Source organism: Artemia sp. Qi Xiang Cuo, chromosome 13 (assembly GCF_049724085.1).
Source record: "Artemia sp. Qi Xiang Cuo chromosome 13, ASM4972408v1, whole genome shotgun sequence".
Classification (NCBI taxonomy): domain Eukaryota; kingdom Metazoa; phylum Arthropoda; class Branchiopoda; order Anostraca; family Artemiidae; genus Artemia; species Artemia sp. Qi Xiang Cuo.
In genome coordinates, this window is record NC_142806.1 from 51482186 (window position 1) to 51626364 (window position 144179).

A 144179-nucleotide genomic window follows, 5' to 3' on the forward strand; every position below is an offset into this window, starting at 1 on the left:
AACTTGAAAACGGGCTCATTCGATTGGAAATTCGGAGGGCTAGGGCCCTATTTAATAGTCGAAAGTGATTGGAGGGCAACTAACCCCCCCCCTCACGCCGACCTTTTCCCCAAACACATCCATTCAAAATGTTTAGATAGCGATTTAGATATAATTAGTAAAAAGGGAAATGTTTGATTCTGGGTGTGTCCGAAAAGACTAAGGGTGAATGTTGAAATTTTGGAGACTGTCGATGGATATGTTAAACTAAAAAAAAAAGCGCTATGTACATCCAGTTTACCAAAAAGGCAGGTTTGCAATATCATAAGAATGGTTGAGGGTATTAAATTGAAAATTTCGGTTGAAGTGGAACCAGACCCCCCTCACCTCTCATGCCTTCTTAGCTGCCCTCCCTCCAAACACATTCAATCAAAGGGGCAATGCTAAGGATATTAAGGTAAAACTTTTCGGGAACGTTGCAAGGAATGTTAAACCAAATCAAAAGACTCTATGTAGATCCAATTTATAGAAAAGCCTTATCTGCAATATTATAGGAACTTCTGAGGGTATTCAGTTTAAGCTTTCAGGGCAAGTTGAGGGGGGATGTTGAAAAGTGGTCAAAGGGCAGCCAGATCCCCTCCCATGTTCTTTTTAGTGGCCCTCCAACCAAAGACAGCTGATCAAAATTCAAGAATAGCCATTTTTTTCAAAATAGTTAAAAAATCAAATTACGGTGCCTCCGGGGATGACACTCCCTCTCTCCAACGCCTGGGACAAGAGTTATAAGCTACATAAGCTGCCCATTGTTTATACATAATTTTGGTTATTGGGAAAAGGAGTATGTTCGATAACCTTTTTGTTCCCAAAAAGGCTAATGGTATTAAGGTAAAACTTTTAGAAAATTCTTAGGGGTATGTCAAAGAAAATCCACACACACTAGGTTTGAGGTTTTTAGGAGGTTTGTCAAAAGGGCGCAACAGTAATATCTAAGGAACGGCTAAGGATACTAGGTTGAAAATTTAAAGGCATGTTGGAGGGGATGTTGAAAAGGGATTGGAAAGCAACCGGCACCATTTCTTCTTCCCCTTTACTGATAAAAATTTTAAAAAGGCATTTCCTTGAAAATAGTTACAAGTTCTAACAATTATTCTTCCAGTGATGCCATGTCCCCACAGCCTCTGGGGCAAAGATTCTAGAGTAGGCAATCTGTCCATTTTTCACATGCAGGATTTATTGTTGGGAAAGAAAAATGTTTGATACTGGGTAAATAAAGAAAGGCCGAGGGTATTGAGATGAAATTTCGAGGAGTTTTGACGGGCATATTGAGCTAAATCAAAAGAAACAATATAAGCCCAAGTTATCAAAAAGGCATATCTGTAATATCTTAGGAACCGGTGAGTGTTATGACTGCAACTACAACTGCGACTACTCATTACTGTAACTGCTTGTGACCGCAACTACTTTCATTAGCAATTACTTTCAAGAATTTTTGAGGGGGATATTGAACAAAACCAAACATAGCCTACTATGTGTAAAATCAAAACACAAAATTTTCGATTATTTTAAAAAATTTCGTGAGGGATTTTAAATTAACATATTATTTGCATACTAGTTGTCAAAAGAGTGCACCAGGAATATCTCAGGTATGGCTTAGGGTATTAAGCTGGAACTTTCAGGGTATGTTGAGGGGGAGGTTTGAAAGTGAGGAAAGGATAACAAGCCCCTCTCCAGCTTACCTTAGATAGATACCCCACCCCCAAACCAGATCGTAATCAAGAAAAGAAATATTTTCCAAAAAAGTCAAAAGATCTGCTAACTATGCCTCCGAGGATACCAAACCCTCCACAGCCTTCAGGGTAAGGGTTGTAAATTATAAAGGGGAATGGTTGATCAAGAGTATTTCCAAAAAAGCTAAGGGTGCTACGGTGAAACTTCGGCGAAAGTTAAGGGAGATCCTGAAATATATATCCGGAATATCCTATGAACAGGGAAGCAACATGAAACTTTCAGGACCACTACTGCTACTATTACTACTTCCACTGCTACTACTACTACTACTACTTCAAATACTACTACTGCTGCCACTGCAAATGTGACTGGTTGTGACTGCAACTGTGACTACTTCTGACTGCAAAAACTCGCGACTGTGACTGCTTGCAATTGCTACCACATCTACTTGTGGCTACTTTTAGGAGTTATTGAGGGGGTTATTAAGCAAAACCTAAACCCCCTATGTGCATGCAGATTGTCAAAGGGGTGCATAAGCAATATCTTAGGAACGGCTGAAGTAGAGAGGGAGGTGCTACTCCCACGGGGGCACCATATATGGGCATAGCCTCCCTAGGGAGAACACGTGGTTAATGGGGTCAATGACCTCTTTCTCCATGGTCTCTTTCTCCAGGTGTGTTTTTGGCACGCTCTCAGCGAATGTTATGATCCAGAAATAGTATTTGTTGTTGTTTCCGAGGCAAATGTTGTTATTGAGTCATTAATCAAATTGTTTCCGGGCAAGGTTAATTAATGTCTGACAGATGACGTCAAGTTAATTAATGTCTTTGATGTATTTCCAAAGAGAATGTTTCCGAGGCAAAGTTTAGATCACACATGGCAGATGATGTCATGATTGATTGATTGACATGAAAGGGGATTAATTTGTTGTTTCTAAGGAGAATTGATTTGACACGAAAGGGAATTATTTTTGTTGTTTCTAAAGAGAACTGTCTCCAAGCGAATGTTTAGATCTTAGCGATGAAGAGATTGATTCACGAAAGGGTCTCCAAATAATTTGAAATGTATCAGCGCAAGGATGCCAAACAAAAGGAACACGCTGAAATTACGTTTAGGGATTATTTGGGCGAAGCCGTTTTAGTCATTTTATGGAATTATTTCGGCGAAACAGTTAGAGACATTTTAAAAGATGATTTAAAAGATGATTTTAGAAGAGGATTTGAGGGTGAAACTCTGTGGTCGTTATAATACACAAGTTCCATTTGAAGTGTTGTGAGGTCCTCTACCCCAACCCCAAAGGGTTCCGATCGCCCCACCCCAACCCCCAAGGCAGCCCCCGGTGCTCAAAGGTACCCCAAGCTCCCAAAGGGCCCCCGGACCCCCAAAGGCCCTCCCCCGGTCCCCAAAGGTCCCCCAGGCTCCCAAAGGGCCCCCAAGCTCCCAAAGGGCCCCGGACCCCCAAAGGGCCCCCTGGACCCCCAAAGGCCCATCGGGCTCCCAAAAGACCACCGGACTCCCAAAGGGCCCCCCGGACCCCCAAAGGCCCTCACCCGGTCCCCAAAGGTCCACACTCCAGAATATGCGATGGAATAAGGCTTTCTCTTTGTTATCTCAGTCACTGTATTGACGCCTATGGAAAGTATGAGTGGAACTACATAATTTTTTATTTCGTTAACCATGTTTAAGCGGTTCTTCAGCTGAGGTCGGTGGGGGGGGGCATTACTGACATACTATGGATTGGAGCCTTCATTCTCATCTCTCAGCTGGAAAGCGACAATAAAGAGAGGGAGCTGTGAAACGATTGAGTAAGATTGACGTAGAAAAGTGGAATGTAAAGAAATAAAGAAGTGATTCCGGAGTTGTTTATTATTTTTTTTATTTATTATTTTTTTTAAACTTTTTTATTATTTTTTTAAACTTGTTTATTATTTTTTTATTTTTGTTTTTAAACTTGTTTTTTTTTATTATTTAATCCTTTTAAGATCATCAGAACTATTTTGCCACGGGAAAGTGACGTTTTCTACTGCATTTCTAATCGTAACTTCCAACCGTTTTAAGTTTGAAATGTTTTAGGGGCTGTATCAAAAAATCAATTATGATCAGTTTCTTAGCGAAAACACCAGATTGTGGGACTGGCGAATAAAGCCATCCCGAGGGAAGGACTAGGACCAAAAGAAGTTAAGGGAGGGCGGGATGACACACCCACCTAGTCCTGCCCCTCAAGCGATCATACATTTGTATTTGATTTTATTAGAGAGAAGGAGGAGGGGGTGCAATAACAGTAAACAAACAAGGGGGGATTTGGATTCCTGCCGTAATAATTTCAAGCTTTTAAGGGATTTTGTAGTGATTTTGTTTATTTCCCATATTTCGCTTAGTTAAATTTCCACCTTAAATTTAACACCCACCCCCTCAAAAATAAACAACAATCGTGTATATGTCTAGCGAACTGTTTTTACTTATGTAAGAGCCTCCAGAAAGATATTATGGACCGAACCATCGTACTGAGTGCTACAGCACAGCTTGAGTAACTGGGCTTGAGGAAGCAGTTCTTTACAGTATTAACAAGACACTCACATATTTTGAATAGTTCAATATATGTTACAAAACCTATTGACATTCAATTTTTTCAAGTAAATTGTGTTCACAAGGCATGAAGTAGCATATACATATCAAAAATTTTATACCGATATCAACTTAAATTTACTAAAAACGTCATTTGCGATAAAAATAAATTTCAGAGGAATACGCAACTCAAAAAAGGCAAAACATAAATCAAATCGTAACAAAAACAGAGGAACCCCTACACAGGCATGTATGTGCCTGCTACATTCAAATCAGCATAGAATTCGTTTTTTATTAGTAATAAAAATTTATTAGTAATAAAAATACGTAATAATAAAATTATTATTAGTAATAATAAAAATACGTTTTTATTAGAAATAAAAATACGTAACTTACGAATTAACTTACGTAACGAACTTCTATATTCATATATTTTTAATAGTTATATTAGGCGTTCACTCCCTAGTCAATACCTTGCTATCTACGCTAAAGTTCGAATTTTGTTCCAATTCTTTAAAAATGCCCCCTTAATCACAAAGGCAGCTAATTAGAATAAATAGCTCTTATGAAAGTACTAAAAAATCTTTGGCTTAAAGAGCGAGGTAATGACTAGGGGGCGAACCAAATTATAAACGTAATAATTTCTGTTCGCTTTAAGTTTTGATGTTGCTCCTTACTTTCAGTTGAAAAACTTGTTTGTTTTTTAATTTAATTTCTGGTCGTTTTTTAAATAATGCTGAGAAATCCGGCGCCCCCTTCATAGCAATGTCCCTTACCCCCTGAAAACTTCCTCCATGGGAAGATCCCCCCACATAACCCACGACCCCCCCCCCCGCACTACCAGAAAAAAAAACCTGAAAACGTCTGTATACTTCCCAAACCAATATTATGTGTAAACATTGGGTAAAGTTCATAACTTTCAGCCTTCCCAGTAGAAAGCTATCATGAGTTCCGAACGGGGCATAATTTATGCATGTTCTTATGGTTTTTGTCACTGAGAATGAAAAAACAGGATTTTTCTCACTTTGATTTATTTTCATGGTTAGATTTCTGAGAAATTGATTTGCATAATCGAGGGGAATTATTGATTTACGAAAAAGGAATTAAGAAACAAATATGGCTTCTTTGGTCTTTAGATCTGAGGGATAAATGCTCTTTAGTGACAGAGATAAATTGATATTCTATTTTTAAATATGGCTTCTTTGATCTTTAGTGTCGGGAATTAGAAATGACATCACTTGTTATCTTGGAATTATGCGGGAGTCTAAAGAGATAGAAAAATTCTTTTTTAAATACGGCTTCTCTGGTCTTTAAGTCAGAGAGATAAATTGATATTCTATCGAAACCTTAATAGTGTTGCTAGGAACACCTATAAGATGAAGAGATTAACGCGGGAAAGGGTTTTCTAGGAATTACACCAAATACCCACAACACCAAAGGGCCCCCCGAGCCCTCAAAGGCCCCCGGGCCCCCAAAGGCCCCCCGATCCCCCAAAGACCCCCCAGGGCCCCCCGATCCCCCAGGGCCCCCTCTCTTCCTCCCTCCCTTTTTGAATTTTTTTTAAGTTTTTTTGGACTGAAATTTTTAGACAGAAATTATCCAACATTTTTCCGGTTTTTTCTTTAACCCATTGGAATAGAGTTTTAGCCTAGAGTCTTAGCTTAGTTTTATTTAGAGTTGAAGTTTAGTTTAGTTATAGTTAAGAGTTTAGAGTTTTACCTTACAATCTTAGCTTAGAGTTTTTGTTAGAGTTCTAGTTTAGTATAATTTTAGTTAAGACTTTAGAGTTTTGGCCTAGAGTCTTAGCTTAGAGTTTTAGTTAGAGTTGAAGTTTAGTTTAGTTATAGCTAAGACTTGAAAGTTTTTAGCTTAGAGTTTTAGCTTAGAGTTTTTGTTAGATTTCTATCTTAATTTAGTGTTAGTTAAGAGATTAGAATTTTAGCTTAGAATCATAGCTTAGACTTTTAGTCAGATTTGCAGTTTAGTTTAGTTATAGTTAAAAATGTAGAGTTATAGCTTAGAGTCATAGCTTAGAATTTTAGTTAGAGTTCTAGTTTAGTTTAGTTATAGTTTAGAGTCTGGAGTTTTACTTTAGAGTCTTAGCTTAGAGTTTTAGTTAGAGTTGAAGTTTACTTTAGTTCTAGTTAAGAGTTTTAGACTAGAGTCTTAGCTTAGAGTTTTTGTTAGAGTTCTAGTTTAGTTTTAGTTAAGAGTTTAGAGTTTTTAGCTTAGAGTCTTAGCTTAGAGTTTTTGTTAGAGTTCTAGTTTAGTTTAGTTATAGTTAGAGTTAGCTTAAGTTTAGCTTAGAGTTTTAGTTAGAGTTGAAGTTTAGAGTATAGTTAAGAGTTTAGTTTAGAGTTTTTGTTAGAGTTCTAGTTTAGTTTAGTTTTAGTTATGAGTTTAGAGTTTTACCTTAGAGTCTTAGCTTAGAATTTTAGTTAGAGTTGACATTTAGTTTAGTTATATTTAAGAATTTATAGTTTTATCTTAGAGTCATAGCTTATAGTTTTAGTTAAAGTTGAAATTTAGTTTAGTTTTAGTTAAGAGTTTAGAGTTTTAGCCTAGAGTCTTATTTTAGAATTTTCTTTAGATTTGAAGTTCGGTTTAGTATTATTTAAAAACTGGGAGTTTTTATCTCATAGTATTAGCTTAGAATTTTTGTTACAGTTCTAGCTTAGTTTTGGTTAAGAGTTTAGAGGTTTAGCCTAGAGTATTAGCTTAGAGTTTTAGTTTAGAGTTGAAGTTTATTTTATTTTTACTTTATAGTTTTATCTTATAGTTCTAGTTTAGTTTTAGTTGAGTTTAGAGTTTTAGCTTAGAGTCTTAGCTTAGAGTTTTAGTTGGAGTTGAAGTTTAGTTATAGTTAAGAGTTTAGAGTTTTAGCTTAGAATCTTAGCTTAGAGTTTTAGTTAGAGTTGAAGTTTATTTTAGCTATAGTTAAGAGTTTAGAGTTTTAGCTTAGAGTCTTAGCTTAGAGTTTAGTTAGAGTTGAAGTTTAGTTTAGCTATAGTTAAGAGTTTGGAGTTTTAGCTTTGAGTCATAGCTTAGAGTTTTATTTAAAGTTGTAGTTCAGTTAAGTTTTAGTTCAGAGTTTTAGCCTAGAGTCTTAGCTTAGAGTCTTAGCCTAGAGTTTTTGTTGAAGTTCTAGTTTAGTTTAGTTTTAGTTAAGAGTTTAGAGTTTTACCTTAGAGTCTTAGCTTAGAGTTTTTGTTAGAGTTCTAGTTTAGTTATAGTTAAGAGTTTGGAGTTTTAGCTTAGAGTCCTAGCTTATAGTCCTAGTTAGAGTTGAAGTCTACTTTAGTGATAGTTAAGAATTGAGAGTTTTATCTTAGAGTCTTAGCTTAGAGTTTTTGTTAGAGTTCTAGTTTAGTTTAGTTTTAGTTAAGAGTTTATAGTTTTAACATAGAGTCTTAGCTTAGAGTTTTAGTTAGAGTTGAAGTTTAGTTTAGTTATAGTTAAGAATTTAGAGTTTTAGCTTAGAGTCATAGCTTAGAGTTTTAGTTAAAAGCGAAGTTTAGTTAAGATTTAGTTAAGAGTTTAGAGTTTTAGCCTAGAGTCTTAGCTTAGAGCTTTAGTTACAGTTGAAGTTTAGTTTAGTTATAGTTAAGAGTTTAAAGTTTTTAGCTTAGAGTCTTAGCTTAGAGTTTTTGTTAGAGTTCTAGTTTAGTTTAGTTCTAGTTAAGAGTTTAGAGTTTTACCTTAGAGTCTTAGCTTAGAGTTTTAGTTAGAGTTGAAGTTTAGTTTTACTTTATAGTTTTAGCTTAGAGTCTTAGCTTAGAATTTTAGTTAGAGGGTAAGTGCACACTAACATATTTGTAAAATGAAATATATTGTTTCCTACACGATTTAATTTTTTGGAGTAGGAGGGCCGCAAGATCAAGGGATATTGTATGAGCCTTACGGGTCATTTCCCTTGTATGTAAAATTTCAAGTGTTCCTCTTTCCTTGTCCTGCATTCCTATTGCTCGTCTTATCAACTGTTGGTTCTGCTCTCTACTCTGTCTAAAAGGGCTCAAGAGGATATGCTCTCTCTCTGATGGTCAAGAATTGACAAAAAAACTATCTAGAAGCATTGATTTGGGCTAAAGAGGGAAAAGCCATGATTCGTTTTAACAAAATCATATAAAAAGTGGCTAAAATTTTGAGTTTTTTCCAAAGACAAGTCTATAAAACTTTTATCTGCTCATTTTTTAGATTTTGCCTCCTTCATCACAGAATTTAAATCCTCTAGTGTAGCGGATTATAATGGTGTACGTTCGATAGTAGCAACTCATAAAGTTAGCCAAATTTAGGAGCGACATTAGTGTAAATCGTCGTGAGTCTGCTGAGTGTGAATCGTCGTGAGTGCTGAGGGGACAAAAGTCTCCTTCTTATTAAAGAGACATTTTTTTTATCTTTGATAATTATTCTTTGCTTTGAAAATTTAATACATTAAATGAGCTTCTTTTCTCGATTTATTACTGTAAAAAAGTTGGATATTGATTTAAAGAGTAGGGTTTGAGTGGGAGGTAGCTCTCTTTACATTCTCTTCGACTATTACAAACGAACTGAAATTAAATGAAAAAAAAAGCAGATGAAACTAAAGAGGGAAATTAAATTTAAAGCGAGCAGAGATCATTCCGTATGCGAGGAAGACTACCCCCGCCTCAGTCCGCCGCTCTTTACTTTAATGTTGACTTTTTTTTACTAATTTTTTAATAGAGAATTCTGCTTAAAAACCAGGGCTGTTGAACCGTAATCAGTAGTATTTTTAACGCATTATAAAAATTTAGAGCAAAGATCGATGAGGAGAGGACGAGGTACCCCTCCCCCGTTATATATGCAATAGTTTCGTTTCGTTTAAATTTTTAATGTCGCTGTTTACTTTCATCTTTAAAAATAACTTTTTTTTATTCAATTTTTATCAAGCTCAAGGCCTGCAATGAACAAAAATAGATAAGCTGGAAATATCCTTTGTTCTGTTCATTGATTTCCTGTTATTGGCTTTTGTCAACCGTCATGAAGCGGGTTTTCGTTCACTTGTTGCTAGGCCTTGCTAATTCATCATTTGGCAAACAAAACATTAAATTTTTAATAGTTATATTAGGGGTTCACTCCCTAGTCAATACCTTGTTCTCTACGCTAAAGTTCGAATTTTGTTATAATTCTTTAAAAATGCCCCCTTAATCACAAAGGCAGCTAATTAGAATAAATAGCTCTTATGAAAGTACTAAAAAATCTTTGGCTTAAAGAGCGAGGTAATGACTAGGGGGCGAACCAAATTATAAACGTAATAATTTCTGTTCGCTTTAAGTTTTGATGTTGCTCCTTACTTTCAGTTGAAAAACTTGTTTTTTTTTATTTAATTTCTGGTCGTTTTTTAAATAATGCTGAGAAATCCGGCGCCCCCTTCATAGCAATGTCCCTTACCCCATGAAAACTTCCTCCATGGGAAGATCCCCCCATATAACCCAAGACCCCCCCCCCCACACACTACCAGAAAAAAAAACCTGAAAACGTCAGTATACTTCCCAAACCAATATTATGTGTAAACATTGGGTAAAGTTCATAACTTTCAGCCTTCCCAGTAGAAAGCTATCATGAGTTCCGAACGGGGCATAATTTATGCATGTTCTTATGGTTTTTGTCCCTGAGAAAGAAAAAACAGGATTTTTCTCACTTTGATGTATTTTCATGGTTAGATTTCTGAGAAATTGATTTGCATAATCGAGGGGAAATATTGATTCACGAAAGGGGAATTAAGAAACAAATATGGCTTCTTTGGTCTTTAGGTCTGAGTAATAAACGGTCTTTAGTCAGAAAGATAAATTAATATTATATTTTTAAATATGGCTTCTTTGATCTTTAATGTCGGAAATTGGAAATGACATCACTTGTTATCTTGGAATTATGCGGGAGTCTAAAGAGATAGAAAAATTCTTTTTTAAATACGGCTTCTCTGGTCTTTAAGTCAGAGAGATAAATTGATATTCTATCGAAACCTTAATAGTGTAGCTAGGAACACCTATTAGATGAAGAGATTAACGCGGGAAAGGGTTTTCTAGGAATTACACCAAATACCCACAAAACCAAAGGGCCCCCCAAGCCCTCAAAGGCCCCCCGATCCTCCAAAGACCCCCCAGGGCTCCCAAAGGCCCCCCGAGCCCCCTCTCTTCCTCCCTCCTTTTTGAATTTTCGTTAAGTTTTCTTGAACTGAATTTTTTTTAGACGAAGAAATAATACGACATTTTTCCGTTTTTTTCTTTAAACCGATAGCATTGAGTTTTAGACTAGTGTCTTGGTTTCGTGACAGTTTGAACTGAAGCGTACTGAATTTATAGTTAAGGGTTTAGAGTTTTAGCTTAGAGTCTTAGCTTAGAGTTTTTGTTAGAGTTCTTGTTTAGTTTAGTTAAGAGTTTAGAGTTTTAGCCTTGAGTCTTAGCTTAGAGTTTTAGTTAGAGTTGAAGTTTAGTTTAGTTATAGTTAAGAGTTTAAAGTTCTTAGCTTAGAGTCTTAGCTTAGAGTTTTAGTTAAAGTTCTAGTTTAATTTAGTTTTAGTTAAGAGTTTAGAATTTTACCTAAGAGTCTTAGCTTAGAGTTTTAGTTAGAGTTGAAGTTTAGTTATAGTTAAAAGTTTAGAGTTTTAGCTTAGAGTCATAGCTAAGAGTTTTTGTTAGAGTTCTAGTTTAGTTTAGTTATAGGTAAGAGTCTGGAGTTTTATTTTAGAGTCTTAGCTTAGAGTTTTAGTTAGAGTTTAAGTTTACTTTAGTTCTAGTTAAGAGTTTTAGCCTAGAGACTTAGCTTAGAGTTTTTGTTAGAGTTCTAGTTTAGTTTAGTATTAGTTAAGAGTTTAGAGTTTTTAGCTTAGAGTCTTAGCTTAGAGTTTTTGTTAGAGTTCTAGTTTAGTTTAGTTTTAGTTAAGAGTTTTAGCCTAGAGGCTTATCTTAGAGATTTAGTTAGAGTTGAAGTTTAGTTTAGTAATAGTTAAGAGTTTTAGTTTATAAATTTTATTAGAGTTCTAATTTCGTTTGGTTTTAGTTAGGAGTTTAGAGTTTTACCTTAGAGTCTTAGCTTAGAGTTTTAGTTAGAGTTGAAGTCTAGTTTAGTTATAGTTAATAATTTAGAGTTTTATCTTAGAGTCATAGCTTGTAGTTTTAGTTAAAGTTGTAGTTTAGTTAAGTTTTAGTTAAGAGTTTAGTGTTTTACCCTAGAGTGTTAGCTTAGAGTTTTAGTTAGAGTTGAAGGTTAGTTTCGTTATATCTAAGACTTTAGAGTTTTTTATATTAGAGTTTTACTTAATTTTTTAGTTTATGTTTAGTTAAAAGTTTAGAGTTTTAACTTAGAGTCATAGCTTAGAGTTTTAGTTAGAGTTGAAGTTTAGTTTATTTATACTTTATAGTTTTAGCTTAGAGTTCTATTTTAGTTTTAGTTAAGAGTTTAGAGTTTTAGCTTAGAGTTGAAGTTTAGTTATAGTTAAGAGTTTAGAGTTTTAGCTTAGAGTCTTAGTTTAGAGTTTTAGTTGGAGTTGAAGTTTAGTTTAGCTATAGTTAAGAGTTTGGAGTTTTAGCCTAGAGTCTTAGCTTAGAGTTTAGTTAGAGTTGAAGTTTAGTTTAGCTATAGTTAAGAGTTTGGAGTTTTAGCTTTGAGTCATAGCTTAGAGTTTTAGTTAAAGTTGTAGTTCAGTTTAGTTTTAGTTAAGAGTTTTAGCTTGGAGTCTTAGCTTAGAGTCTTAGCTTAGAGTTTTTGTTGAAGTTATAGTTTATTTTAGTTTTAGTTAAGAGTTTAGAGTTTTACCTTAGAGTCCTAGCTTAGAGTTTTTGTTAGAGTTCTAGTTTAGTTATAGTTAAGAGTTCGGAGTTTTACCTTAGAGTCCTAGCTTAGAGTTTTAGTTAGAGTTGAAGTTTAGATTAGTGATAGTTAAGAGTTTAGAGTTTTAGCATAGAGTCTTAGCTTAGAGTTTTAGTTAGAGTTCTAGTTTAGTTTTAGTTAAGAGTTTAGACTTTTACCTTTGAGTCTTAGCTAAGAGTTTTAGTTAGAGTTGAAGTTTAGTTTAGTTATAGTTAAGAGTTTAGAGTTTTAGCTTAGAGTCATAGCTTAGAGTTTTAGTTAAAAGCGAAGTTTAGTTAAGTTTTAGTTAAGAGTTTAGAGTTTTAGTCTAGAATCTTAACTTAGAGCTTTAGTTACAGTTGAAGTTTAGTTTAGTTACAAGTAAGAGTATAAAGTTTTTAGCTTAGAGTCTTAACTTAGAGTTGTTGTCAGAGTTCTAGTTTAGTTTAGTTTAAGTTAAGAGTTTTTACCTTAGACTCATAGCTTAGAGTTATAGTTAGAGTTGAAGTTTAGTTTAGTTTAGTTTTACATAAGAGTTTGAGCTTAGATTTTTATATAAAGTTGAAGTCTTGTTTAGTTATAGTTAAGAGTTTAGAGTTTTAGACTAGAATATCACCGTGGATTTTTTGCTAGAGTTCTTGTTTAGTTTGTTTCTATTTAAGAGCTTATAGTTGTAGCCAAGAGTCTTAGCTTAGAGTTTTTGTTAGAGGTCTAGTTTAGTTTTAGTCAAGAGTTTAGATTTTTACCTTAGAGTCTTAGCTTTGAGTTTTAGTTAAGAGTTGAATTTTAGTTTAGTTATAGTTAAGAATTAAAGTTTTAGCTTAGAGTTTTAGCTTAGAGTTTTAGTTAGAGTTGAAGTTTAGTTTAGTTATAGTTAAGAGTTGAGAGTTTTAGCCTCATTTCCTACCTTAACCGCAGCAGTGTTATTCTCGTACATAGCACTAATCACTTTAATGTATTTGTCTGGTATACCATACAAGGATAAAACCTTTACTAAAGCTCCTCTATCAACAGAATCGAACGCTTGCTCATAATCTATAAAACTGAGGACCAAAGGTGTTTGAAAACTTAGGCACTTCTCAATTATTAACCTAAGAGTGAAAATTTGGTCAACATGGTGTATTCACTTTATTCCTAACTCAATAATATGATTTGGTATATATTTACCCATTTTTGTTGGAAATAAATTTTAGCCCACCCCTATATATACCAATTCAGGGTATATATTCATTGATATAGGCATAGTAATTGGTAAATATCTACCAAATCATATTATTGACTTACGCATAAAGTGCATATACCTCTTGATGCCTTTTTTTATGCTGATTATGAATATAATAATCATTTCTATCGGAAATGAATTTCAACTCCCCCCCTATATATGCCAATTCAGGGTATATATTTCTACATTAGGGGAGGGGTGGGGTAAAGTTTAAACTTACCTCCCATTTACATCAGAAACAAATTTTCCCTCCACCCCCCCCCCTAATGTAGAAATATATACCCTGAATTGGCATATATAGGGGGGCTGAAATTCATTTCCAATAGAAATTATTATTATATTTGTAATCAGCATAAAAAAAGGCATCAAGTGGTATATTAACTTTATGAGTAAGTCAGTAATATGATTTGGTAGATATTTACCGAGTAATGAAGATTTGTATAATTTTTAACACTTCAACATGGTCACTGTTTTGCAAAGTCAACAAGGTTACACACTCAGGTAAGCTGGAAGCTACTTACTGTACATGCTTTGGTCTTTTTCATGAGGAACCAGAATTCTGAAAATTTTGCAAAAGGTCTTCAGTGAGGCCACACAAGAAAATTATTTTGCTTTATGAAACATTACATCAAAAGCCCAGTAAGAGTAAGACCAGTAGCTCTAGAGAAAACAAGGTCTACCACCTGAAGTTGCTCAAACAGAGATACTGTGGCAAAAAAAAACAATTCTGCTAGATAGAGTGTAAATATAAATTCGAATGTCTGAAGACTGGTTGTGAGTCTGTAGGCCTGAGCCCACATCTGAAGAATGTTTTGGTAATTGATCAAACAGTCAAGACACAATTGCATCTATTCACTATTTTGTTCATTGATACATATTAGTATACCAATCTTGTAGATGATTTCTCTAACTGAGGAACAATTGTGCCAGTGGCTTTCTGAGTATTAACAAACAGTTGGTAGTGTATATTGCTATTCCCAAAAAGCAATACAGCTCTTGAAGAATGGAGAAGAAAGATGCCATTTGTCTAAAGTTCAAAATACAATCACCCAATACAAGGTTGAGTCTATGGTGGTGAATGTAATTGCATTTGGTGAAACTGTTTTAATACCAGCTTACATACCTGACTATGGCTGCTCATGACACTGGCTTGATATTTTCATAGAAAATGAAAAAACAACAAATTCCTCCCTCCTTCTGAATGTCAAACAGTTAATAAAAGAATAGGTATGTCATGGATGAATTGTCAGTTATAGAAATAAAATATAAAACCTATCTGAGAATAATAGCTTATATGAAGCATATCATTGTTCAGTCATGTACAAACAAGGGAAACAAGAAAGGATTATTATTGTCAGCAGTTTATCCTTTCAAGAAATGAAACTAGGAAAACATGGAGAATAATTGACTCAACACTTTCACCTTATCATAAGACTCAACAGCAAAACATATTGCCAAATATCATGAAAAATGAAGAAGCCCATGAATTGGATGATAATTTTTTTATTGCAAACAGTTTTTCTGATAATTTTTCTGAAATAGGCAATAATATTTCCAAATAGCTAGGTACACATCAACCTGTCACTGATATGAACTTTTTAAAGATACTGCTAAGCAACTGGAGCCAAATAATGGCTCCACAAAGGACACATCAGGTTTTGCTAGAGGATTAAGAGATGGCCACCAAGTCACTCAACCTGTTTGAGGCTACAGGAATTCGCCACATTGTAAAGTGAGCTCTCAAGTCAGTCTACTTCTTCTTCAGTTACATTAGAAATGGGATTTACAGTCAAGATTATTTAGCCCTCTTCCTTTTTGTCCCTTTATATGAGGTGTGTTGGACTATTACAGATGGGGGGGAGGGTCCTAGTCTGTTTGGAAAGGCTCTTTGGATTTTAGGAGCTGGATTATACTTTTGTATATTTTGACTTCAGTATTCTTTGTTTAGGTTTGGTCAGCTTGGTTTTTAGTGATAGCTAATGGCTTAGTTCTAGTTAATTTTTTTTTTTTGCAGCAATGCTTTGGATTCCAGGAATTGGACAATGCAGACATATATTTTGACTTCTGGAGCCTCGTTTTCAGGCTCAGCTGGTTTGAACACGGGTTGTTCTCGTCTAGTGCATCAAGCGTTTTCACAAAGCGGGTTCTCAAGGAAAACACGGGGTTGAAACTTCACAGATGAAAACGCTTGATGCTGAGGAATAGAATTACCCTCTCAATTACTCGGACTATCTGTGTTAGTTTTTTCTACAATTAGCTATGTATTCATGCCTACTGCAAAATACTTGATTTTCAATTCAAAATCAAGTGTATGAGATCTCAATGAGCAAACTTCATGGGCTGTAAATTCAAGGTGGTTAGCCATTTTTGAATTTACCGCCAATAAACGCAGAATTCGGGTTTGAACCTGGTATTTCTACGGGTTCCAGATTCAAGGAACCCGGGTTCAAACACGGGGAGAACCCGGCAGCTGAAAACGCTTAGAAGCGGATTCCTGTTGAACCCGCAACCCTAAAAACGCTTAATGTAGAACTCGATAGCAACCCATGTTAGAACCCAGTCCCTGAAAACGAGGCTGTACTCTTTGTGGTGGTTTAGCTCAGCCAGGCTTTTGACTGATGGTGGAATTTTGTGGTGCACTATCTGCAAAATCAAGAGGAGGAAATTAGACCAGTAGAATTTGGGATCCATGATAATGGCATTTAAGTTAACTGACATGATAGAAAGATAATCAAAAGGTTTCTTACCCATTGTAATATTAAGGGATGGGAGATAAGCTGCAGATGATATCTTTTCATTCATTTATGACTTGTGAACAAAAATTTGGAAATTTTCTTTAGATGTTATTTTTTTAAATTCAGCATATTTACTCTGGATGTATCAAATTGGAGTGGGTTCATTTGTCCAGTATGGAATATTAACATGTATTATAAGGAGTACCTAAGTCCATGGAGGGGTTCAGGGGGCAATTTACATCAGGAATCAATAATAGGGCCACTTCTTTTCCTTATTTACATCTCTGAAATTGGGGATCTATTAACTAATTGAACTTTAATAAGTCATGCTGGTGAAGTTCTCCTTTTTTGTGCCTTTTTGATAGGCATACTTTACAGTCTGATGGAAATGACTCTTTGCAGACTTGACTTCTATCTGAAATGTAACCATCTTTCTCTTGAGATTTCTAAAACCAAGTGCATTATTTTTTCAATTTTAAATTCTTTCGCGGCAAATTTCTAAAACCAAGTACATATTATTTTTTCAATTTTAAATTTTTTCGCGGCAAATTTAAAAATTAACAATATTGAAGTTGAAAGAATTAGTCAGTTATGATGCCTTGGCATGATTTTAGATGAATCAATGTCTTTGAAACAGTATGCATAACCTTATCAATCAAAACTTCAAGAGTTACAGGTCTTCTTTTTAGGATAAAAAAATTATGTGAATAAATGCCTAACAATGACATATTTTTTATTGGTTTACAGTTATAATATATTATGAATGCTGTCTTAGGGCAAGCTCGTTCAGTTATAACATAAAAAAATATGGAAAAAGCAAAACAGTGCAGTTAAAGCTATATTTTTTAATAAACATCCCAAAGAGGAATATTATAGAAAAGGAAGATTTCTTGATATAAAATCCCTAGATGACCCTAGAGTTCCCTCTTTTTGTTTTTAAGACTGCAAATGATGTTGCATTAAAGGGCTTATTGAATTTGCATCTATTCTGCAGCTCTACAGATTAGCATTCTACCCTCACTACTTCTGAAACTGGCTTGCCAATTGTCTTGCAGGCTCCTAGGGTAGTTGAAAAAGACAGACTTAAAGCAGGTGTCTCAGATGAAATATGCAGAGAAAATGTGACAATGTTGGGATTTAGATCAACTACAGGTCAAGCTCACTTTATCTGAACCATCTCCTAATTCCCAGCACAGGCCTAATTTTTCTAGAGATATCATATATAATCCGATTGACTCTTCTTTATTTAATTTTGAATAGCAAATTAGGAGAATATGGAATTGGAAGTGGGTCCAACATGGTATTAAATTTTTTTTTCTGTGTGCTTCCAAAATTTCGAGTGTGTTGAAGAAATCTTATCCCTTGTCATGTCAGTTTGTCTGTTTTCTCTCTGAGGGTTGGACCTTTTTGCATCATGCTTTACTACTAGTCATTACTTATACCATGTATCTGAAAACTTTTGTGTAGTTTTCCTGGACCATCTCATACAAGAGACTTAGCATGAATCAATCAACATAGTTACTATTTCATTTTATTCACCTTTGAGACTTGACAAAAAATGCCTATTTCTATTGTTTCAGCCATCATATAGATTTTTTCTTCTAACTATTCCCCATCTGTTTTCTTTTTTTTTGTATTCTTCCTAAGAAGGAAAATCCAACCATTTTCATATTTATTTCACAGGTCTTACTTACCTCATTTCTTCACCTTGTGCTTTATGAGGCTGTAGTATATTGTCTAAAACTTTTTTTGCAATATTGATAATCAGTAAAGTTGAATTCTAACTTTCTTTCTTTATTTTGTGCTGATGCAGTCGCAGTTAGTTGTTCATTTCTGAATGTTTCTGTATTTTTAACAATTTATATTTGTTTGTTTTTTTCAAAAAGATAACCTTTTTCAAAGAGGCTGGTGTTCCTGAAGGAGCACCTCAAAACTTTGCACAAATTTCCCAAAAAGAACAAATAAGGAAGGAGCTGCTTGTTGATCTCAACAAGGACTACCTCAAGGACATGAGAGTAACTGTTGTTGGGGACATTATTTCCATCTTGAACCATGCCAAAGTTACTTGTGAAAAAGTATGATTTTTTTATGTTTGCTATTTAGATTTTGCTAGTTCAGTATAGTCACACAAAAATAGATTATTTTTTTTTGTCCAAATAAGATTGACATGAAACATTCAACAATAAAATTAGTCTTCCAAAGCCATTCCACATTTCTAACTATTTAGGATTTAAATACCTACTCAAATCCTAAATAGTTAAAAATGTAAAATCTCTTGAGTGAAAATAGCCTCTACATTTGTCAGGGTATGTAGGGTCATATAAATTTGTAACCCATAGAGTCCGATTGATATTTTAAACTTTTAATATTTCATTCAGTTCTCCTGTTAGTCTTCAAGTAGCTGTTTGTCCTGTTAGTCAAATTTAGTGTTAAAATGTACTGTTCGAGATATAAACATAAGCTTTGCCAACATTTGGGGTGCTATCAAACTGTTTGTTGTTCAGATAAGGTTTTATTTAAAACAGAAGTCTGACAAGCATCTGCTGCCAAACTTCCGTTGGCTGTGGGAAAAAAGATGATGAAGAAACCTTGGGCTTACTATGGTGCGCCAATTATATGCATCAAAACTACTTGAACAAATCTGGAGGAAACAAGATGCAACATTCATACCTTTCTGCCAAAAGCTGATGGTGGGAAGAGACACCTTGTTAGAAAGACTGTAGGCCTACTTTGTGCTTCCAATAGTCAGGGGATTAATTGGAGAAGTGGGGCAGAGGGAGCGTTCTATAGCCCTTCCTAGGTTTGGAAAAAATTCGTTTTGCTATTTTCATTAAAAAAGGAGAATTAAAACCCCCAGAGATAAGGAAAAATACCCTTTTCGTGTATCTTCGTTAAAACAAATTGAAACAAAATATTTGCCACCCCCTCTTCCTGTTTGAAATTTTTTTTATCTCCATTAAAACAAATTACCCCCCCCCCCCTAAATTTTTGTGAATTGATTTGATTAATGCCAGTTATAAGATGAGGCAGCAGCTAAAGTAAAAACTTAAGAACTCAGATTGAAGACTAAAAGCTAAACTGAATAAAATATTCATAGCTTAGCATATCTTTCTGATTCTATTGGTTACATATTTCAATGATCTGACATGTTTTCTCAAAGACAAGGGCTATTTTCAAACAAGACGTGCTGCTTAAGTGAAAAACCATATTGGCACAATGTATTATTTATTTTTTTCCTTTAGACCAGGGCACTTGGTATCAATGGAGTTGTCGTAGGAACTTACAAAAAGGGCTTATTTGATTGGAAATTGGAGTCGCTTGTGCCCATTTTAATAGTCAAAAGTAATTTGAAGGCAACTAACACTCCTTCCAAGTCCACCATTTCCCGAAACACAACAAATGAAAATTTTGAGATAGCCATTTTGTTCCACGTAGTTGAAATTTCTGGAAATTAGGGCTTTTAGGATGACAACCCCCCCCCCCCCCACAGCCCTCAGGTGAAGTTTTGTAAGTTATACCCTGGGAGTATATTAGGTTTTTATAGAAAGCGTTGTTGTAGAAACTTCAAAAAGGGCTCGTGTTGATTGGAAACTGAAATGGCTAGTGCCCTTTTTAATAGTCGAAGTGATTGGAAGGCAACTAACACCCCTTCCATGTCCACCATTTCCCATAACACCTCCAATCAAAATTCTGAGATAGCCATTTTGTTCAACTCAGTTAAAAGTTCTGGAAATTATACCTTTGAGCAGGACACTACCCCCACAGTCTTCAGGGTAAGGGTTATGAGCTATACCCTGGGGTCATATAAGGTTTTTATTGAAATCTTGAAAAAGGGCTCATTCGATTGGAAATTCAAAGGGCTACTGCCCTTTTTAATTCTTGAAAGTGATTTGAGGGCAACTAACTCCCCTCTCTCGCCCACCTTTTCCCCAAACACATCCAATCAAAATTATTAGATAACCATTTTATTCAACTTAGTTGAACGTTTTGAAAATTAGGTCTTTAAGGATGATACCCCCCCCCTTCTAGATGAGTGCCTTCGAGTGCAAATTTTGAATAGCTCCAAAACTAAATTTTTTGAATCTTGTGAAATGCTTAGGATAAGTAATTTTAGTAAGCTGGAATGGAATCAAAATGTTTTTTCACGAACATAACAGACTTCGCCATCTACTATAAAAAAAGAGCAGAAACATTTTTATTTAGCATTTATGTTAAGAATCATTTGGATCAGCTCCATCCAAATTATTACACTATGATGGCACTTTTTACAACTTTTAATTTGGGCCAAATTAATTGCCAATTTTATCCAAGGTAGAGTAACATCACCACTCATTACAAAGAAGTAACCAAGTTTGACATAGTTTACCCAAGCATTTACAACTGCAACATAGATGTGGGAATGTCAGCCCCCTCCCCTGAAAACGAAAGCCGCTTTATCTTCCATAAACAATGTCTAAATGGCACGCAAATAGATTCTGCAGTGGGAACAGGTTTACTCCCTTAACCTTTCCCCTAGCTACGCCATAGTATTTTAATAGTTTCTTCTGGTTTGTTTTTTCAGAACATTACGCAAAAAAGCACTGGGTGCCTACCGACCAACCTAATGATATCGACAATTGGAATTATTGTTATTGCTCTAAATTAATAACATTAACGCATGAGTTACAATTTGCAATACGAGATCGGGTACTCGGTTAAAGAAGGCGATTTTTAGTTTTACAGAAAACAAAAAACCGCCACCCATCTTCCTGAAAATCTTAGAAAAACTCTTTATTTTATCTCGTGTTGCGCCAGAGATGTTGACTGAAATTATGCACAACATAGCTCTTGTTTATTTCTGCTTGAGCCACAGTGGTATAACCTGGGCTATCCTTGGTGTCTACCTGTAGTTCAGGTAGATTGACAGTGTGAGTTACATAGCCTAGCTTTGAGGCTGATATTGTTCGTGAAGGGTAAATTTGTTTGGGGACTGGAGTGAAATTGGCATTACCTTGTTCATAATTGGTGCGAAAATGTGTTTGAGCAAAGTTAGCCACAGTGGTATAACCACGGCTATCACTTTTGTATACCTGTAGTTCAGGTAAATTGACAGTGTGGGTTCGATAACGTACACTTTGAGGGTGATATTTTTCGTGATCAGGGTAAATTTGTCTTGGGACTAGAGTGAAATTGGCATTACTTTGTTCATAATTGGTGCAAAACTGTGCTCTAGCAAAGTTAGCCATAGCGGTATAACCACGGCTATCACTGGTGTCTGACTGTAGTTCAGATAGATTTGCAGTGCGAGTTTGATAACCAACACTTGAAACAACTCTCTCTGAAAATAATCTAGTGAGTAATCCGGAAGTTCATTATTTTGTGAATGACCCGAAAAGTTATTTATTTTGTTGTCTATAAAGATGCTAGTTTCTAGCGAATAATCCGGAAGTTCTCTCTCTCTCTCTCTCTCTCTCTCTCTCTCTCTCTCTCTCTCTCTCTCTCTCTCTCTCTCTCTCTCTCTCTCTCTCCCCCCTCTCTTCCTGTAACCAGGGGGAATTACCTGGTTTTGACAAAAAAAGTGGTAGTTGTATTCTTCTTCGTCTGCAAACCATACTTTTCAATAATAAAAAAACATAATTCATCAAAATATACATAGTGACTCCAGTAAATTCTGTCTATTCTAGCTTTCTAAACAAATGGAAGGGGAAAAGAGCATTGATAGTCAACGCTAACGATTATTGGATGCAAATTTGTTTAATGATTCTGCTAAGCACCCCTTTGAGGCCTCTAACCCTAATTATTGAATAAATATAATATTTTTAACCTATTGTTTACTTTATAAACTCATAGACTGACGCCTTGTCATAATTGTTAGTAAAGTGTCCCTTTGTGTTCCTCCAAGCTTGTTCTTCTGCTTTTCGTAATAATCTTTCACGTCCGAGGGAAGAAGTCAACCATTTGGGCATTTTAATGCTCAAACTTCATAGAAGACTGTATATTAATTTGGTTCTTTCTGTTTTAGGGTTACTTTTATGTTTTAGCCCTCTTCTTTGTTTATTTATTTTTTTATTACTTCTTTACATGTCTTTAATCTACAATCAGTTAACGCCCTTTTACTTTTCTAGGTCGAAAAAAGAGCTAAGCAGTAAATTTCGAAAGCTTCAGTGTAAGCTTTTATCTGTTGCCGTATCTAAGCCTGTATCTGTTTTAAATAAAAAGTCGTTGCAACAGATTGTGTTGTGAAGTGTATTATTATGGTATTTGGGTGTTGTAGTCGTAGATGCCTTTATTCTCCCTTTTATAGGGGAGATAAACTCTGGCCCTAAGGTAATTTAACTTTGGTAGCGTGCCTTAGGCTATGACCGAACTAACGAGGCGTACCAACTGGGTATGTTCGAGGGGCTAAAGGTAGATTTTAGAGAGGTTGTCTAAAATACAATACTTTTATTCGTTTAACATATAATAATAACAGATATATACTTTCTACTGGGACTGGCTGTCCCAAGTAGACCACAAGTCTCAAAACAACAATAATATATAATAAGATACTTAGACACTTACAATGATAAGACAAAATTCCAAGGTATTTCTAAAAACAACGGACCAGAGGTCAGTCCGGCATAAAGTTAGTATCAGATCACCCCTTCCGATAAAATGTATCTTTTATACATTTTTATCAACCACACCTTCCCACGTAATCGCTAGGAAGCGGTAATTTCTCAATTTCCTGTTAAACAGAACTTGGCAGGATATGTTCCTTATCTTAATAAAAAGTGGTATTTCAAAACTTCATATTTGCGTCTTATGTATTTTTACTAAATTAATAATTAACTAAATTAGAAAGCTTTACCACAATACTCCCCATTTAAAGAAGAATTGTCCCAATTCTCAATATTTTAGTTTTAAAACAATTTAATTTCGTTTACAGTTATTTTGCTGCCATCTTTGGGTCATTATATGCATATACCCTCAATGGGTTTCCTTAGGGTCTTGTTTCTGGTGCAATATAGGCCATGTTCTTTTTTTTGTTGAAGGATTTCGATTTGAAATTCATCCTTGTTTCTTTTTTTTCTCTGTTTCTAGGACTGGAAAATACTCTTCTTACCCTTTTTATATGCATCTTCTGTTATAGCTTGACCCCAAGTGGCTTAAGCATTATATTAGTGGTTCTGCTTAAATTAGATTTCAAGTTATATTAAAAACGTTTATGAATTATTTGAGTTTAAGTTTAATTCCCATTAATAATTTAATTTATCTGTGTGATGTGGTTGATATACCGTTTATTTTTCAGGTTTAGAAATGCCTTGGATAAATTACACATAACAATTTTGGTTTTTAAATTTTCACATATTTTTCCAGCACAAAGCATTTTCACATATTTCAATAATATGTGAATGCTAAATGAGGCTATGTAGCACATTCTCTAGGCTTAAATTAAGTTCTGATTTTATCTCACTTTTTGATGAACTTGTAGTAAAGTCTGTAATACTGCATACAGTTTCCAAAATACTTGTTGATTAGGTATGGTTTGGCTTCTGATGGTAGGAGATGTTAGTATCAGGATACATTTGAACTGTCTTCGAAATTTGTTACTCTTCAAAAATGCGTCAAAAAAAGATTGAGAAATGGATCCGAAAGGATGTTACGAAAAATTTGATTTCCAAAAAAAAGATAAGGCTGTATCTAAAATAAATATTCACATTAGAATACACATAAAGCATAAAGTTTTTACATATATAGTAGAAAGAAACACTCAATTTTGTAAAGTTTAATTACTTTTATTTACTTTCCTCTCTTTTAATTACTCCAAAAATAATATCCCGCTTAAATCGAAAAATTATGTTTCTTGCTGGATTATTCTTTCAAACTTAATACTAAACGGATTATTTTACAATAAAAATTATTAATACGTTGACTCAAGGTCAAACATTTACATATAACATTAAATCACTAGTTAAAACTTAAAGTTGATAAAAACATAGTATATATATATATATATATAAGCATTGTGTAATAGCTTACACAAGTATTTTTTTTTTAATTCGCAAAACTAGATAGGATATTTAACTACTGTTTAAAACTTAAAGCATTAAAAAAAATAATACACGGTATAGATAAGCATTGGAATTAATTCCAATTATTGTTTTGTTAATTGCTTATGAATTATTAATGTAGAATACTTCTTGAATGATATAAAAATAAAAAAACACAAATACTCAACATTTAATTCACTATATTTACATGGATAGTTTAGGTTATATATATTTATATAAATATATATATATATATATATATATATATATATATATATATATATATATATATATATATATATATATATATATATATATATATATATATATATATATATATATATATATATTAACCGAAGTTATGCTGATACTTAATTGTTAAAAACAAATAATAATTATGTACCGTAATAATTTATTTACTCACTGCAATATTTGTTCTTTTTACAACTTTTAATTAAGTCCGTCAAGACTTTTATATGATAAGTCCTAACTGCAATTAAAATATTTACAAAACAAAAGCAACTCCAACAAATAGATTTATGCACTATAACTGATAACTGTGATTAGCCTCTAAATAAGGGGTTGGCAAAAGTTCATATAACAAGACTTTGCTCAAACTTTTCAGACTTTTGAGCTTTCTAATTCTTTTCGAATATTTGGTACTTGAGACAGTTTTATAACGTTTTTGTCTGTAATCTCTCTTTTTTCAGCTTTAATGTCTTTTTGGGTTAAGGCTTCATTCACAGCTTGGATCTGATAAGTTAAAAAAAATTTGATGTTCACCTTATACCTGTTATGCCATTATCAAATGACTTTGCCTGTACTCTGAAGGTTTGCTTACCAGGACTGCCTTCTGGTAGCTTCTTATAACGTTTCCAGGCCCTCTTGTCGTGGCTACAGCTAAAAGGACTATTATGAACCTGCAAACACAATAATTAATTATTTATTATTGCCACACTTTTTGATTTGTTGCCACAATTTTCTCTTGGGATATTCTTTTATCAGAAATGTGGCCCTTCTGCAGAAAAATGCCGTGCCTTCATGGCACACATTAATTTATAGGTTCTTAAGGCTTTTATGTGCCTTACTCTAAATTTTCTATGCCATGCTAGTACAATTTACAATTTTTGTGCAGTTAATGTTACTCATTTTATACTTATTTAGCACAATTATCATACTACTTTCGTTCGGCAAGTTCAATAACTGCGTTTAACAGAGTTTAACTGACCTCATTCAGTTTATTTTCCTTTTAATTTCGTCTGTATATATTTTAAAGTTTAACCCTTCTCCCCCTTTTTTTTATTTAATTCATTGAATCCTAAGTGTTTTTTTTCAAGTTTTTATTCCGTTTTTTTAAGTAAGATAGGTCTTTTCTAAGCCTATATTGATATGTTTCATGTTTTATCAATAACTTTTACAAGTTTTTATCCTAATTTCCCTTCTATGGTCAAATTCATTATCCCTTTATTTTTAAGGGGTGGGGTGTCTATTGTTGCACCCTGTATTTTTTGAAATTATTTAAATTTCTTCATCCGACAGTGTTCGTGTTAGAAAAGTACTGTATTTTTTTCAGCTGATTTTTAAAACACTTAATTAAGTTTTGCCCCGCGTTTGCTAGTTCTCATTTCTTCATAAAAATGTATGCTTTTACGATATCCTGATTGCTAATTTTATCCTAGCTTTAATTACTATTTTATTTGCCAAAGAAAGAGAAACAATAATTCCCTTGGCAAGGCTACATAGCTTTGAATGCGATTTCCACTATCTGTGGTTTATTGATAAGCTTAAATCTGGGAACGTTGTATGAATGATTTTCTGTTCATTACTGCAAGTTCTTTTGTTGTGTAATGTTATATTTTATTTTCAAAGAAAAAGTGGTTACGTTTAGTTTGTGTTAGGGTTCAATGGCTTGAGATTTGGGTGTTTTGGCTGGCACAGGTGAAAACCAATTGTTTAAACTAGGATTCTCCTGTGCCAGTTCGTTTTCTCAGATCCAAAACATCGCTAGAGTTAAAATTATTATCTTGAATTATGAACTGTGGTTTGCTTGTGACGATGGGGTTAATTTTTTTTTTTTTTTTTTTGGCTTATTTTTAATGGATTTTGTCGTTGGCTTACTCCTCCTGGTAAGTTTTTAGGCTATAACATATTTTTATATTGCTTTCGGTTCTTTTTACTTAGCACCCATTTTTTTACTTCTAAGCTTATTCTAATTTTCGCTTAAATCTTTAGAGCGCTTAATTATTGTCTTTAAATTTTTTCTTTTTCACCTAGTGTAACTAATAAAAAATTTACTATAATATAATATAACTAATTTTAATAAGACTACAGCTATCTTGTACATGTAGTGCGCAATTAATGTAAACTCTTGCTGTTTTTCCTATTATAATTATTTTACAATTCTTCAAAAATAATTTTTTTTTAATTCTACTGGAAGTGTCACCTCAGGCAGAGATCAGTAGATGCATTGCATGTACTTAACAAACGAGAGACCAGCAGTGATTGAGCTCCTCCAAATTTGCTAGCTTCCAATGACACTATTTCCGTAGTCAAGCCTCTCTCGTTTTTTTTCAACAACCCCCAATTTTTTTTTAAATATACATATCAAAATAATTGCATTTGAATCCTGATTATAAGTATACAATGTTTATTAATTTTACCATGATCCACATAAGGTTATGATGTTGGGCATTAGATATATTAGTATCAACTGCAACTTCCCCGGTAATTGTTTCGATAATATTATTTATATTTGGTTTACAGATACAGTAGACTTTTCGGCTAACTTGAATATAAGAAACTAGTGGCTTCGCTCTACTTGATTTCTACTATCAGACCGTAGTTATCTGATATAAAATCTATCTGATATTCGACTAAACTCTACTGATTTATAATCAGACTAGACTTGAGGATGATTCGTCATTGAGTAACCGTAAGAGCGGACCAGAGTTATCAATATTAGCTATTCCAAAAGGATGCATTGCCTTCTCTGTTTGTCCTAATGTGGGCTTATATTCTATGTAAACAAGCATAACAGTTTTCATACACTGGTAGCTTTACATCTACATGGCTCGAAAGCAGCCATGGCTTAAAATTCAAATTAGAACTTTCTTCGGACGCATTTTGTGCGGCTAATTCAGAATTTGAACTTTTTCTAACACCATTATTCAGATGATGGTCCTCTGTGTAGGTAAAGGAGACCCTTTTAAGACCTATCCCCATGCCTCCATTTTCTATGATTAACGGTTTCTTTCACAGAATATCTCGCCTTATGCAGAGTTCCCATTAGAGCTGGGTAAAAATTCTTTTTTTTTTGCTTCCTTCGGCGACTTTTGCTAAGCCTCCACATTTGTTTTCTTACTTATAAGGTTACTTTTCTCATTTTATTCCATCCCTTTCCTCATGTACTTTAATTATATATTTATATATCTTTTCCTTTCCTTTGCTTGTGAAACTACATAACTAACCTAGTATTTGTTAGCTTTAACAAAGGTCTAATGCTTACTACTTCGTAAAATGCCATATTTTTGAAGCGTCTCCTAAAAACACTCGCAAATGGCAGCTTCTAACCTATGATTGTTCGGACCACAATTTATGTGCTTCCTTTGCTAAATTGTAGCAGTGTTATACTTGAACAATAAGTCTATAGCCTCTACCTGTAGTAAGGCTGACTTAGGACCCTATTTGCTACTATTATGTCCAAAATTCTTCTATTTCTACCAGCGTTTCATCGGTCCAGCTAGATTTTTTTTTTATTTACGTATTATTTTTTTATTTTGTTCTTTCAATTTGCGGTACAAATACTTTATTATTTAGGTATATACTGCACTACTAAATTGTATTTATTACTAACACTAAAAAAACTACTACTTATAGAAATGCTTAATAATGCTTCTACTTGCTAAAAACTAGATACTGTATTTTCTTTTTCTGTTGAGTAATTTTTGATTGAGCTTTTTTTCTATTTTTCATATTGTAAACAAATTTTTGATGGGATACAACTGTGTTTCTAATAGCCAAAGTTCGAGCAAAGCTGCTCGAAGTTTTTCTAGTTCGAGCGCCGCTAAAAGAAAAGTACATTTACTTTCCCCTTCTAATACGGTCATTTCGATTTTTTTTTTGTATTTTGCAACCTTATTTAGTCTCCTCGACCCAGTTTTTCAACGACCACCAATTGTGGTGACGTGTATTTTTATTGTATTTGGGTGTTGTAGTCGTAGATGCCTTTATTATCCCTTTTATAGGGGAGATAAACTCTGGCCCTAAGGTAATTTAACTTTGGTAGCGTGCCTTAGGCTATGACCGAACTAACGAGGCGTACCAACTGGGTATGTTCGAGGGGCTAAAGGTAGATTTTAGAGAGGTTGTCTAAAATACAATACTTTTATTCGTTTAACATATAATAATAACAGATATATACTTTCTACTGGGACTGGCTGTCCCAAGTAGACCACAAGTCTCAGAAACTACAATAATATATATTAAGATACTTGATACTAAGATACTTGATACTTGATACTAAGATACAATAATATATATTAAGATACTATACTAAGATACTACTACGACACTTACAATGATAAGACAAAATTCCAAGGTATTTCTAAAAGCAACGGACCAGAGGTCAGTCCGACATAAAGTTAGTATCAGATCACCCCTTCCGATAAAATATATCTTTTATACATTTTTATCAACCACACCTTCCCACGTAATCACTAGGAAGTGGTAATTTCTCAATTTCCCGTTAAACAGAACTTGGCAGGATGTGTTCCTTATCTTAACAAAAAGTGGTATTTCAAAACTTCATATTTGCGTCTTATATATTTTTACTAAATTAATAATTAACTAAATTAGAAAGCTTTACCACAATTGTAAGTTAAAATATCTTGTAAATAATCTTGTATATAATAGTTAACAGTTGTTAATAATAGTTAATAGTTAATAGTTGTTAATAATATAATAGTTAATAAATAGTTAAATAATCTTGTAATTGTAAAGTTAAAATCAAAATCAGGGGTTCTCAACTTTAAGTTTGTTTTATTCTCAGTAAAATTCTTGTTTGTGCCTTTTTTTCTCATTTTAAAAGAAATAGAACCCTTTACTTTTTTGAATAAATTTTCTTTTTTTTTCACCCCTCCCTAAACTAATTTACTGCTCACTTAAGCTCTTCTGCTCTTTGTACAGCCTCTGCTCCTGAGCCAAGGAACCGCTTCCTGAGTCAACAAACAAGAAAAAAAAATCAATACATTTTATTTTCCCTTTTTTTTAATAAAAATTGTTGACTATAAGTGACTATTTTTTTTTTTTGAAAACTGTCGTTTTCTGGTGTAAATGCTCCTCCCAGTGGAGGAGCATTTATTATCTGGTATGCAAAGAATATGTCCAAGATATCGCCATCTCCGTTGCTCCAGAATTGAGGTGATTTTTTGCTGGCATCTGGGAGTACGAATCTCTTAGTTGACCGTGACAAGTATTTTCAAAGGTGGTATGAGGTTTATTATGTTTTGTGGTCAAATTTAGGCATTGCATGGTAGGTATCTCACTTAGAACAGTCAGAATACTGCACTGGAACAGTCAGGGTTTCAGCTTGGATGAATATGCTATGGATTTCCAGATTGGTAGAAATCTCTGAAATGCCACGTTGGCTAGGGCTGCTCTGGTGCGTAATACTTTTGCAAAATTACCACTGGTAGTTACTGTGTTCCTTAAGTACTTGAAGTCTGTTACCGATTTGATGTCTTTATCTCATAGTCGGATTCTCATCGGTGAATTGCTAATTGACATAATTTTAGTCTTTGGAACGCTGGTGCGGAATCCGAAGGCTTCAGCTTAATTCGCGAGTTTGTTCAGAATTTCTGAAGCTTTTGCTTTTCCGCTTTTGTGGGCCCAACATCATCGGCAAAATCGACATCCTGGAGAAGCTTTCTTGCCATTCAGATTTCATGCCCATTTATCTGTAAAGATGTAGTCTAAAACTAGGACGAAAATAAAAGGTGAAAGAACACAGCCTTGCTTGACGCCAATCATCACTTCGAAGCAGCGCATGTTGCCACAGAGGTTTTAACACAACATTTTGTCTCTTCGCATGTGGTAACTATTAGACGGACTAGCTTCCCGGGATTGGTGACATTATCTCTTAGAAAAATATGCAAGTTTGATGGAATATAATTTTAAAGAATATGAATACGTTTGGCAAAGCTACTGTAAGGAGAGTAATCTCACAAAAGAACCCATTTAGATTTTGATAAATTTTACAGAAATAATTGATTTTATAATATAACGTTGCTGCCTTCTTCCTAAAACTGTTGCAAAACGAAAACTTGTGGATGAAACTAAAAATTTTTATTAATCGAATATAAATTGATTTTAGACAATGTGAGCACCCATGGCAAGACAATTAGGCTCATGATAAAAGAAAGATTGACTGTTATATGATGTGTTTAATGTCTGCCTTTGGTTCTGTAAATTAACCATAAAATTGCGTAATTGTCAAAGAAAGGAAATGAAGTGATTATGCTGCATTCTCATCAACTGCGAAATTCGCAATCCTAATGCGATTTAACCTGTGACCTACTAAATCCGAAGCATGCGGTTAAAACGTTTGCGGATTGAAGAAGAAAAGAACATGGAGGCAGTTGAAAGGCAGATTTCAGCTTTTAAATTTCATCAAGTATTAAGCATAAAAGATGATAATTAATTCAGAAGGCTTGGGAGGAAATCTCGAGAGAGACGAAATTGCCCAACAGGATGTGGTGAACAGTATACTGGACTGTTTCAAAAGCAAGCTATCCACCAAAGTGACATATCCTAGGTCAGGGATCATGCAGGGCAAACTTGTTTAAAACATTAAATTTATTGACTTAGATGCAGAAAAGTGACCAAATACAAAGATCCTGGTAAAATTAGAACTTAGGACCATAATGAGATAGCTAAGAAATGCAACTTTGTATGTGAACAGAGTGCGATTTCACCGCTGCGGCGATGCGGTGCAGAAAAACGCACCATATTGCGTTTTCTGCAATGCACCTATCTGTGTGAACAGTAGGTGAAGGTTTCAGCGTTTTTAGGAAGTCATTTTGTAGTTTTCCTTAATTTTAAACAGAGTCAAGACCAAACATCAAACCCTTCTCCCTAAATTAAGATTCGAGATCCATCCCCACCCTCCCAAGTAGTTACTGAAAGTTTCAAATTTATGTGCGAATGTATAGTTGATTGAGAACAAGGTTTTATGAAAAACATTTGTGTATTATTAATGTATTTCCACGGTGAAAGGGGTGCCCTATGGCAGAAAGGTACCCTGCTCAACCGGGAATGGTACTTTTTTTGCGGGTTTGAATTTTTTTGTAGTATACCTTGTCTTTGTCAATTATATTTGACTACCCAATTCCAAATTTCAAATAATAAAAGTTGTTTTTAAATTAGTGTAGGTGACATTAAAGTTTGAAATTAAGTGAAAAAGATTATTATGTCACCGAGAGGAGAGGAGGTGGGATTTATTTTAAAAAAAAAGCACGCAAGCATGGTAAAAACCTTAGGGCTTGTTTGAATGGCTGAAAGGAAGTCATTTTGCAGAGGTTCCCACTGCAGAATCTATAGGCGTGCCATTTAGACATTGCTTATGGAAGATAAAGCGGCTTACGTTTTTAGGGGAGGGGGCTGACATTGCCACATTCTATGTTGCAGTTGTAAATGCTTGGGTAAACTATGTCAAACTTGGTTACTTCTTTGTAATGAGTGGTGTAATGGAAAATTTCTTCTTTGTAATGGAAAATGGCATTTCACATTTTTAACTATTTAGGATTTGAGTAGGTATTTAAATCCTAAATAGTTAGAAATGTGGAATGGCTTTCGAAGACTATTTTTTTTGTTGAATGTTTCATGTCAATCTTATTTGTAAAAAAGAATAATCTATTTTTGGGTGACTATACTGAACTATCAAACATAAAAAACATACTTTTTCACAAGTAATTTTTGTATGCTTCAAGATAGATATAATGTCTCAGACAACTGATACTCCTATGTCGTTGAGGTAGTCCTTATTGAAATCAACCAGCAGCTCCTTCCTTTTTCGTTCTTTTTGGAATATTTTTGCATAGTTTTCAGTTGCTCCTTCAGGAACACATGCCTCTTTGAAAAAGCTTATCCAATCTGAAAAAAAAACAACAACAAATATAAATTGTTAAAAATACAGAAACATCCAGAAATGAACAGAAATGAAAATATAAATTGTTAGAAATACAGAAACATCCAGAAATGAACAACTAGCTGCGACTGTGTCAACACAAAATAAAGAAAGAAAGTTAGAATTCAACTTTACTCATTATCAATATTGCAAAAAAAGTTTTAGACAATATACTACAGCCTCATAAAGCACAAGGTGAAGAAATGCGGCAAGTAGGACCTGTGAAATAAACGCAAGAAGACATGAAAACGGTTGGATTTTCCGTCTTGGGAAGAATACAAAAAAAAAAATCAGATGGGGAATAGTTACAAGAAAAAATCTATATGATGGCTGAAACAATATACATACGCATTTTTTGTCAAGTCTCAAGGGTGAATAAAATGAAATAGTAACTATGTTGACTGATTCATGCTAAGTCTCTCATATGAGATGGTTCAGGAAAACTACACAAAAGGTTTCAGATCAATGATATAAGTAATTACTAGTAGTAAAGCATGATGCAAAATGGTCCAACCCTCAGAGAGAAAACAGACGAACTGACATGACAAGGAATAAGATTTCTTCAACACATTCGAAATTTTGGAAGCACACAGAAAAAAAAAATTTAATACCATGTTGGACCCACTTCCAATTCCATATTCTCCTAATTTGCTATTCAAAATTAAATTCTAAAGAAGAGTCAATCAGATTATATATGATATCTCTAGAGAAATTAGGCTTGCACTGTGAATTAGGAAATAGTTCAGATGAAGTGAGTTTGACCTGTAGTTGATCTAAATCCTAGCATTGTCACATTTTCTCTGCGTATTTCATCTGAGACACCTGCTTTAAGTCTGTCTTTTTCACCTACCCTAGGAGCCTGCAAGACAGTTGGCAAGCCCGTTTCACAAGTAGTGAGGGTGAATTGCTAATCTATAGAGCTGCAGTTTTAAATCCTTGGGTAAACTATGTCAAACTTGGTTACTTCTTTGTAATGAGTAGTGATATTACTCTACCTTGGATAAAATTGGCAATTGATTTGGCCTGAATTAAAAGTTGTAAAAAGTGCCACCATAGCGTAATAATTTGGATGGAGCCGATCCAAATGATTCTTAACATAAATGCTAAATAAGGATGTTTCTGCTCTTTTTTTATAGTAGATGGCGAAGTCTGTTATGTTCGTGGAACAAACATTTTGATTCCATTCCAGCATTCTAAGATTAATTATCCCGTTTCACAAGATTAAAAAAATTTAATCCACATATCTGATATTACTCAAGAACATGGAAGGTTTTTGCTAGCGAAAAATAAGCGAACTTGGACCTCTGTATTATATGAGTATTTGCTTTTAAAGTCCATAACTAAGACACAAGTATAATTTGAGCTATTCAAAATTTACACTCAAAGGCACCCATCTAGAAAAAACCTTCTGGATATTTCAGTGGTTTTGAAGCTTTCGTACCCCTCAATCATTCCTTCTTCTGATCTGATCACCTAAACACTGATTTTGTCAATGGCTTTTTTAGTCATAAGTGCGTTTGAAGTGTAATAGATTGCTTTGTGTGCTTGCAAGGGAGCCTTTTTTAGATTACTCATTGCATGAATATAGCTTAAAATATATCCACGATGTTGCATTTAAACTATTATTTTTTTTTGTTCAATTAAGTTACCGGCCGTTGAGTATTGTTGTTTATAGCATTGTCTTATTTAATTGTTATTGTATTTATCTGATAAAAATCTTTTGCTACAAGATCGCTGTGTGTACTGGATACGAGTCTTCTGGATTCTTCATAAAAAATTCAACTTGGTGACCTCACCATAGCAAAACATAGCAACAGCAATGCCAAACTAACCGTCAGGGTAACCTGTGAATTTGCTGCCCTTGTACTCTACTAAATAGTTTATTTGTTTTAAATTCATTGATTGATTTGTTCATCTTGGGGTTAGTTTTGCTCGTTTTTTTTTTTTACTAATCGAAAACTTGAACGCTGACAAGAAAAACTACAGTTCAGTTTATTATCTTCACATTTTTATTTTATTTTTTCTTAAATTTTTTAGTATATTCTTTAAATTGATATAAAGTATTTACTAGTTTAGTTGTATGACATCAAACGAGGCTTCCAAGACAAAATTAGGTTACCTGGTTCTTGATATTTTAAAGCATTTTACTTGTCAGAGCTTAGAAAAAAAAATCCATAGAAACACGATTTTAGTAACAATTTCCACTCCGACGGGTATCCGTATAAATGTGGATTGTTAAATTTTTAGCAAATTAAATTTAGAAAAAAGTTTCAACTGAAAGTAAGGAGCAAAAACACTTAAAACGAACAGAAATTATTACGTATGTAAAAAAGGATCGGCCCCTCCTCAAGAACTTTCTCTTTATGTTAAAGTTTTGACTTTTTGTCCCAATTCTTTAAGAACGATTCCTGTAACACAATGGCCGTTTAATTCGAATGATAAGCTTTTTTTTAATTCTATACTAAACTTAGCCAACCATATGTTTTTAGCTTAATTTTGATGATTTTTGCCTATATTTTTCTCTTCTTTTTTTTTAATTTGGCACCCGCTACTGCCAAAAATTGCAGAAGTTCATATGGAAGTCATTTCAACTAAAATGGATCGTGGTTTTAAGTTTTAAGATACTTATGGTATTTAAATTCCTCTTTTTCCCTATCTTTAGCACTTCTCAACGAAACTAAAAAAAAACTCAAATAAAATTTTTAAATTTGAAAACTTTATTTTCTGTGGGGGGGGGGGGAGGGTAGGTATTTTCCGGGGGGTAAATGCTAAGAACCGATTATTCAGTCCAATTGGAAATAAGGATGGCCGGGTAAACAAGAAATGATCGCTTTGGACAAGTGCGTGACACAGCAAGGATGGGTGGGTTAAGTTAGGTGCTTTCTTTCTACCCTTAATTGGTACATTTCCCAGATGTTTTCCTCAACCACAACACCAGTTTTTTTCTATGCTACTATTGCACGTTACTACGAGTCACTATTGCATTTATGTATGGAGGGGCATGAAATACTATCAAATAACACACCAATATTTTTTATTATTATTTCGTTTTTTTCAATATTTTTTCGTTCATACGAAATTTTAAACAAATTCAGAAAACTAACAAAAACACTATAACGTTGATGGCTAAGTGTGCAGACACTTGCTTTGCCATGGTGCAGATCCGCTGGCGTTATTCGCAGAAGTCGTCCGTTATTTTTTTTGCCTCAATTGTAGAGTTGCCTTTGGTTTTTTGAAGTTGTGACATCCACAGCACCTGTCCAAACTTCTTCAGCATCGACGTCTTGATTTTGTAAATAGTGGGATCAGGTTCACCTGCTCAAGTAATTGTGCAGATGACAGCATGCCAAAAATAATTTTTCTTGCTTTGTTTGGCTCAAATCTAATTTCTCTTTGAAATATTTTGAATCGTTTTGTCAGAACTCCGAAAACAATTTCAACTACTCTCCTTGCACGAGACATTCTATAGTTGAAAATTGTTTTCTCGTCCTTCAAAATAGCTCTATTATAAGGCTTCATGAAATTTTTTCCCGCTTTAGCGCAACCAAAGTACATGCTAGAATAGCCAAATCAGTATTATTCTGCATTTCACACACGATAGAAATTCACTACACGGCTCTGAACTGAAACTAAAAATATGGCCGATATTAGCTTCGGTCAACATTGAAGGGTTGATATTCGAGTCGATTGAAGCACACGTCAATCGATTGACAGATGCTTTTGATAAAAGCATCTAGGGGTCCTTTAGAATCGTTATTTCTTTAAAGCAAAATATTGATGAAAATAATTTGTTTTTGAGAATAATAACAAAATCAAAAATGCATGTCATAGTTTACTGATCAGCAGTCAGAACACGTGATTGTTAGGGAATCTCATGAATTGATGTTCTAATTTTACTTTTTTTTCACATCTTGTTTTGGCTTTCACCCGTGAAAAAAGCAGTTATAGATATCAATACAGTAGAAAGTGCTGATCCGAAAGGTCAGCAGTCAGAACACGTGCTTTTTAAAGCTCGCAAATCGTTGGAAAAAGTCCGAACTTGATTATATCATATATAGAAATAATAATCGATCAACAAATCAGCAGTCGGAACACGTGATTTTTAATCCTAAAACGTTGGAGGCAGCTGGAACTTGATTATATTATGTTTAGAAATAATAAACGATCAGCCGTCAGAATACATTATTTTTAAACCTTGTAAATCATTATAAGCAGTCGGAACTTGAATATATACCAACATGTATTTAATAACATCTCTCCTATAGAGCCTAGTGTCTTGCACTGATCCAGTCTTCGGTTTACAATGATAGCATTAATGGAGTTAGTCGTCTATGAAAATCACTATTTTGTCACTAGTTTTTGTCATAAACTACAAACTAGTGGGGTTTCTCCAAGAATGGGTTGTGAGATGACAGTTCCGATTCGTCTTAAATTGAAAATACTCTCTTATGCACTTTTTGGTGCCTATTATAACGGCTTGATTAAGAAAAACATTTTTTGCCCACATCACATTCAAATGGTTTCTCACCTGTATGAACTGTTTTATGCTTACTCAAAGCACTTACTCAGTCTCTGATGTCTATTTAAATGGTCTGATCGAGAAAAGCTCTTCTCACATACATCACATTTATAAGGTTTCTCACCTGTATGCAGTCTTTGATGTATATTTAAAGAGTCCAATCGAGAAAAACTCTTCTGACACACATCACATTTAAACGGTTTTTTTCCTGTATGAATTATTTGATGCCTTTCTAAATGTGAATGGCAGTGAAATCTTTTATCGCATATATTGCACTCATAGTCTTTTCTGCACTTTTTACTATTCAAGCCAATATTAGAATTTGCAGCTTCCATAGGTGTATTGGTATTACTTGGTGAAGTATCTGCAACTCCTACAATAAAAATAAAATAAAAGGGATGGAAAAAAAGCTAAAACGCTATAATAAGACATTCACAATCATATATCCCAAAGAAATCATTATATATAACATTATAATAACATCACTCCTATATACCCAATTATCTTGTATCGATTCTGCAAGTCTTCGGTTTACAAAGATAGTGTTAATAAGCTTAGCCATCCTACTATCTTGTGAGTACCGTGTTAACTTACGGACAATTTTATCACCAAAAATTCTGGGCGAATTGGCAGAAGATTAATCTCTAGGTTTTGAAGGTTGAGTTTTAACAGTTAGAAGATTTGGCTGATGAGGAAAGGGGGGGGGAGCTTGGAGATCTTTTCAATTAATTTTTCACAACTATTTTAAAAAATAGATATTTCAGATAGAGAGGGGGATTTAGAAAGTGTAAATCTATTTGTGAAAGTTTTATTCGCCTATCAAAAGAAATATGCATAAATTAATTATGTTTTATTTGCGCGGAATAGCTTTAATTCTTCAATGAGTATTCTTCTGTCTGCGAAAAAAGAAGGTTTTTATTGTAAAAAGAAGGTTTTATTGTATGGATTACATTTACATGGTTTCTCATTAGTACGCACTCGTTATTACTGATGCAGCTCATTTACACACACTATATTTATGTATTTACGCCAATGTAAATTTTTATTGGAGTGAAATATTGGGGAGTGAAGAATGTTAAGAACTCAACATAATAATTTATGCTTATTTATTAGTTTACTAAAAATATATTTTACCCCCTGAAACTATTTATTTTAAAATCCTGTACATTTTTGTAGCTTGGATATTAAAATATTATGCATATAAACACGGTAACTCTTAAAATGCCTTTTCCCATAGACATAAAATTTTCGTTCAAAAAATTAATAGTTCCTTTGTTTTTGAGCTGTCAAAAGTTTAAGGGATATAAGCAGAAACACCACATCAAATACCATATTATCTTTATGTGACAAAGCCATGGGTTTCCGGCACGGCTACGCGACAGACTTTTATATATTGATTCTCATTGTCGCTTATCTTCTACCTGAGGCTGTTGTTCCAGTGAATCAGCAGGTTGATTTACATCATCCTCCACTTATCACATTTTCATGTAACCTTTGACATAGTTGTTTGTGTCTTGCAATATTTCTTCCAAGAGATCCAATAGTTTGAAGGATGTTCAATACGTTCTTCAACAGCTTTATTTTAGGGTTTAAAAAGCAGATTTGGCTATATGAAGGTCGTTCAAAATCCCCTTCAGGGGTTTGTGATGGATGTGCCGTTTAATTGGTGATAAATTTGTCCACATACTTTGAAGCTGAAAACATACCAACTATTGATGGTTCGATTATCGCTTATGTAAAGTGAAACTCAAGCAACACATGAGTTCAAGTTTCGGATTTGTTTGTAGAAATCTTTAGAGAACTAGTGACGTCCTATAAAAGGCCAAACCCATTTACTTAGAAATTATGGACGTGGAAATGCAATTCAAGCAAGTAAGCAGCAACCTCAAAATGAATCATCTTTGTTGGCTATTCTTTCCTCGGAAAAATGGAGGACTCCAAAGCGAATAAATACACACCTGTAGGGTCCCAATAAATTTAAATTAGCATTTGCAGAGTTTACTGCATCTTTATTTCTTTGTTCTTCAATTTTATTTTTGATTTGTTCTGATCCTCGTTGTGGCATGTTGTCTTGTAGCCGCATATTTTCTTGTGATTCACTGTCGTTTTTGATGCGTTGCATTTTTCGCTCCCCCGTATCTTTTAATCGCAAATTTATTTTTTCTTCATTATAGTTTGTTAATTTTCAGACATTTATTTTTCAATGCCCTTCACCTTAGCTGCTCAGATTGGTCTTGTCACTATTGATGGTCTTGGTTGTTGATTTTTACACGTAAATTTAAATTTATCAGGTCGTCCTCTTGATCTTGCCGCATTTGATGGCTCAGTTTGTTCATTTTGAGCAATTGTCAATTTACAGCAATTGGGCGACTGACCTCCCTCATGCATTCTCAAGACCAGAACACAATTTGCAATTTAATGAAAACAAAATAGATTTTAAATGTTTTCACTTTTTGTCTTTATTCAATAAAATTTATTACAACTTTAAGGAATAAATATTAGTATAAGTATATTAAACTTACAAACCATGGTCATTTGCTTTATTTTTTTTCAGTAAAGTGCAAACAATGTTCTGGCATGGGGGTTACCAGCCCTAATCATGTTAATTTTTTCTCATTTTCAGTTTGACTCGGTTTTTTATTATAATTTCTGTTGGTTTGGGTTTTATTTATTAATTGATTGTGATTGGTGGTGGTTTTTCGCTTGGAAGATTTGTTTACTTTATTTCTGCTCATTTTTGGTTTAATGCTGCTCTTTACTTTTCTTTGAAGAACTTATTTTGTGGGAAAAGGGTTTTAAAATAATTTTTGTTCGTTTTTTATTTACATAGTCTTTTTCGCAAAAAAAAATATATATCTTTTTCGTTTTTTTTTCTATAAGAATCCATAGTTTGGCTTGCTATTTGTATGTTGGAGAAACTTCTTCAATAATTTTTAATCCTGACACAAATAGTATTGTTTAATTTGGTATCAACAGAAAAACGGCTTAGAAGATAAAAAAATAACATAAATAAATTTCGTAATGATGAAAAAATACACAAATAATATATTCTCAGGCAAACATTTAAAATATGTTTCATTTCATTAATGAGCATATTTCTCGATTTTACATTAGGCTTGTCTAAAGTTTCTATTTTTCATTTGAACTCTCCAGAATTTCGTGCAAGGCTTTTTTCGTGAAGATATAAGTTCAATTGACCTCATTCCGCAAAAATTAGAAAAAAAAATCAAAAAACCAAAAAACTTTTGACTCTTTATCTTTAGACTTTATCTCAACAAAATTAATTCTGTATTTTAGTTTAAGTCTAAAGCTTTTAGTAAAATTAATACTCTATACTATAAAATATATTATATAAGAAATTATACATTAAAAGTGTGTTATAAAATATAGTTAAAAATTTCTGGTAGGCAGCAGAGACCTGTTTGTGCTTTTATCCAGATCATAATCTATCACAATGAAATCAGATGATAATAAACAAATTCAAGTCTTGATTTATAAAAACCTGATGAAAGTATGCAAACAAAAGCGTGACGTTTCCACCATGATCAAGAAAAGACATCTCGGGTTGCTAGGTCACGTAATGAGACGCCTAGAAGAAACCCTGACACTTCAGGTACTACCACTTCAGGCAGCCCCCACTTTCTCATGGACGAAAAAAACAGGTGACCAGATAAAATCTTGGCATAAAGTCGTCAGAAAGGATTCAGAACCGCATGGGGGATTCCAAATGGATGGTTATAAGTGGGACAAGGAATGACTGGAGTTTATTCGACCACTCACAGATGACAGAACCCAAAGGAAGAATTTGGTCCAGCAGTTTCTTGGTGCCAAGTTGGGCTGAATAGCCTTTGTCTCGTCTTAAGTAAGTAAGTAAGCATTGAAATTGTTATTTTGAAAGGGAGGCATGTTTCAGCCTTGGTCTTGAAAAAGGCTATGGGTGTTTAAGTCAAAGTTTTGAGAAATATAGAAAAGAATAAAGAAACAGTATGTGGACGCAGATTGACAAAAGGGCGTATCAACAATATTTTAGCAACAGCATATGATATTAAATTGAAACTTTCAGGGATACAACTATTAATAATGCTACTAATATTGAACTAAATTAAAAGAGTTTGGGTTTATTCAGATCTTAACAAGTGCGTCCGCATAATATCCAGAAAAAGCTAAAGGTATTAAGTAGGAATGCAGCAATGTCCTCTCATCAATGGTTTACGGTATTAAGGTGAAACTTTCAGGGATTTAACAATTACTACCGTTTCTGCAACTGAGCTAAATAAGATAGTATGTGAAATTAGATTGCCAAAAAGGCGTATATGCAATATTCCATGAAAAGCTGGAGGTATTACGTTGGAATTTTCATAGCATGTTATTAATGATGTTGAAGTAAATCACAAGATATTATGTACTTTAAAGTTCCTCAAATGTTTGCATATCGTTCCACTGTAAATGATATACCATTTATTCACAAATAATTTTTAACTTTTTTCCCTAAAATTTCAAAAAATTCTAAAGCATTTTGTGATTGCTATCTTGGAAACTAGAAGAATTACGAGAATAAAACTTTCAGCAATAGATATAAAATATAAAAACATTCAGTGACCAGTTTTGTGTCTCAAATATTAGCCTAAGGTATCTCCATGGGAGGTATTTTGGCTTTTCTACCTCATCCCTATTTTAATCCCAGTTAAGGGGAATTTTCCTATCTTAGAAATTAATTGGGCTAGAAAAATGAACCCCCAAAAAAGGAAACCGAGCTTCAATGATCACCTAACAAATTGATGAAAATTCAATGTGATGAAGACAGCAGGTATTTACTAATGGTTAGGACACGGCTTGTTAGATTACTAATACTTTAAGCATCTTAAGTTTATTTGTATATACATCTTGTTAGGATCTGTTGTCTTTGTATATTTTTCTTGGATTTACATATGAATACAACTCTTTTAAAAAATGTAGATATCACTGAATAGCTAAAAATTTAAGCTATGCACCAATATTATTATTCTTATTCATTTATTGCACGTCAAAAAAAAGATACAATAGACGGAGTAATCACTAAAGATAACAAAAAGAAAAAAAGAACACAAACACACATTGACAATTCAAATACATGATAAAAGTCTTCATTACATATATGGTAATTATTGAAATTCTTCGAGATTCAACACTTCAATTTTTTTTTTTATCAATTTACTTACCTACAAGTGAGTATTTTTAGAAAGACCAATTAGGCTATCCTATATTGTTGTATTTACCCATTTAGTTGACTATTGAAAATCTATATTAATTCTTTTTTTCTGATTTGATAAACATTACTAACCTTACTTAATATTGGCATGTTCTCACTGTTCTATATTTCTTCAATGGAAAAGAGTTGTACAGCTCCAATGATAATTAAAAAACCTGAATCAATCGATGCGCTTAAAATGGGTAGTACAAGTGTTTTGTTCTGCTTTAGTGTATAAAGCACAATTTTTTGCCTTTTCAGTTTTCACTCCACGATTCAGTGTGGCAACTAAGGAGAGATTTTGCATGATCAAAACGATCTTAATGCTTTAATAACAACTAAAATAATAATCGTAAAAAAAATACCGTTGTCAAGAATGAATAAATCCAAGATGGGGAAAATTTGTTTTCATTTTGATGCCCTTGGTGCCCTGATCATACACTTCTCTGCCACCAAAATAACCAACATAGTACTTTCGCTATATACATTTAGAGTGGAAATAAGAAATTTCTACCATTTTCTAGAAGATTTTTGGAGCAAGTCAGATGGGTTCTGGATTGAATGACAAGAAAAAAAATATTGTAAGAAAACTCACCTTCATTCTCACGAATATTTGATTCAAGCTCAGAAGGCTTGAAATTACGATTAAGCAGTTCAGATACGTCAGGAGAAACCACCAACAAAACATCTTCCCGTTTGGGTGATAAAAAAGGATATTTCCTTCCAAAAATATCTTCACTAAAATCTGGGAATGGTTCTTCAACTTCTATAAAAAATTTAAAATAAATCAACATTAAAGCCCTCACAAAAGTAACCCTTCTGTCATTAAAAATTATGAAGAACAGAAAGTAATCATTACATGGTACTTTAAAAATCAGAACAGAAAACTTAATTGTAAAAAAAAAAACAAAAAAAAAACATTTAGACATTAAATTATATTTAATGTAATTGTAAACTAGACATGTAATTTTCTACACAATAAAACTATATAATATCATGATCTCGAAGTAAAAATACATATACATTTACTATCATTTCTAATTCCATCAATATCAATCTGTTTCCAAGGTATACTTACCGAGCAACCCCAAACGTAACTCCGATCTAAATTGATTAATGGGTAATTCCTAGGTACTTGGGATAAGCTTATTGCCTAGCTGATCCCCTCTATAATAACCGAAAAAGCTGTGCTATTTGAAACTAGGCGAGCAGCCTCAATATCTCCTCTGGTCCGACTTTCGTAACAATGAACATTCGACCTTTCATCAAAAAATTCCCGTAAAACAGTCAAGAAGGCACCACTTACAATACGTGTACATAAAAACCAGTATATAAAAATACTGCAATCCAGATGCACGCATTGTATTAATTATGATGTACACTGACCTGACCGAATCGAGAGTTTTAGTGCCCTTTTTAATAGTCGAAAGTGATTAGAGTGCAACTAGGACACAAACCCTTGCTCTGAGGGTTGTGGGGGAGTCTCCTCCTCAAAAACACATTTTTTGTGTTTTTGAGGTTGTTCAACTACGCTGAACAAAATGGTTATCTCAAAATTTTGATTGGATGTGTTTGGGGGAATGATGGGCGTGGGGGGGGGGCTAGTTGCCCTCCAATTACTTTCGACTATTAAAAAGGGTACAAGAACTCTCGATTTCCAATCGAATGAGCCCTCTTTGAAGTTTCTACGACGAACCCTTCCATATGAAGTGCCTCTGGGGGAAAAAAATAATAATAATAAAACATTGGAGCCGTATGACTTTTACTATAGGCAACGCTATAGCGTTGCCTCTGAAAATTCCTGTAAAACAGTCAAGAACGCACCACTTACAATACGTGTACATAAAAAACAGTATATAAAAATCCCGCTATCCAGCTGCAGGCATTGTATTAATTATGATGTACACTGACCTGACCGAATCCCGGTTCCCTATCAAAGGCAGCGCTGGCGCGTTGCCTAAGTAAAAAACGATGTGGGCACAATGTTTTGGTTGTTGTTTTTTTTCTCCATACCCGGGCACTTCGTATCGAATGAGTTGTCGTAGAAACTTCGAAAAGGGCTCATTCGATTGGAAATTGGAGTGGCTAGTGCCTTTTTTAATAGTCAAAAAAGATTGGAGGGCAAATTGCCCCCCCCCCCTCACGCCAATCATTCCCCCAAACACATCCAATCGGAATTTTGAGATAGCCATTTTGTTCAGCGTAGTTGATTTCCAGATAGAAAATGTGTTTTTGAGGAGGACACTAACCCACAACCCTCAGGGCAAGGGTTTTAAGTTATGTTCAGCGTAGTTGATTTCAGGATACAAAAAGTGTTTTTGAGGAGGAAACTCCCCCACAGCCCGCAGAGCAAGGGTTTTAAGTTATGCCCTTGGGGCATATAAGGTTTTTATAGAAGGTGTGGTCGTAGAAAAAAAGCCTCATTCGATTGGAAATTCAAAGGGCTAGTGCCCTTTTTAATAGTCGAAAGTGATGGGAGGGCAACTAGCCCCCCCCCTCCCACGCCCATTTTTCCCCCAAACACATCCAATCAAAATTGTGAGATGGCCATTTTGTTCAACGTATTTGATTTCCAGATAGAAAATAGGTTTTTGAGGAGGACACTCCCCCACAACCCTCAGGGCAAGGGTTTTAAGTTATGCCCTGGGGGCATATAAGGATTTTATAGAAGGTGTTGTAGTAGAAACTTCAAAAACACGCTCATTTCATTGGAAATTCAAAGGGCTAGTGCCCTTTTTAATAGTCGAAAGTGACTAGAGTGTAACTAACCCCCTCCCCCAGCCCATCCTACCCTCCAATATATCCAATCAAAATTTTGAGATAGGCATTTTGTCAGCGTAGCTGATTTCCAGATGGAAAATATGTTTTTTAGGAGGACACTCCCCCACAAACCTCGGGACAAGAGTTTTAAGTTATGCCCTGGGGGCATATAAGCTTTTTATTGAAAGTGTTATCATAGAAACTTCAAAACAGGCTCATTCGATTTGAAATTCAAAGGGCTAGCGCCCTTTTTAATAGTCGAAAGTTATTTGAGGGCAACTAGCCCCCCCACCCATTCCCCTCAGTGCCCAAGACACATCCAATCAAAATTTTGAGATAGCCATTTTGTTCAGCGTAGTTGTTTTCCAGATAGAAAATATCTTTTTCAGGAGGACACTCCCCCACAGCCCTCGGGGCAAGGGTTTTAAGTAATGGCCAGGGGGCATATAAGGTTTTTATAGAAGGCGTTGTCTTAGAAACTTAAACAAAAGCTTATTCATTGGTAAATTCAAAGGGCTATTGTCCTTTTTAATAGTAAAAAGTGATTTAAGGGACACTAGCCCCCCACGCCAATCAGTTCCTCCAACACACCCAATCACAATTTTGAGATAGCCATTTTGTTCAGCGTAGTTGATTTCCACATAGAAATATCTTTTTGAGGAGGACGCCCCCCCACAACCCTCGGGGCAAGGGTCTTAAGTTATGCCCCGGGGCCATATAAGGTTTTTTATAGAAGGCGTTGTCGTAGAAACTTTAAAACAGGCTCATTCGATTGGAAATTCAAAGGGCTAGCGCCCTTTTTAATTGTCAAAAGTGATTGGAGGGCAACTAGACCCCCCCCCACGCCCATCATTAACCCAAACACATCCAATTAAAATTGTGAGAGACCCATTTTGTTTAGCGTAGTTGATTTCCAGATAGAAAATATGTTTTTGAGGAGGACACTCTCCCACAACCCTCAGGGCAAAGGTTTTAAGTTATGCCCTGGGGGCATATAAGGTTTTTATAGAAGGCGTTGTCGTAGAAACTTCAAAACAGGCTCATTCGATTGGAAATTCAAAGGGCTAGTTCCCTTCTTAATAGTCGAAAGTGATTGGAAGGGAACTAGCCCCCCCCCCCCCACGCCCAATATTTCCCCAAACACATCCAATCAAAATTTTGAGATAGCTATTTTGTTAAGCGTAGTTGATTTCCAGATAGAAAATATGTTTTTGAGGAGGACATTCCCCAACAACCCTCGGGGCAAGGGTTTTAAGTTATTTCCTGGGGTATATAAAGTTTTTATAGAAGGCTTTGTCATAGAAACTTCAAAAGGGGCTCATTTGATTGGAAATTCAAAGGGCTAGTGCCCTTTTTAATAGTCGATAGTGATTGGAATGCAACTAGCCCCCCACGCCCATCATTCTCCAAAACACATCCAATCAGAATTTTGAGATAGCCATTTTGTTCAGCGTAGGCTAGTTGATTTCCAGATAGAAAATATACTTTTTAGGGGGACACTCCCCCACAACCCTCAGGGCAAGGGTTTTAAGTTATGCCCTGGTGGCATATAAGGTTTTATAAGAAGGTGTTGTCGTATAAACTTCAAAACAGGCTCATTCGATTGGAAATTCAAAGGGCTAGATCCCTTCTTAATAGTCGAAAGTGATTGGAGGGGAACTAGCCCCTCCCCCCCCACGCCCATCATTCCCCCAAAAACATCCAATAAAAATTTTGAGATAGCCATTTTGTTCAGCGTAGTTGATTTCCACATAGAAAATATGTTTTTGAGGAGGACACTCCCCAACAACCCTCAGGGCAAGGGTTTTAAGTTATGTCCTGGGGTATATAAAGTTTGTATAGAAGGCGTTGTCATAAAAGTTTCAAAAGGGGCTCATTGGATTGGAAATTGAAAGAGCTAGTGCCCATTTTAATATTTGAAACTGTATGGCGGGCAACTAGCCCCCCCCCCCCCACGTCTCGCCTTCACCCAAACACACCCAATAACCATTTGGAGACATCCCTGTTGTTCACCGTAGGATCGTTAATTTCCAAATAGAAAATATGTTTTTGAGAAGGACACTCCCCCACAACCCTCAGGGAAAGGGTTTTGAGTTATGCCCTTGGGGCATATAAGGATTTTATAGAAGGCGTTGTCGTAGAAACTTCAAAAAAGGCTAATTCGATTGGAAATTCAAAAGGCTAGTCGCCTTTTTAATATCCGAAAGTGATGGGAAGGCAACTAGCCCTCCCCCCACGCCCATCATTTCCCCAACCACATCGCATCAAAACTTTGAGATAGGTATTTTGTTCAGCGTATTTTATTTCCAAATAGAAAATATACTTTTAAGGAGGAAGCTCCTCCACAACCCTCAGGGCAAGGGATTTAAGTTGTACCCAGGGGGCAAATAATGTTTTTATAGAAGGCATTGTTGTAGAAACTTCAAAAACAGCTCATTCGATTGGAAATTCAAAGGGCTAGTCCCCTTTTTAATAGTCGAATGTGATTGGAGGGCAACTAGCTCCCCCCACGCCCATTATTCCCCCAAACACATCCAATAAAAATTTTGAGATAGCCATTTTGTTCAGCGAAGTAGATTTACAGATAGAAAACATGTTTTTGAGGAAGATACTCCGCCACAGCCCTCAAGGTAAGGGTTTTAAGTTATACCTTAGGGGCATATAAGGTTTTATAGAAGGCGTTGTCGTAGAAACTTCAGAAAAGGGCTCATTCGATTTGAAAATCAAAGGGCTAGTGCCCTTTTTAATAGTCGAAAGTGATTAGTAATATTATTTGTTGTTGTTGTTGTTTAGACCAGGGCACTTTGTATCGAAGGAGTTGTCGTGGGAACTTCGAAAGGTGCTCATTCGATTGAAAATAGAAAGAACTGATGCCCTTTTTAATAGTTGAAAGTGATTGGAGGGCAACAAATCTCCCTTCAACTCTCACCCTCCCATTTGACCATTATGTTTAAAAACTAAATGTTGTCTTAAGATTAAATCAAAATGCACTGTGATAATTCTAATTCCCAATAAGGCATCTCAGCAGTTTCGCAAGAGCGACTGAGGGTATTATGTTCAAACTTTCGAGGCTACTTCTGCTCTTAAAATTTAACCAAATCAAAATAGTGTAAGTGTATCCAAGCTATCAAAGAAAGTAAAAAGATTTTTTTGCGATTGGTGTCAAGTTTTCCCTTTCAGGTCAACTAGAGGAGGTATGAAACTAAGTTAAACAGTACTATTTGTGTCCAGATTTTTAAAAGGGTGTATGTTGTTAAAAATTGCTGAAAATTTTTCTCCAGCATACAAATAGCAGGTCAAACTATAAAGTCTTAAAAAACAAAAAGATTTAAAGTGTTATTTTCTTTTTCCCTGAAAAGACTGTGTCAATATAAAACGAAAAGAAATTAATTAAAAAAACTTTTTCCAAAAAATATGTTTTTCAAAGAAAAGTAAAGAACTCCAGTAAAAAAAAATTAGCAAAAATAAAAACAAATAATCTACCAAGCTCGAAACTACCACAAATCAGCATCGATAAATAAATGAAACCCAAAACGAACAGAAATTACAATAAATAACCAAGTCAAACTCAAAACGAGCAGAAATTAACATAAGTTGGGCGCAAAATCGCTATGCCTTCCCAAGGCCAGAACAAAGTTTGTACTTTACTGAAAAAATTAAAATGTTTTTTCTTTTATAACTTTAATAAAACAAATAATTTTAACATTTTGATTACTAAATATCAGTGCATGTATATTAAACTGACAATGCACATTCATTTGTATTTTTTCAGTAAAGTGTAAACTTTGTTCTGGCCTTGGGAAGGCATAGGGGTTTTGCGCCCAACTTATGTTAATTTCTGCTCGTTTTGAGTTTGACTCGGTTATTTATTGTAATTTCTGTTCATTTTGGGTTTCATTTATTAGTTAATGCTTATTTGTGGTAGTTTCGAGCTTGGGATATTATTTGACTTGATTTGTTCTAATTTTTGGTTTAATTGATTTCTTTACTTTTCGTTGAAAATCTTACTTTGTGTAAAAAGTTTTTTTTAATTAATTCCAAAAAATGATCTAATGGCATTATTCTGCATTCCATGTATTGGACAAAGCATTGAAGGGAAAGCATCAAGCCATACAGACGAACAGTACAAAATATACAAATGTATCAGAGAAAAGTACAATAACCGTAAAACGTATGAAGGAACAACATGTTTTAATTTACGAAAAATCCTTAAATTACGCGATTATATTTCACTAATAGCTTTGGTAACCATTACAAAACTGTAATGGTTACAGATTGCTGCAATGTTGTAGGTATTACAATCTAGTTACAACCAATAATGTATTTGGTTAGAAAATTGCCCATAATTTAACATGGAATTGACATGATCAATAACCTTAGGGGGTACACAGGATACTTGGGTTCGTGGGGGTGTTGTTATTGATATTAAAAGTAAAGATAACCAGCTAGTAGTGTCTAGGATTAACCTAAAGATAAAACTTAAGAAGGGTAACAACTTTCTAGGATACTTCGACGTTGGTAGACTCAAGTACGAAAATTTGAAAGAAACTTTCCAGGAGAATTTGAATACCAAACTTGAGAGTGTCAAATTTGACATTGTAGAAGATGGATTAAACAATTTAAGGAAAATAGTTAGTGAACTCGCTGGATGGTGACTTTGGGGGGGAAAGTTAGAAACACAGCTAGTAATATTCGTGTAAATACTTTATGTTTCAAACAGTTCGTGGCAACGAACTGTAAAGTAAGGAGCGACCCGGCTCAATAGTAACCAAAGTCTAAAAAAAGGAATTTTGATACCAATAGATACATCAAAAGAATCAAATTTTTATGCTGACTTCAAATATTTAAATTCATCAAGTTTAGTCTTACCCATCAAAAGTTACACGCCTGAGAAAATTTGTCTTATTTTCGAAAAAAGGGGAAAACCCCCTAAAAGTTATTGAAGCTTAATGGAAATCACATCGTCAGGTTCAGCGTATCAGAGAGCTCTAAAATAGAGATTACAAGTTCCTACCTGCAGAGATATGGAATTTTGTATTTTTTGCCAGAAGAAAGATGATGGATGCGTGTTTATTTGTTGTTTTTTTTTTTCCAGGGGTGATCGTATCGACCCAGTGTTCCTAGAATATTGCGAGAAGGCTCATTCAAACGAAAAATAAAAGTCCTAGTGCAAAAGGAAGGCAACTAGGCCCCCTCCCACACTCATTTTTTACCCAAACTCAACCCGATCAAAATTTTGAGATGTTCATATAGTGCCATAGAATCGAAAAATATAGGCACCAAGCCTCTGATGAGACTCAATCCTTAACAGCTGTCCGGGAAAGAATTCCAAGCTATAAACGGTACGCACCACGAACGCTCAACTATTCTTATTGAGACGCGCACATACGTTTTCAGGGGGGTTTGTTTCGAGTAGTTGGGGGGGGAGGGGGTTGGGGGTTACGTGAGAGGATCTTTCCATGGAGGAAGTTTTCCTGAGGGAAGGGACAGTGCTAGGAAGGGGGCACCAGATATCCTATCATTATTTAAAAAAACGATAAGAAATTAAATAAAAAAAAAACAACTTTTCCACTGAAAACTTTTCAACATCAAAACTCAACACGAACAGAAACTATTACGCGTGTGATTTGGTTCACCCCCTAGTGAAGAACTCGCTCTTTACGCATAAGTTTTTTTTTATTAGTTTCATAAGAGGTGTTTATTCTAATTAACGGCCTTTACGATTAAGGGATCATTCTTAAAGAATTGGAGAAAAATTCGAACTATAGCGTAAAGAGCGAGGTATTGACTAGAGGGCAAACCCCCCTAATATACGTAATAAAAATATACGAATATAGAAGTTCGTTACGTAAGTTAATTCGTAAGTGACGTATATTTATTACTAATAAAAAAGTTCGTAAATAAAATTAAATTAGTCAAAAAAAAGTAAAATTAATATGCAAATTTCGTTTTAATTGTTCATTTACGGTGAGCCAAAATCAAAACCTGCATTAACTTAAAAATGCTCACAAATTAAATAAAAAAAAACAAGTTCTTTTTTCCTAAAAGTAATGACCGACATTAAAAATCAAAACGAACAGAAATTATTCCGTATTTGAATGGGGCTCTTCCCTGCTCAACGCCCCGCTCTTTACGCTAAAGTTTGACTCTTTCTCACAACTCTATTTTTTAGAGCAATAAAAAACTTTAGCGTAAAGAGCGAGGCGTTGAGGAGGGGACAGCCCCTTTCATATACAGAATAATGTTTGTTCGTTTCAAGTTTTAATGTCGCTCCTAACTTTCAGTTAAAAAAACTTGTTTTTTTATTTAATAATAGAAAGGAGGGACTTACTCAAGCAACTATTTCAGTGACATGTTACATGAAGATAAGAGAAATTTAAGGAAAGTAAAAAGCATTAAAATACGAGTTAAGGAGGTTTGTAGTGGATGTCATTGATAAAAATGTTTGTGATACTTTGGATGATAATGAAGATTTATTTTGTGAGGATGATTTAGTGGCAATACTAATAGGGTTGAAAAATAAAAAGAACGTGATTGCGACGTAATTATGGCAAAACATTCTCAGAATGGTTTTGGTCTGGTGGTATACCAACTTTCCTTGTCATTTCAAACTTTCTTCCCATCTAACAACCTCACAGTACAGCAGAAATATGAAAAACATTCCAGAATGCAATTTAGTTGACTACAATATATTTCTTTAGACCAATATTTGGCAAGATGGAAGAACCTTATGACCCTGAAACAGGCACATACAAGAACATGAATTACCATCAAGGTATTAAATACTTTTCATCCTGCAACCTAATAGTTATGGGTTCTAGTTGCTCTGTTTATGATACAACTCTCAGGCAGATTGCTGTTATCACAAATTATGCAAGCAACACTTTGAGCAAAATAAATTAAATAAAATTACGTCATAGCGCTCCCGTCTAAGGGTATCTCAGATATTCGATAATGACAGAATTAAAAATTATGCATTTAGGAGAGGAAGCAATGACCCTTACCGTTAGTTGGAGGATATCTAGAACATGGTATCTAAAGAATATCAGGATAAATCCAAATTAAACCAAAGTGTTGGAACTAATTGTGGATCTATATCTAGACAAACTTTATCTAGAACTATATCCATATCTTGATTAACATCTAGACAGAAATTAAGACAAAATAAGAAAGAACCAAAATATTGGAAACAGGTGTGGATCTCAACAGTCAAACTTAAACGAGTATTTTACATCTTATGTTTTAGACCTGTCAATATTTGATAAAGTAGACAATCGATTATTGAGTGACACTAAATTATTGCACTAATATAATTTTTTTCAATAATAAAAAAATATATCCCTCTTAGGCCAACGAGTGCATAATATTATTATAATGATAAGCAAATATGATATAGAAAATCATAACACTCAACGTATCCCCTTCGACTACATAGTGCAACCAAAGGGGGCATTATTACTCAAAATGTACAACATCTTTATTTGTTCTACTGATTCCTTCAGGACCCTTCGATGTTCCTTAGGGCACCAAGTGAGAGAAGGCTTGAACAAAAGATTAGGTTTGATAAGACTTTAATGTGTTTAGGCTAGTGTTATAAATGGTAAAATCGGTCACAGTAAAATTGGGTATTTTACTTGTTTTACCAAAATTTTACGGACCCTCGTAAAGTTTGTATTTTACCTATTTTACGCCTTTTACCCTTATTTTGCCGATATTTCACTGACGTATTTTATGACGCCTTGCAGGTGCGCAATTTTCTACGGGGCAGGGGAAGGGAAATGCCCCCTCCAGACCTCGGTTTGCCCCCCCCCCCCTAAATGAGATTTATTTTTTGCCAAGAAAAATGCATTTGGCATTTTTTAATAATAGTTTATTTTACTGAGCGTTTTTAGAGGTGTATAGGATAGTATTACGACAGACACATTGGGCAGTTTGAAAAAAAAAGCTTGGTCTATTGTCACTACAATAAACAAAGGGCGAAATAACACCCACGCTGAGATGGAAGCGGAACAAAATGGCAGGGGACACACTAGGTGTTTTTTTTTTCTTTTTTTTTTACTGCTTTTTTTTTTTAGAGCATTTGCAGAGGTTTTATCATGAAAAAATTAATAAATTGGAAGTCATAAATGATTTTTTTTTTATGGCAAGGGAGAGGACGATTGTAAAAAAAAAGAAAATACTGGATAATTTGATTAATCCAGAAATTAGAAGTGTCAGGGGATTGGGCCCAAATTATCCCCTGCTTTTGATCCTAAAAAAATCAAAGCCCATTTATTATAAATAAAACGAGTGTTTGTATAAAACGAATAGTATTTTAACAAAACATGGATTTATTTACTTTAAGAAAATTTATACCTATTGCTTTTCAAATTAGAGGAGGGTATTACCTTTTTAAGCCTAAAAAAATCAAAATGTTGAAGAATTTTCATTAAAAGCTTAAAAAATGATATAGACCATAAAAAAAAAAAAAAAAAAAAAAAAAAAAAAAAAAAAAAAAAAAAAAAAATGGTTTTCTAGCTACAGAGCAACTCTAAATTGCAATTTTACCCTATATTTCCTAGGGAGTACCTTATTTTACCAATTTTTCCCTTTTTTACCCATTTTACTTACCGGATTTTTATTTTATGTTAATTTTACAACAGCAGTTTAAGCAAGCTATTCCTCTTGTTTTTTATATTCTAATCAAAATAAATAATGAAAAACGGAAAGAACGAACAGTATATATTGCTTACCCTTACTTTTTAATTAAACAAGGAGAGACTAACCTGGTTTTCTCTCTGTTCTTTCCAAAATCTGATTCCCAATGAGCTTAAAAAAGAAAGAAAATTACACACAGAAATAAGGGCAAATCTTTAGAGTTGTGATAGACTTGAATATAAAACACTTAACCACACATCTTCTAGTAATGTCAATCCTGTTATTTTTGATGTTAATTTAATTGGTATTATTAAAAAACAGACAAAACAAAAACACCAGACACCCTTTTGACAATTTGGGTGCGTAATAATATCTTTAAATTTAGCTGTATATCCATCCCACTGAACTTTCCCTGAAAATTTCAACTTAAAGCTCTGTTCTATTCCTGAGTAATTGCATCTACAGCATTTTGACAGCCAGGATTCACCTAAACTCCTTTGACTTAGCTCAGTATATTTGGGCGCAGTAATAGCAGTAACAATAACAATAGCTTCAGTCGCACATAGCATCACTCACAGTTGCAAGTAGTCACAGTCGTAAGCAGTCACACTCAGTCTTAATCATAGTCATCAGTAGTTGCTGTCTCAGTCAAATTAGTAACAGTTGCGGCTGCAAGGAATGGCAGCCACAGTTAGAATTAGTCAAAGTCGTAATTAGTGGCAGAGATGTAAATAGTGGAAGTCATAAGTAGTTGCAGCAGCAAGTAGTAAAAGTTACAATTAGTGACTGTTGCAATGGAAAGTAGTAGCAGGTGCCGTCAGTAACAGATGTTAGTTACTTTTAATTTCAATTTCTAACTGAATGAGGCCCTTCCAAAGTTTCTACAACTAGTTGCAAATCCAATGGACTGGAAAAAATGCATAGAGCCCACTTTACCTTTTACAAAGGCAGTGCTGCAATACCTATGACAAGCATGTCAATCTGAAGTCAATCCCATTCAAGATTCTAACAGGAGCAATCTCAAGCATTTTATTGGGAGGGGGAGGGGGGGCAAAAGGGGTCCATATCCAGATAATCAAGGGGCATGGGTTATATAATAATATTTTCTCCAAATTACTGGGGGGACAATTGCCACCCTTGCCCCCCCCCCAAACGGCACCCCTGTATTCTAATATACGTGTTCATGCATAAAAATTTAACTTTTTTGAGACATGACCATAATACTTGGCCTTGCCTAATGCGGGAGAAAAATGATGAGAACTTCTCTTATAGGTAATTGTTTCAACCTAACACCATTTTTAGAGGGTTAAGGCTGTTTTTCAAAATACCTTTCAATTTATTCTCAAAACAATATTTTACTGTTCAGACTGATTTAGATAATAATTACTATTAAAGCAGCTAGAACTGACAATTTTTCTGACTTTTCTCAACAGTTTTTTTTTTAATGCATTTTTAAATTTTTGATCACTACAGGCCATGAGCCATTGCTATGATGCAATCAGGATTATATATAACACAAAACAGACTTAGGAAAAAAAGAAGAAATCAGATGTTTGGAAAAATTATTTTATTGATATCCTTTTTCATCCTCAGTGATCGGAATTAACCCTTTATTATCATCTCTTTTGGGGAAGTACTTTATTAGTTTTTCATTTAAGTTTATTGTGGGTAGGATTTGTTTTGGAATTTTTCTTTCCTTAACTGTATGTATCCTAGCTCTTCTAGCCCCATCAGAGAAGGGGGTCAACTATCAAATTGGTATTCAGAAGCTGACATCCCCATAGCTGCCAATGCCATTACTGTATCTCCGATCTCTAGTCAGCCAGAATAACACAATGATAACAGTCTCAGAGCCCCCAAGCCCAAAAACTGATTCCCAGCTCAATGATGATTTTCAGATAGTTATTAGAAAGCAGAAACGCAAAAAGCCCTCCACAAGCCCTCCTGAAACAATAGAAATCCTTAACTCAGTTTCAGCTATGGAATTGAAGAACAAACCAATCATTTTTTCACCTCAACAGTAAAAGACCAAGTGTTTACCACCAAAAATATCTTTTACGTTAGATTGAATCTATTCAAATCTTTAAGATGCAATTTAGGTGTGAATGTTCACAGTGATAGCTCCCTTACAGTCATGTTCCAATACAGAAAGGAATGCTGTAAAGCTCGTAACCAAAAAAGAATTGGTAATATACCAGTTGCCTCTGAATGGTGGACTTCACCTATAAAAAACACACAGAAAATGGTGATGTGTAATGTCCCAATCGAACTATTAACTGAAGACATGAAAGATGGTCTCATGAATAATAAGGGGGAAATTCTGGAGGTCCTGGAAGTCCATAGGATGGGCAAGCCAGATGCTAACGGGTTACTAAACAGTAAGAATGTCCTTTTTATCTTACCAGTGAGTACCCAGTTTGACTCATTGTTCCTTTTTGGTCTACCTAAAGCTTATAAATCTTACCTTTACTAAAAATCTACCGTTGGAAATGAGTCTACTTATTTTTCAAGGAGTACTTAATCCAACAAATTCAAACCAAATTCGGAGTCACGCGGGTCAGACTATTTTGACTGGACAGATTTTGAAGTTTTTTCCTAATCACAGTAAAATCTACTCAGATGGATCTGTCGAGGGTGAGAGACCTATAGCAAGAGTGTATTCCCTCACCGAACCCTAACCTTTTTTCACCCCTTCCTTTGGGATCTTCCATTTTGTCAGCTGGATTATGTGCCATTCGCTTGGCCCTAGATGTTCTCATAAATTATAGCATCGTAGAGGAGAATATTCTTTGCCTTTCTGACTCCAAATCGGCAATACTGTTGCTCAAAAAACATTAATAAAATCATCAATGATAAGGACCTATTCAACATTAGAAGACAGCTTCTGAACCTCCATGCTAAAGGAAACCAGATTTATTTCTAACATGTTCCAAGCCATAAAGGCATCAAGTATAATGATACTGCTAATTTACTGGGAGCCAACGCTTCTTAGTTAAATGCAAGTCCTCTCTCTGACCCAAATTTACGTGAGAATATTAGGCAAAAATCGAATGTCAATCGCTGCAAATTGACTTTATCTTCTTTTTGTTCTAGATTACGCATAGTGCTATATTACTGTTTCAAATCAAGTGCCCTTCTTCTTAATAGTTTGTTATTTATTCAGAAGCTACATCAATCCCCTCTATGCCGGGCTGATTCTCAACCGATTAAACAATCTAGCATGCCTTATTCATTTGTCAGTCCCTGGGTGCTGAGCTATTTCCCCTCAATAGTTATGCTTCATAGATAATACTTTTAACATCTACAGTGCAATTCTGAATCATAACCTGCCTTGGCACATGGCTAGGAATACTTTTAATGCACTATTTGATATTTTAAAGAAGAGTTTGATTGATTAGTGTTTATTATTGCATAATGAAGTCATGAAACAGAAGGAGGTTATTCATCATTTGTTTTGGAGAGTGCGGAAGAGAGCGGGAGTGAGCTTCAAGAGCCGTATTGGTACCGGCTGGCCTATAGGTCTTAAACTGCTGGGAAAAGATGACTCAAGTACCCGCACTTCCTGCAACTCATCAATTGAATTAAGAAGTTTAATTGGAATAATTGGTTTGTTTTAGCTGAAAAGAAGACTTGGCTACAGATGAGTACAAGGAATTTCTAAATATCTGATGATACTTTTTGGAGCGTCAAAGCGGTGAAAAGACTTATTGGTAGTTCATATACCCTGCTACAAATTTCTGGGACTGGAACTTGAATACTTGGTCTTGCCTAATACGGGAGAAAAATGATGAGAACTTCTCTTATAGGTAATTGTTTCAACTCAACACCATTCAATTTATTCTCAAAACAATATTTTACTGTTTAAACTGATTTAGATAATAACTACTATTCAAAAATCCGCTAGAGATGATAATTTTTCTCACTTTTCTCACCAGTTTTTTTTAATGCATTTTTAAATTTTTTATCACTACAGGCCATGAGCCATTACTATGATGCAACCAGGATTATATATAACACAAAACGGCCTTTGGCTTTTTTGGCTGGATATAGTAAATAACAAACCCCAGTTGCAACAGATTTTATAATAAAGTTTTACTGTAATGTCATTTATGGTTGTAACCAGTGATTATGTCATTCATCTTCTTATATATGAAAGTGCAATTTTTTTGTCAAAAAATTAATTTTATTTTTAATATTATGTCTTGGTACCTACGAAGCTTTAGAGATAGTCATGTTTTTTCTAATGATACCTTAAAAAGCCCTCTATGATGTTCTAGAGCCCCACAAGTAGTGAAGAAGGAAAAGAAAAAGATACAAAAAAGCACACATCAGTGCTACCCATGCAAAAAAAGATTTTCCTTGATATCCAATCAAGGGGAATGTGGGTTTTCAGTCATTGCAATTCCTAAGGTGTACTTTTTGTTTTAATCTGATGCCATATTTAGGGGGTTTCAGGCTATTGTTTAAATATCCTTTTTATATGCTTTCAAAATAAAATTTTACTATTAAAGACTGATTTAGATAATAATTACCATCCATGAATTAGCTAAAAATGGCAATTTCTTCAAACTTCCCAGTTTTCTTTAAAAAATCGTTTATTTATTTCTGGTTGTTGTGGGCTGTGGTTTGTTCCCTACTAGGTTGCAGGTAGTGATTTGGTCGAAGGTAATGGTTGGTAGCGAAAAACTTTGCCAAAGTGATCAAAATCAAAGACAAAGCAAGCCTAATTAGAGCAAAGCCAAGACAGATAGTCTCTGTGAGAGGCAAAGCTTACAAAACTTTTTTAGAGTTGTATAATAATGATTATTTTCACTTTTTCACAATAGTCTATCATCCTAGGATAGAACTGAGGCAGATACAAAATGCTTTAAGGGTAATTCACATAGTCTATCAGTTCTGTGAGCCATTAGAAGGGTATTGGAGACCTAAACATGATTAAAAAATTCATAATGTCCAGAGGACTTACAGGCAAGTGGTCAAATGTGGTCAATTGTTAATATTATATAGGCTTTGCCTACTAGGAAAACCCACTGGAACCAGCTACTGCAGCAACCATTATTATTTGCAGCTACAACTAAATACCTTTTCACTAAACAACTATTTTGTAAAAAGAAAAATGTAATTTTTCTTTCTTGGTAAGCAGAATAAAATAATTTTTACAAAGAAGATAACAAATTACAAAGGAGATAAACAGTTAAAGTCATCCTTAACTGTTCTTACTACAGATCTAAAAATAGAAAGAGAACTACCAATTAGCCAAATGGAGAAAGACCTGTTTCCAAATAAAAATCAATGATCAATCATGTGCTTTGAAAAGAAGCTAAAAACTAATAAAAGAAAACAAATGCTTACTTTTTCACTGCCATTATCAAAATGTTCTCAATCAACTTCAAACTGACTACAACTATTGTACCACCCATTGTCAATACCTACAGCAAATTCATCTTTGACTAGCTGAAAAAAAAAACGCTCCAAATAACAATGAATGTTATCAAAGGATAATATCATTGTTAACATTGTTGATTTTGAATTAAAATCAACCTGGTGGACTGTGATGAAAAACTTGAGAACCATGGCTAATTAGAGTAAAGCACAGATAAGTCTCATCGAGAGTCAAAGCTGACATAGAATAGTCAAAAAAAAAAAATTCAGAAAAGTATAAAAATGGTTTCATTTCACTTGTTGATAGATGATCTATCATCCATGCTAGACCAAATTTAATCTTCCATCCAAAGTAGATAGTTTACGGACTGATAGATGAATCTATCAAACATTATGACAAAATTGAGGTTACTTTCTATAGACCTTACTTGATCCTGTTCAGAAGAAAACAGACACATTCAGATAGCTCAGTAGTTCTTATTATAACATATATAATATGAATATCTTTTTCAAATTGATTACTGCAAATGAACATAATTATTTTAGAGAAATGCTTGATGTGACTGTCTATGCCAGAGCAAATTTGCCAGGACATATCTCCCACAAAGAAATGAACAAGCAATTTAGCCAAATACTTATCTTAGCATGTTCAAGGGTATGAAATTAAAAAGGTTTTAAAAATACAAAAAAAACACAGATGGCCAGGAGCCTTTGTAAACAAAAACAGTTAAGGCTCAGTTCCCATCTTAAATAAACAAAGAAAAACAGTGACCTGAAAACATAGTTTCCTTAAAATTTTAACTTCTGTGGTAGAGAGATTTTCTGGTAGATTTTTAACAGGACTGGAAAAAGGCCACACCTGTGAACTATAGCATACATTAAATTCCTGAACTGAAAACAGTCCCTAAAGGGGTTAAGATTGCAAACTTACCAAGATTTGCTAGGTTGAAAAATCAAGAGCCCAAGGTTTTGTTTTATCTTAGATTTGTTTTGAACAAGTGTTCTGGATTTTGTATTCCTTAAAAAGTTTAAACAGATCATGCATAAAGGTGTTTGGCAATGCCTATTTCCAGCACTCATCAGTTTATCTTGTAATGAAAAAACATTGAAACAATTTTCTTCAATTAAGCCTAATGTGTGAAGACCCTAACCTCACATTTTATATCCCAGATCATTTCTCAATATATAAATGTTCATTCTAATCAAATAAGTGGTCTAAAGACTTTGGGTACTAGTCTAAAATATAAAACCCACTCAAGAACTTGTATTGCAAATACCCAGTTTTTCACGCTGTCTATACCAGGCAATAACCTTTGGCTCGTTGAGAAACCATAATATAGCTTTTTTTAATTAATTATTTAGTTGGTATTTTGGTTAGGTTAGGTTACGCGCTCTGGGCGGCCCCCTTTCCATAATTCTTTTTGGTAGTTTTCATAATTTTGTTATTAAACCATTGTATTTTCATCATATTTTGTTTCCTTTCATTAGCATTCACCAAACTTCACTTCTCGAGTGTCTTTCATATAACAGACAAGTACCGGACTTTGATATAAATGTTATTAAATTCCTCTATCATTGTCTTGTAGAAAAAAATAGATAAAAATAAACTTAAGGAGTTTTGGCAAACACCGGGAAGAATAATGGTAGCCTATGGGCACTTTGAACTAAACAAAACCAGAATGTGAGAAAAAAGAAATGTCAGATTAAAGAAGAGAATCTTAATAGCAAAATAAGACCTTGCACTTTATACTTTTTAACTTTTAAGTTAATAAATTTCTAGCCCAAGGTATTTTTCAGGTGGGGATGGAAATTCTAGTGTCTAGGTATTACACAAATATTATGTTACCTTTTGACTTCAACCTAGCCAAGTTCCTTTCTGAAATTGAAATAATATCCAATACATAACCATCCTTTGGTCACTTGACTTTGAATAATGTGAACCTCAATAATAAAAGAAAACTTACCAGTTGGTTGCATGCAGCAATATCTGTTTGATAAACAGAGGAACTAGTTTCATCAGGATAGTTTACCAGCTTATCATTTGAGGGATCCACCACAGGAGGTTCTAGATTATTGGAAGAATCTTCAGCCACGAAGTTGCTCTCAGAGGTTGTATCAACTCTGTTTCTCTTTACAGCAGGTTGAGTCATTTGAGTATTTTGAGCAAGATAGGTAGGTTTCTGTATCTGGTTAACAGTCTCATCAGGATAAGCAAGAACTTTGACTTTAAGCATTTCAGCTACTTCTATTAATGAACTAGTTTGAGCTTGTGGAACAGTCACTTCACCAGTATACATAAATTTCACCAAAGCTAGCAGATCAGGAAATTTCACATCCTTTAGAATAATAATAGGATGGGGATGCGAAATCTCTAGAAGCAGTGTTTCAAAGTAGGAACTAAAAGATGAGAGAACAAGTCTGTGACATTTGATGCTTTGACTATCACATGATAGGGTGACATCTGTGAAATGTTCACTGTTTAATAGAGGTAAAAAAGCTTCATGAAATACATTCAGGTAGTTGTTCCACTTTAAACAAAATTTTTTTTGCTCCATTTCAAAAGTAGTGACTAAATCCTTGAATGACACAAACTTGCTGAAATAGATTTAAATATACAAATAAATATTCAAAATCACCAGCATTATAGGCACTAAAGGTGAAAATTAAGAAGGTAACGTCTGACTCAAAAAACGTAACAAGAGCTCAAGAGGCTATTTCCAAGACAATAGAAAGATTTATGGGTAAAAAAAATTATTAGTTTTCCTTAAATTAAAACTCATCGATTTTGAAATTTGGGATTGATGGAAAAAACATTAGTGTACAGCAAGTTACAATATTGGCCTAAACCAAGCAAACCGGAGCTAAAGGCAAGTTTTTTGGAGAAAGGGGATTTTGACAGCGTTGGAGATAGAACATCCAACATTACAGGAATCAAACAACACTTGAAATCCCTTCCCTTTAGTACTTAAGTGTTATAATTGCTTTCTGAAACAATTTTGCAATAAAATGATTGATGTGCATGTTGCATATAGAAGGCCCAGTGCTCCAATTTTTTTAGGCTCTGAGTCTACTTTAGCTGCTATGCTATCACATGTGATGTCTGATTTTGCAAATTATGATCTTGTCCTTCTGAGGGACTTTAATCTTCCTGAAATCCAATGGATTGATGTATCTAGTTTTAGCATTAGGGATTCTCCTTTTTTGTTGGCCCTCTTTGATAATTCTCTCTGTCAAACATTATCTTAACCAACTCGTTTCAGAAAGAGTAAAGCTTCTAACACTCTTGATTAAGTTGTTCTCAGCTATCCAGACCTTCTTATTAAGAAGGTAATATCCACACCTACTGGTAACAGTGACCATGTTGTAAATATTTCAGAGGTGTGTTTGCCTACTAAACAACCTTCTTCTAAGCAACAAAAATCTATCAATTACAAAATAGTCTCCAAAAGACTTGCCAATGTCCATTGGAAACAATGTTATACTGATGGCATTGATATGAGTTTGTCTAATGTAAAAAGTGAAATTTTGCATGCTGAAAAGTCTTGCACCTGAATTTTTGGGCAAAACAGGCCAAAAGTTTATCTATTTAACTACTGAAATAAGTAAGCTAATTAACAGACAACATTGAGCATGGAATCACTACAAAAAAAAAGAAAACCTCCAAAAACTATCAAGTCTTCAAAACTTTTTGAAACAAGACAAATAACCAAATCGAGGAGTAACAAATAACCAAATGAAGAGAAGGTTTGAGGAAAAAATGGCTGAAGATGTTAAGGCTATCTTGATGCAGATAATCTCTTGCACAGCTCACAGCATGGCTTTTGTTCTAGAAGATCTGTTGGTATCAGTCTCCTTGAATCATATGACCACATCACTAAGTTACTTGATACTAGGGTGCCTGCTGACAAAATTCTGCCTGACTTTTCTAAAGGTCTTGACAAAGTTTGTCACAAGTAACTTGTAATTCAGCTACGTGGAGTCAAGCTTGAAGAGAAATCGCTGCTCTGGATCCTTGATTTTCTTCATCAGTGATCTCAGTGTGTTCAGTTATTTGATGGTACTAGTAGCCTTATTCTCTCTTCCTATTAGCATGTTTTGAGTGGAGTTCCTCAGGGAGGCGTGTTGGGTCCTACACTGTTTAATATCTTCATCAATGATTCTCCTATCAAACCAGCAATAAACTAATGCTCTATGCTGAGAACTTGAGGCTTCTTGGACCAGCCTTGTCCTGTGAAGATCATGCGCTTCTATAAAATAATCTTGGACTGCTTGGTCATTGGGCTGAGGCTTGGCTTCTTGAATTTAATGTTGCCAAGTGCCATGTCATTCACTTCAGCAAGATGAATCCTTGTTGCTCTTATTTTTTTTTCTCAGGCCACCCTATCTCCTCAGTAAATAACAAGCAAGATCTTGGAGTCACTATTGACTATAAACTAAAATTCAGTATTCATGCTAAAATGTCTGCTGCTGGTGCTAGTTCAACTCTGGGGCTGATTAAGTGTACTATTTCCACTTGTTCCCCTGAAGTCATCAGTCTTCTGTATAAAGGACGTGCTTGTCCCACGCTCAAAGTTGGAATATCTCTAGCCTCCCCTTATTTTAGAAAAAGACAGAAAAGTTTTGGAAGATGAGCAGACTTGCCACCAAAGTTACATCCAGCATGTGAGAGCTGTCCTACCTTGCAAGACTAGCAAAGCTGAAACTCCCAACACTTGTATACAGGAGAAATTGAGGTGATATGCCATTCTAACCTATAAGTTAATGAAGGCCAATACTCTCCCAGCATTATTTCCTATTGTTGGTCCTAATTCAAGAACTAGAGGTCATCAACTGAAACTTGTTAATCAGTCTACTTTATCAAGAGTCCACACTCATTTCTTTTTCTCAAGAATTGTCAATGGTTTGAATAAACCCAGTAACTACTGAATTCATTGACATTTTCAAACAAACGCTGGATGCTGTGCGGTTCTCTAGAGAGCATACTCAACTGGGAAGCTACTGATCATCCAACTGCACCTGATCACTATATAACATAGGAAACAACTTCAATCATCAACTCTGGAGCTTCACAAGGAGAAATCCTTAGATTGTACCAAGCTGCAATTTAGGGTAAAACAAAACCACCAGCTCAGATGGTAAATGCACATGTCTGTAAAATAAACTTTGCCAATTATGCCCCCCCCCCCAAAAAAAAAAACAACAAAAAATGTACAAATGCAATGCAAAACAAAATAAAGATGCTCTTAGGATTCTCAGAAAAGCCAAATTCAAAAATAAATTTTTTCAGCATGACCCCTTGCTCTTTTCTAACTTGCATATATTTGCAAATGATAACAGCTGACAGCTTTAGATGGATTAAGTTAAAAAAATCAGTTTTCTATATACTCATTAATAAAAAAAATCAGTAGTTGTAACTGGAAGATCATTTTCAGAACTTCTATCTTGTCTCAATGACTTGTTGGGGGAAATACAAAAAGGGCACAAACCCTTGTTAGAACACATACAACAATAGCTCAATACTAATTATTAACCTATAAAGGCCTGAAATACTAACTTTACCGTAAATCAAACCCCAAATGTTACATATCATTTGCCCTGTTTTTCTCTTCGACATTAGAAGCCTAAGATTTATGCTTAGCACAGCAGATATTCTCCAATGCAAGTTCTACTAAAAACTGAAGATTAAGAAAAGAAAAATTAATGTTGCATACTGTTAAATATTTTGAAACATCCAAACTACAATTTTAGCCTCAGTTTCAGAGAATCTACAGTTTCTTAGACTAAACTTCTGAGAATCTACTGAGTCACCTTCTCAGTAGGGGCCCTACCCAGGCCACTCATTGCATTCCCAGGTGGCGGATAGGGAACTTCCAACAGATATGCAGAGTACCTCCATAAAGGGAGGTGCAGACCAAGGGGGGACCTAGCCCCTGGGGGTCCATAATCAAAACTCGGGTACCCTCGCCCGGGAGTCATAAATACAGGCGGAGGAGGAAGAAGGCCCTTCTGACGCACACTGAGCAGGGCACACCGGCGTATGGACACGTCCCGCTAGTTGCGAACCTTCTTCCAGCAATGGGTTAAATTGTATGGTACTGCAGGATACCATCGTGAGAGAATCCTCTCCAGGAGGAAAACTGCGAAAGGGCAGAAGATCCAGAATTGGACAACGGCCTCTGCAAGTTGACAGAGAGGAGTGGCTTGCCGCCGTCAATGAATCAGCCAAGAAACCATACCTTTTCAAAATATGAACACAGGCTCAAAAGATCAAAGTAGAAGTGCTACCGCGTCCGGGGAAACCGACGACCTTTGCGATTTGATGCTAATAAGGAATTTGAATGATGATGATGAATTTTCTACTGCGTACGGGGAAGCTGACGACCATCATAGGCCTAGGACGACTCCCAGACGGGATGAGAGTTTAATATCGGCGAAAAACACTCGCAATATTGGTACACTAAATACCCGGACTTTAGCTAAACCTGGCAAAATTGATCTGGTGTTGAAAGAGATTGATAGATACAAGTGGGATATAGTCGGTATGTCTGAAATGCACCTTCCTCGAATTGGAGATAAAAACATCCTTGGAACCACTTTCCTACTGTTGGGACATACTGATGGTGCTCATCGGCAGGGTGTTAGCGTCATCCTCTCTCTGGCCGCCGAAAGGTCATTAATGACCTTTACTCCTGTATCGGAAAGAATAACGACCATCTGCCTGAAAGAGTCAATCAAAAATTTCTCAGTCGTCCAGATATATGCCCCGGATTCAGCCCGAAGTGAAGAGGAGTGCGACCAATTCTACTATCAGCTACAAACCATCACTGACCAGATCCCCAAAAATGATATACTTATCATGTTGGGCAACTTTAATGTAATAGTTGGCAGTTGCCATGATGGTCAAGAAGATGGCATGGGCCCACACGGACATGGCCGTCTTAATGCAAAAGGAGAATGGCTTATTGACTTCTGAGAAAAGTGCAAGGACTGTGAAACCCAGTTCATGAAAGGCAACAGCCACAAGCTCTTCAAAACAGTCAACAAGCTATCCTCCAAAAAATATCCCTCAACGCTTGTAATCCTAGACAAGCAGGGGAACAACATTAAAGATGCCAAGATAAAGCTCAAACAATGTAAGGAATACTTTGAGGAGAAACCAAACCCTGAAGTAATGACCAACCCAAATATCCTAAACTCCTTCCCAATCATAGATCGAGGCCTCCCTCCACCTCCGCTTACAAGCGAGACCAAAGCAGCCATAGATTCCCTAAAGCAAGGCAAAGCTCCAGGGCCAGAGCACTAGCACATGCAAATGATATTGACCTGATGTCCACTACTGCCCAAGAACTCCAGAGTCAGGCTGACTACATCTTCCAAGCAACGAAACTGTTTGATATGCAAATTAACGCAAACAAGACCAAAATCATGGTCAGATCACGACAAGAGATAACAACCCCCCCCCCTTGATAGTAATAGACAGTGAACAGGTGGAAACAGTCAATCAATTCCTTTACCTTGGCAGTCTTTTGATGGCTGACAACTGCCACACTGTTGACATCAAACACCATCTTCGTCTTGCCAGCTCTAGCTTCAAAAGACTCCAAGATCTGGAAATCTAGCCACCTTTTGAACCATCTGAAAATGCATCTATTCAACAGTCTGATCATACCCATTGCTCTGTATGGGTGTGACACCTGGACATTAAAAGCTGAAAATGAGTGCAACCTCCTTGCATTCAAAATAAGATGTCTGCACTGGATAGCCAAGATCAGATATACTGACCATGTCACAAACAAAGAAGTCTGAAGAAGGTTGAAGTTGCAAGACACTATCCTGAACAAAATCCGAAAACAGCAGCTGCGCTGGTTCGGTCATGTAAAGCAAATGAATCCCGAACGCCTGCCCAAGATGACGCTTCAAGGGACAACTGAAGGACTTTGACCACAGGGAAGACCGCGCAAAAGGTGGATTGAAAACTATGACCAACAACTCATTGCCCAACTATCCCAAACTGCACTTGACAGAACAGCATATTGAGCCCTAGTTCATCAGATTCTGGAAGGTATTATTTATAGACCCACTCATATTAGTAAAACTTTCATCTTTTATTTCATTTAAAAGCATATGGTAAACAATAGACAGGAAGAAGAAATATAGAAAATTCATAGAGAATATTAGGCATTGACCTTGAATCACTCAAATCATTAATCATTACTAATATTTGAGGATGTCCAAAGAAGTTTTGGAAGTATGTTAACAGAAACAAGACTGATTCATGCATTTTGATGACCCAGCTACAAGTGAATTAATAAGCAATGATCAGAAAAAGGCTGATGTGTTAAATCATGTGTTTTTGTCAGTTTTTGTAAATCCAAATGATGTTCAAGCATGCAGTCCACTCCATTTTCCCAAATTTGTTTTACCAGATAAAGTGCCCTTTGATGACTCTGATATTTCTTCAGACCAGGTTTTAAAAATTCTCCATGACCTTTTTGTTAATAAAGCTCCAGATATAGATGGCATTTCTAACACTTTTCTTCAGAAGACAGCCACGTGTTTAGCTGAACCTCTTGCATTTTTGCTTAACCATTATCTATTGAGTGGCAAATGCCCCTTAGCATGGAAAAAAAGCAGCTGTAAAGCCACTCCATAAAGAAGGATCTAAGTCCCAATTTGCAAATTATTGTCCAATTTCAAGCACCTCAATTTTTTTGAGAGTTCTTGAAAAGATTATTGTATATTGGATACAGGATTACTTTAAGGAAAATAAATTATGGCATCCATCACAACATGGTTTCAGAAAAAAAAGGTCATGCAATACGCAGTTGCTAGAAGCTATAAAGGATTTTCAAATTATGGCTGATTTCGGTTTGAAGTTTGATTGCTTGTACATTGACTTCAGTGAAGCATTTGACAAAGTTTCAGGTAGTTTTTGCTTGAAAAATGTGAAAAGTATGAGCTATAGAGTGGATTACAAATTGCTTATCAGGCTGTTCCCAGCAAGTTATAGTCAGTAGTGCACTTTCAAGTGAGAGCCTGATTTTGAGCGGTGTGATACAAGGCAGTTGTTTGGGCCCAGTGTTGTTTTGTTTGTTTGTCAGTGATTTGCCTGAAGTATATTGTCACTCTACTGACAAACTGTTTTTAGACAATATCAAACTGTATAAAAGTGTCATCTCTTTGGTAGACGTCACCCTTATTCAAGAGGATCTGAATGCCCTAAATGATTGGTGTAAATTGAACTCCATGTTTGTAAACCATCAAAAATGCTTTGTCATTCATTACTTTTTGAAAAGCTTGACTTATCATTATTTAGTTTCATCTGCAGATTCAGTAAGGGATTTAGGTATTCACTTTGATAACTAGTTGAAGTTTTTCAAGCATGTGTCAACAATTTTGCACAATGTTAATTATAGTCTGCTTCAAATTAAGACAAGTTTCAAGAAATTCAACCTTCAAACTTGTATGACACTATAGAAGACCAGTATGGCCAGTGGTAGAATATTGTTCCTTTGTGTGGCATCAAACATGGAAATGTGACTTGCAGCAAATTGATAAATAAAAGTTCAAATAGGGATAAAAAACCTTTTAATAGACAGTGATGATGATAACAGTGATAGAAATTCACAAAAATACTAGATATTTGTGTCACATATGCAGTGACTGTCATCAGTAGTAAAACTAAACTGATGACGGTTTTACTACTGTTAGTTTTACTACTGATGACTGTCACTGCATGTGTGACCGAAATATCTAGTATTTTCTTGAATTTCTATCACTGTTATCATCATCATTGTCTATTAAAAGGATTTTATCCCTATTTGAACTTTTATTTATTGTCATGGAAAGGCAGTGTGGTCTCCGAATTTATATATGCAGCAAATTGAATAGGTTCAACATTGGGTGTCAAAATTTGTGCCATATTTGAGTCATTTACCATATTGGTGTTGATTGCAATGTTTGGGACTTTCTTCCCTAGAGTTTTGACAGGACAGGACAGGACTGACCTGATCAATAAGTTCCATATTATGAAGGGTGTCAATAATGTGGACTGGGCTGATTTCTTCAAACTTAGCCATTACTCAGCCACTTGACAAAACTTGTATAAACTGTTCTAGCCCCAAGTGCACAAGAAAATAGGTCAATGTAGCTTTATTAACCAAGCAACAAAACTATGGAATAGTTTACCTGATATAATAGTTTCTGCACAAATGGTGCAAAAATTTAAGAGTGCTCTGGTTGAAACTGAGTTCTGTGGAAAACAGTTTCTGTAATTTAGTTGGCTGTATACTTCTTTTTCACTGAAGAATATTTTTTATTTTGTCTTTTGCAGTGTTGCTGTCATTTCTTGTGTTTGTATTGCAACAAGCCTACAGCTTTCTCCTGTATTGAATGAAATAAATAAATAAATATTCATTTGACAAAGTATGTCATCATCAACTACAGGCAAAATTATTTTCAATTGGGGTAAGCCACGAGGTTGTTGAGTGGGCGATGACATTCCTGAAAGATAGAGGGCAGAGCATAAAGGTGTATGGAGAAAACAGTCTGGCATTTCCCTCAGATAGTACGGAAGTGTGTAAACTGGAGTCCCAAAGGGAACAATCCTTGGTCAAACATTATTTAACATTTATATCAACAATGCTCCACAATCTGTCAAAAATAAAAAGAACCTGTATGCCATTGATTTGAAAATCATCAGCCCTGCAAATACAGCCAAAGAGCAACTCTTATTACAAGCTGACCTAGACAAACTCTCAGATTGGTCAAAACTCTGGATGTTAAAATTCAACATTAAAAAATGCAGGACAATTCGTTTTGACAGAAAGAATGTGAAGGGTCAGTATCACATGTGTGGAATAGATCGTTCTGGGCAGATGATTGATTCCTCCCATGCTGAAAGAGACCTGGGTATACTGGTGGATGAAGAATTAAAGTTTGACCAGCATGCTCAGTCAGTTGCCCCCAAAGTGCTCCAGACTCCAAGAATTGTAAAAAAAAAATTCATACTGTAGATCACCAAAGCTTATGTCAAAGCTATATAAAGGACTTCTTTGACCAAAACTGGAATTTGGTATGTGTGTGGTAACCCCATTAAATAAAGGTGACTAGAAAAAACTAGAGTGTTCAAAGGCAAGCAACTAAATCAATAGAGAGTTGTTGTAAAAGCCTTGACTACCCATCCCACCTGGAGAAGTAACAGATTCCTACCCTTTCGTATCAATGGAAGCATGGGGATGTCATCATGGCATACAAAATGCTGCATCTCAGCTGTTGCAACAAAATATTCTTGAACATGACCAGTCAACAAGAACTAGAGGACACACCATGAAGCTGTACTGCAAACAAGTCAACACCAGACTACGGAACAACTTCTTCCTGAATAGAGTCATAGGGCTCTGGGACCCCCTAAGTGAAGGACCAGTCTTTGTCCCTAGTGTGGAGGCCTTCAAGGGAGCTGTGGAAAAAGACTGGTCGTCCAAGCCATGGTTTCAAGAATGAGATGCAGCCAACACATTAGCTCAACATCTTCACTAACCAGCACCTACAGGATAATACCTTCTTTGCTGGATGATGCAATTTAAGGTATTATACAAATTGAGGTAGCCTGTGTTGGCAGTAAATTTTTGGTCTTTTATATAATTTAGCTACAAAGAAAGTAAATACATTCACTTGATGTCTTTTTATGCTCTTTCTAAATACAACAATTGCTTCTTGGGAACTTACATTTTGAGTCCATACAGGGGTTCAAAAATAGCCAAGAGTAACAAAAAGTTTAAGAATACATTTAAAAAATTATTTTATATGAAAAAATTGCCACTTGTAGAAAATACAGGAATGGTAACTATTATTACAATTGATCTTAATATTAAAATATTATTTTCCAACAAATTTGTAGGATTTTTTGGGAAGAACTTTGATTGCTCAAAAATGGCATTGGAGCAAAAAAAAAGTACTCCATTGGAATCACCATGTTAAAAGAACAAGGGTATAAATGTATGACCATGCAAGGTCATAAGGAGACATGTTAAGAAAACAATTAGTCCAGGAAGTGTGTGAAAAAAAGGCCTAACCCGGAACAAATTGCAATAGAAATGATTCTTTCACTATCCGACTCAGAAAAATGCGCTGATTCCAAATATGCAAAGTTTGCTCATCGATTCGTTACACAAATATTTTTTTTTTTAGGTTGAGGTTGATTTTTAGGAGGGGACATTCGTGTTTCGATATAAAGGCGTACAACAACAGAATTGATGTCTAGAATAGGGTACTAGATCACAGTGAGCTTCAAAATCACCTTTATTTGAACGTAAAATTAAAACTTTCACAAATACGTTTTTTGGGGTTGAGGTAAATAACGAGGAGGAGAAATATGTCTTTTGCAAAAATGCATAGAACCACAAAAAACAATATGCATTTAGGGGTAATAAAGTACGCTGAATCTGAAAATGATCTCTAACTGCAAGGATAAACAACGGTTATCAATATTTAAAGGGGAAGTATGTGGGAGGAGGGTGAATTTTCTCATCTAGTGTTAAACCACGCTGAATCTGAAAGAAACCGGTCTTAAAATGTAGAATGGCAACTATCACCCATTCTGATGGTTTAATAAACGATTAAAGCATTCTCGACTTTTTCAGTTATATAATATACAAATCTGATAAAAAACGAAATAGCAACATTCATAGATCTTCGTTATCTTCGAGATCATCAACTCCGAGAAACTCAGTTGTAACACAGTTCGCACAACTTGTTCCCTTGCAAGCTCCACAGGCTCAGGAGCATTTCATGCCATTTCTTTTGCAAGTGCATTGTATATTTGAGCAGTCGGTTTTGCAGTTACAGCAAAAAACTGCAAGGAGAGAGTTGGGGGCAGCGAGGAGTTCAGCAAAAACAGGGCAATATAATCCATTCTTAATTACGCAACCAAATTGGCCAGGGTCAAGAATATATCCCACGGATTTCCACGATTAAACTTGCAAATAAACTCGAAATGAGAGGAAGCTGCAAGCATCACTGGTGGGAGGGAGAACTTTAGACTCAACATGAGAAGCAGATGCTGTAACGTCCTCGATCAATTTCAGATAATGCAACTGATTCAGGGTTGAAATTGAGCCCCGACACTTTAACAAAAGCATCATTTCTTTCTCCCCAGCTGCTGAAATGTCGTGCTTGGTGGATAGTGGGTCCATAAAAACTTTAGCGGATTCGTAAAACTCGTTGTTTTTTATCAGAAGCTGTAGTCCCGCTGACTTCCCAATGCCATAGACACGAGAAGTTGAATCGCACCCAAGGAAGGCGTGGACATACAGGATTGTGCTACATATACGAGGTCCAAGTTTGAGTTTCGTTGCATTTATATCCCAAATTCTATTCTTTGAGATTTCAGCTCGAGGTTCAGAGTAAAAGTAGATCGCTGGGCTATCTGTCTGTGCGTGATAACAGAGGAGTATAAGCAGATCTGTGTCGTCTCCAACCAGGACAGTAGGCATAAGAGAACCAGATTGAACTGCGGTTAGAACAATGAGAAGATCAGTGTCCCCTTCTGCTTGGTATACCTGACACCCAGCTTTGGTCAGGTACTCACTGGTGATGGCTATGATTGCTTGCTTATTCTTGAAGCTCCTTAGGAACACTTCTTTCTTTGTAGAACAGACCATATTCCTGTTAAAATTGATCTGCGGGCACGATCGTTTCCCTTTCCGTCTCAAATGGGTGATGTCTTTGATTGAAGGTGCTTGGTCGTATCCGTCGAAAACCACCGACGTCCTTGGCGCCCCGCATTTCCGTGCAACGTAGTCAACGTACTTCTGGCAGATGCTATCATACGCTGAGTTTTTTCCCAGGGAATTCGCTGAAGCAGTGCCCCACCATCGAGAACTATATGCTTGTCAATGAAATATTTGACGAAGTCTTCAGTTTTTGGCTGCTGCTCTGCAACTAGACGCCGCATCGCATCGGGGATGGCAGGCTTATCGACTGCTCATGGAAATCAGTTTGCTTCAAAAAGTGACGGAGACAGTGAACACAATTCATACTTAAAGTATGACTCTAAATCATCTTAGCTATTTCCAGCAACTGTCACCAGCCGCTGAAACATGAATGCTGGATCAACAGCAACTTACTGTCTGTCAATAACTGGCGCAGCTTTATTAGCAACCGTTACGGCCACAGACTTTTTCTTGAATGTGTACGTGTTGACGTTTTCCCCTGTCATGCTATCCAAGATTTCTTGTCCGACGGATTTAGCTGTGTCGATGCAGAAATTTTCATCAGCCGTAACTTCAACAGTAATGTTTCACAAAATCGGTTCTTCTGCAAAAGGGGTGTTTTCAGTATGAAAGCAAAGGAGCTTGCTAGTGTCGTGGTTGTCGTGTTCAATCCTTGCTCGCTCGTCTCGTATTGGACCTTAGCAACAGTCTGCATCAAAAAATTAATTGCACTACAAGTTGGTGCTGAGAGTAACCAAGTCAGCCTCTGCAACTCACTCATGCCGCTTCCCCTTGTAAGACCACCGTTAATCTTCAACGAGCGCATGAGGACATGCTCAATGACCAGATCTGACGACAAGCCCACCCAAAATTTTTTGGATTTGGCGATAACATGGCTCCCGTTCTGAAAATTGTCAAACACTTCGGGATTGGTAGTTTCCAGCTATTTCATATTTTGCAGGTACACCCTGGCAGACTTCACTTATCGGAAGTGTTTGGACGCTGTGAAATATGGCAACATAGCTTCAACTGCCTGAAGGTGAAGATTTTTACATTCTGGCATTGTTAGGTCCCATCAGTTGCAAAAAGGTTATGAAACTGATGGAATATTTAGATGAAAGTTTTAATTTTACATTAAAATAAAGGGGATTTTCATAATCACGATGATCTAGTACCCTATCTTAGACATTAATTTCGTTGTTGTACGCCTTTATATGAAAACATGAATTTTACATCCTCAAAATCAACATCAACCTCAAAAACATAATATTTAGATGAAAGTTTTAATTTTACGTTCAAATAAAGGTGATTTTCATACTCACCGTGATCTAGTACCCTATTCTAGACATCAATTCTGTTGTTGTACGCCTTTATATGGAAACACGAATTTCACCTCCTCAAAATCAACCTCAACCTCAAAAAAAAAATATTTGTGATTCAGCTAGATGAACAAACTTTGCATATTTGGAATCAGCGCATTTTTCTGAGTCGGGTAGTGAAAGAATCATTTCTATTGCAATTTTTTCCCGGTCAAACCATTCCCTTCCTGGACTAAATTCTTTCTTCATAATATGCAAAATTATCCTAGTAGTTAAAATATTTTCTAGGGAGAGCACCTTTATCCTCACTTCTTTCCTTTTTTTTCAAACTTGGAAAAAAAAATTTAAAAAAAAACACTCTTTGGATAAATATTTTCTCTGTTTACAAACATGTGCTGAATAATATGCCAACCTATAAATGTTTTTTATACATGGTGTTCATCCTGGCTATTTATTATTTTGTAGACTGCATTCCATTTCACCCAGGATAAGTAATGGAACATAATCTACAAAATTACCAATGGCCAGGATGAACACCATCTATAAAAACATTTATACGATGGCATATGATTCAACACAAATTTTAAAACAGAAAAAACATTTATTCAAACCGTCGTTTTTTTTCAATTTTTTTGAAAATTGAAAAATATTCAAACATGTGCTGTATATTATGCCATTCTATAAATGTTTTTTATAGATAATGTTCATCCTGGCCATTTATTATTTTGTAGACTGCATTTCTTTTCACCCAGGATTAGTAATGGAACATAATCTACAAAATTACCAATGGCCAGGATGAACACCATCTATAAAAACATTTGTACGATGGCATATTATTCTGCACAAATTTGAAAACAGAGAAAACATTTATTAAAATCATGTTTTTTTTTTTAATTTAAAAATTTGAAAAAGAAGGACAAGTTTGCTGTTTTTTTAAAGTTAAATTTATATTTTATTTGCTTGTTGTTTAACTTCAAAAATGATTTTGAATACCAGTCAAAGATAAATATAATATTTGATTAAAAATTCACAAAACTAATTCAATGTTCATTAAAAGGGAAACACAAATAAAACAATCCGAAATGTTTAACAACCATGCCAAGTACAATTTTGTCTCTTATGTATGTCTTAGGCTTCTGTTTCACAACAAAAAATCTTAGAACAGTCTTTGGCCTGCAATTTTATAGATGTTTGTATTAATAATGGCCAGTCTAATTTTTAATCTTTGACTTGGTTGTTCTAATTTGTATTTTGAAAGCTACAAAACATTTTGTTCTTATAACTAAGTTTGAGAATTTACATCTTTTTGAAGCTTAGAATTGCAATGTCAGAGAAACATTGCATAAGGAAGTAAACTCTGATGTTACTTACCTAAATGATATTTCGGAGAGATGTGACCTTCAAGGATCATGCTTCTCTTGTTGTTCTTCATTAGAAAATCCCATCTATTAGTTATCTTTGTCAATTGTGCCTTTAAGTTCTACGTTTTTGTACAACTTATCTATATTGCAAGACCAGTATACTGAGTACCTATTTCTTTTTTTAGTTCTTAGATCACAATTTCCATTGTTGATAGGGAATAATTCAGCATATCAGCCAGAAAATCATGTAAAATACCATCTTAGATATTGGCAAGTATTTTTTTTAGATCTTCTTTAATTCCCACTTTTATTTAATTCTCTGACATATCAGTGACTGAGGAAAATATCTCTCTGGTCAAGCCAGAGACTGAGAACAGAAAATTTCAACCACAAAAGTGCATTTAATTAGTCAAAAAATGCTTCACTGTTTCAGATTTCAGAATCTGGTGCTGAAATCTGTCATTGAAGACTGAATCCTACCAATTTTGAGTTCTAGTTTTCTGAAAGGCAAAATTCACACAATTTGTGCCTATGTGGTAATGTTGTCTCTGAATCTCTGTCTGTTTTTTTTCACTCATCCCTCCAAGATCTAATTTGCCTGAATTTCAAACTCTACTCAAAAAATATATAGCAAAAATGTGCTGATGGCACATTTTTGGTGTGCTATTTAATGTCAGACACCTGGCATCACTGACATTTATACCAAAAATTTTGATCTGATGCATTCAAGGAAAAAAGGTGTGGATGGGGCAGCAGGTCACACACTTTCTCTATATGACTAATATGGGGGTAAAGGTCATTTGTGATGCAAATTAATGTTATATCTATATTCAGGGTGCAATTCGGAGTACATACTTGCACATTGGGGAGGGGGATATACCCTGTAAATATATAGGTTCGAAGAAATTCATGGATTTCTTAGAAAAACAAGGAAAGAGGTGAAAATACAGGTTCTCTCCCTGCAAAATGTGTTAACTATGATTATTCTGCCTATTATGGAGTAAGAATAGTTTTCTTAACATGTTTCCTAATGTCCAGCTGGGCTCCTAGGCTTACAATACTGGTTGGCTAATTTAAAGATTTGTACATATATACACTGTCAAATTAGCCATTTGGTGGTATCCTGCTGGTCACCCTTTGACTCTCAATAAGGGCATTATAGGCCTTACTTTCAAATTCAAGTCAGAGCTGTTAGAAGTTGGCACAACCACCCCTTCCATAAAAACCTTATATGAAAACAATGGACCACTTCCATAGCCTAAACACTTTCCCAGGGGACTGTGGAGGATTTTTTCTACCCTAGAGGCATAAGTTATTTGGTCTTTGGATTTTTTTCATCAAAATGGATGTATCAAAACTTTGATTAGTAGGCTAAAATTCTACTAACTACTTTTGCTATCTTGGAAAGGGGTTAGGTTAGGAAAATGAAACTTTCAGAGATGTGTTTACAGGCTAAATTATGTCCCCAGAAGGTATTTTGAAGTACTTACCTCCACTCCTTCTCCCTTTAGGGGTCCTGAACTTTGATGACCTTTAAAAATCTGTGTGTTATGAAAGTGAACTTTGCAAAATAGATCTTCTGCTTAAATGTAGTACAACAAAAGTTAAAATTCTACTTTAGCTACTTTTGGCTATCTTGGAAATGGGTTGGGTTAGGAAAATGAAACTTTCAGGCATGGATGTAGAGGAAAAAGTATGTCCAGGAAGGTATTTTGAAGTACCTACCTCCACTGCTTCTCCCTCTAGAGGGTCCTGAAATTTGCCAACATGACCTATTGAAATTTTGACAGAAAAACATTTTACCTTAATTTTCAGTTATCAGTTTCTCTGGCTTTAGCCTAGTTCTGAAAATGCAATTCCTGATAGGCTATTTGTGTAGAATTTTAAGCCATATCAATGTTTTTTTTTTAATTTAGGAAATGTATTGGCATATCTTTAAAACCCGATAAATTGGGATTGAGCAAAGTTGTGAAGCTGAAAACAATTTAGTTGTACTTCATTTGAGCAGAAGATCTATTTTAAAATGTTTCCCTGTTATAATACTTGAATTTTTCAAGGTCATCAAGGGTCAGGACCCTCTAGTGGGAGAAGGAGTGGAGATATGTACTTCAAAATACCTTCCTAGGAAACACTTTAGCTTGTAGACCCATCTCTGAAAGTTTCATTTTCCTAATCTAACCTCTTTCCAAGATAGCCAAAAGTAGCTAAAGTAGAATTTTACCCAACAAAATAGTTTTCAGCTTCACAACTTGGTCAATAGATAGATAGATATTTATTGCAACAAAAGCCTTTTCGGGCCATGGCAAAATAACAAAACAAAAATAAATACAAATATATACCAATACCAAATATATATATATACCAATATATAGGTATATACCAACATATACCAAATCATATTATTGAGTTAGGACTAAAGTGAATACACCATTTGATGCCTTTTTTTTATGCTGATTACAAATATAATAAGTATTTCTATCGGAAATGAATTTCAGCCCCCCCCCCCCTATATATGCCAATTCAGGGTTAGGTTAGGTATAGCCTATATAGGGGGGGGGCTGAAATTCATTTCCAATAGAAATGCTTATTATATTCGTAATCAGCATAAAAAAGGCATCAAATGGTGTATTCACTTTATTTGAAACTCAATAATATGATTTGGTATATATTGACCCACAACTTTGCTCAACCCCAATTTATAAGGTTTTAAAGATATGCAAATATGCCTACATTTCCTAAATTTTGAAAAAAAAACATTGATATGGCTTAAAATTCTACTCAAATAACAGGAATTGCATTTTTCAGAACTAAAACCAGAGAAAAGGAATCTGATAACTGAAAATTAAGGTAAAATTTTGTTTTATCAAAATTTCAATAGGTAGGCTAGACCTTTAGACCTGTCATGTAGGCAAATTTCAGGACCCTATAGAGAGAAGAAGTGGAGGTAGGTACTTCAAAATACCTTCCCAAGACATACATAAGATTGTAGACCCATCCTTGAAAGTTTCATTTTCCTAACCTAACCCCTTTCCAAGATAGCCATAAGTAGCTAAGGTAAAATTTTACCCTCTGATTTGATACATTTGGGAAAAAGAGGGCATTGTGGGGGCTAGTTACCCGTTCGCCACACTTGATTCTTAAAAAGGGCACTAGGCCTAAAAACTTCCAATCAAATGATCTCTCTCCAAAGCTTATATAGCCTAAACAATGCTATAGCATTGTCTCCATTGCATCAGTTAGAAGGCTTTACTCAATGGTGGGAAATTTTATTAACAGTTTAGTGAGTATAGCCCAACCATTTCTTGTCTCATAACTAAGAAGTTAGGCTAGGCCTACTTCAATTCTCTCATTTCTTCCATTCTAGAATTTGTATGTGGGTATATGGACTACCATGAAGTCCTTTCCTTTGATTTTGTATCTTCAATCCTTCTTATTCTTCAGCTCAGTTATGTTTTTGAAATGGTTAGCAGTAATTCTATATCATTGTAAAAGCAGCACCTGAAAATTAAAAATACACTCCACTAGGCTTGTCATTTGAAGCCATAATTTTGATGATGTGTTGTGGGAAGCGCGAGTACCTGAACTACCTGTCCCCAGCAATTTAAGGCCATAGGCCGGCTGGTACCAATACTGCGCTTCCTACTCATTCTCGCTCTCTTCTGCACTGTAGAATTCTATCAATGTTCTCTTGTTGTTTTCTTGATCTGAATCATCCGGTTATAAATTGGTCTCTCAGTGTTAGGATGGAGTTTTAAATTGATGATGGTATCAAATGATTCTGGAACACCCATTTTCTGGCAGCTTAGTTTGATCTTAGTGATTTGTGGTGCCAGTACTAAACACTCAAAAAAGATATGTTGGGGGGTTTCTACTGATGTTTTACACCACCTACAGAGTGGTGAATGATGGAGATTCCATTGGAATTGAAGAGGATTCAGCAACAGGTATCCAGATTTTAACCTGTAATACAAAACCAAATCCTCCCTTGATTGAAATGGGGAATTCAGGAATGGGGTGTACTTTGTTTTTCCACGGTGTTTTATAATGTCTCAAAGGTTTCTAAGTTTTGAGTCTGGGGGGGGCACGCATTTGCCCCTTCTTTAGCTAGCCGATTGGCTGTCATGTTGTGGATCAGTTCTCTATGGCTAGGGATATGGTGGAAGCAAACTGAAGTGTCCATATTCTTAAGGCTTAGGAGAGAATCTCTAATAGATTTTAAATCTGAACCAACAGCCTCATAATTTATTTTTTTGATTATTTGGATGGCAGACTCATAATCTGTGAGAATTAACACTTTTTTTGAGGCTGGTCTAAGGTTGACCATAACTTCCAGTGCTTTTGTAATGGGATCAATTTTCAAAAACTTTAAAATTTTCCAATTAAAACCACCCAAAATATGAGCCCAAAATATGAACGTGAAGAATTCAATTAACCTACTGATCGAGCAAAACTCAAGTGTCCAATTTAAAATTGTGAAACAAATGAATCTAATTCAGACATACACTGTAAGAATCTTTCCCACAGAAAATATAATAAATAAATCTTCCCTTGTGTCGCCAATGTATGAAATAAATATTAGTTTGACCAAATCTTATATGACAGGTGACTAACAATGTAATTTAAATCTTTAAGAGCTTGAAATACAAAACCATCAAGAGATGGTAGAATATATTATACAAAAAAATATAGTCACTCGAATTACAGAATATTCTTGTATAATCTAATTGCATTGTTCTGAAAAAGAACTGTGTATCTCAATGTAATTAAAAAGCTCATTAGCGAAAAGCTACAGTGTAAAACTCTGTTCGTTCTGAAAATTTCAGAATAAACATCTCAATGTAATTAAATCGTATTGTCCTTTAACAATTTTCACAGAAATAAATCATCAGCCTTCCAGGAACTAAGTGACACCTTACAAGCAAAAAGATACAGTGTAAAACTTTGTTTGTTCTGAAGAATTCCAAAGTGATATCTTAAAAGTCATAAACCTTAATTAAATCCAAGTAGCTCATTGGTTCATCATTACCCAATAGTAATATAGGCCATATAATAGAACCAATAGAATCCGTAAAATATACTTGTTAGTAACGCCCGGACGTAACCCCTGACGAAATTGGGAAAAGTAGATAGCTAGAACTTAGCAATTTTTGCGCCAGTCTAAGCTAGGAGAGACTACTATGAATTTCTTGTGATTTGTGTTATGAGAGATCATTTGCAGTCTATTCAAAATAAACTTTTGAGAAAACTTATTATCAGTGCATTAACTTTTGCGTTGCATCGCTTCAGATGACAATTTCATGTTAGTGTCTTGTGCTGCAATGTGTCTTTGATATTACCATCAAACCCTGTGACGATCATGTGAGTAAAAATAAACACATTACTTTCTTATTTTATTCTCTCTATGTTAATGTCTCTTAAGATAGTTAGTCCTTGTGGCTCCACTCGCTCTCAAGGGAACCTGAAACTCAATCTGATTTTGAGTCAGTATGGCTGTTAATATAAGCTCCCTATTTCGAACCACTAGTTTAAGCTCCCCACCCAAGAAGTTACGCCTCCACTCAGGTATGCCTCACGCGAACCGTCAACTAAGAGTTTAGGTAAAAAGTATCCATAGAAATATATAACTGAAAGATTCACATACCAAGAGATAACTTAAAGCATAAGAACAAAACCCCTTTTATTGATATTTACTCGTAACAATCGAAACCCCCCCCCATTAGAATTGGCGTGGTTCGGTTTAAAGGAGCAAAACACAAGGACAACATTAAAAAAGAAGACTATTGAGAAATATTACGCATAGGAAAAAGTGTGATATCTTGTGCATGCCTTAAAGTGCAATATCTTGTGCATGCTTTGAAAGTGCTATATTTTGTGCATGCTTTGAAGTGCAATATTTTATTAAGCCTAAGTCCCCTTAAAATAATAACAAAAATATAATTTAGGCGCGCCAAATTTAAGTTATATCAAAAAAGTAAAACCAGTGCCGAATTTTAATTTATTTTGAAAAAAAAACAAAATGTCGTTAGATCAAAACGAACAATTATTAAAGCAAAAACTTATTGCCAAAACAGTGGAAATTTCAAAATCGCTTCCCTCATATAATGGTGATTCAGATGTAGATGAATTTATTATCCAATTAAACCAATTCGTAGAAGTAACTCAAACAGACTTAAAATCATTAGTAGGCATGTTGTTGATGAGACTTAAGGGGCAAGCACTAACATTCTTAAAACAAATAGAAAATACAATAGGGGAAGATAACAACCTTCCAATAAACTCAATAGAAAAACTGCTAAAAGCGTTCCAAGAAAGATTTGTTGAAACTAGTTCAACACACAAATTGAAGCACGGAACTGTATGTTTCGACAAAACTCAAAATATTAGAGAATATCAGCACAAAGTTATGGTGTCTATTGAAGCTAAATACGGAAAAGAATCTGGTCCCTTATACAATAAAATTGTATTAAATGCTTTCATGCAAGGATTGAGCCCCAAACTGTACCGAATGTTAATATCAAAGAATATTCAAACATTAGAACTAGCAGTCCAAGAAGTGGAGAGAATAATCGAAATTGACTCAATTGTGGCAAACCACAATAAGTCAAGAATAAATAATGTAGAAAATTCAACTCTGGGATGATCACGAGCAATTTCCCCAGGATTCTTTTCAAGAGATAATTCACCCAAACCGAACCAAAATAGATCTCCAACCCCTACCAGGCAAAGAACGGTGCGTTTTGTACCCACGAACACGACAAACTACGTAAACAACCCCCCAATTATATGCTATGCATGTAATAAACAAGGACATATCGCCAGGGAATGCCGTACGAGAAGAAACTATATGCCAACAACCCCCAGTTTTAATAACTGTTTGTTCGGGAGAACAAACTTAAATGCCAATGGGTCAGGAAGCTATAGAAACAACCCCCCACGTCTCCCATCGTTCCGCAACTCGTACCAACAAGGATTTGCGTATACAAATCCTTCCCCCAACCGACAAAATGATTATCGGTTCCCCAACGCAAATACGCAACAAAACATGTACCAATTTAATTCAAGGACGGTGTATCCATCTAGGTTTAACAGGAATACGAGCAATAACAGAGGATATTTTTTCCCGACGGGAAATGAAAGAAATTTTCCGGGAAACGAAAGAAATTTTTCGTCAATACAAAATGAACAAATTCCGCTACCCGTCGGCACAAGAAACCCTAACCCACACAATTATACGAGGCAACCAAGACAATCAAATGTCAATCAACTTGGAACTTCGCTAGCAAATGAAATTCCCACCGAACCCCAATGTCAAACGCCAACTTATCAGATAAGCGCACAGGGAAACGAATTAGTTCCCCAAGAAAATTAACCGGGACCCTGGAGGCCGGTATTCTTTATAGGTCCCTTCCAGTAATTGTACCTTCCTTAAGTGATAATAATGACATATTACCTATGTTAAATAATTTTAGTGTTGCAAGTATTAATTTCAAAGCGTTAATAGATTCCGGTGCGGCAGTTAACATAATAAACTCGAATGTGTTTGATAGATTCCCAGTGTATATTAAATGACAGAAAAACTTCAATATTACCGGCTTAACTAGGGTCACAGGACACATGCTGAAAGCAAATGGCTCGATACGTTTAGATGTGACGAAAGATAATAGATTCTTTCCTACAAATTTTATTATCTATAAAAATTTCCCGTATGAGGCTATAATTGTTGCAAATTTTTTAAAATCTAATAAAGTTTTATTAGATATAGCAAATAACAGACTCGTGTATCCATACGATCCTATTCTCCCACGCGTGGAGAGAGGGGAAGCAACAGTGAATAGAATAAAGTCTTTTGTACCTCACTTCTCGTCATTTTCTCCCACAGGACGAGAAAAAAAATCAAGCAGCAAATGGATCGAGTCAATAAAAGCAAAAATAGGGAAAATGTAGGAGTATAGAAAAGCAGAAATAAAGAAAATAGCTGAATTATGGGATGAAATAATAAATCCAAGTACAATTATAAAGGGACAGGACTCGGATTTACCCTTACAACCAACCCCACAAGCGGAAGACTTGACACAACCAAGCGCCAATCTTAACTTAATAGAAAATAACTCGGAAGAAAAATACTATGGATTCACGGTACGTAAAACAAGAATCCCCCCAAATACTATGCAAAGAGGACAAATCTCTCAAATGGTCACCCCTGTAAATGACAATTCCGAAATTTGGTTTGCATCCCCGTGTAAAGAAATTCCAGAAAATCTGTTTTGTGAAGAACAGATAATTTCATATGAAAAAGGCGACGGTTTTATTTGGTTGACGAACACACATGAGAACGATACGATTACATTAAAAAAGGGAACATGCCTCGTTGAAATACAAGTGATTTCTGAACACGAGCTAAACAAATGGAAAAACTCCAAGAAAACATTAGTTAATGGTATTGATGTCAGTAACCCAAAGGATAGGCACCCCCTAACAAGATCCCAATTTTTGGAAAAATTTAAATTAGACCATATCCAAGATACACAATTACACAAAAAATTATGTGAATTGCTCTGGAATTTTAGAGATATTTTTTCTACATGTGAGGAAGATATTGGATTGATACCGTTCTATGAACATTCTATCGAAACCACAGGGTTACCTGTAGCTAAACAGCCCTATCGCATTCCTCATCCCTACAAAGGCTGGTTAAAAAATAAAATCTGCGAGTTAGAAAGAAACAATATAATACAGCCAAGTATAAGCCCGTATCCAGCCCCCGTTATACTAGTGCCAAAAAAGAACAAGGACCTTAGGCTTGTAGTAGACTATAGAGCCTTAAATAAGCAGGTAGTCAGTGACAAATTTCCACTGCCCCGCATTGATGAAATCCTAGACTCTATTTCAACCAAAAAAAAATTTTACATCGCTTGACCTCACACAAGGTTATCACTAGGTTAAGATAGCAGATAACGACGACTATAAAATGGCCTTTTCAACGACGGAATGTGGTTCTTATGAATATTTGAGAGTACCCTTTGGACTCAAAACTAGTTCAAGTGCATTATGTAGACCTCTGTTACACTTATTACAAGGTATAAAAAATATTATCCATTTTGTGGATGATGTTATCTGTGTGGGAGAAACCCCAGAGGACCATTTAAACACATTAGCCAAAGTTTTTGAAAAATTCAGAGAGGGTAATCTAAAATGTAGACCTGAAAAAGTAAATCTACTTCAATCCGAAATAAAATTCTTGGGAATGATAGTGACACAAGGCCAAATATCACCAGACCCCGAAAAAATAAAATGCGTAGAAAACCTCAAGCCCCGCAAAACTATGAAGCAACTGAGAGGGATCATTGGTTTAACAAGTTATTTTAGAAAATTCATACGCAATTACGCACAAATCGCGAAACCCCTAACAGATTTAACTAAAGGGACTTCCCAAAATATTACCTGGTCGCAGGAAGCCCAAACTTCCTTAGACAATCTCAAGAAAGCTCTTACTTCTGAACCAATCTTGTCATTACCAGATTTTGAAAAGGGACAATTTGTGGTTACCACGGATGCTTCAGCTTTAGGCATCGGTGCAATCCTTTCCCAATTAATCCCCGTGGAAAACTACTCCGAACCCCTACAAGAACCCACTCGGTATATAGAGAAAGTCGTATGCTATTCAAGCGGAACTCTAACCAAGGGCGAAAGTAGTAATTCAGCAACGCAATTGGAGTTACTATCTATAATATACCATTTAGATAAATTCAGACATTATTTAGTAGGACGAAAATTTAAACTGCGCTCGGACCATAAAAGCTTACAGTACCTGAGCACATTCAAAAATCCAACTGGAATCTTAGCTAGATGGATAATGAAAATCCAAGATCTGGATTACGAATTTGAACATGTGACATTTAAACAAAATGGCCCTTGCGATTACTTGAGTAGATACCCTGAGAATAACCCGTCAGACAATGAAACTAAACAAATAAATGCCATTAATCCCAGTAAACGAAAACACAAGAAGAATAAACCTAAAATCCTTACAGAAGAAAACGAAATTACTCGTAGCCCCTTATCCCTAGCTAACATTAAAAGAAACCAAGTTAAGGATGAAATATGTTTGAATCTCATTAATTATTTTTTGAATTTTGATAATCTCCCTGATAAGTTCAAAGCCCTGAGACGGGAAATAGACATTTTTATTTCGACTTGGACGAAGAAATCCTTTGCAGGATAGTAACAGGTGAAAAAAAATAGAAATCAAACACTAATAGTCCCAGTATTACCTCAAAGCTTAATAATACCTGCCTTTGAGTACTTCCATTCGGAGATAGGCGGACACTTAGGAATAACCAAAAACGTTTCACAAGTTAAAACAATATTTTTATATACCATCAGCGTTAACAAAGCTTAAGGATTTTATAAGTACATGTGAAGCGTGTAATTTAAGGAAAAATCCCCAAACGTACCCAATCCCCCCATGGGAAGAGTGCCAGTAGCAACTTTCCCGTTCGATATCGTTTCGTTCGACTTATATGGTACAAGCGGAGGATTACCTGTCTCTAATAGAGGTCATACTTGCGTTCTTTCAGTAATAGACCATTTTACCGGCTTCACTTTTGCCAAAGCACCGAAAAATCAAGGCGCATATGCCACAAGTAAAGCGTTAGCAAAAATAATTTTTAAAATTTGGTCTTCCTCACCAGGTTATTAGTGATAACGGAACTAACTTCGTTTCTAAGGTAACAAGAGATTTAATGAGCTTCCTTAAAATAGAAAAACTATTTACCTTTCCCTACCATCCCCAAGCTAATGTAAAAATAGAAAATTGGCACACGACGTTTTCTAATGCCTTGAGTATTTATACAAATGACAATCGAAACGATTGGGCTCTATATCTACCTTACCTAACCAACGTAATTAATGCTGCTTATTCTGAAACAACTAAAGAAAGTCCATTTTTTCTTTTGTTCGGACGCGATTTTCAAATACCTTATCAAGAGATAATAGAATCACGACAGTATTACAACAATACAGAGGACTATAAGCAGGATTTTATAAATAGGATGAGAAAAACCTATAAAATAGTTAGACAAGAGTTAGAAAAATGTAAGATGAACCAAGAATTGAGAAACGAGTCCAAAATCAAAGGAAATATAACTTTTAAGGTAGGAGATTGCGTGTATCTACAAAATGAGGCAAAGCTAGAAGGCAAAAAACTTTCCAATAAATATTCGGGACCCTATAGAATAATCAAAAATACGACAATGATTTTACTTTTAAAATGATAAACCCAGACAACGGAAGAACATATAAGGCACATGTTAGCCGTATAAAAGGAGCCAAGTACCCAGTTAGGTGGGCGCCCAAACCCTCATTTTCAGATTCATCAAACGTGAAAAACGAATTTCCTAGGTCGAGGCTATCCGAATTAAAACCCTTCAATTTCAAACAAAACTACTTTGAAAACCAAAGCGAGGAGGAAGATTTTGAAGAATTTTTAGCCATGAAAACCCTATTCAACCCTAAAATAAAACCCTTAATACCCATACCAACAAGAACCCCAAAAAGTCCAGAAAGTCCATCCTCAGAAAGTTCGGAAGAATTAGATTATACGCTGTCGCCAAAAACCCAATTTTTCCCCGATAGAATTTCAACCCCATGTCCCCCCAAAAGATTTCCTGATGACATGGTATCTCCAGCAACCCCGATAGAAAGACCCCTGTCGTTACAGGAGGAGTTAAACAGAGCTGTGGAAACACCGGGTGAAAGAATAAGGAAGACTCCACCCAGGGATACAAATAAAGGAAATACAAAAAGTTTGAGAGAAGCCATGGACATTATAAATTATCCGATAAAAACAAGGCAAAGTACCTTGCCTTGGACCCAGGAACATCCCGAAGATGAAAACCTGGGACAATACCATCACATAACGGTATCCAAGGTAAAACCCAAGGAATCTCACTCCTGGAAACACACCATGCTACGAAATGTACCCCACCCCCCGAAAGACATGGCGTTCAAGCAATGGAGACATTTGCCAAAAGTATTTGACTCCTCCCAAAGCTCCCAAGAATCTTTTAACTCCCCCGAAAAAGGATTTCAGCATGAAGAAATGGAGAATAAACCCTCTACCTCAAAAGGAGATGAAATATATGAAGCTAGGGCAGGTGACACTTCGAAATTGCAAAGGACCACACCAGAAAGCCCTAATGATGAATCCTCAGGAACTAGTTCTATCGAATCCGACGATGAGCCCCAAGACACACAAAAGCAAAGACCAACCTCGGCTACCGCGCAAGCAAAACGAGCTAAGGCAAAAGGTCAAAAATTTCTATTAAAACAGTACAAGAAGTTTGACCTAATCTCTATCGGAAAGTCAAAAAAGAATAAAACGCCAGAAACTGAACAGGAAGTTACCACAAAATCTGGCAGAATAAGTAAAAAACCAGATAAATGGAAATACGTCTAGGGACAAATTACCACAAAAAAAAAATCATAAAATAATATTTAACCGAAACGAGCAGTTTGAAAAAAAAAACCTTAAAAACAAGAATATGTGAATAAGACATTACAATGAAAGTCACCCATAAAAGTTCGAAATAAGTAATAGTTAATTTTTCCAGATAAACTGAATTCCGGCTTGATAAAAACCCCGAAGATAGAAGAAGAACAAGAATTGTTCAACCCCTCCTCCAAAAAGAAAAATAACTAGTGCAACCCCGTTACGGACAAAAACAAATATGGATCAGCTATTTCAAATACGATCGAAACTCCTAGAAGCATCGGCCCAATTGATAACAAAAAAATTAAAGATTGAGAATATGATAGGAACCATACTTAAATCTCTTAGTGAGGTTAAGGCATCCCAAGAAAGAATGAACAAGAAAATAAATGCGATCTTAGTAACTAAACAAATAGATAAATTAATTGAGGCCCAGTTCTTGGAAGTGAAAGAACAAATAGCCAAAATCCAGAATGAAATGGAGTCAATAAATGACACCACGCTTGCCGATGGATATAATTATCCTGATCAGATCCTAAAATTACAAGTTCTATACGATAAAATGCAGGAAATTGGTAAAAAAATACAAGATTATAGAAATAGTACTGTTTTATCCGCGACAATGGCAATAGAGGAATTCCTGGCACCCCAAAGGACAAAGATCCTAGACTTGCAGCATAAATACGACCACTTAAAAGCACAGAAGGAAATAATTAAGCTGCAACAGGACAGCTTAGAGAAACAGCTTTAGTAGAACCATGCCGAAATTACTAAAGAACTACAAAAACAAAGAGATTTCTGCTCAAACTTAGAGAAAATGGTTGCAACATATTTTACAGTTGAGATTGACCTACCCCTCAGTCCCCAATTGGAAAATCTTCTCGCTAATGATCACAACGAAGGACCGTCACAACCCGTATATTTTGTAGTCCCAAACCAAGCCCGCCATAATATAATACCCCAAGTGGAAACTATTCAACAGGACCCTCCAACAAATAATAACATAATTATGAGGACCCAGTACCCTGACGCCCAAGAGAATTATACCACGGGCCAAAATTCCTCAGAAGTCTCTGCACCACAAGGAACACCCAAAACACAGCCATTACCAGAAGAAACGGAGAACCAAGGAACATCAAACATGGGAATTAATTGAACTCAAAAGAAAGAGGTAAAAAATCCCTTTCTCGTTAAAAAAAAAATTAATACAGTAAGATGATTACATTTTATGGAATATAATGTTTAGCGATGAAATATAATGAATAACCTAATAATAAATATATTTCCGCTAGCCAAAATATAATATAAAAAAAATATATATAATACAATTTCAGTCATAAAGGAGGAAGTGCGGTAGATAGCCATCCTAGCTTCACCTGGGACAGGTAAACATCATCTCGGGTAACCCCCGGAGTAGTGAACCCAAGGATCACAGGGGATTGCTTGATGAGGCGATTGACCTCAGGGCACGAGGATCAAGTCCGTGTCCTGGGTTCGATCGTCTATCAATCCATAATCCCAAACCACGATAATTCAAAAATTACTTTTAATTTCGATGAAGTAATTGGATCGGCGCTTGAATACTCGACTTGGCGACCGGTCTGGGAACACTTCGATGTATCGAGCCTCCAAAGGATGGATTGTATGCATTTGGATGTTCGAGAAGCCAAGGGTTTCTTAAGGATAGATTATACCTCTTCTGAAATCAATTTTATGGGATATTTCTTTTTCATAAATCGTCATGCCAACGACATAATCAAATACGGGATTCCAAAATGTACTAAATTTAATCACGAGAAAAGATGACCGGAATTAACCACCACCCAAACTTGCCGTAAGGATTATAAAACGCCAAACAACTTAAAATATTCAGTCAAAAAAGTATATGTGCGAGTTATTATCGTATTAATTACCCAGCTAAGAAACAATTAGGAAAACAGGTAATTAGAGGCAATATAATTATCAAGCAGTTAGGTTTATATATATATATATATATATATATATATATATATATATATATATATATATATATATATATATATATATATATATATATATATATATATATATATATATATATATATATATATATATACATGTAAGGATAGTTACAATGCGAGGCATGATTTACCTGCATATAGGGATATAATAATTAACCAAATCATAAATGTAGGGTTTTCTGTCAATCTAAATAAAAGAAGCAAGCCTGACTAATCTTTCAAAAAATTATCCATGTACGCCTACTAACAAAAAAAGTCTGTCCCAAAACATTCAAGTCAATAAATGAACTGAAGATTTTGCCAAAAATTTAACTAATTGAAAATAGTTATAAGTAAAATTGTACCTTTTCTTGGTAAAATAGTGAATATTTAACCCGCATATAAGATTTGTGGTGGTGTGAAGATTAGGTTATCAAGAGAAGACCATCCTTGACCAGCAAAAAAAAAGTTCATTTGAGCCTTTAAATAAATTCAATTATTTAAAGAAACCCTGCAAATCAAAATTTTTTTCTCCTTTCGCAATTCTTACTCAACTAATACCATTTCTTCTTAGCGCTGAAATTATTTATGCAATTCAAGTGGCCCTATGCAAAATTCTAATCCTTGGAAACTATGTCACACCAGTAACCTCGCTATGCGTTCCAAAAATTCACAAAAAAAACTAATGGTAATTTGATAGACTTGTTTACGTGTTCCCCCGACAAAATCAAAATGCCTTCTCTCTAATAAAGTAAATATAAGGAATACAGTTCGATTAACCCCGTGTACTGCGTCATATCCTAGAAATTGTGTTGTAATAAATAATCCAAAAATATCCGATCCAAACCACGTAAGCGTAACACAAAATAAAAAAAAACGAACTCCAATGCAGTCCAATAATTACAAAGGCTAAAATGTCGAAATTTGGTCACCCCCCCCCCCCTTACACCTGTGCGTTTTCATTTGTTTGTCCCCAAAAATGCACGCATTAACCAATTAATACAAAAAATATCCTTAATACCGATAGAAGGCACAGTTGTCACATTAAGACTATTTACTTACCCCGACGTGCACCATGCGTGCTAGTTGGCCTTCACACAAACTCAAAGAGTAGGAAATACGCTAGTTCTCCCTTAAATGTTAATACAATTTCTTTTCGTTTCTTAGAGAAGGTTAACTAATCAGTTATAGACAAGAGTTCTTAATCAATCAGAATAACAAAAGCAGGCCTTACAATTCCTTCAAATCCTTTCTTGTATTTCAGAATTCACAAACAAATTTTCCAAAATTGGGCTAGTTAAATTATATAATTTTTTTTCAAAAGTAGACCGTCATTTTCGCAATACCTTATTATCGTGATTAGTATTATTACGATAACTAATCATAAGACACGCAATGATTCATTAGAGCATTGGCGCAAATCAATATCCCAAAACTTAAAAATAAATCAAAATTGTAGAAATTAAAATACAAATTTTGATATGTAAACTTCAACCTATAGAAATGCGATAGGACATTTTAGTAAGGGATAAGTCCATAGGTAGAAACAAAAGATTTTCTCTTTTGTTTTCTCTTTTAGAAATCCCGATATCTTTATTCATATAGTTAATCATATATTGATCATAGATTGGTATGGTATAATCCAGAACATATAAAATAAGTATAGTATTCTGTTTCAAAAAGAAAAATATCGTCAGAAATTCAACGCAAAATAGCCTTAAGCGCAAAAAATAAGCCAAAATTGTAGAATTTAAGGTGTTAATTACGCTATGTGAGTTTCAACCTGAAAGTCCTTGTGACTTTCGTATGTGAGTTTCAACCTGAAATTCCTTAATAGGAAGTATATCCACGGATACAAACAAAACTTCGAGGGCAGTGTAATTCTTAAACTATAAAAACAAGCCCCACAAATACGGAGAACAAAAAAAAACTAAAAAGAAAAGTTTTTTTTGGCCCAGCCTATTTTGTGACAGCCTATTCGGTTAAATGAATTTCTCGGATGGCGTAGTCAAATATTGATTCACATATCCTCTGAGTCAGGAGTGAGAAGAATTAAACAGCAACCTTTCATAAAGCCAAAATGCGTGAAAATAGCTATCAAAGTTCCAAAATATCGTACCAAGGAGTCAAAAGTAAGATAGAATTAATACAAAAAAGGACGCATATTGATTAATTTTTCATTCTTTGATGACCAACTTTAGAGAATATATTTTCCCTAATAGAAAATTGTCAGACCATAAATTAGAATAGTGACTAACAATTAGCTAAATAACACATTAGTGTTGCAATAATTAGCAAAAACAGTAGAACGCTTACAGCCGATAGACAAAGGGCAATATAATCATCAAAAACCCTAAAAATTGCAGCAATAAATTCAACCAATATTACCTTAAGGCGAGTCAAACCCTACAAATTAACTGCGCAATTAAAGTATAAAAAATAACCTGTAACAAAAGAATAACAAAAAAAAACAAATTTTTTCCTAGGTCAGACAATTTCTTAACCTTAGAAAGGTTTTGAACTGTGACTGGAAGATAATCACGACCGGTAAGACCAAACGCGAAGCTAATATTGAATAAAATTATTCGCTTATGATCCAGCAATCAGTCGTATATTATATATATATATATATATAAGACAAATAATTTACTAAAATAGCCTACCAGAAGGGTAAAACATAAAACCAATCAGTTAATTCCTAAAGCATCGTAATTCCCAAAATATTTAAACCACAATCACATAGCGTGTATCGTAAAAGTGACCCATAAATTCACTGTGACGCTACAAAAAACGGCAACGTGCAGTTAGGATAACGGTTATTTGACAATAGTAGATACATTCTGCTTCAAAAATGTAATTCAATTTCTATGAGTTCTAATAAAGGACTCAAACCGCGCAACCTATCGCTAAGACGAGTAAGACTAAATTAAACCAACATAGGCCTGTCAAAATACAGACTAATAACCAAAATAATTCAGATATCAAGTAATGCAAAAAGAGAAAACCAATTACGGTGAAAGAAAAAAAAATTTTTTTTTCTTCCAAAAATTATAGTAATTCAAAAATGCACTTATGACAAGATGATATTTAATAGATTTTACTAACCTTATAAGCCAGTTACGACCTCAGGTCCCTGATAATCCTTGACCCCCCGAGAAATATAGCATAGTAAACCACATGTTATTCACAAAGTCCAAGCTTTGCGAAAGCACAGTATTCAAGAGTTCAAAAAGATACATATTCACTAGCGAGCATATGTACTTAACTAAAATTAATGACATAAAAACAGACATTTATACGAAGTATGAACGACTAAAGGGTAACTTCTAATGTAATCAAGCGAAAGTTGTAGCCATAAAAGAGAGGAAGTGAACAGATTTCAACACCGATAAAGCATTTTTGCTCTTTGTTCAGAAACATGTTTCAAAAAAACTAAATTGGTAGATAGAATAAAGATAAATTTTGAAACTTTCTCTTTAAACTCCTATAGAAGGCTAATCTAGTAAAGATTATCACGATAAAATACCAAAGAAAAAGAATCACAGATACTATAAATAATATTCTAATCAAATTTATGAGCCCCCCCCCCTCGTCGCGCGGCCCCGTAGTGCGGCACCTTCATTGTATCAAACGTAAATATATTTTAATTTTCATTTGGGAAATACAAAAGAATTAAATTTATATGCCTTACAACAAACTACGAAACCTTTAGGTAATACCACAATTGATAATAAGTACCTCTGCCACATGGCGATAACTCCGCCACGGGAAAAGAAAAATTGACACCCTAAAAGTGAGTGTATTCTCCCTGTTAACTAATTTATTCGGGAAGGTTCAATCCCGATTAACAAGCCATCGTACTCCTCCAATTTAACGTAATTCTAAAATACGCTGAAATAAAGAGCTTATTCCTATATTTCATAAAGGGATTGTTTGAGTAAACTTAAAAAAAAACTCCTTACTCGATTCAACCTAACGATAACTTCAGAATAAGCATATAACGAAAAAACGATTATAGCATAAAATAAATGAACTTTCTTTGATTAATCGATTGCAAAGCCAAATAAACTAAAATCAATAGGTATTGTAATGGAAGGTAATAAAAGCTGAATAAAGTATGACGGTAAATCAAAATGCGTTGCAATTTAATGACCTAAATTAAAAAAAACCTTAAAAGATAAGTTCATATATTCAATATAAGGCCTTAATAAAATTGTTCACGTTGCCAGGATACAAAACAACCAGATTCGCATTAAAATATTGTTAAAAAGAAATGTTTGCTTGGTTATCTAAAAATACTTAAGAAAATTTTTTTTTACCCACACTAAACATTAAGTGAAGTTTCAAAAACCTTTTCAGATTGATCGACAGCTATAGCATTGGTTGAAATATACTAGTGAACATAAAACAACCCTTTCGTTAACAACTTAAGCCTGAACGCATACTCAAAACCATGTAAAGGTACTTTTAGCTAAAAAATCAGTAGTAACCCCCAAAACCCCCCCACACTTCAGACGGTGGAAAAAATGTTCTATAAAAATGTTTTTAAATTTCTCATAAAACCACGCAAAAGAAAAAGGGGGAAAACACTCTTAGCGAAAAAAAAATCGGTAGTAGTACCCCTCACACTTCGAATGGTAACAAAAAAAAATTTATTTCGATAATTAATGAAAGCTCAGTATACATGAAAATTCGAATTCACAAAAGCAAGATAAAGTAATAGTCGGCGAACAACCCCATGAAATACTTTGGAAATGGTATAGGAAGAATAACTAAAATGTCCATACGACATACAATAGTGAAAACGGATGAACCCACAAGCATAGGAGGTTAAAGCCAAGGATGGGCATGGTGTGTATTGTCCCGCCATGCAATCACTTGACTTTCACCCCCTGTTGAGAAAAAGTTACATGGATACGAGACTTAAGTGCACAACAAGACGTTGCTTGCCAAGCACTACAACTGCCTATTCGTCAAACTTCGTAAACAAATGGCCCTCCAGTGTGGCACAACCTAAGCCTGAATCTCCCAAACCAATTATTAGTATATTTAATGTACCTAAATATACCTGAAAGCGATAACAATGATATAGTATTTGAACTCCAATTTCTCAGCTCAAATGTTTCGTCATGGGAAAAGTATCGACTTTTCGATATGCTTACATCTCCAAGTTCAAAGGCGGCACTGCCGGATGATGCACCCGTATTGAAATTAAAACCCAACATCAGTGAAAGAAACTGTATATATAAATAATCTCGTTAAAATGAATGATAAAAGAACCCTCTAATATTACCTGAAGTATTATAACTATGTAAATCGATTATTATTTAACAAGTGCATTATAAACTAGTATTGTATTAATATTTATAGAACTATGAGTTAGAATGAATGTCACGAGATCTAAATACACTATTAACATATTGACAAAAAAAGGTAGTTTCTCGAAAGTCTCTATACTTTTAAGCCTATAAAACCGACCGCAAAGTCGTTAAACTAGAGTACGGAACTTTAGGGAATCGAATTATGTTCGACTACACAAATAGCCAGGTGCAAGGTGGCACCGGTGAAAAAGTAGTTTAACTTCGACCTGAAGTTACCTTGTTTTCCATTCAGAGTATACATTCATTATTGGTTAATATGGAGCTTTAGATGATCGAATTATGTCAAACGAATAAGTACCCAATGTATTGAGGAAATGCCGGTGAAAAGGTAGTTTGACCTCGACCTAGAGTGTACCAAAATTGTAACTAATTTTGAAAAAAAAAGTAAATAGACAAAGACCAATAGAAACTACCTTTCATTTCAGAGCAATGGCCAAAGCAATTATTGACACAGAGTTCATATGTATAAAGCACGCCAAAGAAAACGTTATATACTCAGCGGCAATGATCATTGTGAATAAATCAGGGGAAGAAGTGTTTGCAAAAAAAGGGATGTCAAGTACGATTTAAGGGAATACAACATAGGATCATATAGTTTCGGATTACGTTTAGCAAATACACCCAAATATCGGCCCGCAAGAGGGAAACTAGGAATAAAATACAACGGCAGAAAGGGCAAGTACCTCCATTTTGTTCAACATGAGATAAGAAAGTTACAAAAACAATATAAAGTTCGGTACTGGTATGTTAAAGGCCCTTGTCAGACAGATTTATTACTTTCTCTAGTGCTTTCTCACTTAATAAGCCTTTCATATGTATGTCATAATTTGATATTCGAATAAGTTCCTGGGTAATAATGAATTTTGACAGATTTCTAAGTTGGTTACCAACTAAAATTGTAGGTGTGGGGGATTTTATATTTCTTCTGGGAGGTTCAGTGTCTTTAATAGATAAGGAGGTTGGTCTTATTATTTGCATAGGGGATGGACCTGTTGAAAGTCTTCCTACTTTTTGGTCAAGTCTGGGGAAAGAAGGGCTAGTCAAACCTATGGGAGACTCAGTAGTTGACAGGGAGTAAGTCTCATTAAAGCTAGTAGAAGGTAATTTTTCCATGCTTGCTGTGGATGTCTTCTCTGATCTTGGACTGGAGTTGATGTTCAGGAGGGTGTGTTGGAAAAGTTTAGCTGAGGTTGTCTAGTCTCTTTTCTAATAGCATTTGCAATTATAGGTACTGGCAAATTTTTCTCCTGAGCTATTTTTATAATCTGACTTCTTTGTTTGTATTTGACACATAGAGTTCTGTTTTCAGAAAAATGTGAACCACCACAGTTTGTGCAATTCTTTTGGTTTTGGCAATTGGTTTCCAAGTGACTCCTCAAAGTGCAATTTTTACAAACATCAATTGTGGCAAATGGGCAAAATTTTTGTGTGTGCCCTAATTTTAAGCACTGTTTACATTGGATTGGTTTTTCATCATAGTGTCTAAAGGTAACTCTTCCCCCAAATAAGAATAACTTTTCTGGTGAATAGCCTACTCTCCTTCAAATACACACAGAACTGAGTTGCTAGGTACTAGTTCATTTTTATCATTTCTTTTCTTAAGTCTTGTTGTTGACTTTAATTGGTAGTTTGAAAGGGCATTATCAGTAAGGCCTTCTTGGATATCACTATCCCTTTATAGATTTGATACATTATAAATGACTAGCCTAGTTTCTTTTGAAGAATTTGTTCTTTTGGTTTGCAGGTTACTGCCATGTTACCAATCAGTTTCAGATCCAGCAAAGGAGTCAGACAAGCTGCATCATTTGCATATACTTCAGCTTCTCCATTTCTATTAATGAATAGGTCAAATTCCTTTCTCAATTTCTTAAAAATATTCATTCTAAGAAAATCAATGTGTTTTTGGGGTTCAAATTTTGGGAGTGGGGTATTTGTATTTGTCTTAGCTAGTGCAATTACTACAGCAGACATTGGGATGGATATTTCATTACCAGGGGTAGGGGCTGTTGAATCATCTGAAGTTGCTGATAGTCTAAGGCCATCAACCTTACGTTTTTTGGCATTCTTTTTCTTATGTTTTTGGACAACTTGGAAATCATCCCATGCCAGATGGTTTACACCATCCGGTAGTTGACAATTTGGGTCACTCTGCTGGGGTGATCCTACAGAGATCATAGTACCATCACTAGAAGTAGATGTACTTGATGGTAGTCTAGAGGTGGCTGTTACAAGTTTTCGATTCTCAATGTTTGTAGGGTCTGGAGTATGGGGGGGGGAAATAGCTGCATCACTCCAGGGAAGAGACGGGTTCCCTTACATAGGGGGGTCAGGTGGGTCTTGTTTTGACATCAGTCACAAAAAAAGCAATAGGCTATAGCCTATCTAAAAGGCACTAAACCTAGTTAGTATAACAAAGATAATACTTGATGAAAGGCAAGCCTTTGGGTGTTCCAACAATAATATATTTAGTAAATATATAAATTGCTACCATGCGGTTACATCCGGGTTGCTCGCCTATACCAAGGATATCAAAATCCTTGGTTTAACTAATTTGAAATTTCCGCTACACTTTCTTATGAGATTTTCGCTAGCTTTTAAATTAAATACTGCTGCACCTTGCCTCACTGTCAAGTACCTATTGTCACCACATTTCGCAGATAAGATTCATTGGTCAGTATTTATTTTTTAAAGCGGCGTTCACAAGCGTGTCTAGCTAGAATCCTATGTCTAGACCACAGTTTATAGAATTAGCAGTATGATCATTCCCTATCTCACCCATTATAAAAACCCGGACCGAGGTGCGAGTGCTCCAGAGAACGTTTTGCAGATATAAACATAAGCGGCATTAGATCTTTTCACGGGTAGACAAGTCAGATTTCTCTTGGACGCGAAACTTACATTTACAATATAAAAAATCGGGAATAAGTGAAAACCCACTATTACGGATAATGCACTCTATAACCCTCTTAGACGCGAAACTTACAGTTATAATATAAATAATCGGAAATAAGTGGAAACCTGCTCTTACGAATAATGCATTTTGTAACAATTCCTCATTCATTTACAGAAACAGACTAACCCGCTAATGCAGAAAAAAGTGGGAGGAGCTTTTTGTTTGCACCGATAATGAAGACCAGAAATGATCTGCGATAAACTTACTGGATAATTCTATAAACAGTGGTCTAGACACATGTCTAGCCAGAATCCAATGTCCAGGCAACGACTGTTCACAAGTAAAATTCGGCGCTTAGCTTAGACACGCTAGACAAGGTGCTTGGCTAGACATTGAGTTGTAGCCTCTAGAACTCAATGTCTAGGATTTTCGATTACGGCCAATCAGAATGTGTCGAGATGCACTATTTTCATCATTTTTGTTTACATTTGTAAACTGAAATTTAATTTTTGTGTTCTCATTAATTGTTTTTTTCATTTTAGGCAAATTTACAGCACCAGAAATAACAGTAAAGCACACTAGGCCTAAGGCAACTGTTTAGCTTATCTCATCGATTAGCATGTGACAGTAAAAATAGGGATTATAATATTTGAAAGTTTTGCCTGCATAAGCTTTGTTGATTGGCTAGAAATGACAATTTGAAACTAAATTTGCAGTTTTAGCTAAGCACCGAATTTTACATGTGAACGGTCGTTGCCTAGACATTGGATTCTGGCTAGACATGGGATTCCAGCTAGACACGCTTGTGAACGCCGCTTAAAAGGAAATTTATCCTGTTTAATTTCCAGCTCCAGTTAGTGTTGCCAGGTTTTTAGCATAACGTATAGCCCCGACAGGAGCAATCACTAGCCCAAAAATAGCGAAAGCTATTATAACCCTATTATAGCGTTGTTATGGGTAAAACGCGGAAGAAATACAATCGGTATATCAGATAACTTACATATAAGTATAGGTCAAAAGCAAACAAGAGGTCTGCGAACGAACAAAAATAACAACACCCTCCACGTATGCCGTCGTAAAATTGACAAGTGCTTCACTGAAAACAAAAAATATTAAAAGCAAAAAGGAAAATTGTTTTTACGCACTCGGTTCATTGCATGCATACCACGATCAAACAGTTCGTGGTAACGAACTGTAAGTAAGAAGTAACCCGGCTCAATAGTAGCCGAAACTCTAAAAAACGAAATTTTGATACCAATAGGTACACAAAAAAAAAATTAGATATTTATGCTAATTTCAAATATATATGTTTGATCAAGTTTAATCTTACCCTTCAAAAGTTCCGCGCCTGAGAAAAATTTACGTATTTTTGAAAAAAGGAGAAACAACCCCTAAAAGTCATAAAACGTCAATGGAAATCAAACCATCATATTAAGTATATAAGAGAACCCTACTATAGAAGTTTCAAGCTTCTATCTGCAAAAATGTGGAATTTTGTATTTTTTGCCAGAAGAAAGACCACTGATGCGTCTTTATTCGTTTTTTTTTCCTAGGGGTGATCGTATCGATCCAATAGTCCTAGAGTATCATGAGAAGGCTTATTCGAACGGAAATTAAAAGTTTTAGTACCCTTTTAAAGTGACCGAAAATGGAGGGCAACTTGGCCCCCTCCCACGCTCATTTTTTTCACAAAGTCACCCAATCAAAATTTTGAGATAGCTATTTCGTTCAGCATATTCGAAAATCTAATTAATATGTCTTCGAGGATGACTTAATCCCCCAGAGTTCCTGGGGGAAGGGCTGCAAGTTATGAACTTTGCCCATTGTTTAAATATAGTATTGGTTTAAATAAGTATACAGATGTTTTCAGGAGGGTTTTTTTTTCTGGTTGGGGGGGGGGTCAGAGAAGGAGGTTACGGGGGAGGATCTTTCCACGGAGGGTGTTTTCTTGGGGGAAGAAACATTTCTAAGAAGGGGGCGCCGGATTTCCCAGCATTATTTAAAAAGCGATCAGAAATTAAATAAAAAAAAACAAGTTTTTTCAACTGAAAGTAAGGACCAACTTTAAAACTTAAAACGAACAGAAATTATTACATATATGAAGGGGTTCGTCCCCTAGTCAATACCTCACTCTTTATGCTAAAGTTTTTTTTAGTACTTTCAAAAGAGCTATCTATTCTAATTAGTACTTTCAAAAGAGCTATCTATTCTAATTAACCGGCCTTTGTGATTCAGGGCTAGTGATTCGAACAAAATTCGAACTTTTGAGTAACGAGCGAGGTAATGACGAGGGGGCGAACTACCTAATATACGTAAGAAAAACATGCAAATATTGTTTTTATTATTCATATACGGTGACCCAAAATCAAAGCTGCATTAATTCAAAAACGCTCAGAAACTAAATAAAAAAACAAGTTTTTTTTAACTGAAAGTAAGGAGCGGCATTAAAACTTAAAACGAACAGAAATTATTCCATACGATATATGAAATTACTAATGTTTACACCACTGTTTACACGTTCTGATGCTCACTGTCTCGCATTTGCAGGTAATTCTCATTGCCGCTTATTCTTGAACCGCTTACTCCCTTGTTCTCGCTGTGGCATATCTTTCAGCCGCATATCTTTGATTTTCCCTTTTGTTTTTGAGCAGTTTTAACTCTTCCTGTAGCTTATCTTCGAACCATATGTTTCTTTGCTCTTTACTTTTGTTGACTGGTTGTAACTGTTGCTGATGGAAGTATTCTGACTGTATATATTTGTTCTTCATTATCGTTTATCATTGCTTTAAACATTTTTTATTTTCCCCAGATACCACCGACCCTATGAACAGCTACAATTAAGTACAGTTACAATTAAGCTAAATTATCTGTTCCTATTTTGTGTCTGACTCCAAGATCCTTCTCTGTGATTAAATTTTTCAAACTAACAAAATTCACCCTGTCTTCTTGGCTGATTTCGTTGTGATTCCAAAACATTCAGAATGCGAAGTTTCATTACATTTTTCGATAACTTTTCACTCTGATTTCTTGTGTCTAGTATTCAGAAGCAGATGCTCAGAAAAAAGGTTTCAGGGTATTATGCGTATATATTATGTTTATTGAGACGGTAGAGTAAACGTTCTACATACTTTTATTTTCAAGGAATGGTGATGAAGATATGGGGTTGAGTACCCTAAATTAGAAGGGGATAACCACAGTCAAGACATATTATATTTATATTGTGGTTCAAATCTACAAAGAAGGTAAATGAACAAATAGGTAAAATTTTCAAACATGATTTTTTTGGGTTTCAAGCGAATTCAATTTCTAGCCCAAAAGTAGCTAGATTTAAAACATTATAGCCCAAAAACCCACCTCGCGGGTTTTTAGTAACTTATCCCGCGAAGTTGAAAATTTTATAGCCCAATTGGCGGGAAATAGCCCAACCTGGCAACACTGCCTGGAACATGTATTTATTCCGCCACGGTTGCCTGGTTTTTCCGCATAACATATAGCCCAAATAGGGACAATCACTAGCCCAAAAATAGCCAAAGTTATGAAATATAGACAAAATAGACAAAAATAGCCAAATTCTATTATAACCTTATTTTGCCCTATTAGTGCAATGTTATGGGTAAAACAAGGAAGAAATACAACCGGCATATCAGATAACTCACACATAAGCATAGGTTAAAGGCAAAAAGAGCTCTATGATTGAACAAAAAAACCAACCCTCCACATATGCCGGAGTAAAATTGACAAGTGCTTCACTGAAAACAAAAATATGTAAAACCAAAAAGGCAAATTGTTCTTTACACACTTGGTTTGTTGCATGCATACCATGAATTTGTTGAAAAAGAGTGTTATGTAAGCTTAAAAGAATACCTAGTAACAAACAGAAAATTCATATCTGCACTGTTTTGTTCCAAGCTTTTAGCATATCATTGGCGAATTTACCGGATAAATATGCTCCACAGGCTCAGGGGCGATAATTAATAATAGGTACTGCCCACTAAGTGTTTTTTTTTTCTTGAAGTGAGAGAACAGACTTTATTCCACTTTTTTGCTTTCAGTAAAGCGCTGTCAGTTTATGATGGCACAAGTAGAGGGGATTAAAAGTGGCTCATTTGATTGGAAATGTATAGTTTCAGTTCCTTTTTAAGAGTCAAACATTATGGAGAGCAACTAGCCCCTCCTCCTTGACATATTCTTTTCCCGTAACACATTCAATTGAAATTTAGGGTGAACACAATCCCCCAGAGCCCGTGGGCAAGGGTTGTAAGTTATGCCCCAGGGCATATAAGGTTTCTATAAAAATAGCTATTAGAACTTCAACCAATTTCCAAAAACTTTTTCTGAGTTTTTTTCTACTTTAATTTCGAGCATTAATTTTACATTAATTTCTACATTAATTTTAAAATAACCATTTGTTTAAAAATAGTCCAAAGATCACATAATAAGGCCTTTGGTGTGGAGAGAATCCCCCAGAGTTTGGGAGTAAGGGTTTTAATTTATGCCCTAGGGGCATATAAAGTTCTTATAAAAGAGGTGGTCGTTTGAACTTTAAAAGTGGCTCATTTGATTGGAAATGGATAGTTTCAGTTCGTTTTTAAGAGTCAAACATTATGGAGAGCAACTAGCCCCTCCTCCCTGACATATTACTTTCCCGTAGCACATTCAATTGAAATCTAGGGTGAACACAATCCCCCAGAGCCCATGGGCAAGGGTTGTAAGTTTTGCCCCAGGGCATATAAGGTTTCTATAAAAATAGCTATAAGAACTTCAATCAATTTCCAAAAACTTTTTCTGAGTTTTTTTCTACTTTAATTTCAAGCGTGAAATCAAGAGTTCTGGCCTAGTTTACTTAAGTTTACTTTAACCGTAGAAGAAAGGATTAGAATGGCTTTTGAATCTTCAACGGGAAAGTGAACGCAAAACAGATATTTTCGTTCAAAAAAACACAAGACAAGATAAGTTTGTTCTAAAATAAGACAAATAACTGATAATTAATACCTGACTTTGCATTGGAATTAGCTTTTCTCTTATTAAACTAAAAAAAAAAAAGTTTTTTTCAACTGAAAGTAAGTAGCAACATTAAAACTTAAAACGAACAGAAATTATTACATATATAAAGTGGGTTGCCCCCTCCTCAACACCTCGCTCTTTACGCTAAAGTTTTTTGTGCTTTTAAAAAGTGTCTTATTGTTCTAATTAGGCCCTTGTGTTTCAGGAGTCCTTATTAAATAATTGGGACAAAATTCAAACTTTAGTGTAAAGAGCGGGTTCTCTGAGACGCTGAATCTGGTGGTGTGATTTTCATTGAGATCACTTGAATTTTAGGGGCTGTTTCCCCCTTTTTTCGAAAATCAGGAAAATTTTCTCAGGCTCGTAAGTTTTGATGGGTAAGACTAAACCTAGTGAAATTTATATATTTGAAATCAGTATAAAAAGCCGACAGCATAAAAAACCTACCAATAGATATTGATATACCTATTGGTATCAAAATTCCGTTTTTTAGAGTTTCGGTTACTATTGAGCCGGGTCGCTCCTTATTTACAGTTCGTTACCACGAACTGTGGCAATGATTTCCTCCAATAATTGAGCTTAGTGAAGCAACATATAGTAAAGCAAACAGTCACTAACTCACTAGGCTACAAAACACTGATGTTGTGTACAGCTAAGGTTATGCACAGAGAGAAGGTACATAAACACAAAGTAAATTTAGTAAATCTAGTTAAATACAGCCGGATAATGTTCCAAAGCACTAAATGAGTAGTTAACAAAATAATCCTTGTTTTTGTTTACAGCCAATTTGTTTTGCCAGGCTAAGTTAGTTTGCAACAAATTTGTTTGCCAGGCTAATTTGTTTTGCTTTAGGCTAGCTGTAAGATTGCTGTTGTTGTTATAGAAAATGACATTCTCGGCTTTCGTCACGAAAAAAATAAATAAAATATAAATGCATATAGTGCAGAAGCTACACTACGACATTTATTTTTTTTTCTGGGGGGGGATGTGCAGGTTAGGTTCATGGACTTTACATGTTTTAAATCAATTCGATTCTCTTGATGCGTATATTGTTATCAAAACTCTGTTTTTTTAGAGTTTCGGTTATTATTGAGTGGCGTCACACCTTGCTTACAATTCGTTACCATGAACTGTTTGAAACACATTAATCTTTATTTTTTCCTGCATTTTTCTTTATTTTTTTTCGTATTGGAATTCTGGCAAATTCCCCCATTGTAAAATTCCCCCAGAAAAGTTTACTCCCTGGAAACTTCCTTCCCCACGGAAAATTCTCTCTGTGGAAAAAACAGCGGAAAATTTGCCCCCGCCCCTCCCCCCCAAAAAATGTTTTCATAGTTCCCAATAACAAATACTATACGTATACAATTGGCAAATTTTATAACTTTAAGACCTTTCCATAAAGGCTCTAGCGGGAATCTGTTACCTTCAAAGGTATAGGCTATTCGTTGGGTTTTTCAACTATGTTGAACAGAATAGCTATCTCAAAATTTTGATCAGAAAAAATTAGGAAAAAAGGTGTAGGGGGGGCATAGTTGTCCTCCAGCGTTTTTGGTCACTTAAAAAGGGCACTATAACTTTTAATTTCCGTTCGAATAAGCCCTCTCTTGGTGTCTTAGGACCTCTGGGTCGGCACAGTTACCCCTGAAAAAAAAAGATTAAAAATAAAATAAAAATAAACACGCATCTGTGATCTTTCTTCTGGCAAAATATACAAATTTGCACATTTTTGCAGAAATGAGCTTGAAACCTATGTAATAGGATTTTCTGATACGCTGAATTTGATGATATGATTTTCCTTAAGATTCTTTCACTTGTAGGGAGCCTTTCCCCCCCGTTCTCAAAAATTAGGTAAGTTGCCTCAGGTTCGTAGCCTTTGATGAGAAATACTAAACTTAATGAAATTTATATATTTAGAATCAGCATTATAAGCCCGTGCATTTGATATATTTATTGACAAAAAATTCCGTTTATTAAAGTTTAGATTACTATTGAGCCGTACCGCTTGTTTTTTTATTATTATTTTTTTATTACGTATAAGTTATTACGCATATGAAGGGTTCCTCCCCCTAGTCAAAACCTCACTCTTTACGCTAAAGTTCAAATTTTGTTCGAATCGCAAATCCCTGAATCAAAAAGGCCGTTTAATTAGAATAGATAGTACTTTTGAAAGTGCTAAAAACAACCTTAGCGTAAAGAGCGAGGTATTGAATAGGGGGCGAACCCCCTCATATACGTAATAATTTTTGTTCGTTTTAATTTTTTATGTTGCTCCTTACTTTCAATTTAAAAACCTTGTTCTTTATTAATTCCTGATCGTTTTTTTAAATAATGATGGGAAATCCGGTGCCCCCTTCATAGAAATGTCCCTTCCCCCAAGTAAACATCCTCCATGGCAAGATCCTCCCACGTAGCCCCCTCTTCCGACCCCCACCCTCTCCAACAGAAAAAAAATCCCTCCTGAAGACGTCTGTATACTTCTCAATAACCAATAATATATGTAAACAATGGGAAAAGTTCATACCTTGCAGCCCTTCCCCTGGGAACTGTGGGGGATTAAGTCATCCTCAAAGACATATTTATTAGATTTTTGACTATGCTGAACAAAATGGCTATCCCAAAATTTTGTTTGGGTGACTTCGGGAAAAAAATGAGTGTGAGAGGGGGCCAAGTTGCACTCCAATTTTTTTTCACTTAAAAAAGGCACTATTACTTTTAACTTACGATCGAATGAGCCCTCTCACGATATTCTAGGACTACTGGATCGATACGATCACCCCCGGAAAAAAATTCCATTCTTGGTTTTTATATCTTTTTAGTTAGCAAAAAAAGAACCCTCATATTATATGTTTGCTTTTACTCAAATTAACTCTAAGAAAAACCCAGTAAGATATTTTTTAGATGACGGTACGGTTTTGAGATAGTAAAATAGTTACACAAGTAAGCTACAATGCTTCAAACTTTGCTACTTCTGGGTTTTAAAGAAAAAAAAAAACGTTTTTATATCCCTTTGGCAAGAAAAAAAAGAAGCTTCACCTAAAATATATTTTTCCTTTAACCCAAATTAACTAAAAAAAAAGTAAAATATTTTTTAGTTGGTAGTTTGAAATGGTAAAATAATTACATAGCTAAATTTTACCAAAATGTCTACTGGTTTACCCATATTCAATAGATTTAATGTGCAAAGGGAAGATGGGGTACAGGTGAGGAAACATACAGGAGTTCCAAGTTCTTATCTTGATCCAACTAGTGCATTTGCTTCAACTAAACTGGGTTCAAGCGCACGGAAGACTTACGAAGAGGCAAAATTCTTCCTTCACGCAAATTTTCAGTATATAATTCAAAAACGCTTTTTTACGCAACAACACCTTCACTGGAAAGTGGAATTCACTGGAAAAAGGAAACTACCTTTAAAAAGGTAGTTTGTGTTTCCGACTGTCATAATCCATCATTTTCTTTTGCAAGGGGCTTCCCTTAGGCGCCCATGAAACAAGTAAAACAATTCTGATAAACAACATTGAATCTACAACTAATCCTACTTATGAGAAAAAAGAATTTACAGTGTGTTAGATTACTAGCAGTATTATTTATCCGACAAGCCCCATTACTTATCTTTAGCGTTCGACGAGTCACAAATAACGTCAGAACCTTGGAGAACTACTGATTGAAACGGTTTAGATTAGCTGCTGGATAAGTTACACCAGTCCTGCTAATCCCAGGGAATGCATCAGTGAGGGTAGGTGACGACGTTATATCTTAACAAAAAATTCATATGGAACAAATATATAAAACTATATGCTAAGAGCAAAATGATCCAGTAATTGTGAAATATGGCACGTAAATAGGCTTCGTATATGGCACGTAAATATGGCACGTAAATAGGCTTTAAGGCTTCGTAAATAGACCCCAGATTTTATTCTTTATTTATACCCCAGCTTTAAATAATAATAACAATAATGGAGATCTTTATTACATAGCTAATATATACAGAAAAAGCACAAATAGACCCCAAGTCTTCTCTAATTTTTACTTTATTTCTGCCTTGTTAACACAAAATTATAGCAAGAATTTTACCAACAATAAATTATCCACGAGCTAATATAAAATTATTGATAGAGTATGCACGTGAAATTAAGATGAAAATTCCATGAAATAATTTTCCATTTCAGAATCAACTGTGAGCGATCTTTGTGTTTCAAAATTTTATATTGGATTTTAGATTATATTGGCTTTTTAGAAATTAGAAATACTGTTTAAAATCGTGGTTTATATATTGAGGTCGCGCCTTTTAGATTTTGCAAAATTATTATGACCTCACGAATTGTTTGCAACAAGTTTTTGTTAGCTAGCAATTCTATTTCCCTGAGCTAACAAAAAATTGTTAGTAACAGTTTGGACAGCGGCAATAGGCCTTATTTAAAAAGTCCAAAGTCCGTCCTTAGAAGCAGTTAAGTGTCAGATCCCCCTTTGGCCAATGTCCTCACAGTAGCTTCCAATATTCTAGTCTTCATTCGCAGACTTATCTTCCTTTTCTTCCAAACTTCTTTCAACTATAAAAAATTGATAAACTTTGCAACTACATACCCAGTAGCCTGAGAGGGGGGGGGGGGGGAAGGAAGGGGGTAATTTTTCTGAGCTTGGTCCAGAAGGCCATATAATATAAGTTCACTCTGAAATTATTTGCTAAAGATGTACTCTGCTTTGACGATAGGAATAATATGCGACTTCTTAGACACCTTGTATTTTATTTTCCTTTTTTTTTACTTTCCGTTCATCGGTTTTTTTTGGGGTTTTGGTTCCTGATTTTTTTTTTTTTTTTTTTTTTTTTTTTTTTTTTTTTGTAGCCCGTATTTATCTTGTTTTTCGTTATTAGCATTGCTTTTAGTTTCCGCTCTTTTTTTCCTTTTTTAGCGCTAAGGAAGCCTACATACAAACAAACAATTATTTTGATAAAACCTTTTCTCCTTTGTGTTTCGGAATCTTCTTATTTCCACAAAATCTTATTTCTGAAGGGGTTTTTCCTATTTCTTTGACTTTTAATCAAAATAATTTTTACAATATTTACAAATTTCCTAAATCTACTATCAAACAAGAACAAATGCCAAAATTAAAACATTTCAACTTTTAATCAAAAATCATGTCTGACAAAGGAATTTCCAAAAAATTCCTGAAATAGAAACGTATAAAAATATCATCCCAAAAAGTGGCACCCAATCAGAGATCACGTAAACTACACTCACTTCAAAGATGTACAGTATAATGTACACTAGCCTTATATACATATAAAACCACAGCTGCTATCTCAAGCTGCAAAAACAATTGCACATAGCTCACTAAAGAGCTTTAAGACCATGTTCCCTCAGTTCTTTGTGTTCCTCGTGTTCCCTCTTTAATACTTATGCATCCCAGGGATTATATTTCCGTTTTAATAATCTAATCCACCGAAATTGTAATCTATATTGAATGTTTAAAATACCAAGGACAGTGGAAATTAAGAGTTGTTTTTTGAAAAGCTGTTGTTGAAAAGTTGTTTTTTTCATTTTAGAGCGAAAAATAGACTGTGCTTCAGAGAATTGTAGAAAGATCCAGATGTAAAAAGATGCATTTCGGATACAAAATTTTTCGTGAGGAAAACTTAAAATACTGAGGACAGTGTAAATAAAATGAAGGGTTATCAGAATATTTTCCGGCAGCTCTCGGAATATGCAACATTGGAAAAAATCTTGACACTTCTGGCAAAAGAAAACTTTTTATTAAACCTGGTTTTAAAATTTGATAATTTTTTTATGGTTATAATAAAATCTTCTCCATTGAATCTTTAATCTATATCGAACCATGGACATTGAAAATAACATCAGATTGGCTCAATCAAGAAAATGGAAGCTCACATAGCCTTAAACAAAATTTCTTTAAAAAGTTTGAAATTAATTAAAAAATTAACTTCAGAAGTTTGAAAAATTTCCCGAATTTAATTTGGAATAATAAAGACTTCCATATGCAGTTTTCGCACCAAATCAATATAAATAAATAAATAAGAAAAAAAGAAACGTAAATGAAAAATCAGCAGAAATTATATAAAAATAAATGGCAACAAACAGGTTAAAAAGGTTTATCTTTCCTTTGAAGATATCATTGTCTTTAAGTAATAATAGATTGTTAATTTTTGAATTTTTATAAACGAAAAGCGCTAGCAAACATAGCTAACTATTTCTGATTATTTATTTTCGCAGCTCAACGCGGCAACACCGACGAAAATACGATATTATCCTAAAAACCCCAAAATTTAGAAACAGACAAAGAAAGAAAAACAAAAGAAAAAATGACAGTTTTCAAGTATAAAAGATTTAAGATGGGTCAAGGGGTCAAAAAGTATTTTCATTTTAATGGCCTTGGAATTTTCATTATAATTATATTTTATTATTATTATTATTAATTTTTTTTCCCTAGTTCTACGGTTCCAATGTTTCAATATAAGACGTCATTTTTTTATCCATTTACAGTTTTATCCAACTACTGAATTAAGTTTTTGTAATTGATTTTAATTTTTTTTACATTTTTCGAGATAAGTTGAAAATTGGTGAAACAATCTGAAAAAGCACAATATCTTATTTGTTAAGCAAGTTTAGACCATTCTATAAGAAAGCGTCTAAGTTATATCATAAAACTGCCTTGGTGGACGGATACTAATTATTCAAATCTGAATAAAAAATCTGAAGTTATCTGAAACTAATCAATCTAAATTAATCTGAAACTGATTAATCAAATAACATAAGTATTATACTCTGTTACAGCTGTAGGCTAGTCACAAAGTTGCTTGGTTCATAAGGGGCGAAAATCTTAAGACTTCGAGCAGAAATAAAACAATATTTAAACTTAGCAACTAATATTTTACTATGACTGAGCTGATCATCAATCACGTTATTTAAAAATTGTTGATTATTGAAAAAAAAAATAAAAAAGACGAAAGATGTTGCCTTAATCAATAGATACAGTTTGGTTTTTGTTTCATCAGAAAAATATGATTATATCATCGCTTTCGATGCATTAGCGAAATCTAAAAAAATTAGTAATTTAGCCGTTACCCGTTAGCGGCTAAATTATTAGCTATTAAGCCGTTATTAAAAACACAACGAAGCACAAAAATAGAGTTTTCAACAATGTTTTATAAATTACTTTATAAATTATGAGGCTAGACAAGTTACTTCTTTGAATAATATCAGTTTTGTTTTGAAAAAAGTATTTTCTTTTTCTTAAAAAAAAAATTGAAAATTAAGAAGTAATGAGTCAAATAGAAAGCAACGATTAAGGTGTTTATTTGTGCATGTTAAAAAAAAAAAAAAAACGAATTTTTTAGAGAAACAGATGAAATGGAACTAAATAGGGCATAATATTTTTATTTTCCAGTCCAACTGACGAACTTTGGACGAGAAGGATTGCAAATGGATAAATTGATTAAATACCAATATTTATATATTACGAGCTCTCCCCCACCCCAAGAAAAAGTAGGATACTTGGCAATGTTTTAAAATCTACTTAAAATTTCAGAGAAATAAAATCCGGAGCAAATCCTGCTTTTCCATGGAAATTTTACATGATAAACGTCTGGTTCTAAAAGCATTAAAAAAAGAAAACAAATTATAATAAAACTTGCATCTTAACCTACTGCGACAATGGCAATATAACCTACTGCAAACTTTGGACGAGAACGTTTGCAAATGGATAAATTGGTTAAATATCAAAATTTATATATTACGAACCCCCCACCCCCCCCCAAGAAAAAGTAGGATACTTGGCACTGTTTTAAAATTTACTTTGAAAATTCAAAGAAATAAAATCCAGAGACAATCCTGCTTTTCCATGGAAATTTTACATGATAAATGTCTGGTTCTAAAAGTATTAAAAAAAAAGAAAACAAATTATAATAATACTTGCATCTAAACCTACTGCGACAATGGCAATATAACCTACTGCAAACTTTGGACGAGAACGTTTGCAAATGGATAAATTGGTTAAATATCAACATTTATATATTACGAACCCCCCCCCCCCCCAAGAAAAAGTAGGATACTTGGCACTGTTTTAAAATCTACTTTGAAAATTCAAAGAAATAAAATCCGGAGACAATCCTTCTTTTCCATGGAAATTTTACATGATAAATGTCTGGTTCTAAAAGTATTAAAAAAAAGAAAACAAATTATAATAATACTTGCATCTTAACCTACTGCGACAATGGCAATATAACACTGTTTTAAAATCTACTTTGAAAATTCAAAGAAATAAAATCCGGAGACAATCCTGCTTTTCCATGGAAATTTTACATGATAAATGTCTGCTTCTAAAAGTATTAAAAAAAAAGAAAACAAATTATAATAATACTTGCATCTTAACCTACTGCGATAAAACTTTTTGATAATCTAACAAATGGCAATATTTAAAACTCTAAAAACGTTTTTTCCTAATAGAACTAAAACCAAATTAGTTAAAATTTTAACAACACTGATATTCAATAATCGAAATGACTAATATATACTTTATCACTTCGCAAATACAACAGTTAAATCACACCTAAAATTTCAAAAGTTTCTAGAATTAGTGTCAACTGGGAAATATTTGTCACTAGACAATTTCTTTAAAACTCCATTTTTTGGTTACTATGGGCTGCGAAAATGAAAGTTTGAAAGAAAATGTGCACATTTTAACAATTGATTTAAATAACAACATTGGAGTCATGAATGTCCAATCAATATTTTGGCATTAAACTGGAGGAACCGTTTGGACGGATAGCAACCCTGTTTAAACTGTAATCTGGGCAATTTGTCTTGTTACTAAAACACTTGAAAATTACGACAACAGTTTTTCAATACTTCAAATAATGTTATTTTTTTATCGAAATAACCATTCAAATTTAAAAAAGAATGTTAGAAAGATATAGTAGAAATTCTTCAATTTAATGTTTTCAAAGACATTCAGTTTTTTATATTGGGGTTATTAATAAAAAAAAAATGGTAACATATTCAAATGTTTTTGAAAACAAACAGTGTATGGCCACAACGAGGCATTAAAATATTCAAACAACTATAAAAATGGAAAATACTTGAATATAAAAATAACTTTTGGAAACAAAATTTAACGCCAAATAAAGGTTTCCAGACATTCGAATTTTTGTAATTTTTTTTTAAACTCGCTGGTTTTATATTATCAACCATAAGAACGTTCAACAAACTTAAATTAATTTTGGTTCAAGCGAAATTTTAAGACACAATATTTGAATACCTGGAAAAATCGACATAGTTGAATACCTAACTTGTTAGACATACAAATATTTAATTAACAGTTTTCTTAAAACAAAAATTGTGCTAAATACTAGACAATAGAATTTTCACTATTATAAAAACAAATCTATTAAAATAGCTGTAGCACAGAGAAATTGAGGGAGAACTTAAAAAAAACTTTTGAAACCTCGAGCCATTCTTTCGTTCGATTAAATGACTAAAATTCCACAGAGAAAAACGAATCAGGTAGACTTTAACTTTTCGTTTTTTGGTGACTTGAAATTTCACACAGGAGATTTTAAAACCAGTCAAGTTTTAAAAGACTGGTCTAACTATCGAGAAATTCCACCAATCAGATAAAATTCAACTTTTCATCATTTATTGTGACTTAAGTTTCACACAGAAGGTATTAAAACTAGTCAATTTTTAAAAGACAAGTTTTTATCTCTTCAGAAATAAGGATTTTGCGTGATTCGTTTACGAAAATACATAATAGAGGTGAACAAATGAAATAAAACGCACTTTCACCATAGTAAATATCCCCTAATCTCTTTATTTATAATGCAGTTTGCATAACTGATCCAGGAATTTCCCCCGACTCCTCGCAATCCGTTTCTACTAAATCACATACATTCGATATATCACTCATTGACTGGTGCGCTGCGTAACTTGTCGACAAAGATAATCGCTCATCTGGTAGACGTATTTGACTAGGAATTGACACACTTAATAACGAAGGTGCATTATCATCATCACTATCATCAGCATAAGTCATCTCAACATCTGTTTCACTCTGTGCCCCCTTATGAGCAGGTAAGTACAAATTAGGGTGGACTGCATAGTTTCCAGGCGATGGTAAAGAGTCATTCAAATCACTAATTTAACTCATAGGGGCTATCTCACTCCCCCCCGTATCAAGTTGACTGAGACGTAGACCACTTCTAGCGATTATCTTCTCGAAGCTTACTTGCTCATTATGGCTGCGTAAAGAGGCGTCACACGTACCGACTGGAAGCTCTCTAATGGCTAAACGACCGTTCTCATCTAAAGGTGGACCTAGAAGAAATATTTAGTTATGATTAATATTTAATATATTTAATATAAAATATTTAGATATTTTATAGAGACATCTTATATTATATCTAATATTTTAGATTAGATATATTTAGATTAATATAAAAATATTTAGATATTTTAGCCAGTAGCTTGTGATCCAAAGAGTGTATTTACCGATTATGTTTAATTTGTTTACAAGAAACTTTTGCAGTTATAACACAGATTTTATTTTATCTTAAATACCCCCCCCCCCCAAAAAAAAACAAAACAAACAAAAACAAACAAATCCAGACTCCATTTTACACTATGCAAAAAGATATATTTTATTAAATTAAAAAAGTAATTTAAAAGCACCAATTTGATAACAAAAAAAAAAATACAATAGCCATGTGTTAAGGTAAACATGATAAGTACTATTCTAAAAATGGATTTCACCAGCAGACGTTGCCAAGCTTGCATTAGTCAAAAGCGCTAGTGTAATAAAAGACAAATACTGAAATAAAAACAGAAATCTCATAGAAGAAAAAAAAAAGATGTTAAAAAATACGCGAACACCTGCGCAAAAGAGCAGTAAAGGGCTGGAATTACCCTTCAAAATACAATTTTGGTCTCAGAACTATCCGATCCCAAAATTGGTGATCATTCCCATTCCAAATATTATAAAGAGTATTATTATATTGCACACAAATTTACAAAAAAGAGCCTATCGGTTTGTTAGCCCAACTCTAACATCCAAGACATATCTCTTCATATAACAAAAGAAAAGATTAAAGTCAAAAAATCGATTTTGCATTTTTTGGCTTCTTGAAAACTAAATAAATAACATAATAATAAATAATACTAATAAATTAATGCCAATAAATGAAAAAATAAATAAATAACACAAATAAATAAAATAATGAATAGATAATACTAATAATTAAAATACAAGAGGAATAATATTAATAAATGAATGCCAATAAATAAAATACTAAGTAATAATACAAAATAAATACCAATTAATAACATCATAAATAAATAATACAAATATGTATTTTTCAGTATTCCTGTGAATTTTCCGGGAGGGGAATGTTCACAGGGGGAATAATTTCAAATACTATTGAATTTAAAATACGATCTTTAATAATCTGCAGGGGGAGTGGGGGTTTACACGGGAAAGGGAGGGGTATTTTCTACGGGGAATCCTCTGCGGGGGAAATTTCCCTTGAAGTTGGAATTTTCCTTGAATTTCCTTTCTTTTAAGATTGCAACAAGGGGCAAAGCAAGGGGTAAGCTAGTACTAATTAAATAATACTCAGTAAATAGATACTAAACTATAAAATATTAAATAAAAATTAAAATAAATACTAAAAACTAAATAAAAAGGAAAAGAACATAGGAAAAAAAGGAAAAGGAAAAAGGAAAAGATACCGGGTAGTTTGCTTCCATAGTTGTAATCACTGGTTTCGTGTGAGTGGCAAGAGCCTGCATCAACCGTTGATCCTCCCACAACCTCAGCTATATCGGTAGTAACACTAGCATTTGCCCAGTCCGATACGTCCCAATGATAACCTAAAAATTTTAATAGTATGTATATTAACAACAGATTGAAGGTATGAGCTATTTTTCAAAAACATTTCAAAATGTTAACAACGCATTCCGTTGGTTATACTAAGTTAAATAATCTGATCCATTAGAAAACCTCAGATTAGAAAACAAAACCCATAATCATTTGTTAGCGATTTTTTTATGGAAATGTTGGTTTTCTAGGTTCTAGGTTAGTTTCGCGGTTATGCAGACCTACAACTATTTCTGGAACATTTACAGAAGCAGCCAATTCTCTTTGGCTATTTTAAAATGTTAAAATATTGCGATAATTACCAGTTTTTATCAATTTTAATTCGAACTAAAAATTTGAATTAATGGAAAATCTATTCTTATATAGCCTAGTCTTACAACAACAATTTAGAACAGTCCAATTTTTCATGCGTAGCAACTGAACTTTCATTTCACAAAATGTAGATTTGCCACCAAACGTTTTCTTAAGCAATTTGATAATTATCAGTCTTTATCAATTAAAATTGGAACTACGAAATTGGCTTTTGGGAAAAAATCTATTCCTATGTAATATAATATTATAACAACAAATCAGAGGCAATTTTTCAAGCGTAGTAACCTAGCTTTTAATTTGCAAAACGTATATTTGCGTCAGAGCATTTTCTTAAACCTTAGGTCAATAAGATTAGGTCAAAAGTTGTGTAAAAAGGGATAACACCCAGGTAAGGCCGTATCACGTAACCGTGGCGGTTACGAGATTTGAACCAAATTTTTTTATTTATTAATTTATAGGTTAAGTTTATTAGAATGGAAATTTATTAATCAATAATTAGTTACTTAAAAAATACTTAAGAAATTAAACAAAATATGGAAAATTACATAAAACATGCAGGAAAAAATCAAAATAATTAATTTAAATTAATATGCTAATTAATTTAAAACAATATATAGTTTATTTATTGATGAAATTTATTAAAAGATTAATTTTTTCCTTACAGCAACATTTATTGTTTTTTTTAGCAATTAAAGACACCTTAGCCGAAATATCTGCCGAAAGTTCTTGGCCAAAATATCTGCTTTGTTTTCGTTATCCATGGCTGAAAATTATTATTGTTGTTTTTTTCTTTTTATTTAATATAATATATATTTCTTTATTCTTTTTTATTTTTTTTTTTGGTAAGTCGAGTAAAGCAAGCGTGGTCTTAGTACCTTTTAAATAAAAGCAATTAATCCGTTTAGCTTATCCACCTTATCCGCTACACAAAGGTAATGACAAAGGTTTTAAGATTAAATTGAACTAAGGTAAATGACAGGACCAAACTGGAAAGTCAACAGTTTAAACTGAAATTTAGCGAAAAACAAAGAAAAAAATTTGTGGATTATATGAAAGATAGAAGAATTTATAGGAATAAAAAACATAATTTTCAGTATTTCGAAGGGCACTTAACGTTATATGGTGCGCTACTACTATTATTACTCTACTTATTTTGCTGCTTAATTTTATTTTATTAAGCAAAATTTGCTTATCTTTCTTTAATTTTATATATCTATCTTAATATATATTTTAGATTTTATCTTTATTTAATTTTGCTTTTCTTTCAAAATAAATCTGGTTACCCCTTCAAAATAATTCTGAGCCCCCCCCCCCCCCGACACGTTTGTCCGATTTGTAAAAAGCTAACAAAAATGAATATAAACATATTTTTGATGGTTTTTTTTTTTTATTTGTTTTCTGTATATACAAAAGTCTTAATGGTTTGTACGCAAAACTACCTTTTTGAGTAAAGAAAATTGTGGGTTTCTCACTCTGCTATCAATACGGCTGAAAATTTTTTCTTACGAAGATTAACACGGATGAGAGCAACCCTCCTGAAAAATTCACTCCCTAGAAAGTTTTCCCCCGTGGAAAATCACACCAGCAGGAAATTTGCCCCCCCCCCCCTAAAAATGTATGCAGACTTCCCAATAACAAATACTATTTTGCTTAATTTTATTTTAATTACTATGTCAATTTGTACTGTATATTTAATAGTGTTTATAATTATATATTTATACATAATTTATTATATATAATATATATAATTTATATTTTTATATAATTATATATAGTTATATATAATAGTGTTTATAATTTACAGCTTTGAAATATATCAAGTTTAATCAAACTTAGAAACTACTTTATCGTTTCAGAAACTATATACAACAAAACTTTGTTTTTTGCTTAGAGCACAAGTAGCCCTCTAAGGCAGAAGATCAAGAAGGCGAGACGAAACATTTTTAAGTTTAGAGAGGGGCTTTAAACCCTGTACCCTCCACCCCCACCAGGATACAGCCTTGTATATGATTGCCTTGACACTATCCCAGTCACAAAAACTGACCTGAAGAACCTCTCACAAAAATTTAAAGAACTTGGGACTAACTTTTTTAAGGCTTCTCTTCTATCACAAATGGGTCTAATGACCATTTTAGGAGGAGGGAGACATTAGGAGGAGATAATACCAAGAACAATAAGGGGGAGCTATCAAGAACAAGAAGGAGGAGGGGGACGCTCAGAGATTGATTTTAGCTTATAGGTTAAAACCATCTAAAGGCTCGAGGTGGTGTGGGAAAGGGTGAGCTCAGAGATTCATGTTAAACTATCGGTAAAATATCATTTCAAGCTTTTGACGATCAAAAAGAGAATAGTTCAGAGAATAATTTGATTTTTTTTTATTATTATAATCTCTAGGCACCGCCAGAAGGGTGTGTGATGCCCGTGCCGGATCATTTACTTTACCTACCCTGTTAATAAGTACATTTAGTAGAACATTGCTTACTTTAATATTTCTGTTAAAATGACAAGCTACCAAATAAGTGAGAATGAACATTTCTTAGAGCAACGCAATTATTCTGAATACTAAGAACGGAGTAACTGTGTAACGGTGTATTACCAAACATTGAAATTGTCTCTATGTCATAACAGGAGCTTCATGAAAGGAGTAGAGAAGCTTCGAAAAGAATGGGCTGTAGGAGAAGTATGGGTAGCTGTGTTGGCCTCAGATGAGTTATTAGTACCATTAGTTATAATATAATTGATTAGTATTTCTTATTGCTAATTTTACTTAATATTACTAATTATTACTAGCTCCTAAAATCTCAGAGATGCACAAAGATCTTCGTGAAACCCAATATTCCCTTCGATAAGGATTCAACACACTTGAAAGTTTTTTAAAAACTTTCATTAAGCTCGTTAGATTAAATTAAAACCTTAATAAATAATAATTCTTACTAAAAATGTCTATTAACCTCGAAGTGATAAAGTCTCTACTGTAAAAGAGGAAAGAGAAAAGAGAACCGAGGCAAATGAAACAGTATGCAAAAAAATAGAATTTTTACATCCGTAGTCTCTTGTATATATTTATAATTATATATTTATTTGAGAATTGTATTTGGAAATACAATAAATACAAGAAGCTTCAAGAAGTATGACTCGCCAAGTGGTAGTGATATCAAGGGGTACATAGTAATCAATTTGGCTATATTTAGTATTAAAATAGCAAATATATAACAATATTATATTCATGTTATATATTTGAAATAACAATGCATTTTCTAGGCCCGTGCAAAAATTTTTTTCGGAGTGGGGGAGATGATAGAAAAAATATAATTTGATAATTTGCATAAGAATTACCGTTAAATTCAGGAAATATTAAGACTTGGAGGGGGGCTTTATACCATGAAAAAGGAAAGAGAAAAACAAATACTTGAGCAAATGAAACGTTAAATAAAAAAGATCAGAAAACAAATTCGTAACAAATACTAGCAGCTTCAACAAGATTGACCCTTTCTAATTGTGGCGATACCAAGGGTATTATCAAATACCAAATTAATCAAATGTGGCGATACCAAGGGTATAATCAAATACCAATAGTAATCAAAATACCAAAATACATTAATAGTGATTTATAGGATTTAATTTAATATATATTAGCATGCATTATTAACACCAATTTGAATTGAATAATTAAATACAAGAGTAGTTACTACCTTAGGAGCACACATGAAATATTCACGAGGAAGGGAGGGAGAGGTTTAACATTAAAGGCATTGAAGGCAAAAACATCGAAATTTCCAAATATTTCGAATTTTTCCCAAAATACATAAGACCAAAATATCATTTCATGCATTCTTTTTTCATATTTGAAAAGATAAAGATATTTATTTTTATTTTTCCAAAACGACTACTAGAAGCAAATACAGGAGCAAAACAGGGGGCGGATCCAGGATTTTGTTAGGAGGGGGGCGCAAAATAGGTTTATCCGATAAACTTGCGTTAGGAGAAAGTTTAATTAACGCAATCTTGCGTTAATTAAGTAAATTACACTACTTTAGACTACGTTAGGAGGGGGGGGGGATTAGCATCCGTCTTCAACCCTCACTTTTACTTTAGACTTTGACTTTAGTTTACAATTCTTTTTTAGGTTTACTTTTTGACTTTAGGTTTAAGTTTTGAAGGGGGGGGTTAGAATCCGTCCTCAACCCTCACTCTTTACTCTAAATTTTGACTTTAGGTTACAATTCTTTTAGAAAGACTTTTCATACATGAGAGCTGTTGAATTTCAATGAAATGTATTTTTAACGAATTTTAAGACTTTCGCGTAAAGAAAGTGGATCCGGTCAGATACAAAATAATTTCTGTTCAATTAAGGTTTAATTTTGCCCCTTACTTTCAGTGAAAAAAGCTTTTTTCATTATCAAACAAGTTTTATGCTTCAAATAATAACTTTTTAACATCAATTTCAATGACTTTTTTACTTTTTTCAAATAACTTTTTTACATCAAATAATACATCTTATACAAAAAAGATCGATATTGTCGTAAATCGACATCGTGAATCAACTGGGCAAACAATGCAAAAAAAAAGTGTAAAAAGTATATACAAACTCAAAAATCAAAAAGGTCAGCTAATTAAAGGCAATACAATAAGAAAAAAAAACACTACGAAATATATAAACAACTTAATAAATGTAAAAAGTCAGTAAAAGAAAAACAGTTGTCGAAAATAAGAACTAACAAAAAATAAGAGAGCGGATGAATTTAAAAGGGGGGTAAAAACAAACTAGGGTAATATTAGACATGCTCTTTTTCAAATTAAGCAACACATGCTCTTGCAGTTCACACAAAAGCTTACCCCTTCGATTAGCTAAGTGTTTTTCCAAAGAAGATAAGAATTCAGCATAATCTCTTGGTAGTGGGGGCACAGGAGGGGGAACATCTATAGCTCCTGGGTCTCTAGCTAGCGATAGAAATAAATGACTACAGAACAAAAAAGAAAAAGCAACTAAAAAATTTTTTTTTTTTTATTATCGACTGACATGTTTCTGTTTGTGTATGTGCAGTGATACATCATCAAAATTTTACATATATTACACAAACGTTTGTTTAAATATATATTTATTCATCGGAAATTTTTTTTTCTTGCAAATCGCGCTATAGTTCTTTCTGAAAATTGGCATACTACCCTTTTCCGACGTAAAAAAAAAACGATATTTGTAGGTCGTGACTATTAGAAAACTCGTTTAGGGCTTCAATTTTGGAAGGATGATATCATATCATTTTTGAATGATATCACATATATATATATATATATATATATATATATATATATATATATATATATATATATATATATATATATATATATATATATATATATATATATATATATATATATATATATATATATATATATATATATATATATATATATATATATATATATATATATATATATATATATATATATATCACGTCATATGATCTAATATCATACGGATGATACCACAAATATTTGGAATAGTTATAATAATTTTTCCTGAAGATAAAATTGTCTGTACTGAAATTTTAAAAAGCACATTACAAATTAATTTGATTATCGACAGTATAAAATTAATTTGATTAATTGGTAATAAATACACAAAAGGTTTGAATCCCATATTGCATCAAATTTTTTTTCTTTTCACCGAGCAAAGCTCTGTCCCCTGGTATTTTTTACTTTAAGTACGTTCAATAAAAGAGTGTGATATGATTTAAGTAACACATAGTGAACGGGCGTAAGGTAGGGTTTTCCAAATTTAATTAAAAGAAACTTTATCTCACTATTAGTTTAACTTTACTTAATAAAAATATCCATGAGCGTAAGGAAAGGGGGGGGCTACAGCCCCCCATAGAACTTCAAATTTAAACTAGATATGGCTGAAAAAGCAGTCGATAAAAGGTTGATGGCTGAAAGCTTATTGATGATTTTTGGCGTTTACTTATTAATACAGATTTCATAGGTATGATAGAACTTGCTGGCAATGTAAGGTTTTGTGAACTGACAATATAACTTCAGTCCCCCCCCTTCATCACACCTTCATCGGCTGCCCCCCCCCCCCCATAGACAAGAAGCTACGTACGCCGATGACAAATTTCTATTCATTATTAAATTACAGCAATCATTTATTTATTGATCTTTAATTCCAACATTCATATTACTTTGATAAGATTATATGTGCTCCAAAAAAATCCATACAAAAGTTGTTATATTATTCTTTCTGTTTTATTCGATAGCGTGAACAAACTTAAATAATCAGGAGATTAAACGATAAAGAGGAAGAAGGGAAGAGCGAGCCAACAAGCGAGACAAAAAGAGAAAGAGGGAGAAAGAAGAAGAGAGAAAGAGGAAGAGAGAAAGAGAGAGAGAAAGAGAAAAAGAGAGAGAGAGAGAGAGAGAGAGAGAGCGCGCAACGAATGAACACCGAAAAATCATATATACAAAAAATACTTCAACAGTTCAAAAAAAGAAAATAGCAAGAAAACTGAAATTATACAGAAGAAAAAGAAGGAGCTGAACGTCAGGTTTTTTTTTTTAACATGCATTAAAGGATGAAAGGTTAAACCTTTTCGAAACAGTAGCTAAAAACGAGACTTAACGTTAAACAACCTTGTTTTCTGGCTCAACTGATTCGAACATGTGTTGGACTCGTGTAGGCAACAAGCGTTTTCACAGAGCAAGTTTTAGCGCCAAAACATGGGACTAGAGTAACAAATTACATATTGCCTTTTGTTTACACTTCTAATGGGACAACTGGGCTTATTTTGCGACAACAACTATTGGATACGAGCAGGGATGCTGCTGAAAGCTAATAAAATATCATATTCAGGATGAAGTCAGTTTTCGTTAATGTAGTTTTCATTTCGGCTGAAACCAAGCAATTCCACACAAACACGTTTATGAAAATAACAAAAACACGATGAAGACAACACTGCCTTACATAATACTAATAACAAAGGGGTTAACAAAGAAGAATTACGTTAAGACAGTGAAATTTTAGTAAATGAACATAACTAATGGATAACTTAACAAAATCAGATAACTTTAAAAATAGACTTAAAATACGTGACAATTAAAACTAAAGCCAAAATTAAAACAGTCGTAGCATCATTACTCGAAGGAAGTTCAGCATGAGTCCTGGCCGACTAATACGCTTATGACGTAATGATCTGTTATACTTATGAAAAAGGTTACGCACAAGATACTTCACGTTCTTTTCCTTTCCTTTTCCTTTTTGTTCTTTTCTTTTTTTTTACATCCATTAATTCTGTAACAGAGCTGACCCATGTTAGTGTAAAAAAAAAAAAAAAAAAAAAAAAAAAAAAAAAAAAAAAAAAAAAAAACCCCGTGGTTCTGCCGCAATTCGTTTAAGTGTCAGGAAATGTCCAAGAACTTCTTTTTCTATATTCTTCTGATGATTTATGACCACTGTTTTTACATTGGGAAATATTAATAACTTGATGTTGGAGTCTCAACAAAAGCCAGAAATTTGTGGGAGGACTGCAAGATGTTGAATAGAAATTTAGTTTTTCTAGTAGATAAATTCACAATGAAAAACAAGAATAACATAATGGAATAAAATATGTTGGTGCTACGATGAAATACATTCGGTCCTTTGGAAGACTAAATATTTCAAGAAACAAGAAAATTATGTAACATTTGGGAAAACTGTGATATTTTAATGGCAATTTTCTCGACGTTACAACCCCTCCTCTTCCCAGTTAGAATAGAGACCTTTTCTAGTTTTATTCCTATTTCTAAAAATTATTTACGTTTACATGTCCTTTTTTCGTCAAAGATTAGACTTTGCATAACCACTACTCGTTCAAAAAAAAAAAAAAAAAAAAAAAAAAAAAAAAAAAAAAAAAAAAAACGAAGCCTATTTCTGGTCCTAAAAACACTAATGTTATCAAAATTCTTTTTTTTATTTTTAGTTACTTTTAGACCGAGTAAATCTTGACCACGAAGTGTTTGAAAGACGGAATACTTTGACCTTCAGAAGACGAAATATTTAAAAAAAAGAAAATTATATGGCATTTTGAAAAATATTATACTTTTATGGCAATTTTTAGAAATTTAACACCCTCTCCTTCCCATTTAGAAACCTTTTCCAGTTCTATCCTTATAAAAAATTATTTCTGGTCTTTAAAAATTTACGGTAATGTTATTATTTTATAACTCTCGTTATTGTTAGAAAGAATCAATCCTTACTTAAAGTTCTTAAAGTGCTTTACTGCGAACTGTTTGAAAGACGAAAGACCTGACCCTCAGAAGACTAAATGTTTAAAGAAAAAAAAATTTACATTTGGAAAAGCTGCGACACCTTTATGACAATTTTTTTTTAACCTTTCACCTCTCTCCCAGGGGTGGTTCTAGGCCTGGGCACAGGGTTCAGCCCCCGCCCCGTTTTTCTGACAATGAATGTCGTTTATTTTGTATTTTTACACTCTTATTAAGGCACCCCCCCCCCAAGATTATGAGTCCTGAAACCGCTACTGCCCTCTCTGCTGGCCAATTAGAAACGTTTTCCAGTTCTATTCCAATTCTCAAAAATTATTTATATTTAAATGCCATTGTTGTTCTGTTCTTTTAAGTCCCTGAAGTACGAAATTCTCACCACAAACGCACCGACAAGATTCGACTATCTATAATCACTACTCGTTCTAAAAAACAACTTAAAAAACCTATTTCTGATCTTTAAGAAATACAATGTTATCAAAATCCCCTTTTTTATAATTTTGGTTGCTATTAGCAGGTGTTACTCCTTACTTACAGTTCGTTATCACAAACAGTGATGAAAGACCTAGTTTCTATACAGGAACTCAAATAACCAGCTCAAAACTTTCCCACGAGGCAGCCATCTGATCTCGGTATGCAAAAACAAGGTTTCGCATTCCACCACCATCTCCTCGCAAATGACTCGAAAGAGCTAAGCGTCCAAAGAACATATTGACACACCGGAGTAACATATGTTAAATTTTCACAAACTAAATAACTTTCAATCGCTGCTGTAGTTTTGCATTATCCTTAATATACCCCTAGGGTAGGGAGGTACACGGGGGGGGGGGCCTCGCCCCACCCCAAAATCATAAATTTCTTGAATGTTTGAGAAATTCTTGTCTCAATTATCCAATAAAATTAGTTTTTTGTGGAACACATTCCTGAGTCACACCATAGCGTGGCTTGTGTCCACAAAGCTTCTATCTACATTAAGTTGTTCCATACGGTACCTCTGTGGCTTAGAAATCGAAACCTCATATATATTTACGGAATGCCCAACTTCGGTTCATATAAAGAATTTTGTAGTTTAAAAAATGTTGATTTAAAGGCCCAATCACAATGATATTTTGCTAATACCGAGATTTAGCTAGCGCTAATTTGATGCAATCATATTATTTATAAAATTTTCTGATTGGCTAAAAAAAGAAACAAATCCGATTGCCTCAAATTAGGGCTAGCCAAATCTCAGCATTAGTAAAGCCTCACTATGAATAGGCCTTAAGAAATACCGGATGTAAAAATATTCCCACATACAGAATAAACATTTTTTAAATGTTCCTTTGAAAGAAATCCTTTTTTTAGTTTTATATAATATTTTTATGGGTAAAAGTGGATAAAAACTTTCAAGGCTCCCTCGAATTTCGTTTATATTATAATTTTATGAAATAAATGAACGGACTAACTTACGGGCACAATCTTCAGTTGATGATAGTTGAGCCCTTCCAGTACTGCTGACATACGCTACTGTCATCTCTTTATTGTTCGGCTTCAAATTGCTGATCTTGTTGCCACAAGATGTTTCTGATGGTTTCAATTTGAAATCTAATAAGAGAAAATAAATATTTTTCAAATATTTTCTTTAAACCTTATCAAATACTAAACTCAATCGGTATCAATTTTTTCTAACTAATACTGAATTATTTTTTTGATGAATAATTTAATTTTTTTTTTGTTTTCTTTGATTATACCTCCTCCATACCATACCGTGACATTTGAATGGGATTTGGTTGTGTTAAGTATTTGTTAGTAATTGATATCAAATAAATAAATAATTCACGGATTATGGAAAACAAATATATAAAACTTTGACAAGAAATCATTTTGTATGCTTAGATAGACCAGAAAGCCAGAAATTTGAATACAATATAAAGTTCCCAACCCCGTAGTTTCTCAGTCCTTATCTCTTTATCAGCACGGTAATTTTACCTATTAAAGTGAATTATAAATAAAAGTTATTATTACAAAATAATTATATTACTTAAATTATAAACAAAGAAGGACCAATCTTTTGAAGTGTCTGTTTTTGAAAAGCAGGCTAAAAGGAATTTCTCTTTAAAAAGCAAGCTATTGAAAGACAGTGTATAAACTAAAAAAACGTGGTATCTTTCTCTTTTTTATGGACCTATTAAAAAAAAACAAAAAAAAAAAACGTTTAATGTAAAATTCAGATTCACTGAAAACTCTGAAAAGGTCATAAAGTCTGATTTTTTCTTTTACTGAAAGAAAAAAATCCCCTTTTCAGACCAACATTTTAAAAAGTATAACATAAAATTAAAAATGAATAACTATATAGAACTTATTGAAAGTAAAAAAACAAGGTTGAAACCTAGGAAAAGTTGTTGTTTAAGAATTCCTAACAGAGATTACCAGTTCTTGAAAGAATGGAACAAATACTTTAAATTCTCGAAATTAGAAAATAAAATTGATCAAAAACAAAGAAAAAAGGGAAAAAGAATTAGAGAAGGTTTGGTATTTTTATACTAGCTATCAATATCTTGATATTATTTATATTATTTTAACAGGGACTCAGATAGAGGGGGGGGGGGGTGGCGGGGGTTCAGTTACTACCCTCTAAATTTCCAGGAATATCAAACTCTGTATTTTCATTAAAAAATTCGGCAACAGTCGAAATCCCCCCCCCCCTCCTTAGGATTTGAAAAATACCGTCTTGTATCTCCATTAAAAAAATTTATAAAAATCCCTACCAACTCCCCCCCTCCTTAGTTTTAGTGATTGACACCACTTTATATATTTGCCCCTAAATTTTTGAAACAACCTTATTTTTTATCTTTATTACAAAATTCGAAAACAATCAAAATTCCCTTAACCTTTATGAGTTAAAAAATACTCTTCTGTATCTTCATTATAACCAAAATCCAAACCCCCCCCCCCAAATTTTTTTTTTTTAATGAATTGACGCTACTTTATTTTGAAATACTTGCCCCTAAAATTTGAAAAATACCCCTTTTGTATCTTCATTAAAAAAATCGAAAAGAAATCCCTATCACCACCTCCCTCCACATTTTCATGAATTGACACCACTTGGTTTTACTTTATTATTCAGTTCTATCCCTAATATAGAGGCGAATTTATACTGGGCCACACGATCAAAAATCGCTAGGAAAAGCCTCTTAAGACTTTCAATATTTCTAGCTAGAGAATACCCCAGTTCTTAAATCTCAGGCATCAAGTAATATCTTTAATAATAATAACTTTTATTATTAATAAAACTTAAAATACCTCTAATAATAATGGGTATATAGAGCCCAAGACTTTGCGGGGGGGGGGGAGGCAAAAGATGAACAGGGTTGTAGTCTCGGCTACCTCAATATGAATTCACAGGTGGAGTTTAGTTAACATTAGGTGTTTTATAAACATTTCGCATTTATTACCAATAAACAAAGAGCGGTTGGTAATTTTTAATATTCTAATAATATTAATTATAGTTAATTATATAATTAATAATAATATAATTTATTAAATAATTAACTATAATAACAACATTTTAATGTTCATGCTATAATTAAGTTCCAAAGCTATTCCTCATTTAGGACTAACAACTCCAACTAGGGAATATTTAGTCCTTTGCTAAACTTCCTTAACAATGACTTACACTAATCCTTTAAATCCCCTCGTCCCGTCCACGTCCTATTTCTATTCTCTCATACTCTTAACTAATGTTCTCATGGGACTTAATAAATTTACTAGTTTATCAAGTTGAATAATCTAAACAGGGAGAAATTTGCGATTTTATAACTTGACGGGAAACTGTGAAATTCAATTGGCAACTTTCTGTTGCAAGTAAAATATTAGAACGTTGAGTATATTCTAAACGTCAATGACTTCTAAGCGTTTGACAACGTAGCTAACAATGTGTGATAGCCCGACCTATGTGTCAGGTGTGATAATTAAAAAGTCGTTGACTTACAATTTTACAGAACAAAAAATTAGAAATGATTTTTTTCATTTAACTATGAAAAACATTTAAAAATGGAATTATTATTTCATTTAATGATTTTTTTTCATTTAACTCCTATATACTTGTCTAACTAAAATAAATGGTACAGACAATTCTGAAAAATTACAAACAATTTTAAAAACATTTCAATATTCGACTTCTTCTCAAACTAGGGCTGTACATTACAAATACATTAAGTTGTTACTTGGATTCCCACTAAGCACTCATAATACGCCTTTAAATTTTGAGTGTGGATTTACAGATTCCTCCCCCTCACTGACTCTGTCACAACTAACCCTAGCGCCATTAAAAATTAATGGCCTTGCAAATGTTTAAAAATAATATTAAAATTAATTATAAAATTAAAATTAAATAAATTTAAAATAAAATTTAAATTAAATAATTTAATATAAAATTAATATTAAATTATAATTTAAGATTATATTTTAAATTATATAAATAAAATTATATTTTAAATAAAATATAATATTTTATATTATATTTTAATATAATAAATAAAATTATATTTTAAATAAAAATACATATAATTTAAAATTATATAATTTAAAATTATAAAATTAAAATTAATAAATTTAAATAAAATTAAAATTAATTTCATAGCTATTTCAGCCAGAAAAAAGGAAATAGAACCAGAAGATATTAAACATATATTTGAATTTGTTTATTTGATCTATTTTTATATGTATAAGTAATCTTTTCCTCAGCGTTCACTGTCTTAGGCAACGTCGGATAAGCAGGTATCTCAACTATCACGAGCCAATGTTTTGGTTACCATTATGTGGAGATATTCTATGAAGACATATATATACTAGGAAAAAGCGATATCCAAACAATAGTGACTGGGACAACCGTTGGAAAAAGCAGCCAATATTCTGGTTACTATTATATGGAGATAAAAACATCTTTAGGAACAATGTAATTCGAACGCTAGAGACTGACACAACGTTGGATAAGACCTCCAATGTTTTGGTCATCATAGTTAATGCGGTAGGTGAAAAGATATGCACCATCAAAAAAGCAAGAAAAAGATATATAACGAAAAACACGGAGAATAACTCAACATGCGCTTAAAAATATATAACAAACGTTTTGTAAACGTGTAACATAAACCGTGCAATGATACAGGAACAATCGTTATCTAAGTGTATTAGTGTTATAAGACAAATTTCTTAATTAAATTGCAGATCCTTGTTTAACGTTGGTTGTGATAGTTGGTTGTTTAACGTTGGTTGGTTGTGATGGATAACGTAATTAACGTGAAGGTTGTGATAGTTAGAAAGGCTTTTTTTTTAGGTGAGCGAAAAAAGGAAAATTATTTTTGTTGAACAGTTTTTTTTATGCCTGTAATCGTTGTATTGTAGGCATAAAAAACGAAATTTTATTGTATATTACTATACATTTGTTATATTCCGCTGTGTTATGTCGTTCTGCTCATTTAAGCTGTAAGTTACCATACATTGAACATTCTGCATGTTATATATGTTGTACATTCTGGATTGTACATTCTGCACTGTTATATATATATACATTGTATATCAGGAAGGGTGAGCGAAAGGGCCTCGAAACGGAGATCAGCAGCACCGGTTTGGACTTTTATGGGTCTAGTGCCGTATTCTTTACCTTACCTTTTTACATAGTATATCGTTATATCATATCGTAATAAATTGCGACAATTTCATTTAAACCCTGAGAAGCATTACCTTTTATTGTCACTTACTATAAATAAATAGACTAATAAAAAAATACAGTTTACCTGGACTATCAATTAAGAGTCCAAAATTTAAAAAAAAAGTAAAAAAGAGTCCAAATTTCAATTTACCATTATGAATTTTTTCGTAATACTTTCCCGCTAGATTATGTTCCATTTCTGGCCAAGGCTGTTTTCGCAGCTCCCCTTCATCCAAACCAAATGCTTCATGGACTTGTCCACCATTTAAATTCGAAAACTCAGACTGAGCATATGAGTTGAGCATAGGCAGAGTTTCCAGTTCATCGCCAGCTGAGCCGTAGCTTCTAATAGTGTCTAGATTGTTTAATGCGACATAATTCTGATCATTTCCACTAGGAGAATATGATGAAGGACGGGGTGGCAACATTGGTGGAACCTGAAATATGAGTAAGAAGAGGAAAAATTACTTCTTCTCAAAATGAACCTCGAGCCATATTTTCGTCAAGCTTACTCTTTGATATGCAATCAGTCAAGCGAGTTCCTATGACTGTTCTTAGACAATTCATCTGGAGAACATTTAACAAATGTGTCCAGGAAAAGTTTCCAGATCACTTACCGTAGAATAAGCATACTAAGAAAATGTAGCTGAATTTTATTGTTCTTGATCATCTTTATAGCCCTAGAAAATGGGTTTAAACCACTTTTTCACCTACCTTTAAAATACAAGCGGCCAAGCCAATTAGGCTTAGGTTTCAATTGTTCGCCTGTGAGTCCTAGCAAATTCAGCCCCAGATTTCGCATACGAGTCCAGTGGATATTGTCTGTCACGCGACACCAAAATCAGTCTATTGTTTCATCTTTTAGTTCAGTGACTATCTGTTTTATTTCTGCCCTGGGAATGGCCTATGGATGGATGAAAGGTACCATAGACCTATCTATCAACAAATGAAATGACATCATTTTTATACAATCCTAAAAAGGGCTTATGCCAGATTTGCTTCTCACTGGGACTATCTCTCTTAGCTTTTTCTACAATTAGCCAGGGCTTGATTCCTGCAACTACATGATTTTAATCCAATAATTACCCCAGTTTTAATTTATAAAACTGAGAACTAGAGCTGATGATTAACCTAAGTGTGATAGTTTGGTCGACGCATCCTCTCCCCTTAGTAAATTCCCGCTGTTATTCTTTACGACTTTAATTGTTGGATTTTTTAATATTTATTTAATTTTAAAATTGATGTTTAAAATTAAATCTTAAATTTAAGTTAATTAAAATTAATGTATTTAATTTCTAATTAAATTTCAATTAAATTTAATTAAAATTACCTTTAATTTTGTTTTAATTTTAAAACTAATTTTAATTAAAATTAATGTTAAAAATTAATGTTTAATGTAATAAGTATCATCATGCTAAGTAATTTACTTCCTACAGAAATCAATTAATTGCCTCTGTAATTACCACCGTCGTTCTTATCACTTTTATTATACCAGGATTTATTTCCTTAAAATCACTAGGTACTCCCCTAATATAAGAACAGGTTAAAAATATCCCATTTGTTTAAGAGTAGATGACTGATGATTTAGAGCGTTCAACATTAGTGTGGATTCAGCAAAGTGAAGAAAGAAATATACGGTTATAAGAGAAGCGACACCGAGGGGGAGAGGGAGAGAGAGAGCGGGAGAGAGAGAAGAAACATATAGAAAAACAATAGCAACATTCACTTCAAGATTTTTGAAACCACTTTTTCGAGTTATAATTTCCCTTTTTCAAGTAAAAATATGGACATTTTTAGAAAACATTAGGCCGAAGTCAACTGAATTCCAGACATCGAGACTTTGGCAAAAAATAAACTTTGTTGAAGGACAAAAAAGTAATGTGGGTTCAATGGCGCGTGGGTTTGCTTCACAGTTGCTATGAGAGGCAACCAGCTACTTTTGGAGCCCACCAAAAACTGAAGAGATAAACGTATGAATTAAAATTCCAGTCATGAATACAGTGAATTGCCCTGCACACAATTTTTCTTGGACCAGCCAAGCAGGGGAGTGGATCTTAGAGCTAGTACACCCCCCCCCCGAAATATGAAGACTTGCCATTTTTATCATTTCTTATATTTCGCAAAAGCTGATCCCTTTTAAGTTGCACCCCCTCTCCACCCGAAGAAAAATCCTGCTTACTTTCCTGATAGGGATGTTGTCAAATACTTAGACAATTTCAAAAGAATAATTGATTAAACAGCCATTTGTAGAATTAAGCAGCCATAAATTAATAATTAATAATTAATTAAGTAAGTAAATTAATAATTAGCAAAAGAAATCTATTCAATATTGAGCCCTCTTCCATGCAATGAATAGATTTAATTTATGAATAAATTTTTAGATTTATCAATTAAAAATGGTAACAGATAATATTATACGTAGATATTCCAAACAAAAAAATTATAATTTGTATTCTTTGTAGTATATACAGTTATCTCTTTCTTTTTTTTAAATCGTTCCGTTTTACCCTACATAAATTTGGTCCACCTTTTTTTTTATTCTGCTACGTAAAAAAAAGAGGCAAAAAATCAAATGAATCTTACCTGTGAGGCCACAGCTTCTAAGTTACTATTCTTAGTCAGCTTTTTGGAATAGTCACAATCTCTTGTCGAGTTCAGTGGCATCATTTCCCTTCCATTACTATCAAAATATCGACGGTGGCGTCGTCTTTTCCGACGATTTCGACAGTAGCAAGCACATACCATCATTAAAATCAATATAAGACTAACAAGTGTGGCCAGAATACCAACTGTTACTTCTTGTGGTATTTCATTTATAGCACCAAAAATGCCACCGACAATTCCAACAGATTCAGAACAATATTGCCCAGTGGCATTTGGAGGGCAGGAACAGCGGAATGTGCCAAACATGTTGAGACAAACACCGCCAGAGTGGCATGGGTTTGGCTCACATTCGTTGATGTCTGTGTTACACAGTTCACCGGTGAAGCCTCTGCACTTACATATTGGACCGGATATGCCTTCTTCACAGATGCCACCGTTTTTGCATGGATTAGGACGGCAAAATCTCCCGTACTCACAGCGTTTTCCTAAACAGAGTAATTCAGTTTTAAATTTTGGAGAAAATTTCAAGAGTGACTTAAGTAGAATCAATTTTAATTTGTATTAAAGACAGCAAAAATATATAACCTAACTTTAAAATATGAAGTACTTTTAACTAGAATTTAGATATTATTTTCTGCATTTGTTGTGGGAAACAAATTTTCAGTCGAAAAAGCAAAAAGCAAATCAGCGACAAAACATCTCTATCGAATTCAAAATGTTTTACTAAAATTAAATTTAAAAAACAATGAAAAAATAGAAAATGAAAATAATTTTTCTCTACTCTAAAACAAGAAATGAATTTTATAGGAGTTCAGAGATTTTTATTGGAGTTCAGATATTGACTTCTGCATTAGTAGTGGAAAATGAATTTGAAGTTCAAAAAGCGAAAAGAAAAATAGCAAAAAATAAATTGAGATATTTGTAGCAAAAAGAATCACATTTGCAAAAATAAAGAAAAATGCGGCGAATTCGCAACGTTATATTAAAAAAGGTTGTTAAATTAAAAACTGAACGTGAAAATTGGGAAAATTAAGTTGAAAGCAATATTTCTTTAACTCTAGAATAAGATTTGCTTCTTAGATATACATTTTGCATTTGGAGAGGAAAGGAAATTTGTGAAAATTAAACAGCAAAAAATTTATGTAGACATTTATAGCGAAAAGAAATGCTTCTGGTGACAAAAAAAAATCTGTAGCGATTTCAAAGAATTTACTAAAATTAGGCTACTCAATTAGAACTTTAAAATAAGAACTGAAAATAATACTCCCTAGCTCCAGATTAAGGTTTGACTCATACAGGAGTTCAGATATTACATTCCAGATTTGGAGTGGAAAATAAATTTGTAGTCCAAAACCAAAAAGAAAAAGCAAAAAATACATGTAGACATTTGTAGGGAAAATAAATGTTATTTCCGAAAAGGTATCTATAGTAACTTCACTGTGTTTTACTTTACTAAAGTGTTCTTTTTGCTATCCATTCACCCGAGAAAAATTCCAGCGTGTGTCCCTAGGGGGGCTTCCGAATTGATTCCTATCAATATTTATATCTATAACCAAATATTTATATCTATTCCAGTCTCCTATATGTTAGATTGTCATTTATTAGTTTACTTTTAGCTTGATCTGTTATTGAGTGATGGTCAGATTCACAGCTGTATATTATCCGCTTTATAAATTTTCTTAGCTTATTGGTCTTTGAAGTTTTCTATATTTCAAAAAGCTTTTTTGGCTATAACGATGATCTAACAATGATATAATGCTTAAATTTTTGGTTTAATTCCTTCTTGTTTAATTGGGAAAAAATCAGCTTCAATTTTGTTACGTTTTTTGCATAGTTCAAAATACGAATTCTTATACATTTCCCAATCAATTCGCAATCAAAATATATATATATATATATATATATATATATATATTATATATATATATATATATATATATATATATATATATATATATATATATATATATATATAAATATATATATAAACTACACTTTTGATTTCTTTTCGAGAAATCAAAAGTCGAGAATGTTTTCATTTCGTCGGAAGAATTTCAGGCGAAATTCTTCGTCGGAAGAATTTTTTGTGGGGATTCTTGGTAATTGAAGGGTATAAAGTTCATGTTAATTCAATAACAATCTACGTATGTAACAAAAAACACGAAAAAAGGAGTTCTGCTCCCGAGGAATGCCCTGGGTACCAAATAAAGGTAAGGAAAAAAAAAGAAACAATGAAAAAGAAAAGAATGATACCATTTGCCACCATTAATCAGCTCAAATTATGCGTTACGAGTTCACAGAATAGAAAAAAAAAACGAATACAAATAAAAGAAAGAAAGGTAGTACCATCCTCCTAAAACTAAATAAAAATGAAACTAACAAAAAAAATCGGTATATACATAAAATTTTAAAAACAGATAAGGTATGTGTACAAAAGTTGGACTATTCATAAAAATTTTTATACAAAACTCATAGAAAATCTTAGATAAAAATAAAATCGATTTAAAAAAAGTTTTCATCAAATTCTTAAAAATTCAAAAAAAAGACGAAGAGATTAAGCCAGCGTCTATGGATTATTTTCTGCAAATCCGAATACATGTATTGTCTAGAGCGCAAGAGTCTCCACCAGCATTGCCAACGCTTTGAAATGTATACTTTACCAAACTGTACCACAACAGAATAATTTGTATCATCTTAACAGCAGGTTAAAATTTGCCATATCCTTTTTCTTTTTCTATTGATCATTGCCATATCTGTGTATGTCCCAAAATTTCCAAATATACCGCATTGTACAAAAGCCTCTAAATTTTAGCAAAAACGGTACAATTGAAAGCGTTGGCAACAATGGTCTCTTCTGTATTTTCAATAATGATGCTGAAAAAGCAACGTTTAACTGTTTCTTCTGCCATGGAACATGAAGAGCGATTCGGGTCTCCCTTCTATAACAAATTAGTATTTCTACGTTTAGCCGAAAGTACAAAATGAAGACTAGCAATTTAGCTTACCTGTCAAGTTCTCGGGACACTGACATCTATAATCATTTTGTAAATTGAAGCAAAAACCGCCATACAAGCAGGGAGAAGAGGCGCATGGATCAGTATCAATTTCACACTTAGCACCAAAAAATCGTTCATGGCACTTGCACTGGTAGGTTACGCCACTCACTTCGATGCAACTGCCTCCATTCAAGCATGGTTGAGAGCCACAAAGACCAGGCCGAATTAATGAATGACGACAGATAAACTCGACATTCGTGAAGCGTCGGAGTGTGGCAACTATGGCGGGAGCAGGTACACCGATTGGGACACTTGCAGCAACGATATAGTTTCCACTGATGTGGTAAGGAAGCAAGGTACGGTCAACACGAATGTCATCCAGACACCTAGAATAAATGAATTGCAATAGAATTGGAGCACTGAGAGTTGGAGCATAGGAATAAAGGATTCTAAAAATATATGAGCTAAATAGGGTTGGAACGAACTGGAGCTAATAGTTTTCTTAACAATTAAAGCCAATTACTTTGAAATCACAGAAATATAGTAAGAAAGAAAAGGAAACCCCACAGGCGAAATAGTAATTCAGAATAATTCACCATAATCATGGATATTTTTCTTAATTCATTCAAATACTCATTTCAAGTATGAAAAATACCCATGATTAGATAATTCTGAGAAAAATTTTGACTTTTTATTTCTTTTCTTTCCTTGGGGTATTCACGATCTTTTTTTTTTTTTTTTTTTTTTTTTTTTTTTTTTTTTTTTTTTAAATTGCTAAAAGTTCTACTTGCTATGGCTAAAAATCCTTATGAAACATCATATTGCTATCGGAGCATACACCGATACGTTACTTGAAATAGCCCCTTGTAAGACATGAAGCCTGTCGATATTGTAATTTAATTTTTTAAGACATTTTTAAAACTTTCGAAGAGATTAGAAAATACCTACAGATTACAATTATACAGTGGCGTAAATTTGAAAGGGGAGGGAGGGGTATTGCCTTCTCATATTTTGAAAATTCCTTTTTTTGCTTTCATTGAAAAATACGCTTTTACATTTTCACTGAAAAATTACCCCTTAACCCCCCCCCTACATGTGAAAAACACTTTTTGTTTTGCTCCTCTCTAGTTTCTGTGAATTCACCACTGCCTTCGTAGCTTTTAGATAATTATGTTTGTCCATAGTAACATAAATTGAAAAAAAAAAAACAAAAAAAAACAGAATTTAAGAAACAATACATGCAAGGAGGAAACTAGTTTTTATGCTGGTTCCAAATATATAAAAACTAATCAAGTCTAAATTTACCTACCCAAAGTTGGCAATACACGAAAATTTGAATAGTTTTAGAAAAAAAGGAAATACACATCTAAAAGGGGTTCAATCTTGACGAAAATTTCACCACTAGCAATTAAAAAAAAAAAAAACTGCCACACCCAATCTGTTTTCTAAAAACCCCTATTTCAAGATGAAAAAAAAAGATATACATGGCACATGGTTGAAACTTTTCAGTAAATTTGAATTCAGCATGTCTGATAACCCTTGACAGAGGTTTGAGCCACTTCAGTAAAAAAAGAGAATTTCTTATTTTTACATAAGAAGGATAGTTCAAACAAAGCTTAATTGAAAAGGGAGGACGAATGCGCGACTACTTATGCATGTTGTACATGATTATTACTACATACTGTACGTTTGTAAATCAAGTTTTACGGGAGGTCAAGCAATTTTTCTAGGGGGCACGGGAGGGGCGGCTGAATGTCAAAATTTCAGGGCTAACTTTTTCTATTTTATGGAAGTTTCTTCGGTAAAACTTGAAGAGTTGGCGGGGTAAATACCTTTCCTCATATCCCTTATTTTAAAGAAAAATATTGAAATCAGAGTTGTCACTCAGAGGAGGGAAGCCGCTTTCCTATTGGCGAAAAATTAGGAATTTAGCATGGAAGGTACCGTACTCATTTACATGAATAGCTATAAACCAAGGGGAGGGGATGAGAGAACTTCCTCTCCTCCAAAGGCGGTCCGACGATCCCCTCTCCCCCAGACGAAAAGAAAAGCCACTGAAGTACACAAAAGGGTTGAAATCTTAAGGAATTTAACCCCATCAAGGTAGGCATTCATGGCAACTCAAATCAAGAATTTGAGCCTCCTATTTAAAAAGAAAGAAATGAAAAAAAGAAAGAAAGAAAAGAAAAGAAAAAAAAAGAATGAAAAAGAAAGAAAAAAAATACAAAAAATGATGTAAAGACTATCGTTTTTTCTTGATAAGGATAGTTAAAATAACTTGCTTAGAAGTTCTCCTCAGAGACGATTTCATCATATGCACAACAGAAAACCATTTCATAATACGAAGCAAACTTTTCTTTGGGGAGAGGAGGAATAAGGGATCAAAAAATTTGAATACAGGGATATTTATAGAAATGAGGGAAGAATCAGAGCAACCTTGAAAATTCAGGTTGGAGACCCGGTTGGAAAATTCAGGTCCACAAGATACATAATCGATGGCATCGAGTCAATGGCTGGGAACATTGTAATATTGCTTATTAAAAAGAATATGCCATTTTCTAGCTGCATTTTTAAGGAAAGGAGAGACCACCGCAAAAAATACCATTTGTGCCATTTTGTGCCATAATTCCATAATTATGAATTAAATAAGGTTAAAAACTCATTGAACAAAGATCGTGATACAGTCATAAAGAAGTATACACTCTGTATTAGGTAAATACTCAGACTTTTTTTGAGGGGGGGGGGGAGGGGGGGGTTCTAAATGTATTATTTAATGCATTGGTTTTAAAATATTTACTAACTACAGAACTGTTGAAAATATGCCTTATTCATGCTGAGTCTAAACAGGAGGTTGAGATGGACAGCAGCCTTCCACAACTTAAGTAAAGAAGAGCTTGAAACTAAGACAGTAAACGTAAATTAAATAAACAGGGAGTTGACTTCTTTATCAATATCTTGGAATTCCTCCAATAGTTCATATATTATATACAAGAAAAAAAAACAGCAGTTCAAACTAAAGTTTTTCGCATGAAAGTAAAGAAGTACTTGGTAAAATAGAAAAAAACATATAATATAATATAAAAAATAAAATACATAAATAAAAAAATTAAACTCAAATAAAATTCTCAAATTTGGAAAGCCTTATTTTCCGGGGTATTTTCCTGGGGGGGGGGGGTATTTTCAGGGGTGGTAATCGCCGGAGGGGGGGGGTAAACGCAGACCACCATAAATTATATACAGTATAATCACGACTCAATAATACTTGGCTACTATAGTCTTGGCACGTACAAAAGCTCCGCCCATGCACTCGTACGTACAAACAGCTGCTCTCATTTGATCTGCCAGCAGCGGTCCAGTGTATATTACCCTGGAACACGTATTTTGGCAGAAACTTTCTCAAAATGCCTTTGAAACCAACTCGAGACTTTGCAAACTACTAGTAATTTCTAAAAACATTACACTACTAATTACCGATTTTTATATATGTATTGGAATAAATTAATTTAAAATCAGGTTCTTTAAAATTTAGTGTTGCAAAGGTGATGCCAATTTTCACGTTCAAGAGAAACTTGAGTTGTCAAACCGTGAAAAAATCTAAAGTCGCATATGTTTTTACGTTCTCCGGAGCACTTGCATCTCGGTCCGGCTTTGTATAATGGTTCAGGTAGGGAATGACTCTACTGTATATATCTATCTACAGTGGCTAAAAGAAACCCAACAAATATGGTAGGGGCGTGCTCTACCTCCACTCTTTAAGCTAAAATGTGATCCACACCACTTAACAAAAATTATTGTACATAAAAATATATTATAAAGATTATAAAATTATAAAATATATATTATAAAAATTATTCAAAAATACAAGTTCCGAACCGTGTGACTTTCCTTTCTTTACTTTGCTTACAAAATAAGATAATATATATCGTGTTTTTTTTTTTTTTTTTTTTTTAATATAACAACATTAAAAAAATTGTTTTACAATTCTAGCTATTCAAAGAAAAACTTTTGGTGAGCATTTGAAAAATAACAAACCCATGAATTGTTTATTCTAAGATACTTATGGAAAAAAACTAAAACTACTAGAAATAATTAGAGAAAAATGAGAAAAGAACAGATTACAAGGAGAAAAAAACTAAAGAGATGGAACTTTATTCTCTTTAGCTTTTCTCCTGCTATTCCCCTTAGCTTTTGAATATCAAATAAGTGGAAATGTTTTGTAGTAATAAGAAACAAAATAATCTTCCAATCCTTAATAATTCAAGGAACTTTTGTTCTCGGAGCAGTTATGAGAAGATTGAAGATGAACATTACCTTTTTATAGCAAAATAACAGAGTATGCGAAAAAAAATCATTCATAGAGTAAAATAGAGAAATTCACCTCCTTCCTCTTCCTTGTTTTGCTGCTGAGAACGTATTATCAATTTTTTATATATTTTTTTTATATTTTTATTAATTCAGCTCCTTCCTCTTCCTTGTTTTGCTGCTGAGAAATTATTATCAATTTTTATATATTTTTATTAATTCACTTCCTCCCTCTTCCTTGTTTTGCTGCTGAGAAAGTATTATCATCAAGAAACAAAATAATTGTAAATATCTAACTATTTGCAGCAGCGTTTTTTTTTTCAGGAATGTTATATGAGAAGGATTAAAAATGGAATATTAAATTTGAGAGACTAAATATGAGGGATTAAATAAACTTTGAAAGATTAAATAATTTATTATTATGATTATTATTTTACAAAAGTTACAGAGGAAAGTAAAAGAATGGGACCTTGATTACACTGAGTAATAATGTTTATGGGTAAAGAACAGTTCATGGAAAAGAAAAGTTCATAAAAAATCTAAATTGTAAAATTTTGAACCCCCAAAAATTTTTGAAATATACTTTTGTTACTTATTACTACTAAATATTTGAAAATGTTTGATAATCATAAGCTCATGATACAAGAAAGCTAGCCACAAACATAACAAAGTGTTTTCAATTGTGCGTTCCCTTCAAGCAATGAATAAAAAAGAGCATTGATTAACGATAAAAGGGGAAAAAATTCAATTTTTACCATGGATATCGAAAGAGTTATAACACTGAAAGAGAAATAAACACTGTTTTCCAGGTCTTTCTTGATTCCAATTTTTTTTTAATTGCTTTGACTAAGAGAGGAAGGCCCATTATTTTTAGAAATTACTGAGGAAAAATCAGAACGTAAAGAAGATTCATTTATGTTCTATTCATTTGGAGCAGAGTGGGGAAAATTGACTATTGGAATCAATTGGAATCAATTGGATTCACCTGGAGTCAATTGAATTCATTTGGAGTGGAATGGGGAAAATTGACTATTGGAGTCAATTGGAGTCAAAACTATTGGAGTGGGGAAAATTGACTATTGGAGTCAATTCGATTGATTTGGAGTCAATTGGATTCATTTGGAGTGGAGTGGGGGAAATTGACGAAAATTGTCAAACCCGGACCTCTTCCCCTCTTGATACGGTCTAGCCTTTGACCCCATGCATTGTTATGCTTTTTTTGGTTTTAGCAGAAATTCTCTTTACAGTTAAATTAAATCGCTATTCTCTTAAGTACGTCTAATGAAATAATTATCCTTATATACTTAATTATAATTGGAGTCACAACTATTGGAGTGGGAAAATTGACTATTGGAGTCAACTGGATTCATTTGGAGTCAATTGGATTCATTTAGAGTGGAATGGGGAAAATTGACTATTGGAGTCAATTCGAGTCAAAACTATTGGAGTGGGGAAAATTGACACAAATTGGTATGGAGGAAATTTATCGAGGAAGGAGGGTGGTAATCGATCGAGGAAAAGTATCAAGGAGGAATCAATACAGGAATTAATCGAAGAAGGATAATATACGAGAAAACTGAAATAAAACATGGCTTTCATTTCAGGGCTACTTATGGCATGTTAAACAGATCCAATGATGTCAAGTTAAATGTGAGAATTATTTTTTATATCAAGAAAATATAAAGGAAAGTAAAATCAAGCGACTTTTACTTTGTTGAACGAAAAAAAATTATGGTAAGAAAAATCAATTGACAAAAAAGAAAAACGAAAAAATTCAAATAGTAATTCTCGAACAAAAAAAAAATATTGAAATATTACTGACTGAAATGTATTTTATCTCATTACTACTAAATATTTCAACTTTTTTGATAATGAGGCACAACATAACAAAATACTTTCAGTTGTAGGTTTCCTGCAAGCAATGAGTAACAAAAGAAAAAAGAAAAAAAGAGTATTGATTAACGAAAAAAGGAAAAGAAAATAGCTTTGCCCTAGATATCGAAAAAGTACTTAAATTTTAAAGAAAGTAGCATTAAACGTGTTCTTTAAAAAAAAGAAATAAATACTATTTTCCAGTCTTTCGTGATTCCAGGAAAATTTTTTGAAGTGCTTTGTTTAAGTGGAAAAAGACCATGATTTTCAGAAATTGTCGAGGGAAATTTCAGAACGAAAAGGCGATTCATTTATGTTCTATTCATTTTATACAAAGCAAAACGTTCACCGAGTTTTTAAACAGAAGTTGGGGAGGGTTGATACTAATCGATACGGAAGAGATTTATCGACGGAGGGGAATGGCAATCGGTGGAGGAAAATGATCGAAGAGGAATCAGGGGAGGAATGAATAGAAAGAGGGAAATGACAGTGACGATCGAAATAAACCTGGCCTTCATTTCAGAGCTACTTATGGCATATTAAACGGCTTTAATGATGTCAGTTTGCTTTTTAAGAAAGAAAAAAGTAAAACCCCCCATTTTTCTGGCATGCACGCAGACTACAGTCTCAGTCGAAGACAAATCACAGAAATTACCAAAGGTGGTGAGCAAAATTTTAAAATAGTGAAATTCTAATTTGACAAGAGAAGCTTTAGAAAATCTGTATGGGCGACACTTTTAGACTAACAATTAGCCTTAGGTTTGTTTACTATATACTCTAGCCCAAAGAATCACTATGAATTATTATACGCTTCCTCAAAATAAGGGGAGGAGTTTCGAACGAGGTTCGATACTGATTTGTCTTGAATTTTACGCAGTCTAATTCGAGCTTTGACTTGGTCCGGGTATTTACTGCAGCATCTGGTGGTAAGATGTGGCAGTGCTAAGTGATAGGAAGCAATGTTGGCCGAAAAGACATTATTAAGTGGCCAGCCATTTCTCTTAATGATTCAAGCTCATATTTTCCAATGTTTGGACATAATTTTTTACCCTGCTTCCATCTATTATTGCTACTCCTCTTTCAGGAATAGCTACAATTTCGTCACGTAAGTAGTTGGTGTTCTGGAAAAATGGTGGCAAAGACGCACAGCGTATTCGAATTGCTGTTTTACATAAACTACAGAGGCAGTTTTACCACTGCACCTATCACACTCCAATCGGTACATTGTGGCAAGAGAATTTGGATTGATGCGTTCCCACCTTTTATTAGTTTATCAACATGCTCGGTAAACGTACAATCAGCAGGGTTACCACCTGTAGCACTATTTTATTATGTGTAGCACTTCAACACGTACTATTTCAGTCAATATTTTGACTATAGCACCGAATATTGCTGTGTAGCACGCATATGTGGGGAATTGTAGCACTTTAGGAACTGACTGTGGTGGCAACCCTGGCAATCAGAAAAAAGCACAACTTCAAGGATTTTGAACAACAAAAAAGCTGGAAATGGCACAAGTACGAAACAGTGTTCGGATCATAAAACTAACTTGAGGAATTCAGTTACAAAATTAGAATCGCGATTATATGGCAAGATACGTTTGGTGTTGTATTTTCGACTCGAATAATAACCATCAGAATCTTCGGATAATTTTTTAGAGTAACTAAACTAAGTATATGTAGATTATAACCTTTACAGTTAAATTTTGATAAACATCGTATTTCTTTTCATACACAAGTATAATCGTAAAATTTATCCGAAGATTCTAATGGTTATTTGTCGAGTCAAAAATACAGCATCAAACGTTTCTTGTCAGTATTATCGCGATCACAGTAAAGGAGTTTATCACTGACTAAGTTCCGGTGCAAAATTCCGTTTTTTAGAGTTTCGGTTACTATTGAGCCGGGTCGCTCCTTACTTACAGTTCGCTACCACGAACTGTTTGATGATCACGATCCCAGCAAAGATGTTTTTCACTGTCAAGCCGGATCCTTAAAACAAGATTGACGGTTTATAAACTAAAGTCAGGACTGGGCAAAATCAACAATCCAAATCCACAATCTTCTTTTGGAGCGTAGTTGTCGAATTCTGAATCTAGATTATGAACTTAAAATCATGATTATTAGTGGAACAGAATTATCATAATCTGAATTATCAGCGGAACGGCAAATTTACAATTCAGATAGTGATTTTAAAATTCGGTTTGTCAGGGGAAAAGGCCCAAAATCTTATTAGAAACATTTACATAGATAGATTCAAATATTATAGATTAAAGTAATAATAATAATTTATTTTTAACCCACATCATATACAAAAATGACAGTTGTGGAGCATAACAAAAAAAGAAGAGGATAAACTACAATACTGAAAAACTTCACAAGAGCAGAATAAACAAAGGAAAGGAAACACATTCCAGACACGAAAACATGAGAAAATGAAACTTTTACGAAAAGAAGCGGATAAGACGGTGGAACAGATCAAGACTTAATGGAGAACTATTTAATAATTTAGAACTTAATCTTTGAAATATTTGAATAATACTTGTTGCTGAATATAATGAAATTAAATTACTATTACGAATAGATAGGGAAAGATATAGCAGAAATTAAGATACCAGTAATAGTCGATCTTGATCCGTTCTAAATCACTTTTATTAAGAATACTGCTAAAACTGGCCTATGAACGCATAGAATGACCACACAAAGTGGAGTATAGTCTAGACTATATTGAGACTATAATAGTCTAGACTATATAAGTGGAGTATAGTCTAGTTAAATCTCTTCTTCGATAATGGTAAAATAAGATAAGATATTTATTTCAAAAAATGACTATCACAAGCCCCAAAGGGCCGAATTTGCATTTCGGAGTCATAAAAAAATATCATAAAAATAGCACAACAACTAAAAAACTGTCTAAACAATGCCAAAAACAACAATATCAGAAAGGCAAAGAAAAACAAAAAGAAAAACAATATCAGAAAAACAAAAAGTGTCAAATGTAAGAAAGTTAAAATAGGCACAAATTAAAACAAAACCAAAAAAAAAAATTGAGATAAAAATAATGTTAAAAAGGTTCAAAAGAGAATATATAAAAAGAGGAGGGAATGGAAGAGCCAAACGGACACCAGCATGGGTATCACCAGTAAAAAAAAAAAAAAAAAAAAAAAAAAAAAAAAAAAAAAAAACTAGTGGTGTATTTGATAAGTAGTGAAGGGGACAAAGGTTTTTTTTATATCTGGAGGTTAAACAACGGATGGAGGACAAGATAGGGATGGGTTCAGAAACAGTACGTGGCAGGCGGTGTCTGGATGGGGCGTGTCTTTTGGGGAAAATGTTTTCCGTGCGAGGGTTTATTATTGCATTTTTTGCA

At 34.1% G+C, this 144179-nt stretch overlaps 5 protein-coding genes across 9 annotated transcripts in view; 1 reads left to right on the top strand and 4 right to left on the bottom strand.

Moving 5' to 3' along the window:
* Positions 1-29696: 29696 nt before the first annotated feature.
* LOC148945396 (uncharacterized) lies at positions 29697-53941 on the bottom strand. The gene is made up of 4 exons (XM_089099030.1): positions 53860-53941; positions 42571-42741; positions 36873-37121; positions 29697-32195 (listed from the first exon to the last, which is right to left on the bottom strand). Exons 1-4 carry the CDS (start codon positions 53939-53941, stop codon positions 32047-32049), a joined length of 651 nt encoding a protein of 216 aa, XP_088955156.1. The 3' UTR covers positions 29697-32046.
* LOC148945397 (longitudinals lacking protein-like) lies at positions 42646-78671 on the bottom strand. 4 transcript variants are annotated; one of them, XM_089099256.1, is made up of 5 exons: positions 78537-78671; positions 60719-61349; positions 58725-58826; positions 53501-53543; positions 42646-42741 (listed from the first exon to the last, which is right to left on the bottom strand). In XM_089099256.1, exons 2-3 carry the CDS (start codon positions 61307-61309, stop codon positions 58752-58754), a joined length of 666 nt encoding a protein of 221 aa, XP_088955382.1. In that variant the 5' UTR covers positions 61310-61349; positions 78537-78671; the 3' UTR covers positions 42646-42741; positions 53501-53543; positions 58725-58751. The 4 variants fall into 4 exon arrangements, with proteins under 4 accessions (XP_088955382.1, XP_088955378.1, XP_088955380.1 ...); XM_089099252.1 differs by having other exon boundaries at positions 78483-78643; XM_089099254.1 differs by having other exon boundaries at positions 78443-78563.
* A 7966-nt stretch (positions 78672-86637) lies between these two features.
* On the top strand, positions 86638-87603 carry LOC148945398 (uncharacterized). The gene has a single exon (XM_089099031.1). It carries the CDS (start codon positions 86638-86640, stop codon positions 87601-87603), a length of 966 nt encoding a protein of 321 aa, XP_088955157.1.
* Positions 87604-108003: 20400 nt separating this feature from the next.
* On the bottom strand, positions 108004-113042 carry LOC148945399 (uncharacterized; the record flags this gene model as incomplete). The annotated part of the gene is made up of 1 exon (XM_089099032.1): positions 108004-113042. A coding segment is annotated over one exon (324 nt), but the record flags the coding sequence as incomplete, so codon positions are not given.
* Positions 113032-144179, bottom strand: part of kug (FAT atypical cadherin kugelei) — a 413066-nt gene continuing 381918 nt past the window's right edge. For both annotated transcript variants that reach the window (XM_089099328.1, XM_089099327.1), the window contains 7 exons: positions 134646-135022; positions 131620-132125; positions 129188-129473; positions 124797-124931; positions 119925-120029; positions 114629-114769; positions 113032-113218 (listed from right to left, as the gene is read on the bottom strand). In XM_089099328.1, the coding sequence (XP_088955454.1) occupies positions 113043-113218; positions 114629-114769; positions 119925-120029; positions 124797-124931; positions 129188-129473; positions 131620-132125; positions 134646-135022 (1726 nt within the window). In that variant the 3' untranslated portion in view covers positions 113032-113042. The remainder of the gene's footprint in view (positions 113219-114628; positions 114770-119924; positions 120030-124796; positions 124932-129187; positions 129474-131619; positions 132126-134645; positions 135023-144179) is intronic.

Bases quoted from the DNA above. Each gene is read 5' to 3' on its own strand.
- LOC148945396 (XM_089099030.1), bottom strand. From the start codon at position 53,941: ATGCTATGTGCGACTGAAGCTATTGTTATTGTTACTGCTATTACTGCG. The intron at 37,122-42,570 runs GTGAGTTTTCTT...TTTTTATTGTAG, and splicing joins AAATATTCGTGAGAATGAAG to GAGTTGCAGATACTTCACCA. The intron at 32,196-36,872 runs GTGAGAAACCTT...TTTTTTTTTCAG, and splicing joins ACATCAAAGACTGCATACAG to ATTGGATAAGCTTTTTCAAA.
- LOC148945397 (XM_089099252.1), bottom strand. From the start codon at position 78,505: ATGGAAGAAATGAGAGAATTGAA. The intron at 61,350-78,482 runs GTAGGCCTAGCC...AATCTATTTCAG, and splicing joins GAAGAAATGAGAGAATTGAA to CAAGTTTGTGTCATTCAAGG. The intron at 58,827-60,718 runs GTAAGTTTTCTT...TTTTTTTTTCAG, and splicing joins TTGCTGCATGCAACCAACTG to CTAGTCAAAGATGAATTTGC.
- LOC148945398 (XM_089099031.1), top strand. From the start codon at position 86,638: ATGAAAACCCTATTCAACCCTAAAATAAAACCCTTAATACCCATACCA.